The following is a 136,921-nucleotide window of genomic DNA, read 5'->3' on the forward strand; positions in this document are numbered from 1 at the left end:
ATGACCCCAAGACAGCTCAGTCTTCTCAGAAGGTGAAGCCGCTGTGAACATTTCTTAAAAACAAAGTCTGTGTTTTCTGAGAAGTTTATCTGGCAGTCCAGAACTGTGCCAATGTATTTAAAAGTTTCCATAGTTTCAACAAGTTGACCGTCAAGTAAAACCGTCACTACTGTCAGATCTCGTTTTGTGCAGATAACCAACTCCTTTGTTTTTGAAACATTGATTTCCAGCTGGTCTTTTAATGCTTCAAAAGCCTTAATGTGAGCAAGATAGGAGGTCTCACCAGAAGAATCCGTTTTCAGTAACAAGGCAACTAAGGCCATGTCATCTGCATATTTAATCATCTTGGAGTTATAATCATCAAGTCATCAATTGCAAATAAGGAAAAAGGCAAAGGTGAAAGAATTCTACCTTGTCGGCATGACAGGCCTGTGCTTATGACAGCCTCTCCTGAAAGATTATCATTAACACTCACCCTTTGAGAGAAGCAGGAGAGAAAGTCTCATTTAGATCGACCAGCCTTTTCAGAAGGATATGCACCTTCATAGAATTTAAAGCTGCACTGAAATCTACGAACAAAACCCTTGCATATCCTTTAGTGTAAGCTGTAAGTCAGGAAAGCATCATCCGTACCTCTATTGCCTTTGTAAGTTAACTGGAGTGGATCTAAAACTCCAGCCACCATGGAGGTCAGGAGGCCCAGCAGAACTTTCTCCATAGTTGCCTGCTTGTACCTGGCTTTTTTGGTATAGGCCTTATTACGGAGACTTTTCAGGATTTGGGCACCCCAGAGACTAGGAGGGAATTGAACAGCCGCTACCTGCATTTTTATTGTATTAGACTCACGGAGCTACCCAGTGGCGGTTCTACATTGAATTACGCCCCGGGCGAGACCCCCTCTGAGCACCCGCGCGAAAAGAACATCCATGAATTGCAAATTTAAATAAACATGCCCTTACACGCTAAGTGTCTGTCAGTAGACGCTATACTAATCTATCTTTCAGGGAGGTACAATTAGCTCCTTGGTTACTGCCTCGAATTGGCTCACTTTTATTTATGACTGAATCAACAGATTTCCATCCCCCAGCGCTGTCACTCACGACCAGAAGTCAAGACTAAATCAATTCACCTTGGTGACCACATAATCGTTTTGTATAACCTATTTTTATTTGGCCATTTCACACAATTCATAAAAACAAAAATGTGCAGGAATTATAGGCCTGTATTTATAATATTATAAATGAAATGTGCGTTATATGGAAGAAAGTCAAGGTGTGACTGACTTTAGCCCTTTTATACAGTGGATTACCCCCCCCGGTCCGTTCAATTTGGGAGAGACCCAGAGGTGAACTGTCTCCCCCTGCCCCCCTCCCCTTTCCCTTTCTCACAGGCAGCTTCTGTGCACGGCACCTTCTCAGCAAGCAGGGGCGCCTGCAGCTGCAGGGGGCGCCAATTTGCCAATTCCCCACACAGATATGACAGATAATAGAAAACCATGTTTATTTTTGCTCGTGCTGCCCCCCTTGTGTCATGAAAAAATGCCGCCCCGGGCGGCTGCCCGGTTCGCCTGTGCCTAAAACCACTACTGGAGCTACCTGTTGGAGCTTGGCCACCTTCAGCCAGAGCGAGCACACATATCCCTCCATACCAACAACATACCTCGTGAGTTACTTCGGGAACACAAGCAAAGTGGATATGAAGGAAAAGAGGATCCAGAGGCGGGATACCAAACAGACTGAGGAGGAGAGGCAGCTGGCTACCGCTACCTACAATGACGCTGTCAAATGTGCGATCGCTCCTGAATAAGGAGGAGCTTTAGGATGACCACTGTCAACCCAGTGATGCACCAGGGCCTGATTTTAATAAACTTGATTTAAGCTGCTGAGCACGTAGCAGAGCTGTCAATCAGACCAGAGAGCAGCCAGTATTCTCACTGTGGGATTTTAACAGGTATGACATCACCACACACCTACTAAATTTAGAGCAATATGTCACAACTCCCGCCAGAATGCAGAATACACTGGACTTATGCTATGGTAATATGCATACATCTCAAAACCATACCCACCTCTTGGCCACTCAGACCATAATGTCACCAGTGAAACCAGTGAACCCATTACAAAATCCATCAGAGTAATAAAGTAGCAACTGAAACACAACAGGGTTGCTTTGAACTTACGGACTTCGACTTGTTTTATAATACCTGTGGTGGTGACCACCACACGCTGACAGATGTTCTTTCATTCATTCATTAATCTTCTGTAACCACTTGTTTCTGTTAAGGATCGCGGGGGGACAACCATTCACACTCACATTCACACCTATGGCCAATTTAGAATCACCAATGAACCTAATGACAGATGTGATAAACTCATATATTTTATTTTGTGAGGACACTGTCGCTCCCACCAAACAGATAACTATTCACCCAAACAATAAGATAACATCTGGAAATGCGAGTTAGGCACTCACTATTGATAAAGAGCCAGTGACTTCCATCCGAGGCAGAATCAATCCACACAAGGCCCCTGGCCTTGACACGTTTAGAAGTAGGGTGCTAAAGGACTGCTCCACTCAGTTAAGTGGAATTCTCACCAGGCTGTTCCAGGATCTTCTGGATTCTGGCTGTGTCCTCAACCAGTGGAAGGAGTCCACAATAATTCCTATCCCCAAAAAGGCGCATGCACAGGCCCTGATTTAAAAGGGGCGTGGATAGGGAGGGTTGAGTACAACATGTGCGCTCAATTCCACGGAGACTGAGATTTACAAAGGAAATGTGCTTCTTGATCTGAGCATGCGCTACGTTTTAGAAGGAAATCCACGGAAGTCGTACATGAGGCCCCTGGACTATACACACCCACACACTAGGATATTATTCATGGACTTCTCTTCTGCTTTTAACACTGTAAACACAAACACCCTGCTGCACTGTCTTTTAGACCCTCAGGTCCATCCAACACTGCTTTTTTGGATAAAGAGCTTTTTACAGGACAGAACACAACAGGTGCTTTTAAACGGTTTTAAATCTAGCAAATTGGTTGTAAACACAGGGCTCCCTCAAGGCTGTGTTGTTGGTGTACGCAGAGAACAGGATGGGGGATAAACCCCATCCTCTTCTCTGCATACACCAACAGCACCTCCTGCAGCAGTGAAAGAATGGCACTCTTTAAGTATGCAGATGACATGTCCCTGGTGGCCCACATGACTGGCACTGATGCTCTGTCCCAATACCAGTAGACCAGTAGCTGAACATCACTAAGACCAAAGAGTTGTGCTGTGGGGGCAGAAACAAAGCAGCAACAACACCATCTCTTTTCAAGCCACTCAACATCCAGGGACAGCTGGTAGAGCAGGTCCAGTCTTTTAAATGTCTGGGAACTGAGATTGACACTTGTCTATCATTCACGCAGCACAATGACACTATTTATCAGGAAGCACAACGACGCCTCCACCTGTTGAGGAAACTTAGAACTTTCAACATCAGCAAGGACATTTTAACCCTGGTTTACCGGTCACTCATTGAATAAATTCTCACATGTATCTTACCAATGTCAGTCCGGAAAAATCTTGACACAGTTAATGTTGCTGATCCGTTCTGTCTCGAAAAGCTGTGTTCTCTATCTTCAAATATGAGATTACCATTACGTGTCCACTCAGCACTCCAGTCTGTACCAAAATTGAGCCCCTCTGGTGGAGGGCCACACGTTACATTCACACTATGTTCAAAGAATACTTCTTTTGGATCAAACTTCAAGAATCCTGTACCTGGATGGACAAAGAAAGTCAGACAATTACTGTAAAACCATCCAACACAAAGATTATACACATGAAAATAATCAAAAAACATATAAAATTGGCTTACTGTCAAATATCACAGAGTACTTTCCACTCAGCTCTGTAAATAACCCATATTTAAGTGCTGTAATTTCTGTATCTTGAAAATATGTAGCACTGACAGTAAAGGTAGCAATGGTGCTTCCGCTCCTGTAATACAGAATTAAATACCAATAAAAATGCGGGTACAATGTAAGTAATATAGGACCACATTACATCTGATCTGGAACCATGGTGTCATCCCCAAATCATTACTTACAGAAAGCGTTTAGACCAGGTTTTAGTTAGCACTAACTTTAAAATATCTTACTGAAGCGTCAAGACTTCCACCCTGCCACATTTCTATTTAACATTAAACTTAAAGGTGCAGTGTGTAGGTTGCAACCAAAAGAATGCCCCTCAATCACATCTTCCTTTCCAAGTGTGTAGAAGAGACTGAGGTGATTAAAGCTTCAACAGATGATTACACACCAATGAAAACATGTAATAAATTAACACTACATTACCTCAGTCTTACGTACTGCTATTATGGTTGAAAAGAATCCAAAATTCCAAAGTCCAAAACTTACGTAATAGGGAGTGTAAACTTAAACAACTCAAAATGTACTTACTTAAATGAGATTAACTTTGCTGAATGTAAAGTTGCGATGTGCTTCTTACATTGGTTTTGAATCTGTTAGATAAATTGACAGACGAATCAAACCAGAATGAATAAATACCACATTAACTGGATTAACATTGTGATATCACTGAATGACAAACATAGAAAAAAAGCCTTAACACTTACTGATTCATTAATGTCTTGGAAAACTTTACTGCTTGGGTCATTGTATGACGAGTTGAAATCCATGTTCAGGGTAAGGGTAAAGGTCTTTGCTGTGTTTGTGGTCGTCATCAATGCAAATAAATCAGACACCATTAGCATCAGTCAAAGCTCTTCTTGACTGATAAATATTTTAGTTCAGTGATAACAGAATGTGTGGAATTGAGAACAACGTTAAATGTTGTCCATACCAGTTGGAGTTGGGGTTGCAAATGTTATGATATCTGTGGAGACTAAATTATTTCCCTTTCTGCCCAGAAAAACTCCATGTCTTAATTTAAAACCCACATCAGATGATTTAATCGTAACTTTGCCCATATATTTGCCCTTTTATATTGTATAGGCCCTGAAAGTATTGTATAAAGTATTATTGTTATTAAACATGCTGCATATAGTATATTTCCAAATTATAGAAGACACAAGATGGTGTTTTTTCCATCCAGTGTTTCCCAAGTAAAATCTTTAGAATAAATGTTACTCATTTGCAGTGTTGTGGGTAACGCGTTGCAAAGTAACGCGTTAGAGTACTCTAATTACTTTTTTCGTGTAACTTGTAACGTAATGCGTTAGTTTCGTGCGTTAAGTAATCAGTAACTTTGTTATTTTTTTAAAAAAGTAATCCGTTACTTTAAGAATTTCTCCGGATAAGGAAAGAAAAATTCCGTCTGCAGCCTGCTTTTTGTCAGACAGTACTGTGCCACCTGCGGATGTGTCAGCGGAGCCGCAGCGCTGTGATGATGCGTCTGTGCCCTGCTGACCACCGTTACCTGTATGTGTGTGTGTGTGAGTGTTTTCGAACCATCAGCAAGATGGCTGAGAGGACAGCCTTTGAATCGTGGAAGTACGAACATTATTTTCAACAACATAACGTAAAATGCACACTCTGCGTTGGTGAAAAGCTTCTGTCGAAATTCCACTTCCAATTTAAAAAAATCCAAGCACCACTCTATCACCCTGGTATTGTTATCCTGCAGAGTTAATTTGGTTGGTTGAATGACGTTATTCATTGTCAGGAATTATCGGTGCATTTAACGCATGAGTACTCTAACGCGTTACTTTTATTCACAGGTAACGCTGTAACGTAACGGATTACTTTTAATTGATGGTAACGTTGTAACCTAACTAACTACTTTCCAAAGTAACTATACTCAACACTGCTCATTTGTTAAAAATAATAACTGGAAACAAGTGGGGTCAAATGTAATCTCTCTCTGCATGTGACAGATTCCTCTCTTCAGGCATGTTCAGAGGTCAACTACCTGACTGCCATTAAAAAAGCAAAAATACATTTATCTTCCTGTCTGTCTATGATTCAGCCAAGACATGGTTGCATTGTACCATGATGAAATGATGTATTGTGTGACAGCCATCAGTTGTACCTGTTTGACTGATGCTGGGCTGGCAGTACTGGTTGTCATTTGGGATGCCATTAATACATCCACATGTTTCACCAGCGATGGCTTCACAGGCTCCATATTTAATGCAGCTGTCATACGACCAAGCAAAGCTCTCCTCACATGTGCAGCGGTATCCAGTCAGAGATGATGAGCACACTGAGAGAAGAAACAGCAGCACAAACCTCAACATTTGCTGTTAGAGCGAAGACACATCAACTTTTAGAAAACAACTGAGTTAAAAAAAACTAAATAAAAGGATGTTTTACCTGTTGTGATGTCAATGCTGGTGATTTCACTTGTGCTGTTGATTGCTAACGGAAAGCTGAGATCGTTCAAAATCATTTGGAGATCCTCCAGGTTAGAGATGCTTATAACAGTTTGGAGCTCATAATCAATGGAATTAGTGAGAACTAGAGTAGAACCAGACAAGATCAGATACTGTGTCACTGTTGAGATGATACATCAGTAACAAGGACAGAACAGATTCAGTGATCAGTATGTATTGTTCTAATAATCATTGATATTTTAGTTCAGTGATTACAGAATGTGTGGAATTGAGAACAACATTAAATGTTGTCCGTATCAGTTAAAATTGGGGTTGCAAATGTTATGATACCTGTAGAAGATTAGAGATTAAATTATTTCCCTTTCTGCCCAGAGAAACTCCATGTCTTCATTTAAAACCCACATCAGATGATTTAATTGTAACTCTGCCCATATATTTGCCCTTTTATATTGTATAGGCCCTGAACGTATTGTATAAATAATTAGCGTTATTAATTATCTGGCAACACTGGAACCAAACATGCTGCATATAGTATATTTCCAAATTATAGAAGACACAAGATGGTGTTTTTTCCATCCAGTGTTTCCCAAGTAAAATCTTTAGAATAAATGTTACTCATTTGTTAGAAATAATAATTGGAAACAAGTGGGGTCAAATGTAATCTCCCTCTGCATGTGACAGATTCCTCTCTTCAGGCATGAAGAGAAGTCAACTACCTGACTGCCATTAAAAAAGCAAAAATACATTTATCTTCCTGTCTATCTGTGATTCAGCCAAGACACGATTGCATTGTACCATGATGAAATGATGTATTGTGTGACAGCCATCAGTTGTACCTGTTTGACTGATGTTGGGCTGGCAGTACTGGTCGTCATTTGGGATGCCATTAATACATCCACATGTTTCACCAGCGATGGCATCACAGGCTCCATATTTAATGCAGCTGTCATACGACCAAGCAAAGTTCTCCTCACATATGCAGCGGTATCCACTCAGAGATGATGAGCACACTGAGAGAAGAAACAGTAGCACACACCTCAATGTTTGCTGTTAGAGTGAAGACACATCAACCTTTGGAAAACAACCGAGTTAAAAAATAAATAAATAAAAGGATGTTTTACCTGTTGTGATGTCAATGCTGGTGATTTCACTTGTGCTGTTGATTGTTAACGGAAAGCTGAGATTGTTCAAAATCATTCGGAGATCCTCCTGGTTAGAGCCGCTTATAACAGCTTGGAACTCATAATCAATGGAATTAGGGAGAGCTAGAGTAGAACCAGACAAGATCAGATACTGTGTCACTGTTGAGATGATACATCAGTAACAAGGACAGAACAGATTCAGTGATCAGTACTTATTGCTCTAATAATCATTGATATTTTAGTTCAGTGATTACAGAATGTGTGGAATTGAGAACAACATTAAATGTTGTCCGTATCAGTTAAAATTGGGGTTGCAAATGTTATGATACCTGTAGAAGATTAGAGATTAAATTATTTCCCTTTCTGCCCAGAGAAACTCCATGTCTTCATTTAAAACCCACATCAGATGATTTAATTGTAACTATGCCCATATATTTGCCCTTTTATATTGTATAGGGCAGGCCCTGAACGTATCGTATAAATAATTATCGTTATTAATTATCTGGCAACACTGGAACCAAACATGATGCATATAGTATATTTCCAAATTATAGAAGACACAAGATGGTGTTTTTTCCATCCAGTGTTTCCCAAGTAAAATCTTTAGAATAAATGTTACTCATTTGTTAGAAATAATAATTGGAAACAAGTGGGGTCAAATGTAATCTCTTTCTGCATGTGACAGATTCCTCTCTTCAGGCATGAAGAGAAGTCAACTACCTGACTGCCATTAAAAAAGCAAAAATACATTTATCTTCCTGTCTGTCTGTGATTCAGCCAAGACACGGTTGCATTGTACCATGATGAAATGATGTATTGTGTGACAGCCATCAGTTGTACCTGTTTGACTGATGTTGGGCTGGCAGTACTGGTCATCATTTGGGATGCCATTAATACATCCACATGTTTCACCAGCGATGGCATCACAGGCTCCATATTTAATGCAGCTGTCATACGACCAAGCAAAGTTCTCCTCACATATGCAGCGGTATCCACTCAGAGATGATGAGCACACTGAGAGAAGAAACAGTAGCACTCACCTCAATGTTTGCTGTTAGAGTGAAGACACATCAACCTTTGGAAAACAACCGAGTTAAAAAATAAATAAATAAAAGGATGTTTTACCTGTTGTGATGTCAATGCTGGTGATTTCACTTGTGCTGTTGATTGTTAACGGAAAGCTGAGATTGTTCAAAATCATTCGGAGATCCTCCTGGTTAGAGCCGCTTATAACAGCTTGGAGCTCATAATCAGTGGAATTAGGGAGAGCTAGAGTAGAACCAGACATGATCAGATACTGTGGCACTGTTGAACTGATACATCAGTAACAAGGACAGAACAGATTCAGTGATCAGTATGTATTGCTCTAATAATCAGCACAGAGATGTGCAATAATCAGTTAATAATGGTTGCTGAACTAAAATGTGACTCACTTGCTCTTTTTTCTCTGACATGTATGGGGGATCCTTTTGTATCACTTAATTCCTGGAAAAATCATCAGATGAGTTCAACTGTGCAGATCAGTCTACATAGATCAATAACTGTAACTAAGTACTAATGATCAACTAAAAAGTTAAGAGTATTTTTAGTGATCAAATCCCACCAGTTTCAGTATTTTATGGTATAAAACTCCAGTATTAGTACTTATTGATTATTTTTCTCACCTCATTGAAGACATTCAGAGACTGTCCATTTCCTTGATTCTCCTGCATGCAGCATATAGTCAGAAGAATAACCACGTATCCTACAGCCTTTGGTAAAGCCATCCTGACTAGAGAGTACATATAGAAAACACAATCACTTTTCATTATTATATTGTAGGGAAAACCAGTGGAGATGCTCAAAATTACAAGCTGTACCTGTTAAGACTGTGCAGATTCCTTGTCTGAAATGCTACCAGGAAGTCAACAAATAAAAATTGTGCCACCTTCCTGCAATGTGAAAACTTGTGGTTCTTGTGGCATGTGACCATTGCATTCACATTATGTGTTCATGTTTACTGTTCAGCACGACAAGAGACAGCCGAGGCCAGTTTTTTTTTTTTTTTATTATTCCAAGGATCTCTTATCCAGTTGGATAAGAGATCCTTGGAATAATAAAATACTGTTAGTCCCCTTCTTCAGCAGTAGGCCAGAAAGAGTTCTGGATGGTAGCTCACACCCATCACATTTAGCAGAGCTTGAGAGGGTCTGTGACAAAAGACGGAGTAAAATAACAAAGGACATTTAGACAAATGGAGACCAGCAGCAGTAGTGGAGGATGCAACATCAGCTCTCAGACATGCTGACATCGTAGGGCATGTTCAGCAAGGAAGAGCAGGCCTAGGGCTAACAAGTTGCAGCCCATCTTGGAGCAAGGCCACTGCACCAGGATGGAGGAAGATGGTGATGGAGGAAGTACGCCATCAGGTGGAGGCTGCAAGGTAGGCCAAGGTGGTCTCCCTTGGCAAGCAGGGACAGTGGACACGGTGGGACAGTGTCGAGAGGAGGAAATTCAGCTGGAAGGATGTGTGGGCCAAGGAAGCGAGGAGCCTGACATTTGCCATCAGAACTACTTACGATGTCCTTCCAACACCAACCAAACACCACCAGTGGTTCGGTGAAGATCCACGGTGCGCCCTTTGCTCCAGGCCAGCCTCCCTCCGGCACATACTCTCAGGCTGTAAAACAAGTCTCACCCAAGGGCGGTACACTTGCCGTCACAACCAAGTTCTAAAGAGCCTTGTGTCCACCCTGGAGGACAAGCGAGCTGCCATCAACTCCCTACCATCGCCAGTACCTAACCCTCCCTGGACAACTGCCTTTGTCCATGAAGGGGCTAAAGCAGCCAGAAGCATCTCTACACCATCAGAGAAAGGCCAGCTGTGCTCAGCACGTGACTAGAAACTGCTGGTGGATATTGGCTGACAGCTTGTCTTCCTTCCAGAGATCCACACTACCACCTTAAGACCTGATATGGTGCTTCGGTCTCCTTCCCTAAAGAAGGTTTATATCATTGAGCTGACTGTACCCTGTGAGGATTGCATGGAGGAGGCATACGAGCAAAAACAAAGCATCGAGGCTGGAACAAGGAAGTCCGCCCAGTGGAGGTTGGGTGCACAGGGTTTGTAGCAACATATACCACCAAACTGCTGAGAGAACTGGGTTTCAGGGGCCAGAGCCAGAGAGAGAGTCAGAGTCAGAGTCAGTGCCATCATAAATGCATCAGAAGCAGCCAGTGGCTCTGGATGAAGCAGAAGGACCCCTGCTGGGCCCCCAAGTAGCAGACCAAAGGTATGTGGTGAGGCTTGACTCAGGGAACAGGATGCCCATGCCACGCATAGTCCCATAAAATGTCCTCAACATTACAATAAGGTGACTCTAGTGAACAATTGGACATGAGATGCAGGCTCAGGACTGATCACCCTATAGCCGGCCGCCTCTGATGAGGGTGTATAGTGTGAAAGGCCAAAACCCCCCCGTGAGCACTATTACTGATGCATCCCAAAATTCTGCCAAACTCCCAGGCTTCTTCAACCAATTCACCAAGAACTCTTGTACGTGTTTGCACAAAGAACATCTAATACTGTGTTTTGGAATCTTTGTCTTTATGTATGATAATCATCATGATCAATTAGTTTGCAGTGATTTTATGCAAATTTCAAATTTTTCTCAAATTTCTGAGAATAGATCTCTGAAACAAATAATAAATAAGTCAGCTTCTTTCGCAAATGACCATGGAACGCCACATGATGGTGCTGCAGGAGCATTTTTTTCAAGTAAATATTTTCCACACTATGAGTATGTTACTGAAGTTTGAGTGTTAATATATTTCTAAGTACACAGCACTTGGCTCTGTTCCAATAGCTTGTAGTTTTGTTGGTTTCTAAACTGTGCAGATTAAATAAACTGAACACCTAACTACGCATTAGAATAGGAGAGAATTTTCAGAACATGTGTCTAGTTGTTAAAAGAAGTTGATACTGAATTACATTTCCTTCTGTTTAAATAAATTCTGGTGATAATCTTGTGCAAATATATAGACTTCTGATCCACAAGATAGGTACCAAGGAAATATAAAAATAGTATTGGAAATGAATCAGAATCAGACTTTATTGGCCAAGCATGTTTACACATACAAGGAATTTGCTTTGGTCCAAAAGAATAGACCGCGGCTCCCCTCCGCGGAGCCATCTTGGAAAATTGGGGGCAGGAAAGGGGAGAAAAACAAGGGGAGAGAAGAGAAAAAAGCAGCTCCCAGACTACACTCCTCTGGGGGGAGTACAGTGTGGGACCAGGAAAAAACCTCAGCAACATAAGCACATATGAGCACACTTCACAACATCGAAGTCAGAAGTCAAAACAACTTGCACCGGGGGAGGGGAAAGGAGGGTGGAGGTGTTCCAGCGTAGACAGGCATCCCCCGGCCACAGCCAACTACGGCGCGGCCTTCGGACCCCGCCTTTTGCACTGGATGGGTAAAAGCTGCGAAGCCGTGGGATTGGGGGTAGGGAGGTGAATTGCATATGTGCATGTGTGTGAGTGTCCTTGTGCGCATGTGTGTACATAAGCCTGGCGAGTCGCTTCGACTAGCCTCCCGGTCAGTGCCTCAGTTTGCAGGATGTCATCGCGATAACACAGCAGGTTGCCATGGAGACGTCCCTGATTGGACAATCCATGCTTTTAATGAGTTCAGTTGTTTTTTTCCCTATTCCTTTTTCTCCCTGCCTACATTTAAATGAAGTTAAGTAACTGAGGTTCAGGAATAGGACCACGCCTCAAACACCCAATAACCCGCACCTAACCTCTCCTCGCCCGTTTGACTCAGTTCTCAAATGAGCATTCGAGAGCACAGCCCCAAAGCAGCCCCCAGTCCTTTTCAGAAGCCCTCTGCTGGATCCTCATTAACCACGAGCTCCCTTTCGTGGTACATCTGTTGGATGACTTACCATCACAACCTCATTCTCACCCCCATCCCTCGGTCTCACCACACTCACTTTAGGGGTGTGCCATCTAAGGCACCTCACGATTTTATTTGATTACGACTCATGGTGCTACGATTCGATTATTCAACGGTCATTGTGATTATCACGATTATCGAGATTTTCAATGCATCTTTTTCCCCATTCAGGATTTCTATAGAGTTCTTTGGTATCACTCTGAACTCTGTTTCATTCCAGCATCTTTTGCCACCAGAAAAACTTCTGTATTTCTTTGCTAGCTCCCAGCTGTTCTAATCGGCAGCTTCTCTCCCTTCTCAGCCATCTCAACCACGCCATCCGCATCGTTCCCCAATCGTTCGACCTTTCTTTTCGCACCTCTCGTCACTGGCCTCTGCTGCTCCTTCTGTCCTCGATTCCTTCACCCTCGACACAACCTGCAAAATCGTACTTAAAATGTGGCATCATTTCCTGTTTTCCAGAGCAGTATTTTTTTCTTTTATGACGATTTCATCTCCCAGCCCGATGACATCCAGCTTTGCACAGATGCAGTGCCCTCTGTCAGATTCAGAGGATACTACAGGAGACTATGGTTCACTTCTCAGTGGCCACCAGAAATGTCCTCACTGTCCCATTCCTTTGCCCTGTATGAGTTATACCCCATCGTCATCGCATCCTTTCTTTGGGGGCATGAGTGGTTAAAGGTTATTCCCATCCACTCCGACAACATAGCCACCACCAACATCATAAATAAAGGCCATTCCAAATCCCATCTTAAACAACCTTTCACCCACCACGCTTTCTTCATACTACACCGGTTAGAACTGCTTTAAGGCTTTCCATGCATCCCTTCATCTGCCTTTCCCTTCATTAGATGTTGCCTCATTTACTAGCTTTATAATGTACACCCATTCTATTCAAAAAATCAAAACATCTGACATCCAAGTCTACATCAGCGACATCAGTTTCTTCATTATACTGATCACCGGAGTTCCTTGCCCTTCCATTTCCCATTCTCATGTCAGCATGTTAATCAAAGGCTTATACACAAGGCAGAACCCCAGACAGCTCCAAAATGGCTAGCTCTCACAGTTGATCTCCTGACTCGTTGTATCCAAATCCTCCTAGCAGGTTACTTGTCCCCTCCTATCGATTCTACTCTTGAAGCCTTGTTTCTCCTAGCTTTTCAGGTTTCTGAGATGTTCTGCGATTTACAGCTTCCTCATCCTCATACAATCCATCCTGCCACGCCAGTCTTTAAGACATTTCCTTCTACCCTCCTGACACTATAGTGCTCAACCTCAAAAGAAGCTCTCACGTCCTATCTACTTACTTTTTAACTACTTCCAAAGCCCGTCCGAACCCATGCAAAAATATGTGAATGCCCGGCTAGCCCTCCATGTATCCCCTCTTGATCCATTATTCACCGTCGAATTAGGTGGAGTAGCTACACGATTCTGGTTTCACCATCATTTTCGCCAGGTTTTGGCCAGATCAGGGATTCCACATGATCGCTACTCCGGCCACTCATTCCGCATCGGAGCTGCATCCACCGCTTCTTGTCAATGTATATCCGACTACCTCATCAAAATACTAGGAAGATGGACATCACAAGCCTACCACAGCTACATCTGTAACCACCCCAGTGACATCAGAAAATCTCCGACTCGCCTCAGCAAACTCTTTTGGGGGTCAAGGAGCCGACGCCTCCAGAGATATGCCCCCACCCTGAATCTCTCTCCTAGTCTTCCAAGAATCACCATCAGTCACTACTCAATTCTCTTTCCCTTTCCCTCAACCCCTCTCATCCCGTCCCCTCGACCCTTCCATTCGATCTCCTATCTTTCCCTCCTCTTTAACCTGGTCAGATAAACTTCTTTGAATATCAAGAGGCGTGGTCTTGATAGTGAACAAGCAACTGTTGTTTTTCAAGCCCTGAAGTTCCTGCTTATGTTTCCATGCAATGCTGCACGCACTGTGTGTACAGTAGTAAATGTAAATGTAAATGTACTTTATTAATGTAGAACCTTACAACGACCCACTGGTGAACCAAAGTGCTTTACAAAAGATTAAACAATAATTAAAACAACACACTGGAAAACAAGTACATTAGTAAAAGAAAGCTAAAAAACTAAAAACAATAAATGAGAGGATAAAAAGTAAAATAAAATAGAATAAAAATAAATAAAATAAGTATAAAACTGTCACCACACTACTGGGTACTAAAAGCCATTTTAAACAGATATGTTTTAAGTCTTGATTTGAAAAGGGCCAGGTCAGTAATGAGATGCATGCCACTGGGGAGCTTATTCCAGAGCCTAGGTGCAGCAATTGAAAAGGCTCGGTCACCCCAGTGTTTAAGTTTTGAGTGCCCAGTGCCACTGGAAAAACAGCACAAGGTGTTGACCTGGCCTCCAAATTCACTAGATCCCAAACTGATCAAGTATCTTTGAGATGATCCACAGAGAATCAAATCAAATAATAATAATCTAATTTTTCAATAAAATTGTTCTTCAGCTTGCAGAAAAAGAAATAAAGCCTTGCTAAAGCCTTACACGAGATGTAAGGATGTAATTTACTGACTCTGGACTATGACAACGTTAACGTTAATTGGATGCAGTTACACAACAAGTAAACTCAGTTCACCTTTTGGAAAGAAAGCAGTTAACAGTTGCTTCCCCTCATTCTGCCCTATTTCTTTTTCTTTCCACTCTTTCCTTTTCTGGTACCCCGATTTGTGTTTTCTGGGTGACATGATGACCTCCAGGTCATTCAATCTGTGCTCACTGACGTACTCGTAGCTGGCCGCTGTTCATGGGCGGACTAAATCATTTTGCGTCTCCAAGAGGGGGCCCCCAGAATAATATGTTGGGAGGGCTGTGACACAAAGTCCATTCTCTCAGTTGATGTTATCAATATATTTGAAATACATTATGACACCAATAAAATGGAGGGCCCAATTCATTAAAAAAAAATAAAATAAAAATAAAAATAAAAAAATCAGGATTTTCACGGGCCCTCTCCCTACTCGGGCCCTGGGTAGTCAGGTCCCCCTTTCCCCCCACTACCACCCCCATGGCTGGCCCATTCCTTCCTCAGTACAGAACCACTTCAGTTATGAGATGCTGGTGGTTTTCCTCACATGAACTGTTTCCTTCAGGTCCTTCCACAAGATTTCTATTAGATTAGGGTTCACCGCATGGATAGATGTCGTGACATTTTCTTTTAGAATATACTGGTATAATTTTGAATTCATTCATTTGTCCATTAATGAGCAGTCCTGGCCCAGATGTTCAAGAACATTGACACTGGCCAATGTGAGAGAGGGCTTAAATCAAACAAATCAGAATTATCAGACCATTACTAACATTCTAAACATCCTTTCAGTTTCTTATGTAACTTATGTGCTTTCCCTGGGGGTTTCAGGTTTTGTAAAGCGTCTTCAGACATTTTGTATTGTTATTGACGCTATATAAATAAATAAATTTAATTAAATAGTGGTTCACAATAGCCTAGGATTTTTATCTGATTAATTACATTAATTTTGCATGTAGCTTTTGAAGTGATCTTTGTTGATCTATTACCCCTATAGAGGGTAACAGTCGTCTTAAATATCCTCCATTTGTTGTCTGTGAAGGTTCTCAGTCATCCAAGTCATCGTATATCCAAAAAGTATTTGAAAAGAAAAAAGGCAACTGGACTTGTATAAACTTTTACAAGTACTTTTTTTTAAACGCTTTTTGGATCCTCCATTTGTTCACTATCTGTCTGACTGTGTATTTGTGAATTCTAATCTCTTTATAGATGGTTTTGCGACCTTTTCCGGCCAGATAAGCAACAACAACTCTTTTTCTGAGCTCCACAGAAAGCTCCTTTGTCCATGCCATCATGCACTTCCACAAAAATATTTCACTGAACAACACTTTAGTCTCGTTACACTGATTGTAAACACTTCTGAACAGATAGACTCCAATTCTGAATTTCAATTTTTTCAGACTAAACAAAAACAAAAGCATATAATAATAATAATAATAATAATAATAATAATAATAATAATATAATTTAATTAATTGAGTTTTCTTTGACTACTTTCTGGACTGGATGTGTTCTCAGAGAGCATATGCCTCTCTACAATTGAAGAGTATTAGTAGTAATAGTAAAATAAATAATAATAACCATTTATATAATGTATGAGTGAAATGTTAGTAAGATTTTTACCTGTCATTATCTTCTTGCCTCTGAAAAGGTTCTTGTCAGAAGGATGCAACCATTTTACTGCACTTCTTCAGATACACAGACAAATATTCACACATAGAGAGACTATCTGTAAACTTCCTGGAACATTTTGTCCGACCCCCACACCTATTTACTAGGTTAAACAAGTCACACACTGTTACCTCTGCAAAGTTTGTATACCCACATGCAAATTCTACATGTAAATTACTACTGTATGCCAATTTGTCATTTAAATGAATGTTGCAACAACACTGGACTTTAGATCCACACAATATCTTTTCCTTTTTGTGTTTTAAATAAATGATTCCCGATGGTCATTATTGTTAATCCTCAAAAGTGAAGTGAACTGAAAAAGCAAAAGTAGTCCACATTCCAATGGCAAACTATGGGAAACTGGGTTGTGTCCCATGGCAACAGTGGACTTTTCAACTATGTTCTCGAAGGGAGAATATTTGCATAGTAAATGACAAGAGATGTGAACACTGCTATAAGAGTAGCCCAGTAAGCGGGATTATTAAACAAATAATGTGGGACCTATTGAAACTTCAAAATCCATCTAGATAAACATCAAAAGAACTGGTAGCTCAGTGTTCCAACATCCGCAAACAGCAACTGGTATCATAACTGGGATGACACGTTGGGGGGAGATATCATCATCCCTGACATCCAAGATTGAGTACCAAGTCCCAATAGCAAACCCTTCCAAGCTCAACATAACGGCGACTGACCTAAGATTTAAGATCTTAAGTAAGATAGAAACCTGGAACCTCGGGAACCAAGACAAAGTGAAGGGCATTCTGAAAATCTACTGGACTCTTCCAGTATTACAAACAATGTTTGCTATGACCGTCACTGAGACCAAAAAGCAAGAATATGCCACAGCAACACTGACCGTTAACAACAGTGATCCCTACGAGATGAACATCTGCAATGGGTTGGATGGGGAAAGAAGTTGAAGGGCAAGATCAAGGCAACACAGAGGAGTTAGCTGTGGAGTATATCAAGGAGATGATGGAGAGTAAAAGCGAACTCTATTAAAATGCCTTACTAGAGGGTTGAATTGTAACTACGAAAAAGGCTTTCATTCATCAACACCCAATGCTGAAGAAGAAAACTTAAGCATACAACATACATTGTATTTGAAGGGAGACTGGCCACATCTGGGGCAATTCCAGCCCTACTGTATGTTGATCTCTCCTGTCTCTACTCCCCTGCCGATCAGAGTTTCCTGATCATACTCCTTTGTCTACCCTCTCCATCTCCTCTCCCCTGCTGATCAGAGCCTTGATCATACTACCTGAGTGTCCTTTGTCCTTTTGTTCTGACCATGTCTGAGAGCCATTGCCCCCTACTGAGTTCACCATCCTGTGTAAAGTTGCCCTTGACTGAACAATATACATCCACTATGCGATCTATTCAGGAACTGTCTGCAACCACACCTCGGGACAAGGTATATCTGTTCTCTGGCCCTGCATTCTGGGTCAGTCTCCGGCCTTGGACCCACTCTGTATCGGTAGGCTCACCATGACCTGGAACTCCAATAAACTTGCACCATTTCAGCAAACTTGGAACTAGACTTGGATTGTTTTGTTTTTTTTCTTTAACAATGCAAAGCAATTATACATTTGCATTTTACAAATTAAAGGCATAAAGATAGAAAACATATTTTAGTCACAACATGTATACTGTAATGGAAAATCAAATGCAAAACAAATGAAAAATTAGGATATATCACATGTATCATGTGCAGAAAATATATAAATACAAAATATACATTTAATGTGTCCTTATGTGCCTTGGAATATGGGTATACGAGTACCTAAGTCTTTGTGCAAGTCTAGTCTTAGAATATATAAAAAACCTGAGCTGTTTTTTTTTTTTATCAGTCCAACATTAAAAAAAAAATAAAATAAAAAGATATTAAACCTTTGATGGGTTATTGCTATATTCAGTACTGTTTTTACTTTTACATACCGTTGAGCAGCAAGACATAGAGTAGAAGGCGTCCTTCTTCCTTCTTCTTTCTGCTAAGTCAAAATGGCAGCATATGCTCCTAATTAAAACAAAAGCCCAATTCCAGAACCTATCTGTACCTGTTGGTATTATATTTGACCATCCAGGACCATTTATAATCCTGACTTTGATCAGGCATAGATCACTGATCTATGTCTAAGACATCCTTGTCTTGTGTCACTGATATGACTAACAAACTAATATGAAAGAAGTGGCAGCTTGTACTGACTTTGTGGAAGTTTAGTTAATTGAAATTATCTTATGAATAATGGACTCTTCCAGTAGTGGAGAGTGGACTATTAAGGTATATTAATCACAGCTCTGGCCACTCATTCCGCATCGGAGCTGCATCCACCGCTTCTTGTCAATGTATATCCGACTACCTCATCAAAATACTAGGAAGATGGACATCACAAGCCTACCACAGCTACATCTGTAACCACCCCAGTGACATCAGAAAATCTCCGACTCGCCTCAGCAAACTTGATCAAGGAGCCGACGCCTCCAGTGATATGCCCCCACCCTGAATCTCTCTCCTACGTCCAGTCTTCCAAGAATCACCATCAGTCACTACTCAATTCTCTTTCCCTTTCCCTCAACCCCTCTCATCCCGTCCCCTCGACCCTTCCATTCGATCTCCTATCTTTCCCTCCTCTTTAACCTGGTCAGATAAACTTCTTTGAATATCAAGAGGCGTGGTCTTGATAGTGAACAAGCAACTGTTGTTTTTCAAGCCCTGAAGTTCCTGCTTATGTTTCCATGCAATGCTGCACACACTGTGTGTACAGTAGTAAATGTAAATGTACTTTATTAATGTAGAACCTTACAACGACCCACTGGTGAACCAAAGTGCTTTACAAAAGATTAAACAATAATTAAAACAACACACTGGAAAACAAGTACATTAGTAAAAGAAAGCTAAAAAACTAAAAACAATAAATGAGAGGATAAAAAGTAAAATAAAATAGAATAAAAATAAATAAAATAAGTATAAAACTGTCACCACACTACTGGGTACTAAAAGCCATTTTAAACAGATATGTTTTAAGTCTTGATTTGAAAAGGGCCAGGTCAGTAATGAGATGCATGCCACTGGGGAGCTTATTCCAGAGCCTAGGTGCAGCAATTGAAAAGGCTCGGTCACCCCAGTGTTTAAGTTTTGAGTGCCCAGTGCCACTGGAAAAACAGCACAAGGTGTTGACCTGACCTCCAAATTCACTAGATCCCAAACTGATCAAGTATCTTTGAGATGATCCACAGAGAATCAAATCAAATAAACTATCTAATTTTTCAATAAAATTGTTCTTCAGCTTGCAGAAAAAGAAATAAAGCCTTGCTAAAGCCTTACACGAGATGTAAGGATGTAATTTACTGACTCTGGACTATGACAACGTTAACGTTAATTGGATGCAGTTACACAACAAGTAAACTCAGTTCACCTTTTGGAAAGAAAGCAGTTAACAGTTGCTTCCCCTCATTCTGCCCTATTTCTTTTTCTTTCCACTCTTTCCTTTTCTGGTACCCCGATTTGTGTTTTCTGGGTGACATGATGACCTCCAGGTCATTCAATCTGTGCTCACTGACGTACTTGTAGCTGGCCGCTGTTCATGGGCGGACTAAATCATTTTGCGTCTCCAAGAGGGGGCCCCCAGAATAATATGTTGGGAGGGCTGTGACACAAAGTCCATTCTCTCAGTTGATGTTATCAATATATTTGAAATACATTATGACACCAATAAAATGGAGGGCCCAATTCATTAAAAAAAAATAAAATAAAAATAAAAATAAAAAAATCAGGATTTTCACGGGCCCTCTCCCTACTCGGGCCCTGGGTAGTCAGGTCCCCCTTTCCCCCCACTACCACCCCCATGGCTGGCCCATTCCTTCCTCAGTACAGAACCACTTCAGTTATGAGATGCTGGTGGTTTTCCTCACATGAACTGTTTCCTTCAGGTCCTTCCACAAGATTTCTATTAGATTAGGGTTCACCGCATGGATAGATGTCGTGACATTTTCTTTTAGAATATACTGGTATAATTTTGAATTCATTCATTTGTCCATTAATGAGCAGTCCTGGCCCAGATGTTCAAGAACATTGACACTGGCCAATGTGAGAGAGGGCTTAAATCAAACAAATCAGAACTATCAGACCATTACTAACATTCTAAACATCCTTTCAGTTTCTTATGTAACTTATGTGCTTTCCCTGGGGGTTTCAGGTTTTGTAAAGCGTCTTCAGACATTTTGTATTGTTATTGACGCTATTTAAATAAATAAATTTAATTAAATGGTGGTTCACAATAGCCTAGGATTTTTATCTGATTAATTACATTAATTTTGCATGTAGCTTTTGAAGTGATCTTTGTTGGTCTATTACCCCTATAGAGGGTAACAGTCGTCTTAAATATCCGCCATTTGTTGTCTGTGAAGGTTCTCAGTCATCCAAGTCATCGTATATCCAAAAAGTATTTGAAAAGAAAAAAGGCAACTGGACTTGTATAAACTTTTACAAGTACTTTTTTTTAAACGCTTTTTGGATCCTCCATTTGTTCACTATCTGTCTGACTGTGTATTTGTGAATTCTAATCTCTTTATAGATGGTTTTGCGACCTTTTCCGGCCAGATAAGCAACAACAACTCTTTTTCTGAGCTCCACAGAAAGCTCCTTTGTCCATGCCATCATGCACTTCCACAAAAATATTTCACTGAACAACACTTTAGTCTCGTTACACTGATTGTAAACACTTCTGAACAGATAGACTCCAATTCTGAATTTCAATTTTTTCAGACTAAACAAAAACAAAAGCATATAATAATAATAATAATAATAATAATAATATAATTTAGTTAATTGAGTTTTCTTTGACTACTTTCTGGACTGGATGTGTTCTCAGAGAGCATATGCCTCTCTACAATTGAAGAGTATTAGTAGTAATAGTAAAATAAATAATAATAACCACTTATATAATGTATGAGTGAAATGTTAGTAAGATTTTTACCTGTCATTATCTTCTTGCCTCTGAAAAGGTTCTTGTCAGAAGGATGCAACCATTTTACTGCACTTCTTCAGATACACAGACAAATATTCACACATAGAGATACTATCTGTGAACTTCCTGGAACATTTTGTCCGACCCCCACACCTATTTACTAGGTTAAACAAGTCACACACTGTTACCTCTGCAAAGTTTGTATACCCACATGCAAATTCTACATGTAAATTACTACTGTATGCCAATTTGTCATTTAAATGAATGTTGCAACAACACTGGACTTTAGATCCACACAATATCTTTTCCTTTTTGTGTTTTAAATAAATGATTCCCGATGGTCATTATTGTTAATCCTCAAAAGTGAACTGAAAAAGCAAAAGTAGTCCACATTCCAATGGCAAACTATGGGAAACTGGGTTGTGTCCCATGGCAACAGTGGACTTTTCAACTATGTTCTCGAAGGGAGAATATTTGCATAGTAAATGACAAGAGATGTGAACACTGTTATAAAAGTAGCCCAGTAAGCGGGATTATTAAACAAATAATGTGGGACCTATTGAAACTTCAAAACCCATCTAGATAAACATCAAAAGAACTGGTAGCTCAGTGTTCCAACATCCGCAAACAGCAACTGGTATCATAACTAGGATGACACACTGGGGGTAGATATCATCATCCCTGACATCCAAGATTGAGTACCAAGTCCCAATAGCAAACCCTTCCAAGCTCAACATAACGGTGACTGACCTAAGATTTAAGATCTTAAGTAAGATAGAAACCTGGAACCTCGGGAACCAAGACAAAGTGAAGGGCATTCTGAAAATCTACTGGACTCTTCCAGTATTACAAACAATTTTTGCTATGACCGTCACTGAGACCAAAAAGCAAGAATATGCCACAGCAACACTGACCGTTAACAACAGTGATCCCTACGAGATGAACATCTGCAATGGGTTGGATGGGGAAAGAAGTTGAAGGGCAAGATCAAGGCAACACAGAGGAGTTAGCTGTGGAGTATATCAAGGAGATGATGGAGAGTAAAAGCGAACTCTATTAAAATGCCTTACTAGAGGGTTGAATTGTAACTACGAAAAAGGCTTTCATTCATCAACACCCAATGCTGAAGAAGAAAACTTAAGCATACAACATACATTGTATTTGAAGGGAGACTGGCCACATCTGGGGCAATTCCAGCCATACTGTATGTTGATCTCTCCTGTCTCTACTCCCCTGCCGATCAGAGTTTCCTGATCATACTCCTTTGTCTACCCTCTCCATCTCCTCTCCCCTGCTGATCAGAGCCTTGATCATACTACCTGAGTGTCCTTTGTCCTTTTGTTCTGACCATGTCTGAGAGCCATTGCCCCCTACTGAGTTCACCATCCTGTGTAAAGTTGCCCTTGACTGAACAATATACATCCACTATGCGATCTATTCAGGAACTGTCTGCAACCACACCTGGGGACAAGGTATATCTGTTCTCTGGCCCTGCATTCTGGGTCAGTCTCCGGCCTCGGACCCACTCTGTATCGGTAGGCTCACCATGACCTGGAACTCCAATAAACTTGCACCATTTCAGCAAACTTGGAACTAGACTTGGATTGTTTTGTTTTTTTTTCTTCAACAATGCAAAGCAATTATACATTTGCATTTTACAAATTAAAGGCATAAAGATAGAAAACATATTTTAGTCACAACGTGTATACTGTAATGGAAAATCAAATGCAAAACAAATGAAAAATTAGGATATATCACATGTATCATGTGCAGAAAATATATAAATACAAAATATACATTTAATGTGTCCTTATGTGCCTTGGAATATGGGTATACGAGTACCTAAGTCTTTGTGCAAGTCTAGTCTTAGAATATATAAAAAACCTGAGCTGTTTTTTTTTTATCAGTCCAACATTAAAAAAAATAAAATAAAAAGATATTAAACCTTTGATGGGTTATTGCTATATTCAGTACTGTTTTTACTTTTACATACCGTTGAGCAGCAAGACATAGAGTAGAAGGCGTCCTTCTTCCTTCTTCTTTCTGCTAAGTCAAAATAGCAGCATATGCTCCTTATTAAAACAAAAGCCCAATTCCAGAACCTATCTGTACCTGTTGGTATTATATTTGACCATCCAGGACCATTTATAATCCTGACTTTGATCAGGCATAGATCACTGATCTGTGTCTAAGACATCCTTGTCTTGTGTCACTGATATGACTAACAAACTAATCTGAAAGAAGTGGCAGCTTGTACTGACTTTGTGGAAGTTTAGTTAATTGAAATTATCTTATGAATAATGGACTCTTCCAGTAGTGGAGAGTGGACTATTAAGGTATATTAATCACAGCCAGCGTGTGAATATATGCACACACATATTTTAGTGAGCAGACTGACCACATATTATCATGTATTGGTGAAAGAGACAGAGTCACTGGATGTTGGACCAGATGAAATGTTGTAGCCATCTGAAAACCAGCAAGAAAAAAACATGACTCAGTCTGTGGCAAAACAATAAGACAGCAGAAACAGTACTAAAACAAGAGACAATAGGCAGTGTTTCCAATACAGGAGTGGATTTCAGTCTGGACCCGACTGTTGGATGGCCTGACCAACTGATTTCTAAGCACCTAATACAAACCTTATCTTAGCATTTTGAAATTCAGTCTTAGTTCTTTCTTAAAATAGCAGCTGCAAATATAATCACAGGTGTAGGGGGCTCTGTTGTCCTATCAATCTCTCCCCCCTCTCTGTATATATATATGTGTATATATAAATATATATATATATATATAGAGAGAGAGAGAGAGACAGCTGGATAGTCAAGCGGTTAGTGACGTGGACTACCACACGGGAGGTTCGAATCCCGGTTGGGGCAAATGCCAGTAAGGGGAAAAATACAACTGCATCCAGTGAGTAGCACAGATACCACCCCAAGAGGAGGGTGAGAGGGACGTTTTTTGTATATATTTTTAAAAACAACGTCCCTCTCACCCTCCTCTTGGGGCAGGGCCGGTTTTTGTTATGGGAAATGTGGGCGACCTATGTGAGGGCAGTCATCTACGTGACTCACGTAACTCCGGTTGATTGACGGGTGAATGGACGGTGTTGGCAAAAGGTAATGGAAAAGTTAATGATGTCGAGTCTTCATCTTCATCATGGATCAAAGTAAAAAAACAAAGAAGCCATCAGGTGCCCAGTTCAGAAAAAGAAGAAAAGAAGAAGAGGAGAAACGGCCAAAAGATAAACGTATGCAGATTTCTATGAGTGATGTGAGTGAAAGTAGGCTATAGGCTATTTATTAGCCTCTTGCTAATATGTTGCTATTAGCCACAGAAGACGACTGTATTTGGTTTTTAGTTTTGCTGAACTAGCAACTATTAGAATTGAGGCATCATGTCATGCAACTAATTTCACCCATAGGCAACATAGTCTAGTTTGTGTTTGCAACACAAGTGCAAATTCACACAGACATCCTGACTGTGGAATTTTGTATTGCTATACGCTATATGCTAACTTAAATAACTTCTAATATACATTGACATGGCATGTGATATAGCTTTTTAAATAATTGCTTAGTTTATAGGATGTTAGCAAATGTTAATAAAACGTGTATTATAGTCATATTAATTGGGTAACTGATGCATGTGTGATGTAAGTGGGATCTAATTTACATATTGTATCTTAATTGTAATTTCAGGGGCACTTCTGAAATATTTTGGAGCTAGAGCACCCACTGGCCAAAAATGAAGAGTCAGATACTTCCACAGCAGCCACAGACATGGTCGTGGAGTCTGATGAGGAGCCATCTACCTCCGCAGCCACACAGGCCTTTTCAGGGATGGTCCTGGAGCCTGTTCTTGTTACCTTTTTGTATTTGGGTACTTCTATTCCATACTGGGTACAAATGTTCCTGTACACTATTCCAGCCACTTGGTTGTGTCTCTCCATGTACTTTGACCCGACTAGCATCTTACACCCTGCTACTGTGTGTTGGACTGTCTCAGGGGCATCTTTGCATAGTCTGCACCTTGGGTCTGATCTACTCTTGTAGATCTTGGCCTCTATTGCGCTTGTACCTAGGGCCTGTTCTTGTGCTGCCATGATCAGTGCCTCTGTGCTGTCCCTGAGTCCAGCCTTTTCTAGCCATTGGTAGGTCTTCTCGATATCAGCCACTTCTTCAATTTGGCGGTGGTACATGCCATGTAGGGGCTTGTCCCTCCAGGTTGTCTGCTCCTCTTCCTCTGCACTCTTATCGGGTTTCTGTTGCCTGAGACATTCACTTAGCAGTTCATCCTCTGCGGCCATTTTTCTGATGTACTCTTGGATTTTTGATGTTTCATCCTGGACAGTGGCCTTGATGCTCCAGCTATTTGCTCCAGTGTTGGAAGTATGGATTTGTACTGCTCATTCTGTCAGAACCACCAGTCTATGGCTACAGACAGGTAGTGTTACAGCAGTATTACTGCTTGTCACTAGCTAAACTAGTGTTCACAGCTCATGCTCAACACACCATTAATAAAAGCTGGAAATGTGACTTGAGTAGGACTGTTGTAGCAGTGACTACATTTACATGCAATATTATGTTTTTTTTTCCTTTTTTTTCTTTTTTCTCTAATTCTAAAGAAAGACCCGTAAAAAAACCCATAATTTTTACAACATTTTCCCACTGATGGAGAACTTAGGCCACTTTCATTCCTTCACCATCACTGTAGTAGTGTATGTATCCATAACACTTCTGATATATTAAATGATTATACTGTTCCAAAGAATTATGCTAAAAACTGAATGATAGTGGAATTTGAGTGTGTATATAAAAGTACAGAGTATTATTACAGTTGGTACTGCTTCGTGCTTTGTGTTCAATAAACACAATACAGTATACACACAGGCATTAATGACTGTTAAATTTGAACCTGCAGTGAGTTGAACAATACGCATGGAATATAGATCCCTCTGTTGTCTTGGCTGGCCAATGTTCCGACTCCCGGACCCCAAGTTAACCCATACTCCTGGAAATGACCACAAGTATGTGCCTCTCAGCTGTCTGCACAGCTGTACATTTGGGAAGATGTTTTTATTCTGAAACCTCAGCATTTCAAAAGTAAAAAACAACAAAACAAAACAAAAAACAACAAAAACACGAATAAAACAGAAGTATATGATATTTACAGTGGTTCAAAACAAACCAGTCTTGTAACCATTGACTTTTATCTTCTTAGTACTGTCTTGTGATATGCTCTTATTGAGATCTATTGTCCTGTCCTATGTCTTAGCATGTTTTTTTGTTACCTGCCTAGGGACTGCGGAATGCAAATTAGCATTGTTGCTATAATCCGGCATATTTACATCTATTACTCTCTGAATAGATGTTCTTTAAATTGCACTGTCCCTATCAAATAAATAAATAAAAATAAAAATTACTTGAACTTATAGTCACGCACTGTGAGCACTTGATAGGCCCATGCATAGTTTTTGCACTGTAAGCAATCTTCTAAAACACAAAGACACCAAAAATAAGGGCCATGTTCCCAGCTTTGCCCAGATCACCACATCAGAAACAGCTGGAGAACTAGATCTTCTCAGACTGGCTGAGCAGATGCAGCTGTCTTGAAGACCTTCAAATTTACCATTTGCCGTACAAACTGCTGTCTTTACGCCCACACCATTTGGTTTGCAGGATACTTCATCTTTGCAACCTCTAGTTCCTTCCCCAAATTCTTCAATGTAGCACATAAACCCTAGAGAGAAAGGCAGGTTTTGTAATCACAGGAACATGTGTGGAATGGAATTGTACTAAATGCTTTCTCAAGTTTGGATGGCCTGTGGGAAAACATCGTTTGTTTGCTTTGTGTTTTATTTAAAAAAACTGGATGGGTTCAGTAAACTTCCTTTCCTGGTTTGTACAATCACCTGAGGGTTATTGCACAAAACTAGAATAAAGAAATCCAGGATAATTGAGCAAGCGCGGCTTGACCTAGTCTGCTCGGCGCATCCTGGCTTAATTGGTTGCACGTTTGCCGAGCCAGGATGAAAAGGCGCGGCTATGTTAAGCCAGAGGGGTATTGCACAAAACCAAGATAAGGGATTAAGCCGGGATATGTTGGTTATCCCGGCTTAATTTAGCCTCAAGTCGGTTGCATGAAAGCAGCTCAAACTTAACCCGGCCAAGTTACTATGGTGATATATTCTCTGCAGCTAGCCTGTTCCAGACCAGGCTAACAGCTAGGCTAAGATTAATCCTGGTGATCCACCTGTATCTCCACCGTCAATCCTGTGAGGAATTAATGTGTTTTACAGCATGTCCATGGTCTTTCTAAGTATGTTGCATCATTTTAATTATCCTGTATTAAAATATTACATATATATATATAGTCATTTCTCTTTTCATTTAAATCTGTTGGCTGTTTGTAATTTCAATAGTCTTTTTATATTGATTTAAGTGGTAGTATTATTACTCAGGCCAAGTGTTATATTGCTATGCTAATGAAGACTGCTTGTCAAATTGCTGTCAGAGGTTTCATAAATATGTGTTTTATTGCAGTAATTGAGATTACAAAACACAACTGATGAAGTTGCAAAGGTGTTTTCAATGAAATCTGTGGCAATATAGTGTATATATAGGTCCAACTCCCATTCACCTGTTCCCTCTTCATAATGGCTTGCCCTTTTTTGGATGATGTGCTGGATGAGGAAGCCCTAATCCTCAGATGAGCATTTAGGCGTGAAAGAGTCTTCCGGGACAGGTCAGACCCGTTGGCCTTTGGAGATGGCTATCTCATTGAAAGATATAGATTCTCAGGTGATGGACTAAGATATTTATGTAGGCAGCACCAGAAGGCATGAAGCCATGCTCTCACTGTACCACAGATGGTCTGTGTTACATTGAGATGGTTTGCAAGTAGGAGCTTCCTTTATTCTGTTGGGGATGCAGAAGAACCTCAATTAAGGAACCATTTGCCGCACAATAAGACGTGTTTGTCTGGTGCTGAAATCATTTAGCAACATATTCATCACCTTCCCTGGCCACAGAAGACCCCTCTACATCAAGGAGGAGTTTTACAAGATTGCAGGTAACCTCAATTTCAATGTACAACCATTAGTTTCTAATTTGATCAGTCACAGTTGGATACTTACTATTCTTTGTTACAGCTTTCCCTGACGTCGTTGGTGCAGTGGATTGCACACATGTAAGGATCAAACACCCCTCAGGAGAATATGAGGGAGATTACATTAACAGGAAATCCTTCCACAGCATCAATGTTCAGGTAAGAGTGATTTGCGGTTATGGCCTACAGAAATTAATTCTGTGCATTTAATGACCTTAATACGTTACAACTTAACATTTCAGATGATCTGTGATGCTGACTGCCTTGTGAGCAATTTAGAGGCAAAGTGGCCTGGCTCAGTGCACGACTCCAGAGTCTTTCGGGCTAGTCCAATTTACGAGTGGCTTTCACAAGGTAAGCCACACATTTATTTTTATTTGTACTGTAAGCACCTTGGACATTGTGTGTGTAACTCTGCTGTGTTTTCTAAATGATATCTTGTATTGTCAGGCGAATTCTCTGGTGTGCTGCTGGCAGACAAAGGATATGCCTGCGAGTCATTCCTCTTGACTCCCCTTGCAGACCCCCAAACCCCACCACAGCAGGCCTACAACCATGCACACAATAAAACAAGGGCTCGAATCGAGATGACATTCGGCCTTCTGAAACCTCGGTTTCAGTGCCTGCACTACCTGAGGGTTCCCCCGGACACGGCCTGTGACGTTATGGCTGCATGTGTAGTACTGCGTAACATTGCAGGCCCCCCGAGTGGCTGTTGATGTTGACTGGGAAAATGCTCCCATCTTCCCAGACAACACTAATGGCAGACTCGTGAGGGAGCAATATATTGCAAGTTTTTTCACTTAATTTTTGGATTTAGCCTCTCTTTAGTTAATAAAAGATCTTAAATGTCACTTTTTGTTGTGTGCATTTTGCTTAGCATTGGTGGCTCTTTTAAATTCTACTTTACATTCATGAAAGAGGGAGGACACCACAATGTTTTCTAGTTTAAAAAAAAATAAATAAAAATTATTGATTGATTTATTGATTTGATTGTGTTCCATGTGCAGTAGTGCTACAATATGTACCTTGTATGAAGCGGACTTCTGGGACAGAGTCGGTTACTGTCCCTCCCTGATCCCTTCCATCACTGGCCTCCCTTTATTTAAAGTCACTTACCAGCCTGCAAAATGTTCTTATACTTAATTTTAACTTGCTGCCAGGCCCTTTTATGGCCAGACAAGTTTGTTCTTTATTAAAGATAGAGAGATAAAATAGATAAATGAGAAAACACATGAGAAAAATAGATTAAACACACACATTGTGGATACTTGTTTGCACTTAATCATACTCTACATTTCCTGAGTAACTTGAAAAGTAACTCCTTTAGTCCTTTTTAATTGTAGCCTAATTATGACGGTTCCAATGGAGCACTGTTTATTAATTGTACAGTTTTGGACTACTTACGCATTAAGCCGGTCCGCTATTGTCTGCCAGGCTTTCTCGCGTTCTTTAATTATGGCCTTTAATAGTATTGCCTTTTTTCATATTGAATCTTTCACCTCTTCGTAAAACTGCATCAGGAGCTGTTGTTCCGCGGCTGTGAAATATGACGCGCGACTTTTATCCACGTTCTCATCAGTGATTCTGTGAGCGATCGCGAGGTCTGTTTAAGTATCCCGTGAATGCGCACTTATCCCAGCTATCTTCATCTGGTTTAACATAGCCGCGCCTTTTAATCCTGGCTCGGCAAACGTGCAACCAATTAAGCCAGGATGCGCCGAGCAGGCTAAGTCAAGCCGCGCTTGCTCAATTATCCTGGATTTCTTTATTCTAGTTTTGTGCAATACCCCTCAGGTGAAGATAGTTGGGATAAGTGTGTGTTCACGGCATAGTTAAATAGACCTCGCGATCGCTCACAGAATCACTGATGAGAACATGGATAAAAGTTGCGCGTCATATTTCACGGCCGCGGAACAACAGCTCCTGATGCAGTTTTACGAAGAGGTGAAAGATTCAATAAGAAAAAAAGGCAATACTATTGCCATAATTAAAGAACGCGAGAAAGCCTGGCAGACAATAGCGGATCGGCTTAATGTGTAAATAGTCCAAAACTGTACAATTAATAAACAGTGCTCCATTGGAACTGTCATAATTAGGCTACAATTAAAAAGCACTAAAGGAGTTACTTTTCAAGTTACTCAGGAAATGTAGAGTATGATTAAGTGCAAACAATTATCCACAATGTGTGTGTTTAATCTATTTTTCTCATGTTACATTTTTATCTATTTTATCTTTCTATCCTTCATAAAGAACAAACTTGTCTGGCCATAAAAAGTTAAAATTAAATATAAGAACATTTTGCAGGCTGGTAAGTGACTTTAAAGTAGATAACAGTGAACAAATGAGGTGAATAGATTAGGTGTCTGCTGACATGTTGAATGTCTGTATGATTGTAGCAGTCAAAAAAAAAAAAGCCCATGGAACTGGCACAGGGGGCGGCCCACCCAGCCAGGATATGACCCCAGCAGAGGAGCTGGCACTCCATTTAAATAAAGGGAGGCCAGGGATGGAGGGGATCCAGGGAGGGACAGTAACCGACTCTGTCCCAGCCACAGAAGCTGTCCTCTTCATACAAGGTACATATTGTAGTACTACTGCACATGGAACACAAATAAATATATTATATTGTCTGTCTTTGGATTTCCTTACAGTGTCTGGGAACACAATTACACTTTTGGAGCCACCAGAAGATGATCCAGTTAGTACATTGTATTGAAATCACAGGCTTGGTATGTCCTGTGAAATCTTAATTCAAGTTCTCTCAATACATATGGCAGGGGGAAGGCACATCTGCAGCTGCAGAATGCACTTCGGCAGATGAGGAGACTGTGTCACTGGACTCCAGAAGGCTTGAGGTATGTCAATTTTATGGAAATATCCTGCTTATTTAGTCCGTAAAGGATATGAAGTCAGTGATGTGGTGCTAATAGAAACTAGACAATTCCCCTGCGGGAAATCGCGAGAGTGATGCAGTGGCCGCAGCAGTCTGCGATACCATGCTATATTGCTGCGACAGTACGATGCTACGATGCTATGATGATGCTACTATGCCGAGATGCTACTACAATGCTATGATGCTAAGATACTAAGATGCTATGATACTAAGATGCTACAAAGCTAAGATACTATGTTGCTACGATGCTAAGATGCTACAATGCAATTATACTAAGATGCTATGATGCTTTAATGATCACCTGTTCATATAGTCATAATATAATCCTGGTGAAAATATTTGCGACTAACGTTGCAAATAATTTCATGTTTGACTACAAAAAGTAATGGTCAGGTCAAGACAGGTATGAAAGTATTCGCGACTTACGTCGCGAATGTCTTTACTAAGTAGCATGTCTTTACTACCATGAGCAGCAGCTATAACAAAAAGCACAACTCAAATAGTCATTTAAGGCCTGGTTCCTTCTGACTGGATGGGTGTGAGTTTGATGTCATGCAGGGTACAACAAACCAAACAGGATGAGGAGGATGCAGTAGGCCTGGCTGAGAGAGAGAGACACTGAGAAGGGTCGTCCTTTATGCTTCGCCTTCTACAAACTGAAGGGCAGGTACAGGCAGCAGAGCCCTCCCAGCTCCACCTGAAAGCCAGCATCAAATAAGGAAGAGAGTGGGAGGGATCTCACTAGGATCCCCAGACAAAGAACGAGCAAATCGTAACAATTGATCGTTAATCATAATAATTTTAACAATAAAACTCATTACTCCTACCTGAGCAATAGTTTAACAGTTTACGGCACAGTCTTACAGTTAGATAAACAATAATATTAAACTTAACACATCCAGGCTGTAACAAGGAATCAGCGATGAAGTGAAGACCTTCAAATTGTCCTGCGAGTCCAGCTCTTTGTCTCATGTTGGACGTCACTGCAGTCTGTCTGGATCAGCTGGAGGAAAACTATAGGCAGACAAATAGACATGTCAAATAATGTTATGTAACATACTTAATATAACTCTTATGAGTGTTCAACAGCTCATTATTTATTTAATTAAAAACATCATATTATATTAAATTACTCCAATTATATATATATACTGTCATTAATGTTGTTGCAAGCCATAAATGTTTCCTACTTTATGTGGTGGAATAATATATTTTTCAGTTTGACACAGTTTAATTTAAAAATATCTTCCCTTTAAATTGTAAAACTTCAACATTATTACTGTGATAAGCACCCGCTAGCAAGGCGGCGAATTAGCCGGCGGCTAACCCCACTAGCCTCCGCGTTAGCTCACGGCGAACTGCCGCGGCTAATTCGTGTTTAACTCCCGCGGGTCCGCGGTTAAATCCCGGTTAGCTAGCGGTTAGTTAGCGGTTAGCTCGAGGCTAACTCCGCGGTTGAGTCCGCGGCGTTAAGCTAGCGGCTAGCTAGCTCCGTTAGCTCCGCTAGCTTGCTAACATACATGAGCTATGCTGGAAGGCTAGTCGTCGGCTAAATCACTGGGCGGCTAGTCGTTAGCGTCTGTTACCAGTTTAGCTATTCACTGACCTAATAAGATGAAGGAAACGGGTCAGGGATGTTGTGTCAGGAGTTTCAGCAAAGCAGCCAGATATAATTTGTGTTTAAAATAAAGGAAAAGGTCATAATGTCAGGTTCTGGCCCCCTACAGTACTGCAGTAATGGTTTGGGGGGTTTTAATGTTTTGGCAGATCATGTTTTCCACTGAGAGCTCTTTTCCCGCCTCTCGTCCCCAGCAGCTGCGTGTGTGAACGTGTGTAAGCTGGTTGGGGTCTGGTTGTCATGGCTACCAGGGTCAACTGCTCCTGTTAGAATGTCAGTTGGAAGACGGGGAAAGAGAGAGAAAATGCTGAAAAATCGCCTCGAACAGGAAGGACTTGTGGCCAAACCGTATTTCCAATCATTGAACCGACTTAACTTTGGGCATCTTGAGGCTTTCCTGAACGTCTAGATGTGTAATTTGTAGGTAAAATGAAGAAATGTGACCTATTCAAAGCGATTCAAAGAAAGGTTACGTCTGCTTTCCTCCAGAAATTTCCCTGCCTTTTTAACATGGCAGTCTATGGAGCTGTGGGTGGGTGTTGCTGGCGCATCTTTGTGTCTGACGCCAAAACTATAAGACTTACAACTTTAGCAGACGAATTTGAGTGAGAAGACACATTTTCCTACGTTTCTATGTATAAATTATGTCTGTCGTGTGAAATTTGTGGCCACGGGAGCAGTTTCTGTGCAGTTTTTTGACTAACTTTCTTCTCCCCTCCTCACTCTAGCTGATGATGTCATCCACTCTAGCACAAACATTCCGCGCAATACACACCCATTATAAACCCTGAAATTTGAGTAAAAACCTACACAACTCTGAGGCTTCATAGTTTAAAAACGGTAAAAGTTGTCGCTACGTGAAGTGAATCTCTGAAGAGAAGGCAAGAGTACCTACGTTTTAAAGTTTAAATGAAGTCTCTCGGTTAAAGTATGCCAGAGCAGTTCATTGTTGAAAATGTCTGTTGAATTTTTTTTTTTTTCGGGCTTCTCCATTCATTTCAATAGGGAAATTTGTCGCAGTTTTTTCGCGACTACGTCGCGAAAAAATCTTGTTTGAAAGAACTGTATAGAAGCACACCGAGTCCGATCGAGACGCACGTTTTGATGTATTTTGTGTCTGTGTGCGACGAACGGTATTTGAGTTGAAAGGTTTCGAAAATGCGTAGGAAAAAGTTTAATAATAACTAGACAATTCCCCTGCGGGAAATCGCGAGAGTGATGCAGTGGCCGCAGCAGTCTGCGATACCATGCTATATTGCTGTGATAGTACGATGCTACGATGCTACGATGATGCTACTATGCCAAGATGCTACTACAATGCTATGATGCTAAGATACTAAGATGCTATGATACTAAGATGCTACAAAGCTAAGATACTATGTTGCTACGATGCTAAGATGTTACAATGCAATTATACTAAGATGCTATGATGCTTTAATGATCACCTGTTCATATAGTCATAATATAATCCTGGTGAAAATATTTGCGACTTACGTTGCAAATAATTTCATGTTTGACTACAAAAAGTAATGGTCACATCAAGACAGGTATGAAAGTATTCGCGACTTACGTCGCGAATGTCTTTACTAAGTAGCATGTCTTTACTACCATGAGCAGCAGCTATAACAAAAAGCACAACTCAAATAGTCATTTAAGGCCTGGTTCCTTCTGACTGGATGGGTGTGAGTTTGATGTCATGCAGGGTACAACAAACCAAACAGGATGAGGAGGATGCAGTAGGCCTGGCTGAGAGAGAGAGACACTGAGAAGGGTCGTCCTTTACGCCCTTCTACAAACTGAAGGGCAGGTACAGGCAGCAGACCCCTCCCAGCTCCACCTGAAAGCCAGCATCAAATAAGGAAGAGAGTGGGAGGGATCTCACTAGGATCCCCAGACAAAGAACGAGCAAATCGTAACAATTGATCGTTAATCATAATAATTTTAACAATAAAACTCATCACTCCTACCTGAGCAATAGTTTAACAGTTTACGGCACAGTCTTACAGTTAGAAAAACAATAATATTAAACTTAACACATCCAGGCTGTAACAAGGAATCAGCGATGAAGTGAAGACCTTCAAATTGTCCTGCGAGTCCAGCTCTTTGTCTCATGTTGGACGTCACTGCAGTCTGTCTGGATCAGCTGGAGGAAAACTATAGGCAGACAAACAGACATGTCAAATAATGTTATGTAACATACTTAATATAACTCTTATGAGTGTTCAACAGCTCATTATTTATTTAATTAAAAACATCATATTATATTAAATTACTCCAATTATATATATATACTGTCATTAATGTTGTTGCAAGCCATAAATGTTTCCTACTTTATGTGGTGGAATAATATATTTTTCAGTTTGACACAGTTTAATTTAAAAATATCTTCCCTTTAAATTGTAAAACTTCAACATTATTACTGTGATAAGCACCCGCTAGCAAGGCGGCGAATTAGCCGGCGGCTAACCCCACTAGCCTCCGCGTTAGCTCACGGCGAACTGCCGCGGCTAATTCGTGTTTAACTCCCGCGGGTCCGCGGTTAAATCCCGGTTAGCTAGCGGTTAGCTAGCGGTTAGCTCGAGGCTAACTCCGCGGTTGAGTCCGCGGCGTTAAGGTAGCGGCTAGCTAGCTCCGTTAGCTCCGCTAGCTTGCTAACATACATGAGCTATGCTGGAAGGCTAGTCGTCGGCTAAATCACTGGGCGGCTAGTCGTTAGCGTCTGTTAGCAGTTAAGCTATTCACTGACCTAATAAGATGAAGGAAACGGGTCCTGGATGTTGTGTCAGGAGTTTCAGCAAAGCAGCCAGATATAATTTGTGTTTAAAATAAAGGAAAAGGTCAAACATGACTGAGAAATTGTCAGTCAGTCAATGAGAAGAGCTATAGCTAAGAGGCCCAGCAGCTGTGTGAAAGCACCAAGGGAGACAGCGATGGTTTGGGGGGTTTTAATGTTTTGGCAGATCATGTTTTCCACTGAGAGCTCTTTTCCCGCCTCTCGTCCCCAGCAGCTGCGTGTGTAAGCTGGTTGGGGTCTGGTTGTCATGGCTACCAGGGTCAACTGACGCTGAAGTCTCCTTCTCTCTCTCACCTCTGCCTGAGTCAGAGGGAAAGTGCAAACTAGGATTTGCCCTCCGAACAAATGCTCATAAATCAAAAACTACAAGTCCTATCGGGAAAACGAACACATCGTGAGCGTCAGCCGAGGGTTTTCTACAATTAAGTGTTGTTCCCACGCGCCTACTGCGAAAATTGTGGCCGTAGTCGTTTTAGAAAAAAAGTATGCGACGTGAAAAATCGTCGAAAAATCGCTCTCGCTTTCCACATACACACACATGGGGAAAAAATTCGAAAACTGGTCGGCGCACTCCTCGCTCGGAGGAGCCTGCAGCCCAAACCGTACGTCCCACACAAATAAAACCCACACCATCTGAAAGCCAACAAAAATCCCTACGTTTTTACGTATTTTTTATCTCTGTACCTCAAAATCTGTGGCCACCACGTGAGATTGAACCTTTTTTTTTCAGAATATCACCGAAACTCTGAAGTTAGAGTGTCGGTCAGAGTGGGCCCATAGAGCCCCATTATAAACGCTGATTTTTAATTTTTTTCCCCAAATTTCACCAAAACGTAAACTGCGACCCTGACCAAACCGTAAAAGGCATCGAAACGCCGTTTTCAGGAAGAGAAAGCTACACTTCCCGTGCCTCGTACAAACTTCCAAGCAAGTTTCTACTACAAAGCATGGCCGAGTAATCACTCGACAAAGCCAAGCTGTAAATTTTGGAATGTTGCCGCTTTTTTCGGGCTTCTCTATTCATTTCAATGGGAAATTTATCGCATTTTTTTCGCGACTACGTCGCGAAAAAATCTTGTTTGAAAGAACTGTATAGAAGCACACCGAGTCCGATCGAGACGCACGTTTTGATGTATTTTGTGTCTGTGTGCGACGAACGGTATTTGAGTTGAAAAGTTTCGAAAATCCGTAGGAAAAAGTTTAATAATAACTAGACAATTCCCCTGCGGGAAATCGCGAGAGTGATGCAGTGGCCGCAGCAGTCTGCGATACCATGCTATATTGCTGTGATAGTACGATGCTACGATGATGCTACTATGCCAAGATGCTACTACAATGCTATGATGCTAAGATACTAAGATGCTATGATACTAAGATGCTACAAAGCTAAGATACTATGTTGCTACGATGCTAAGATGTTACAATGCAATTATACTAAGATGCTATGATGCTTTAATGATCACCTATTCATATAGTCATAATATAATCCTGGTGAAAATATTTGCGACTTACGTTGCAAATAATTTCATGTTTGACTACAAAAAGTAATGGTCAGGTCAAGACAGGTATGAAAGTATTCGTATACTTACGTCGCGAATGTCTTTACTAAGTAGCATGTCTTTACTACCATGAGCAGCAGCTATAACAAAAAGCACAACTCAAATAGTCATTTAAGGCCTGGTTCCTTCTGACTGGATGGGTGTGAGTTTGATGTCATGCAGGGTACAACAAACCAAACAGGATGAGGAGGATGCAGTAGGCCTGGCTGAGAGAGAGAGACACTGAGAAATGGTCGTCCTTTACGCCCTTCTACAAACTGAAGGGCAGGTACAGGCAGCAGAGCCCTCCCAGCTCCACCTGAAAGCCAGCATCAAATAAGGAAGAGAGTGGGAGGGATCTCACTAGGATCCCCAGACAAAGAACGAGCAAATCGTAACAATTGATCGTTAATCATAATAATTTTAACAATAAAACTCATTACTCCTACCTGAGCAATAGTTTAACAGTTTACGGCACAGTCTTACAGTTAGATAAACAATAATATTAAACTTAACACATCCAGGCTGTAACAAGGAATCAGCGATGAAGTGAAGACCTTCAAATTGTCCTGCGAGTCCAGCTCTTTGTCTCATGTTGGACGTCACTGCAGTCTGTCTGGATCAGCTGGAGGAAAACTATAGGCAGACAAATAGACATGTCAAATAATGTTATGTAACATACTTAATATAACTCTTATGAGTGTTCAACAGCTCATTATTTAATTAAAAACATCATATTATATTAAATTACTCCAATTATATATATATACTGTCATTAATGTTGTTGCAAGCCATAAATGTTTCCTACTTTATGTGGTGGAATAATATATTTTTCAGTTTGACACAGTTTAATTTAAAAATATCTTCCCTTTAAATTGTAAAACTTCAACATTATTACTGTGATAAGCACCCGCTAGCAAGGCGGCGAATTAGCCGGCGGCTAACCCCACTAGCCTCCGCGTTAGCTCACGGCGAACTGCCGCGGCTAATTCGTGTTTAACTCCCGCGGGTCCGCGGTTAAATCCCGGTTAGCTAGCGGTTAGTTAGCGGTTAGCTCGAGGCTAACTCCGCGGTTGAGTCCGCGGCGTTAAGGTAGCGGCTAGCTAGCTCCGTTAGCTCCGCTAGCTTGCTAACATACATGAGCTATGCTGGAAGGCTAGTCGTCGGCTAAATCACTGGGCGGCTAGTCGTTAGCGTCTGTTAGCAGTTTAGCTATTCACTGACCTAATAAGATGAAGGAAACGGGTCAGGGATGTTGTGTCAGGAGTTTCAGCAAAGCAGCCAGATATAATTTGTGTTTAAAATAAAGGAAAAGGTCATAATGTCAGGTTCTGGCCCCCTACAGTACTGCAGTAATGGTTTGGGGGGTTTTAATGTTTTGGCAGATCATGTTTTCCACTGAGAGCTCTTTTCCCGCCTCTCGTCCCCAGCAGCTGCGTGTGTGAACGTGTGTAAGCTGGTTGGGGTCTGGTTGTCATGGCTACCAGGGTCAACTGCTCCTGTTAGAATGTCAGTTGGAAGACGGGGAAAGAGAGAGAAAATGCTGAAAAATCGCCTCGAACAGGAAGGACTTGTGGCCAAACCGTATTTCCAATCATTGAACCGACTTAACTTTGGGCATCTTGAGGCTTTCCTGAACGTCTAGATGTGTAATTTGTAGGTAAAATGAAGAAATGTGACCTATTCAAAGCGATTCAAAGAAAGGTTACGTCTGCTTTCCTCCAGAAATTTCCCTGCCTTTTTAACATGGCAGTCTATGGAGCTGTGGGTGGGTGTTGCTGGCGCATCTTTGTGTCTGACGCCAAAACTATAAGACTTACAGCTTTAGCAGACGAATTTGAGTGAGAAGACACATTTTCCTACGTTTCTATGTATAAATTATGTCTGTCGTGTGAAATTTGTGGCCACGGGAGCAGTTTCTGTGCAGTTTTTTGACTAACTTTCTTCTCCCCTCCTCACTCTAGCTGATGATGTCATCCACTCTAGCACAAACATTCCGCGCAATACACACCCATTATAAACCCTGAAATTTGAGTAAAAACCTACACAACTCTGAGGCTTCATAGATTAAAAACGGTAAAAGTTGTCGCTAAGTGAAGTGAATCTCTGAAGAGAAGGCAAGAGTACCTACGTTTTAAAGTTTAAATGAAGTCTCTCGGTTAAAGTATGCCAGAGCAGTTCATTGTTGAAAATGTCTGTTGAATTTTTTTTTTTTTCGGGCTTCTCCATTCATTTCAATTGGGAAATTTGTCGCAGTTTTTTCGCGACTACGTCGCGAAAAAATCTTGTTTGAAAGAACTGTATAGAAGCACACCGAGTCCGATCCAGACGCACGTTTTGATGTATTTTGTGTCTGTGTGCGACGAACGGTATTTGAGTTGAAAGGTTTCGAAAATGCGTAGGAAAAAGTTTAATAATAATAATAAGAAGAAAAAACGTAGTGAAGAACAATAGTTTGCAGTGCTTCGCACTGCAAACTATTGACTCCCATAGCTTTGCTATGAGGGTCAATAGTTTGCATTGCGTAGCACTGCATCACTAACTAGACAATTCCCCTGCGGGAAATCGCGAGAGTGATGCAGTGGCCGCAGCAGTCTGCGATACCATGCTATATTGCTGTGATAGTACGATGCTATGATGATGCTACTATGCCAAGATACTAAGATGCTATGATACTAAGATGCTACAAAGCTAAGATACTATGTTGCTACGATGCTAAGATGCTACAATGCAATTATACTAAGATGCTATGATGCTTTAATGATCACCTGTTCATATAGTCATAATATAATCCTGGTGAAAATATTTGCGACTTACGTCGCAAATAATTTCATGTTTGACTACAAAAAGTAATGGTCAGGTCAAGACAGGTATGAAAGTATTCGCGACTTACGTCGCGAATGTCTTTACTAAGTAGCATGTCTTTACTACCATGAGCAGCAGCTATAACAAAAAGCACAACTCAAATAGTCATTTAAGGCCTGGTTCCTTCTGACTGGATGGGTGTGAGTTTGATGTCATGCAGGGTACAACAAACCAAACAGGATGAGGAGGATGCAGTAGGCCTGGCTGAGAGAGAGAGACACTGAGAAGGGTCGTCCTTTACGCCCTTCTACAAACTGAAGGGCAGGTACAGGCAGCAGAGCCCTCCCAGCTCCACCTGAAAGCCAGCATCACATAAGGAAGAGAGTGGGAGGGATCTCACTAGGATCCCCAGACAAAGAACGAGCAAATCGTAACAATTGATCGTTAATCATAATAATTTTAACAATAAAACTCATTACTCCTACCTGAGCAATAGTTTAACAGTTTACGGCACAGTCTTACAGTTAGATAAACAATAATATTAAACTTAACACATCCAGGCTGTAACAAGGAATCAGCGATGAAGTGAAGACCTTCAAATTGTCCTGCGAGTCCAGCTCTTTGTCTCATGTTGGACGTCACTGCAGTCTGTCTGGATCAGCTGGAGGAAAACTATAGGCAGAAAAATAGACATGTCAAATAATGTTATGTAACATACTTAATATAACTCTTATGAGTGTTCAACAGCTCATTATTTATTTAATTAAAAACATCATATTATATTAAATTACTCCAATTATATATATATACTGTCATTAATGTTGTTGCAAGCCATAAATGTTTCCTACTTTATGTGGTGGAATAATATATTTTTCAGTTTGACACAGTTTAATTTAAAAATATCTTCCCTTTAAATTGTAAAACTTCAACATTATTACTGTGATAAGCACCCGCTAGCAAGGCGGCGAATTAGCCGGCGGCTAACCCCACTAGCCTCCGCGTTAGCTCACGGCGAACTGCCGCGGCTAATTCGTGTTTAACTCCCGCGGGTCCGCGGTTAAATCCCGGTTAGCTAGCGGTTAGTTAGCGGTTAGCTCGAGGCTAACTCCGCGGTTGAGTCCGCGGCGTTAAGCTAGCGGCTAGCTAGCTCCGTTAGCTCCGCTAGCTTGCTAACATACATGAGCTATGCTGGAAGGCCAGTCGTCGGCTAAATCACTGGGCGGCTAGTCGTTAGCGTCTGTTAGCAGTTTAGCTATTCACTGACCTAATAAGATGAAGGAAACGGGTCAGGGATGTTGTGTCAGGAGTTTCAGCAAAGCAGCCAGATATAATTTGTGTTTAAAATAAAGAAAAAGGTCATAATGTCAGGTTCTGGCCCCCTACAGTACTGCAGTAATGGTTTGGGGGGTTTTAATGTTTTGGCAGATCATGTTTTCCACTGAGAGCTCTTTTCCCGCCTCTCGTCCCCAGCAGCTGCGTGTGTGAACGTGTGTAAGCTGGTGGGGGTCTGGTTGTCATGGCTACCAGGGTCAACTGCTCCTGTTAGAATGTCAGTTGGAAGACGGGGAGAGAGAGAGAAAATGCTGAAAAATCGCCTCGAACAGGAAGGACTTGTGGCCAAACCGTATTTCCAATCATTGAACCGACTTAACTTTGGGCATCTTGAGGCTTTCCTGAACGTCTAGATGTGTAATTTGTAGGTAAAATGAAGAAATGTGACCTATTCAAAGCGATTCAAAGAAAGGTTACGTCTGCTTTCCTCCAGAAATTTCCCTGCCTTTTTAACATGGCAGTCTATGGAGCTGTGGGTGGGTGTTGCTGGCGCATCTTTGTGTCTGACGCCAAAACTATAAGACTTACAGCTTTAGCAGACGAATTTGAGTGAGAAGACACATTTTCCTACGTTTCTATGTATAAATTATGTCTGTCGTGTGAAATTTGTGGCCACGGGAGCAGTTTCTGTGCAGTTTTTTGACTAACTTTCTTCTCCCCTCCTCACTCTAGCTGATGATGTCATCCACTCTAGCACAAACATTCCGCGCAATACACACCCATTATAAACCCTGAAATTTGAGTAAAAACCTACACAACTCTGAGGCTTCATAGTTTAAAAACGGTAAAAGTTGTCGCTAAGTGAAGTGAATCTCTGAAGAGAAGGCAAGAGTACCTACGTTTTAAAGTTTAAATGAAGTCTCTCGGTTAAAGTATGCCAGAGCAGTTCATTGTTGAAAATGTCTGTTGAATTTTTTTTTTTTTCGGGCTTCTCCATTCATTTCAATAGGGAAATTTGTCGCAGTTTTTTCGCGACTACGTCGCGAAAAAATCTTGTTTGAAAGAACTGTATAGAAGCACACCGAGTCCGATCGAGACGCACGTTTTGATGTATTTTGTGTCTGTGTGCGGCGAACGGTATTTGAGTTGAAAGGTTTCGAAAATGCGTAGGAAAAAGTTTAATAATAATAATAATAATAATAATAATAAGAAGAAAAACGTAGTGAAGAACAATAGTTTGCAGTGCTTCGCACTGCAAACTATTGACCCCCATAGCTTTGCTATGAGGGGGGTCAATAGTTTGCATTGCGTAGCACTGCATCACTAATAATAATAATAATAATAAGAAGAAAAACGTAGTGAAGAACAATAGTTTGCAGTGCTTCGCACTGCAAACTATTGACCCCCATAGCTTTGCTATGAGGGGGGTCAATAGTTTGCATTGCGTAGCACTGCATCACTAAATATGTGCAACAGGACCCAGATGCTGCACAGTCTCCTAAGCAGGCTAGTAACATTGTGAGTATTGGCCAAAGTAAATCTACATTATGCACAAATCCTGCTGTGCTAATTGACATTTCTTTTACAGACGTCACAAACTGTCTGTCAGAACACTATATAGCAAGCACTTGGAGAGACAGAGCTGGCAGACATTAAAATTAGACTCAAGAAGAGAAAGCTCCAAGAAATGGAGCTGGATCTTGAGATTAAACGTCGGACACACAGGAAACTGGACCTGGAAATCCAGAAACTAGAAAGAGAAGTGAGTATTTCGGTGTACACAGTAACCATAACTGCAATACAGTGTTTTAATCTTTGTTGCTTTTGCTCTTTCTATTCCAGGATCCAAAAAACATTGTGGTGTCCGTAGAATTGAAAAGAGAACCACCAATACTAAACAAAATTCACACACCAAAAAGTGACATTTAAGGTCTTTTATTAACTAAAGAGAGGCTAAATCCAAAAATTAAGTGAAAAAACTTGCAATATATTGCTCCCTCACGAGTCTGCCATTAATGTTGTCTGGGAAGATGGGAGCACTTTCCCAGTCAACATCAACAGCCACTGGGGGGGGGGGGGGGGGGGGGGGGGTGCAGTAGTAGTGCAGCAATAACATCACAGGCCCTGTCCGGAGAAACCCTCAGGTAGTGCAGGCATTGATACCAAGATTTCAGAAGGCCGAAGGTCATCTCGATTCGAGCCCTTGTTTTATTGTGTGCATGGTTGTAGGCCTGCTGTGGTGGGGTTTGGGGGTCTGCAAGGGGAGTCAAGAGGAATGACTCGCAGGCATATCCTTTGTCTGCCAGCAGCACACCAGAGAATTCGCCTGACAATACAAGATATCATTTAGAAAACACGGCAGAGTTACACACACAAGATGTCCAAGGTGCTTACAGTAGTACAGTAGTAGTGTGTGGCTTACCTTGTGAAAGCCACTCATAAACTGGACTAGCCCGAAAGACTCTGGAGTCGTGCACTGAGACAGGCCACTTTGCCTCTAAATTGCTCACAAGGCAGTCAGCATCACAGATCATCTGAAATGTTAAGTTGTAACGTATTAAGGTCATTAAATGAACAGAATTAATTTCTGTAGGCCATAACCACAAATCACTCTTACCTGAACATTGATGCTGTGGACATCGCACCCGACTTTGAACGAGGAAGACCTACACAATCTATGATCAAATGTTCAAATGGATGTGCAACAGCCGGAATAGGACACAGCGGAGCCACCTTCATGGTTTGATTTGGTTTACCTGTTAACTGACATGTGTGGCAGGTTTTAATGTATTCAGCGACACTTTTCTTAAGCCGAGGCCAAAAGAAATGTCTTAGCCTGCGCCCCATACTGCTTGTTCCGCAACTTAGCCTACGAGCAGCGCAGTCTTTTTCCCAATGACCTTTTTTGTTACAGAAATGACAGATATCATCCGACTCACGGACACTACGATTTATTTGTGTTCCATGTTCACTTTCTGTTCACTGATGTACATTGCAATACGCTCTGGGACTGAATTTTTGAATTGTTCAAGCACCATCAAATCACACAAATTGTCAAAATTTTTCACATCCGATGCTGAACACCAACGATTAAAATGAATTACCAAGTCACGGGCAAACTCCAAATATGACTTGTCCCCCTTTTTCCAGCTCCTAAATCGCTGACGATAGGCCTCGGGGACGAGCTCATGATTTCAGTACCGCTGCTTTAACCTTCGCATACTCACCACTATCCTTTGTGGACAGTGAAGAAAAAGCCTCCTGCGCACGTCCCATTAATACGCACTGCAGCAAGACCGTGTGGTCTTCATCATCCCAGCCCCTCGCGTTTGCAACACGTTCAAACATGTGAAAAAAGTGTCAACATATTTTTCATTAAACTTCTGCACCAACCGTAAACTATTTAGAATGTCCCGTGAGTGATCACTAGTCCGAGCTGACTCAATCATTGAAGTCTCTGACTTCTTTGAATAAATTCAGTTTTACAGTTTCCAATTCAAGTTTAGCCTTTTCCGTTTGCTGCCGTATTTGTTCTATTGCTACTGCTTTGTTAAACTCCGCTTGCTGTCGCAATTTTTCCAATTCGAGTTCCCTCTCTTTCTCCAATTGCATCCACAACGTCAACAATTGTTTCTGTTGCTCAAAATTCAAAGTTAACTCAGGGCCCGGCTCCAAGTGCGAGTCCTGAGAGGAAACAGCCCCAGCCAGATCAGAAGTAGTAGGTGACTCCTGCAGAGGTGCCAAAACATTTAATTCATACAAATTTCATACAATAGCCCTAACATTTTCTTTTAATCTTTTGTCACCTACAGATATTTTATAATGTTCGGCTATCTTTAACAGTTGGTCTCTGTTACATTGATCTAATAACGTCTCCGACGGAGTGTTAAAGAAATCTTCTGATGCCATGCTTTAATCACACCAGATCACAGTCTTTTGCTAACAAACGAACTGTAATGTGCTGACCCCTCTAGTGCGCAACCGAGGGCTACCAACCTCGTAAAGTTGAGTGTCCCCTCTAATGCCTGGATTATGCTTCCGCGTAGTGATCATGCAATGGTCACGCAATGGCCACGCAGTTGCTTGGATGCAGTCGTGAGACCGTGATGGTTCTGCGTGGGGTTTACGTGTCGAAATGCAATTCAATGCCACACCGGTAGAGGGCGCTATGATTTTTTGTGACTGACCGACCGAGACTCTTGTGACGTATCTCGCCTCATATAGTTATTTACCTTCCGGCTTTTGTCGTAGTCACAGTGAACGATGGACACCGAGACAGAGAGACTGTTGTCCATTCTCAAAGACCAACCAAACTGAAGACTTTTTAAAAATGGCGGTGTTTATGAGTGGAAACCGGAAAAGCGGTCTCCAGCGGATGTAGTTAGCGGACCAATCACAGCCAATGCCGCTGCGTTGCTGTTGCGTCGCCTCGACGCGCGTCGAGGATTTTTGGGAGGTGCACGTCTGGCCCTTGTGTAGGACGTATGGGGGTCCGCAAGGACGTAATAGGTCCGTACGCCCCCTCGCGCTGTGTCAACGCGGAAGCATAACTTGGGCTTAACTGCCTATCCCGATCTACGTAACTCAACCCTAGTCTTCAGGGGCTACTGACGCACTGAAAACCAGTAATGCGGTCAAGGCGACCAGACAGCTGGCAACCCCGCCAACACTACGGATGTGCTCCCGAGACAATCGCTTTGACCACGTTCACCCCACACTACAATTACAGCCCACGAATCCCAAAGGGGAATGCGCTAAACCTACAGGGGAATCACCGCAACAAGTTTATTTGCGCATCAAAAAAAAGGGTCAACACTTACCTTCACTTGTCCTGCGACTGTTACAAAAAGACACAATTTGCAGAAACATTTACTTAATTCCCAGCACCACTTACACATGGAAAATCTAATGAAAATGTCTGCAATCCCTGCGTGAATTTCCCAAACTGAATCCCAGAATGACGTCACCTCCTGGGGAACCCACTATAAGATAAGATAAGATAAGACATGTTTATTGATCCCATGTATGGGAAATTAACTTGTCACAGTAGCACAGAATTTGTCATAAATATATACAAAACAGTGACGAATAAAAAACACAAGTACTGATTGGAAAAATATATACAAAAAAATAACAACAAATATAAAGACATTCTGAATATACATTGTGGTGGTGGAATAATAAATTTACAAATAAATAGATTGCTAAAACATTAGGAAAAACTATAAGTTGGTGAGGTAGTGGTTTGTGCAAAAAGGCAGTGCAAAAAGGCAGATTTATTTGTGCAAAATGACAGTTCTTATTGACTTATTGGCTGGTGTTGTACAGCCTGATGGCAGTTGGAATGAATGACCTGCGGTAGCGTTCTTTCTTGCAGCGTGGATGCAGCTGTCTGCTGCTGAAGGAGCTGCTGAGGTCTGAAACACCATGTCACTTTCCTTGCCGGCACATAGGAAAGGCGCTAACCTTAACAAAGAACTCCACAACATGTCATATTGACACGCCAACCAAACATATCATTTAATACTTACAAAGTATTTCTCACTTTAGACGAGCCCCCAATTTGTTATGGCCCGGCTCTGAGACCATAGCAAATAAGGGAAACACACGGGGAGTTACATCAAAAGAACATATTTATTTTAACTAAGATAAATTCCCAAAAAGGAAACATTAACCATGTCATTCAACAAAATGAAACTACCAACCTAGATGAACCTAGGAAAAATGCAAACTAAACCATACAAGAAATTAGAAGAACTCAAATCAACATAGCATGGTGCCCGGGACAGAGCGAGAGAGAGAATGAGTTCGCAGGAGGGTGGGGTTTTATGGGTCTGGAGACAGTGGCCAACTGCCTCCAATCCCATAATGGCCAACCAGCTACCAGCACCCTGAAAGACAAAAGAGAGACACAAACACCAACACCAAACCAGCAAAGGCCCTGGGGCCGTCACAAGACATTTACTGATAAATCTTGCTGAATGAAAATCAGGATCATCACTGACAAATATATCTTCACATTTTATTTCCCTTCGCTAACTAAACTATGAAGAAAAATAATTTAGTTTGGCCTCATTGCAGCAAAGTGACGAACAATGAATGAATACTGGTGTTGGACAAATACAAAATACTACACTGTAAAATTGCTCACTTAAGGTAAGGTTGGAACAAGTAACATTTTTCATGAATATAACTAACTGAAGTGAGTAATAATAACGTGCTAAAATGCACCGTGACAAATACTTTATTAGGATTAATAAAGTATTCAGATTCTGATTCTGACTCGAAGCCGTACTTGATCGTCACATCATCAACAACAACAAACCTGCTTGCCAACTGATGACGCACAAATGTACCTAGTACTCCCATCGATCCTATAGAACCATTATGCAAAACCATCAACCAAATAGATCTGGATGACAAAACAAGGGGGAAAAAATGGTTTCTTTTGTTTAAATGACCTGGTTAAGAGGACTGGTGTTTTATTTGACTCCCAAGTTATATTATTGATGTGCAAAAGCAGTATACTGTAACTCTGAATGACCTCTCAGATTACTGGTAGTGTCCACGGCTTCCCCGTTTTACCCAAAGCAAAACAAGGAAGTGATGGTTTTAGGAATTCCCCAGCGACTTAAAATTTGTGACATGTTATACTCTTTGACAAACTGATCTAGGTGAGCAATCACCTGCTTCACTATTTACCCCGCAGCTGCCTTGAAACTTCTGCCTGCTTGGGTTCAAAGTAAAACCTAAATCTTGAAAATCTGCCATCAGGCCTCTATCCAACCTTGACAGACAGAAATATTTTTAACCTTGTGCCAGATTAGCAAGATATGTGAAGGAAGAAACCCACAAAGTCCAATGGCTTCTCAAAGGGTTTAATTATAACCAACATACAAAGAAAGAAATGATACATGTCTGCTTTACAAATTCAAAACATAATGAGGAATAGACATAGTACATATTATATATAAATATATTGTAACTGGCAACATGCAATTGACCAAATAAACAGCAGAACAAATGACCACATGCTCGTAAAAGAACGCATAAAGATATTGTCAGGAACAAACATACTAAGTTAAAGTAGCAACAGAGGCTCCTTGATAAAATTAATTAATTAATTAATTAATAAAAATAGAAGTAATTGCTTGCACCTTTACCTGACTGAAATATGACTGAAAGGGACAATCATCCAGGATAATTTATCATTCTGATGCCACACTGTGAGTAAACAATATCACTGAGCTGTGTAAGACAGCCTTGCCTAACTGATTTGAGTTGCAAAGTAAACCATGAGAAGAGCCAGTATGCATTGTGTACTTTATCTTGTATTTACTTCCTCAATGTATTTTATCACAGCCTGTGCACGAGTATACACACACAAATGTTGTAAAGGGAAAATACAGTATTATACATCCAATATAATGTAGCGAGCAGAGGCGTCTGCCCTACCCCCAAACAACTAAGAAACTGTTTATGCCATTTTGGTTTGGGAGTCAGCTCTTCCAGGGAGCTGAGCCAAAGGAGCCGAATCACTAGTTGATTGCAGTGAGAAAAAATAAATTGTATTAAGCTGGTTTGCTTAGTTAGTTGTTATTCTGACTGACGAGAAGAGAGAGAGTCACTGGATGATGGACCAGATGACACGTTGTTGCCATCAGAAAACTGACAAGAAAACAACATGGCTCAGTCTGTGGCAAAACAATGAAACAGCAGATCTGTACTAAAACAATAGAAGAATAAAAAATGTGTTAGCATTTTCAAATTAAGTCCTAATTCTTTCTCTTAAAATGATAACCGCAAATATCTCCATATTATCAACAATCACAGGCGTGTTTTTGAACCTCATTTCCCAGAGAGCCAAACAGTGTCATGTGTGACACTGTCATTCAGACTCTGTCGAGCCATGTTCTCGTACAAACCCAGTCTACTTGGAGGGATTCCAGCGCTGATACTCTACAACAAAATTAAAAGGTAAACGCATGATCCATCACAATATTTGACTGAGCTGGAAAAAATATTATTCAGAAAAGTGTTATTACCTTCGTCCCACTGTTGTGTCGTTGTTGCTAATTCTGACCACACCTGTAAAGTTACATTTCAGAAATGAGCACGCTGCTATACAACAAGCATCAAGCATTTATTTTAGAGGAAACTGTGAAGTTCAAAGTTGAGAATCGTTGGTAATGTTTTGGGTTTCTAACTGTCAAGCTCATCACTTCAATCAGATCAAGCTATGAGAATGTTGCTATTATACTTTCTTGAACGTGTAGAGGAATGTGAAAACCTGCCACTTTGGATCATTAACAGTCGTAGACAAACCATGAAGTAGCCTTTAAAGGTGGACATTTATCCCAAGTTATCTGTTTAAATCTACTTATTAAATCACACGTTAATCAGCTATACAAGATGTGGATTCTACATCAGAGTTGGCTTTTAATTATGCTGATTAAATGTATATTGAGACAGACATACCCTTTTGTCCAACAGTGTTCCAAACACCAATATGAAGAAACCCTTTATAAAGAAACACAGAGTATATAAGGGAGCTATAAGAGATTCAGTGATAGCAGACAAGCCAATAAATAATGTAGGTAGTACAATAAAATGTACAGATCAGCTTTATTAAATACTGAATTAGTACCTGCAGGTGAATTGAACAATGCAAATGCAATATGAAATCCTTCGTTGTCTGGGTCGGCAATGGTTCCAACTCCCAGGCCCCAAGTTAATCCAAAACCTGGTGTGAGCACAACCAAACTCCTGGCAATAACCATAAGCATGTGCCTCTCAGTTGCTTGGGCAGCACTCCGTCCTGCCTTTGTCCTCAACATTTTGTATATCACCACAAGAAGGATTATGAGGTTTATCAGCACTATTGACAGCACAGGTGTCACAAATGCCAGTAGAGCCTTGGACTCGTACCAGTTGAGCCAGCAGGTCCCAGTTCTTTGGACGTATTCATTTCTGGGTGCAGTTACAGCTATAGTGAGGGTTGCAATGATGATGGGTGCCCCATAGCCTAGAGAGAATCCAATAGCCAACATAGATGTTTTAGACAAACCCCCTTCAAAGACAGCGACTGTACGGTAGAGCAACAGCAGACCTGATGCTAACATCCAGAAGAAGAGGGCTAAGTAGAAGAAATGGATAAAAAATGCAGCTGCAGTGCATGCTGGGCTGTTTGTCCCCTTTGTGTCTGAAATGAATGCTGCAATAATAAACCAAACGTCTGCAATCAGAAGAGACACTGCAATGTTAACAATGGAAACATGACGCAAGTAAGACGTGTTGTTCTTTCTTATTTTTCTCCATACGACAGCTTCAGTGATGAGACATATGACCAAGGAACCTATGGATATACCAACTCCAAAGTAGGTCATATAGTCCAAGACACGGTCATTGACACCGTTGGGTGACATAAGGATAGAGAAGGAGGTCAGATGGTTGCAGTGGCATGTGAATCTTCTGTTGACACTGAATACCAATTCACAGCCCTGGTCATCCCATCCTCCAAGACCATCAAAGAAGCTGAAGTTCCAGAAAACACATTGAGGATTGTCCAGAGTGTCGTCGTGAGTGACATTAAATGTGAGTGAGATATTATTGACAATGCCACTGGATTGAACTAGTATAACCCTGCCATTGATAATAGTGAGTGAGAAATTGTCTTTATCTCTTGCAGAAAGTACTTTATCCATTGAGGAGAATGTTATAACAGTGATTGACTTATTTCCTCCATCAGACTCTGGTATGTCTATCTCAACTGAAGAATTGAAGTCAGCACTGAAAGTGTCTGTGAATGTAGTTTTGTTCAAGAGAATAAAAGGAGTATCAATGTCAAAAGTGTCATTGGTAAGGCCCCTTGTTATAGTCTCAAGAGACTGCAACAATAATGAGCTGACACTTTCAGCTGTGGGGATGTTACTTCTTGTTGATGACATGTTTCTGGTATCATTGGTGTTCATTCTTTCCCATGACTTTCTGGCCTCGTCTGTGGTGAGAACACCTACAGTTAACAGCACATCCTAAATTGAAAGAAAAGAAGGTATTAAATCTTAAAACATTACTATTTACAACATGTAAACCCCAGCAGACTAAGTCACTTACCTCCATTGAAGGTCTGCTTATTGAGATATTTAATGATGATGACACGTTGGCTACATTTCTGAGTATTTCAACAATGGACCTGATGGTCGCAGGAGATTCAGTCACATTTGGAGTGGAAGTGACAGTGATATTGCTGAGCTCGTCCAAGAATTCTGGCAGTGAATTATTATTTAAGGACTGTGAAAGTATAAAATTAAGATTTATGGGTTATCTCAAGGATCCAATTTAAGTTGGAAAACCAAGACCTTCAATCAAAATGTAGGCAATGTCATGTTTAGCTAGACATTTTGAATCAAGACCTCCATTATTGGGTTAAATAATTATATAAACATGTAATCAACTTATATTCTGCATATTTTGTCTTGTAATTTACCCATTTATTGAACACTGCAAACCAATATTTTTAATAATACAAAGGGAAAAGCTATGGCTGAAGGAAGGCAGCTGCTAATGCCATCATCTGGTGATAGAAACAGTTAGACAACTAGATCACCTCAGACTGCACAAAGAGCTCCTGAACAAGTTGAAGGACGCAGTTGTCTTGGGGATCTTCAAATTGACCATTTTCCTTACAAACTGCTGTCTTTTCTCCCACCTTGTCTGGTTCGCATGGTGCAACAGCCTTGTAACCTACAGTTGCATTTCCAAATTCATCATCAAAACACAAGAACTCTAGAGGGAAAGAAGGAGGTTTTCATGTCAGTGCTTGAAGTTACAGGAAAACATGTCTGGATCTGAATTATATTTGGACTGGAACATTTGGATCAGCACTCACTTTCGTTTGAAAATGTCAGTATTATTTCTGTTTTAAATGATGGATAATCGGTTGATTGACAAGTGACCTTCTTTTCCTGGTTTGTTTTACATGCAGGGACTGTAAATCGATGGGCGATGGTAGTTCCTGTGAACAAAAAAAGAATATTTCAATACAGACACTGGCAGAGTATAAACACTGACAACCTACAAATAATGCATATTATAAAAAGTTGACATGAGAGATACTTTAATAGGTACCTGATTTTAGCTGATGGCTGATTCGCCTTTTGTTAGTGTCAGATTTACCTGCATCTGACGAATTCAGAAACTGAACCTTGTAGGGACTGTTGACAGAGCACTCCACTAACACAGTTCCACCCCCACACTTCACATTTGCGCTGCGTGGTTTCACTTGGATTACGGGTGTCAATCTGAAAGTGAAGGATCCATTGGACTTCTCTCGGAACACTGCACCAGCTTTCCGTATCAGCTTACATTCATAAAGTCCTGAAATCAATGATCATCATCGTCATATGAAGTCAGTGTTACTGAAACAACAGCATGGCCATTTTTTTCCACTAGGTTGTTGGAATACCGTTGGTTGTTCTTTTACATTTCAATTCAATTCAATTTACACACATGAAGAGTTATACTTTTAACACTACTGCCATAAATCAGTAATGTCCACTAAAAGATTTATTCTAGACAGCCAATCAGCGTTTTAATCCACACATAAATGTACCTGTAAATGACACTTTGCTCTCTTTAGAAGTTGGTGTCATCCTTAGACTTTAATATCACAGATAACAGAGATGGAAATTATTTACCTTATCCAGCAATTAATTATTTGGAAAAAGGTATTACATTATTATTGTTGCTATGGCTTTTAATCGGATTTTTATTGAGAGAATTAGTCATTGTCGGCTTGTTAAAGATACATGTCTCATGAGACAATTGTATTTCTAGTATTTCCCTGACAGTAATAAAAATGATTTCTGCTGACATTTCTTTTAACATAACACTGACATTAGCTTTTACTGCAAAAGCACTGACTGGAGTATTTTTGGCTTTTGATTTGTCTGGTCTACCTGTTTCATTGGTGTTATCCGTGTCGTTCTAAAACAAATACCAAGCTTATTTATTAGTTGTTGTTCAAATGCCACAGAATGCAACAAAATAATTTCTCTGCCGATGTACTGCAACCTGTAGATTTTTTTTACAATTCACGTTTCATTGTGCGAGACTGGTGCAAAAAGTAATGGCTACCACAAGCTATATATAAAAAATATCTCAGTATTATAATTTACTAAGTCGAATAGAGTTAAATTTTGTCTAGGTCTAAGGCAAACATTGTAATCACATTCAATCTGTATCTTACCAATGTCAGTCCGGAAAAATCTTGATACAGTTAATGTTGCTGATCCGTTCTGTCTCGAAAAGCTGTGTTCTTTATCTTCAAGTATGAGACTGCCATTACGTGACCACTCAGCAGTCCAGTCTGTACCAAAATTGAGCCCCGCTGGTGGAGGGCCACATGTTACAGTCACACTATGTTCAAAGAATACTTCTTTTGGATCAAACTTCAAGAATGCTGTACCTGAACGGACAAAGAAAGTCAGTTACCGTAAAACCATCCAACACAAGGATTATATACATGAAAATAAACCAAAAACAACTGGCTTACTGTCAAATATCACAGAGTAATTTCCAGTCAGCTCAGTAAATAATCCAGATTTAAGTGCTGTAATTTCTGTGTCTTGAAAAGATGTAGCATTGACAGCAAAGGTAGCAATGGTGCTTCCGCTCCTGTAATACAGAATTGAATACCAATAAAAATCCAAAAAGCAGGTATAATGTCAATGATTTAGGGCCACATTACATCTGATCTGGAACCATAGTGTCGTCCTCCAGTCACTGCCTACAGAAAGCATTTAGACCAGGTTTTAGTTAGTACTAACTTTAAAACATCTTACTGAGGCGTCAAGACTGCTGCCCTGTCACATTTCTATTTAACATTAAACTTAAAGGTGCAGTGTGTAGCTTGCAACCAATAGAATGCCCCTCAATTGCATCTTCCTTTCCATGTGTGTAGAAGCTACTAAGGCAGTTGCTGCTTCAGCATAAAAAAAGTTAAAGGCCAACTTTGTAATTACCGATGATTACACACCAATGAAAACATAAATGTAATAAAATAACACTAAATTTCCTCAATCCTATGTACATTGCAATTATGGTTGAAAAGAATCCACATTTTGTGTCCAAAACTTATGTAAATGGGTGTAAACTCAAACAACTAAAAATGTACTTACTTTAATGAGATTAACGTCACTGAATGTAAAGTTGAGATGTGCTTCTTACATTGGTTTTGAATCTGTTTGAGAGACATATCAAACCAGAATTAATAAATATCACATTCATTAGATTAACATTGTGATGTCACTGAATGACAAAGACAGGGAAAAAAAGCCTAAATACTTACTGATTTCTGAATGTCTTGGAAGACTTTACTGCTTGGGTCATTGTATGAGGGGTTGAAATCCATGTTCAGGGTAAGGTTGAAGGTCCTCTGTTCAGAGATATTTGTCTGTGTCGTTTGTGCTGTCGTATTTGTTACCAATGTTTTTGCTGTTGTCAAGAGTGTTGTTGTGCTTGGCATTGTTGTACTTGGAGTTGTTGTGTTTGGTATTGGTGTCATTTGTGTTGTTGTGTTTGGCATTGTTGTCGTCATTTGTGTGTTTGCGGTAGTCATCAATGGTGTTGTTGCGTTGGGCGTTGTTGTCATTGGGGTCGTTATGTTTGACACTATCACCATTTGTGTTGTTGTATTTGTAGAAGACGTAATTTGTGTTGCTGTGTTTGTGGTGGTCGTCACTGGTATTGTTGTGTTTGGTAATGTTGTTGTTATTGGTGTTGTTATGTTTGACATCGTAGCCATATTTACTATTGTTGTGTTTGCAGTGCTCATCATTAGTGTTGTTGTGTTTAAGGTAGATGTCTTGGGTGTTGTTGTAATTGTGTTTTTTATTGTTGTGTTTGAGGTTGTCATGATTGGCGTTATTGTTTCAAGCATTTCTGCTGACACTGAGGTTGTTGTGTTTGACATTGTTGCTGTCACTTGTATTGTTGTGTTTGCAGTGCTCGTCACCGGTGTTATTGTGTTTAGTGTTGTTGTGTTTAAGCTCGACATCATGGGTGTTGTTGTATTTGCTATTGTTGTAGTTGTGTTTTGCTTTTTAGTGTTTGGGCTGGTCATCATTGGTGTTACTGGGTTTAGCAATGCTGTTGCCTCTGCAATCGTTGTGTTTGACATTGTTGCCATAATTTCAGTTGTTGTGTTTGCAGTGCTCATGATTGGTGTTGTGCTCAAGGTAGACGTCATGGGTGTTGTTGTGTTTGCCTCTGTTGCTGTTGTGTTTGCAATTGTTGTGGTCATTTGTTCTGTTGCGTTTATGGCAGACAGCATTGGTGCTGTTGTGTTTGCCATTGTTGTTGTCATTTGTGTAATGTTTGAGGTGGATGTCTTTTGAGATGTCGTGTTGTACATTGTTGGCATCGTAAGTGTGGTGAGTGTGTCTGTGATACCCATCAATGGTGTTGTTGCATTTAGCGTTGTTGTCGTCATTGGGGTTGTTGTGTTTGACAATGTCATCATTTGTGTTGTATTGGAAGAAGACGTCATTTGTGTTGTTGTGTTTAGCATTGTGGTCAATATTTGTATTGTTGTGTTTGCAGAGGTCCCCACTGATGTTGCTGTGTTTGGCATTGTAGTGTTTGGGTTCTTCATCGTTGTAGTTATTATGTATAGCATTGCATCTGGGGTTGCTGTGTTTGTTGCCGTCATCTCCATTGTTGTGTTTGTGGTGGTCGTCACTGGTATTGTTCTGTTTGGTAATGTTTTTGTTATTGGTGTTGTTATGTTTGATATTGTTGTCATCATTTCTATTGTTGTTGCTGTGTTTAAGGTAGATGTCTTGGGTGTTGTTGTAGTTGTGTTTTGCATTGTTGTGTTTGAGGTTGTCATGATTGGTGTTATTGTTTTAATTATTTCTGCTGACACTGAGGTTGTTGTGTTTGACATTGTTGCTGTCACTTGTATTGTTGTGTTTGCAGTGCTCGTCACTGGTGTTATTGTGTTCAGTGTTGCTGCGTTTAAGCTAGACATCATGGGTGTTGTTGTATTTGCTATTGTTGTAGTTGTGTTTTGCTTTTTAGTGTTTGGGCTGGTCATCATTGGTATTACTGGGTTTAGCAATGCTGTTGCCTCTGAGATCACTGTGTTTGACACTGTTGTCATAATTTCTGTTGATGTGTTTGCAGTGATCATGATTGGTGTTGTTGTGTTTAAGGTAGATGTCTTTGGTGTTGTTGTAGTTGTGTTTTGCATTGTTGTGTTTGAAGTTGTCATGATTGGTGTTATTGTGTTTAGCATTTTTGCTGACACTGAGGTTGTTGTGTTTGACATTGTTCCTGTCACTTGTATTGTTGTATTTGCAGTGCTCATCACTGGTGTTATTGTGTTTAGTGTTAAGTTTAAGCTAGACATCATGGGTGTTGTTGTATTTGCTATTGTTGTAGTTGTGTTTTGCTTTTTAGTGTTTGGGCTCATCATCATTGGTGGTATTGGGCTTAGCAATGCTGTTGCCTCTGTAATCGTTGTGTTTGACATTGTTGCCATAATTTCAGTTGTGTTTGCAGTGCTCATGATTGGTGTTGTGCTCAAGGTAGATGTCATGGGTGTTGTTGTGTTTGCCTCTGTTGCTGTTGTGTTTGCCATTGTTGTGGTCATTTGTTCTGTTGCGTTTATGGCAGACAGCATTGGTGCTGTTGTATTTGTCGTTGTTGTTGTCATTTGTGTAATGTTTGAGGTGGATGTCTTTTGAGATGTCGTGTTGCACATTGTTGGCATCGTAAGTGTGGTGAGTGTGTCTGCGATGCCCATCAATGGTGTTGTTGCATTTAGCGTTGTTGTCATCATTGGGGTTGTTGTGTTTGACATTGTCATCATTTGTGTTGTATTGGAAGAAGATGTCATTTGTGTTGTTGTGTTTAGCATTGTGGGCAATATTTGTATTGTTGTGTTTGCCATTGTAGTGTTTGGGTTCTTCATCATTGTAGTTATTGTGTATAGCATTGCATCTGGGGTTGCTGTGTTTGTTGTCGTCATCTCCATTGTTGTGTTTGTGGTGGTCGTCACTGGTATTGTTGTGTTTGGTAATGTTGTTGTTATTGGTGTTGTTATGTTTGACATCGTAGCCATATTTACTATTGTTGTGTTTGCAGTGCTCATCATTAGTGTTGTTGTGTTTAAGGTAGATGTCTTGGGTGTTGTAATTGTGTTTTTTATTGTTGTGTTTGAGGTTGTCATGATTGACGTTATTGTTTCAAGCATTTCTGCTGACACTGAGGTTGTTGTGTTTGACATTGTTGCTGTCACTTGTATTGTTGTGTTTGCAGTGCTCGTCACCGGTGTTATTGTGTTTAGTGTTGTTGTGTTTAAGCTAGACATCATGGGTGTTGTTGTATTTGCTATTGTTGTAGTTGTGTTTTGCTTTTTAGTGTTTGGGCTGGTCATCATTGGTGTTACTGGGTTTAGCAATGCTGTTGCCTCTGCAATCGTTGTGTTTGACATTGTTGCCATAATTTCAGTTGTTGTGTTTGCAGTGCTCATGATTGGTGTTGTGCTCAAAGTAAGCGTCATGGGTGTTGTTGTGTTTGCCTCTGTTGCTGTTGTGTTTGCGATTGTTGTGGTCATTTGTTCTGTTGCGTTTATGGCAGACAGCATTGGTGCTGTTGTGTTTGCCATTGTTGTTGTCATTTGTGTAATGTTTGAGGTGGATGTCTTTTGAGATGTCGTGTTGTACATTGTTGGCATCGTAAGTGTGGTGAGTGTGTCTGTGATACTCATCAATGGTGTTGTTGCATTTAGCGTTGTCGTCATTGGGGTTGTTGTGTTTGACATTGTCATCATTTGTGTTGTATTGGAAGAAGATGTCATTTGTGTTGTTGTGTTTAGCATTGTGGGCAATATTTGTATTGTTGTGTTTGCAGAGGTCCCCATTGACGTTGCTGTGTTTGGCATTGTAGTGTTTGGGTTCTTCATCATTGTAGTTATTGTGTATAGCATTGCATCTGGGGTTGCTGTGTGTGTTGCCATCATCTCCATTGTTGTGTTTGTGGTGGTCGTCACTGGTATTGTTGTGTTTGGTAATGTTGTTGTTATTGGTGTTGTTATGTTTGATATTGTTGCCATAATTTCTATTGTTGCGTTTACAGTGCTCATCATTGGTGTTGTTGTGTTTAAGGCAGATGTCGTGGGTGTTGCTGTAGTTGTGTTTTGCATTGTTGTGTTTAAGGTTGCCATGATTGGCGTTATTGTTTTAAGCATTTCTGCTGACACTGACATTGTTGCTGTCACTTGTATTGTTGTGTTTGCAGTGCTCATCACCGGTGTTATTGTGTTAAGTGTTGTGTTTAAGCTAGACATCATGGGTGGTGTTGTATTTGCTATTGTTGTAGTTGTGTTTTGTATTGTTGTGTTTGAGGTTGTCATGATTGGGGTTATTGTTTTTAGCATTTCTGCTGACACTGAGGTTGTTGTGTTTGACATTGTTGCTGTCACGTGTATTGTTGTGTTTGCAGCGCTCGTCACCGATGTAATTGTATTTGGCGTCTTGGGTGTTGTTGTAGTTGTGTTTTGCATTGTTGCGTTTGTGGTGGTTGTCACTGCAAATAAATCAGAAACCATTGGCATCAATAGAAGCTCTTCTTGACTGAAAAATCTTTCAGTTCAATGATTACAGAATGTTTGGAATTGAGAAAAAAGTAAAATGTTGTCCATACCAGTTGGAGTTAGTTGACCAAAAACATGAGGCTCCACTGTGGTGGAACTTGTAACAGTTTGGACGTTATATTCAGTGGAATTAGTGAGAGCTAGAGTAGAAACAGACATGATCAGATACTGTGTCACTGTTGAACTGATTAAAAAAAAAAAAAAAAGATGTTTTACCTGTTGTAATGGCAGTGTTGGTGATTTCACTTGTGCTGCTAATCGGAAAGCTGAGATTGTTCAAAATCATTCGGAAACCCTCCAGGTTAGAGATTTTTATAACTCGGCGATTGTTCAAAATCATTTGGAGATCCTCCAGGTTAGAGATTCTTATAACAGCTTGGAGCTCATAATGAGTGGGATTAGTGAAAGCTAGAGTAGAAACAGACATGATCAGATACTGTATCACTGTTAAACTGATAAAAATAAAAAATAAAATAAAAAGATTGGTGATTTCACTTGTGCTGTTGATTGGAAAGCTGGGATTGTTCAAAATCATTCGGAGATCCTCCTGGTTGGAGATGCTTATAACTCTGAGAATGTTCAAAATCATTAGGAGATTCTCCAGGTTCGAGATGTTTATAACTCTGGTATTGTTCAAAATCATTCGGAGATCCTCCAGGTTAGAGATGCTTATAACAGTTTGGAGCTCATAAGCGATGGAATTAGTGAGAGCTAGAGTAGAAACAGACATGATCAGATACTGTGTCACTGTTGAACTGATACATCAGTAACAAGGGCAGAACAGATTCAGTGATCAGTATGTATTGCTCTAATAATCAGCACAGAGATGTGCAATAATCAATCAGTTAATATAGTTGATGAACTAAAATGTGACTCACTTGCTCTTTTTTCTCTGGCATGAATGGGGGATCCTTTTGTATCATTTAATTCCTGGAAAAATCATCAGACTACAGATCAATAACTGTAAATAAGATAAAAGATAGGAGTATATACTTATTAATTCTTCCTCTCACCTCAAAGAAGACATTCAAAGAGTCTCTGTTTCCTTGAGTCGCCTGAATGCAGCATATAGTCAGAAGAATAACCACGTATCCTACAGCCTTTGGTAAAGCCATCCTGACTAGAGAGTAAATACAGTTAACACAATCACTTTTCATTATTAGATCAAGCAGAAGACATGTGCATTTATATACTGTACGGGTAACCTGTGAACATTTTTAAAGACAACACAGATGCTCAAAACTACAAGCTGTTATGTGAGACTTGAGACTTGCAGATTTACTGTTTGAAATGCTACCAGGAAGTCAACAAAGAAAAAATATGCCACCTCCCTGATGAGCAATGTGAAAACTTGTGGTTGTTGTGGCATGTGACCATTGCATTCACATAATGTGTTCATGTTTATTGTTCAGCACGGCAAGAGACAGCCAAGGCCAGTTTTAGGAATTATAGACTTTAAAAACAACACGTAAGGACAAACTTGAACAAACTGCAGTTGCATCAAATTCAAGACACAACAATGTTACATCATAGTAACGTCAGATATGTCTTTTTCTCAGAGAAATTCTCAAAATGTTGTTGACGTATAATGGATATGGCCAAGGACTGACATCGGAATGGCTCGGTAAAAGTCAAATTGACATTTTTTTGGAACATTACAATACCAAAGCAGCAAAAAAAAAAAATAATAATAAAATAAAATATTCTTGTACAGTGGTTCAGACAAACAATGTATCAATGAATTAATTGGGAATCTGTAGAAAGTCTATATTATACATACAGGGTGTTCCACCTCCTTTTCTTTCCAACTAATGATGAACCCTCGTGACTTGAATCTTGAATGTGTTTTTCACTTGGGTGTTGTGAAGGCTTTGTGAAATCACAGTGTGCTTGCACTGAGAGCTTCCAAATGCCACACTTGACATCAACTTTACCTTAATTGTTAAATATGTAATGAAAGAATTTCCACACCTGTCCATGAAACAGTTTTTGAGTGTGTCCAGTTATTACCCTCGTCCTCTTGAAAAAGAAAGAGCTACTGTACATACTGAGGAGCTGTAATTCCTACACTTCTCAATAGTTTATATTGATTGTATGACTAACTTAAAAAACATTGTCTTAAAACTCAGAGAAACTAGTGTTCAAGAATGTCTGGAATATGGAAAAAGGTGCGATTCATCTCCTGTAATCCAGTCCCTACAGTGATGCATGGTGTCTTAGTATCATGCTCAGGAGGAATTTATCAACAGCAGGGACAGACAGATTAATATAAATTCAGCCAAATACGTCCTCACAGTGGAGGAACGTCCTGGGGCTGGAGCAACGGTTCCCCTTTGAGCGCAGCAATGAGCCAAAGTATATAGCTGCAACAACACTGGCTTGAGCACAACAGCCTGGCTGTCTTTGTACGGCCATTACCATGTAGAACTTCTATGCAGAAGTCTCCAGATGGTAGCTCACAGATCCTACAGTACCCATCACATTTAGCAGAGTTTGAGAGGGTCTGTGACGAAGGGTGGACTAAAATAACCGAGGAGATTTGCAGAATACCTGTTCTCCAGCAAGTATCCTATCAGCATTGAACTAAGGGTATGAATAATGTTGCAATCACATATTTCAATTTTGGATTTTAATTCATTTTAAAGAATCAAGAATCAAGAATCCTTTATTGTCATTATGTGAGAACATAACAAAATTTTGTGCGGTAGCTCCTGGCTTAAATAGTGCAATACAAAAGACTTGGAATAGGCAAAATGTTTAACTATAAGAATAAAATAAGATAAAAAAGTAAAAATACAGCTGTGCAAATATATACATAGGAATGAATAATTAGCAGCAAACCTTGTAAACATACAGTGCAAACATTGCAATGATTGCAAAGTGTCCATGGCGGGGGGCGGGGTCAGGGGGGAGGGTTGAGTGTGTGATTGACTTCACAGCTATGGGGAAGAAGCTGTCTCTCAGTCTGTTGGTTGTGATTTTGATGTTTCTGTACCTTTTCCGTGAAGGAAGAGGTACAAACAGTCCATGGCCCGGGTGGATCCGTCTGGCCCTCTTCTGGACTTGGGCAGCATACACATAGTCCAGATCTGGTAGACGACAGTCTACCCGAGCTCAGTCCTTCCTGTTCTGTGCTGTGCAGCCGCCGTACCACACTGTCACACTGAACTTGATGCTCTCCACAAGCTCCACTGCCTCCCCATGTAAGCAGAGAGGAGCGTGTTCAGTCTTTCTGGTCCTCCTGTAGTCCACTATGACCTCCTTGGTCTTGCTGATGTTCAGGATGAGATTATTTCTGGAGCACCACTGAGTCAAATTCTGGACCTCTCCTCTGTAGTGGGTCTCATCGTTGTTGGATATGAGACCCACCACGGTGGTATTGTCCGCAAATACAGTAAAAATATAAAGAAGAGAATGGACAGTAGTTTGTCTTTATGTATTATCATCATCATTATCAATTAGTCAGCTCACATTTACAGTGATTTTATGCAAATTTCAAAAATGTTATATTGGAGCTGAGAATAGATCGCTGAAACAAATAATAAATAAGTCAGCTTCTTTCGCAAATGACCATGGAACGCCACGCGATGATACTGCAGGAGCATTTTTTCAAGTAAATTTTTGCCACACTGAGTATGTTACTGAAGTCTGGGCGTTAATAGATTTCAAAGTACACAACACTTGGCTTGTAATTTGTGTTGGATTCTAGACTGTGCAAATTTAATAAACTAAACACCTAACTCGATGATCACAAGCAATCATAAAGGGATCCATGCCGTGGCGAAGTCGTCCCCGAGCGGGAAGCAGAGGCATGAGTCACCAGTAGCGCCCCCTATAGACCGCATTGCATGAAACCTAATGGGCTTGTAAGGAGTCAGCCACAGATTATAATTGTCAAATTTCAAGCAGTTTACTGTGGTGGTTTGTGAGATATAAACATGTAGTCGCTGTAGCGTCCCCTACAGCCCGAATTTCACGAAACTTGGCATGATTGTACGCAAGCATATTATAATAACGGTTGCTAAGTTTCATTAGGATTGAAAGTTATAGTTATAGGCCTTAAAGTCATATTAAATGTTTCTGTGTCACCTGTAGCGTCCCCTGTAGATGTTATGTCATGTAATTTGATGGACATCTACACAATATTTTACAGATTGTGTATACCAAATTTCATTAAGTTAGCAATTGCAGTTTTTGAGATACTGAAATGTAGCTTGTGTACCAAGGGTCACAAAAGTTGGGGTGCTTGTACAGAATCATATTATTATCTTCAGTGATGTGAAGTTTGATTACGTTTGGGTACATACTTCACAAAATATTAGCTTTGGAGTTACACTGTGCCACGCCGTAAAAATTAATTAGCCATTAACTTTGTAATCAATAATCCTGGTAAAGTTCTTTTGAGAACTTTTTATTATCTTTGTCCCTAAATGATACATGCCAAGTTTGGTGAAAATTGGATGAATGGGCTAGGAGTTGATTTTGCTTTGAGGTGCAATTTTTTCAAAATGGTGGAAAAAAATGGCAGGCGGAAATGGGTGTGGCCTAGTCCATTAGAACCAGGGCTATGTAATGAATCAGAGGGAAAAAGAATTTTGTTTCTGGGGCACACGGGCTTATTATAGCACCACCTAGCTGTAGGCATGTGTATTGACACATTAGAAAATTGAAATGCTCGGACTTCTACCAAGTTACCAGGTTTGATGCCTTTTGCCCTTGCAGTTTGTCCTGGGCAGACACTTTTAGCTAAGCAGTGTTGGGAGTAACACGTTACAAAAGTAATGTAATTACTGTAATGTATTGCTTTTTGCTGTAACTCGGTAAAAAAAAAATTGGGTAATATTTTACTCGGTACAAAGGTCAGTAACACGCGTTACAATGCATTTTAACCCGAAATTAAGTGGTGTTTTGTTTTTATTGCCAATAACACCGCGAGATCAGCAGAGGAGAAAAATTCAGCGCAAATTTGTAAATTGTTTCTTCCAGGCTCGACGTCGGACAGTAGCCCGTTTTTAGGGGTGCTTGTTTTATTTTAAAAGGGTTTGTCTATGATAAGATGACAAAAAATAGCTCAATCGAAGATAATATGTGGTTTAAAAATAACATTTTAACGTGGAAATGCCGTAACCCCCCGAGTGGTATGATCCACCTGTCTCGTTTACCCCTCCCTCCCCCAAGCACGCAGCGCGCACACACCTTAGGTTTGGCTGACCATCTGAGGCGTGTGGCTCCTATAAGTTACCAAAAGATCTATTTACTTTATCATTCAGCACCAACACATCACAGTCATTAGCAACAGCCCTAAATTTTACTGTTGTTGTTATTGTTCAGTGGGAGTTTACTAGCTGACGTTTTTGTTCTATCTAGCCTTGTGGGAGAGCTGAGCCTTAACTTCTCTGGTAAACTAATAGTGCAGGTTGTCAGTCAACCACTGTCCACAGGTTATATTAAGCTTTTGGTTTGTGCATATGTGTTGATGTTAAAGCCAAGGTTTAAACTAATACTGCCTATCTACAGTGGACATTTACAGCTTTTGCAATGATGGGTGGGGCTTTGTTACCTTTCTCTTTCTTGTTAAGGAAAATGGCTTATATGAAAACTTAAAAATAAAAACGTATTTAATATTTTTTTCAGCATTCTAATTACCTTACAAAGATTGGGGAATTAAAATTAAAATGGATAATATTTTTTTTCCTGGTAGTCAGGAGGTTAGCTTGCTAGGGGTTGCTTTTTTGACGTTTATTGACCTTAAGTTAGTTTTGCACTTATTGTTCCTACCTCATCTTCTCATTTAAATGCAATTTATTTTCTTTATTTTTTAAACTGCGCCTATTACATTCTTCTGTTGTTAGCCTTAAGCCTAGGAGCATAATAAGATACATTTAGAATAAGTATATATATTTCCAGTTATTTTGGTGAAAGTAACTTAAAAGTAATGCAGTAGTAGTGTAATGCCTTACAATTCAGAGACAGTAATATTATAATGTAATGAATTACTTTGAAATGGCAGTAACAAGTAATACATAATGTATTACGTTTTTGAAGTAACTCGCCCAACACTGTAGCTAAGCATAACATTAAGATGAAGGTGAAGAATAAAAATCGGAAGAAAAACAATAGAGAACCTGCAACGTTGTTGCATGGACCCCTAACTAAACATTAGAATAGGAGAGAATTTTCAGAATATGTGTCCATAGTTGTTAAAAGAAGTTGATACTGAATTACATTTCCTTCTGTTTAAATAAATTCTGGAGATAATCTTGGGTGCAAATATATAGACCTCTGATCCACAAGATAGGTACCCAGGAAATATAAAAAAAGTACTGGAAATGTATGAGCCGTGCTTTTAATAAGTTCAGTGGGGTTTTCCCTTTTCCCTTTTTTCCCTGCCTACATTTAACAAGAAACTATTGTTTTTCAAGCCGTGAAGTTCCTGCTTATGTTTCCATAAAATGCTGCATGCACTGTGTGTACAGTACATGACAGTAAGTAGTATGTAATACAATGCAACTAGTCATCCACCCTCGCAGCAGCACTCCAAAGCCGTAGTATGTAATATAATGCGACTAGTTATCCACCCTCGCAGCAGCACTCCAAAGCCGTCTATAGACACTTAATGGCATGACTGATTTGAGTTTTATCTCAGATCTCTCTCATTAACTCTATGGCAGAAGTTCTTACAAAAAAACACAAATTACCGAATAAAGGACTAAAAATCGCACATGTAAACATAAATAGCATTAGGAACAAAGTACATGAAGTAAATGAAATTCTCTATAATGATAATATACAAATACTTGCAATATCGGAAGCACATTTAGACTCCACATTTGAAGACAATGCTTTAAACATCAAGGGATACAACATATACAGAAGAGACAGAAATGCATTTGGTGGTGGGGTCGCACTTTATGTTCAAGAAAGCATACCTACTAAAATCAGAGAAGACCTGATGAACTTTGAAATCGAAGTACTTTGGCTGCAAATACATCTGCCTCACCTGAAACCGATTTTGGTGGGCTGCTGTTACAGACCGCCAAGTGCCAACAGTAGGTACTTAGATAAAATATGCCAGATGGTAGATTGCATTAGTGTTATGGGTCAAGAAATATATCTAACAGGTGACTTTAATATAGACTGGCTCTCGCATAACTGTTCACAAAAAAACAAACTGTTAACTACTACTTCTGCCTGTGGTCTTCAACAGCTTATAAATATACCTACTAGAACATGTCTGAGAGGGCGGGGTATTAAGAGCTCAACATGTATTGACCATATATTCACAAATGCTCCGAAACAATGTCTCACAACTTTTTCATTGCCTATCGGTTGTAGTGATCATAACATGGTGGCAGTGGTAAGGAAGGCAAAAATTCCAAAAACGGGACCCAAAATAATTCTTAAAAGATCATACAAATGGTTTAAAACTGAGGATTATTGATATAAAAAATTATAACAAAAAAGTATGGAAAACACTGAATGAATTAATGGGCAAAAACCCTCAAACACATCATTCTTAGAGGTGGACGGCAACTTCCTCTCTAGACCATCTGACATTGCTAACTATCTTAATGAATATTTCATAAATAAAATTGATCAATTAAATAATAATATGCCGCCTATTGATATAAATAACATATCCAATCTATTAATAAAAGATAACATTATGAAGGATAAACAATGTTCATTTAAGTTTGATAAAGTAGGTATTAAGACAGTAGAAGATATGTTACGAACTTGTAAAAATAAACCACCAGGCATTGATAATCTTGATAGTAAGCTACTAAAGCTGGTCGCAGAGGAAATTGCACCTCCTATCTGTCACATTATAAATATGAGTTTTGCCAACTGTCAGTGTCCACTACAATGGAAGCGTGCCAAGATAATTCCATTACCAAAAAATAAGAAACTGCAATTTTCAGGAGCCAACAGTCGTCCAATTAGCCTTTTACCTGTATTAAGTAAAATTATGGAAAGTGTAATGTTTGAACAAATGACGAACTACTTATCTTTGAATAATTTACTTACAGATTTTCAACACGCATATCGTAAGGGTCACTCCACAACATCAGCTCTAACTCAAATGACAGATGACTGGCTTAGGGAAATAGATAAAAAGAAACTAGTTGGTGTGGTTACGCTTGATTTCTCAGCTGCATTCGACCTAATTGACCACAATTTACTGTTGAAAAAACTTGAATGTTATGGGTTTGAGGTGTCCTCTTTGTCCTTCCTAAGGAGTTATCTAACTGACAGAACACAGACAGTTTTCTTTAATGGGTGTTTTTCTGAAGAGAATGTTGCGTCATGCGGAGTACCACAGGGGAGTTGTTTGGGACCGTTATTGTACATTATTTACACCAATGACCTACCACTTGTTCTGAGAAATGCAAACATAGGAATGTATGCTGATGACTCAACCATATATGCCTCTGCACTATCCAACGGGGAGCTAAATGCAGTTTTGAAAGAAGAGTTAAAAGCAGTTGTGGAGTGGGTTAACTGCAACAAACTTGCTTTGAATATATCCAAAACCAACTGTATGATAATGGGCTCGCACCACAACATTAGTAAAAATCCTCAGTTAGATCTGATAGCATCTCTGTTATAAGAAAATGCAAAGCATATTTATCACCAAAATCAACTAAACTAATAATACAAGCTCTAATTCTGTCAAATCTTGACTACTGCTCAGTGGTCTGGTCAAACGCCACGGCAGACACAATTAATAAACTTCAAAAAGTGCAAAACAGAGCAATTCGCATTGTCCTGGGTTGTGATCTTAGAACTAATGTATTTAAAATGTATTTTTTTTTCTTTTAAATTTTTGTCTTGTATTGTATTATATGTCGGACCCCAGGAAGAATAGCTGACACACACGCAAAAACGGTTTAGGAACAACTCAAAAAACATGAAGAACAGCACAAGGTGTTGACCTGGCCTCCAAATTCACAAGATCCCAAACTGATCAAGTATCTGTGGGATGATCCACAGAGGCCCCTCCCCTCAACCCATAGGACCCAAAGGCCCCCACTAACAACATTCTGTTGCCAGACACCACAGGACACCCTCAGACTCTTCATCGTTCTCATCCATTTGAATTCAGACTAACTATCAGTACTATCAGACCATCACTAACATTCTGAACAACCTTTTTATGTAATTAAATGCTGGTTTACAAGCGCCTTAGATTCTGATATAATTACATCACATTTCTTTGTCAGGATACTGACTATAATTCTATACTGTCTCTTTTAGAAGTCTTAGAATGTCCAAATAATTATTATTATATTAAGCAACAGGATTTATAGGATATATAATGATGACAGTAATAAAACACTTTATTATCCTACATTGTATCCTACACAAGCTGTACACAAATCATGTAGATTTCATGTCATGTAAAACCAACAAACATTAAAGCTTTCATTAATACGTATATAACCCTGAGGGAGTTTTCACACAAGTCCTTGAAGCAGACAAAGAACCCAATCAAACAAAAGAAAGAGAAATATTGTACATTCATTCATTCAGTCAAATGAATCATTTGTACACAGTGTATCTGTCAGTATCAAAAGTATGTGAATTCTTGTTTTCAGAACCTGGTATAATGCAGCTAAACATTTCCTGTAACTGCTGATATGTCGTCTACAACAGCTGGGAGGAATTTTTGCCCATTCCTTCCTCAGTACAGAACCACTTCAGTTATGAGATGCTGGTGGTTTTCCTCACATGAACTGTTTCCTTCAGGTCCTTCCACAAGATTTCTATTGGATTAGGGTTCACCGCATGGATAGATGTCATGAGATTTTCTTTTAGAATATGCTGGTATAATTTAGAATGAATTCATTTGTCATTTAATGAGCAGTCCTGGCCCGGATGTTTAAAAACATTAACATTAGCCAATGTGAGAGAGGGCTTTTAAATCAAACAAGTATAAACTATCAGACCATTACTAACATTCTGAACATCCCTCGAGTTTCTTATGTAACTTATGTGCTTTCCCTAGGGGTTTCAGGCCAGGTTTTGTAATGCGTCTTCAGACAATTTGTATTGTTATTGATGCTATATAAATAAATGAATTGAATAAAATGATGGTTTACAATAGCCTAGGATTTTTATTTGATTAATTACATTAATTTTGCATGTAGCTTGGCAGTGAGTTGGAGACGTTTGTCTCAGTGAGGGACAGGAGGACAATGGACAAACTGCTCTCCATCATGGACAATCCGTCACATCCACTACACCAGACTATAGAGGGGCAGCGGAGCTCATTCTCCAACGGACTGATTCAGCTCCGCTCCCACACTGAACGCTACAGGATGTCATTCATACCATTCTCTGTCCAGCTGTACAACAGCTCACCTTTCTGTGATAACAGATAACTCCGTGTTATTCATGTTAATGGACACTACTGCACCCTGTATATATAATTTATATCCTTCCTTCTCTATTTCTTGTACATTTGTCCATATGCTAATATGCTTATTTGTACATTTTTGCTTATACTATTTTTATTTTATTTTACTAGATTTTATTTTACTTATTTTTATTTCTATTTTATTTAATCTTTTTTTTTTTTATCTGAGATTCTTAAGAGTGTTTTTTATGTACAACTAAGCTACTGTGACCAAGCAATTTCCCTTGTGGATGAATAAAGTTTATCTAAGTCTAAGTCTAAGCTTTTGAAGTGATCTTTGTTGGTCTACTACCCCTGTAGAGGGTAACAGTTGTCTTAAATCTCCTCCATTTGTTGTCTGTGAAGGTTCTCAGTCATCCAGGTCATGGTTTATCCAAAAAGCGTTTTAAAAAAACTATCTGTCTAACTGTGGATTTGTGGATTCCAATCTCTTTATAAATGGTTTTGTGACCTTTTCCGGCCTGATGTGCAACAGCAATTCTTTTTTCTGAGGTTCACAGAAAGCTCCTTTGTCCGTGCCACCATACACTTCCACAAAAATAATTCACTGATCAACACCTTAGTCTCATTACACTGATTGTAAACACTTCTGAACAGATGGACTCTAATTCTGCCTTGGTATCCTAGAAGTGAACTTTGGACTTCACAGAAATGTAATATTTGCAATTTTTTCAGATTAAACAAATAAACAAGTATATATATTTTTTTGTTTAATTTCGTTAATTGAGTAAAATAAATAATAATAACCACTTATATAATGTATGAGTGAAATGTTAGTAAGATTTTTACCTGTCGTTGTCTTCTTGCCTCTGAAAAGGTTCTTGTCAGGAGGATGCAACCTTTTTACTGCACTTCTCCAGATACACAGACAAATATTCACAGAAAGAGAGACTATCTGTAAACTTCCTGGAACATTTTGTCTGACTCCCACACCTGTTTACTAGGTCAAACAAGTCACACACTGTTATGACACCTGTCTAAAGCCTCTGCATATTTTGCATACCCACATGCAAATTCTACATGTAAATTACTACTGTATGGCAATTTGTCATTTAAATAAATGTATTTTACAAATTCTTCAACCTATTCCAGGTAGATTCTCAATTGTTTAATATTGCAACAACACTAGACTATAGATCCACACAATATCTTTTCCTTTTTGTGTTTTAGATAAATGATTCCCTATGTTCATTGTTGTTAATCATCAAAAGTGAATTGAAAAAGCAAAAGTAGTCCACATTCCAATGGCAAACTATGGGAAACTGGATTGTGTCCCATGGCAACAGTGGACAACTATGACCTCGAAGGGAGTATATTTGCATAGTAAATGACAAGAGATGTGAACACTGCTATAAAAGTGACCCCAGTAAGCAGGATTATTAAACAGATAACGTTGGACCTACTGAAACTTCAAAACCCATCTAGATTAACATCAAAAGAACTGGTAGCTCAGTGTTCCAACATCCACAAACAGCAACTGGTATCATAACTAGGATGACACGTTGGGGGAAGATATCATCATCCCTGACATCCAAGATTGAGTACCAAGTCCCAATAGCACCTAACTACGAAAAAGGTTTTCATTCATCAACACACAATGCACATGTATAATGGAAAATCAAATATAATTTAATGTATACGGAATACGGGTGTACCTTGGAATGTGGGTATACGAGTACCTACGTCTTTGTGCAAGTCTGGTCTTAAAGTACAGAAAAAAACCTGTGCTGCTTTTTTATCAGTCCAACATTAAATAAATGAATAAATAAATAAATCTGCTCTCACACATTAATAAAAACATATTAAACCTTTGTGATCCACTTGGGACCACATTGCTATATTCAGTATCGTTTTTACTTTTACATACTGCTGAGCAACAAGACATAGAGTAGAAGGTGTCCTTCTTCTTGCGGCTAAGTCATAATTGCAGCAGATACCCCTTTTCTCCGGGCACTCCAGTTTCCTCCCATCATCATAACATGCTAGGTGCTAGGTGGTAGGCAACGGGTCAGGTTGGCCCACAGTGCGTGTGGTCGCAGCGGCTCAGGACTAACCCTCCATCCGACCATGTAATTTCGTTGTATAATGACAAATAAAGCACTTTACCTTTACTTATTATTAAATACTTACTTATTAAAACAAAAGGCCAATTCCATACCCTATCTTTACCTGTTGGTATTATGTTTGAGCATCCAGGACCATTTATCATCATGACCTTGAGGAAATAAGTTCACTGATCTATGTCTATGTCTCACTGATATGACTAACAAACTAATCTGAAAGAAGTGGCAGTTTGTACTGACTTTGTGGAAGTTTAGTTAATTGAAATTATCTTATGAATAATGGACTCTCCCAGTAGTGGAGAGTGGACTATTACGGTATAGTTAATCCCAGCCAGCGTGTGAATACATGCATTGCACACACATATTGTAGTGAGCAGACTGACCAGAGCTGTCTCCAGATATTATCATGTATTGGTGAAAGAGACAGAGTCACTGGATGTTGGACCAGATGAAATGTTGTAGCCATCTGAAAACCAGCATGAAAACAACATGACTCAGTCTGTGGCAAAACAACAAGACAGCAGAAACAGTACTAAAACAAGAGACAGTAGGCAGTGTTTCCAATGCAGGAGTGGATTTCAGTCTGGACCTGACTGTTGGATGGCCTGACCAACTGATTTATAAGCCTCTTGGACACCTAATACAAACTTTATTTTAGCATTTTGAAATTCAGTCTTAGTTCTTTCTTAAAATGGCAGCTACAAATATCTCCATAGTGTTCTGTTTGGTGGAATCTATGACAATAATCACAGGTGTGTTTTTGCACCTCATTTCCCAGAGATACAAACGGTGTCATGTGTGAAACATAACAGTAGTTTAATAATATAATAGTACTTTTTCTTTTCTTGGTTTCTTGAGTCATAGTAATATTTACTTGCTAGTATATGTAAAGAGGTTCAAAATGCCAATTTGACCAACCAGTTATAGATGGGCAAGACACAACCAGACCAGATCATAAAAATATATCTTTATTTGCAGTTCTAAAAATATAATTAAAAGTCATGGAGCGACATCTGGGGCTGACTAATTAAAAGAGGGCTACAAGTTTTCTGGCTCGGTGTCCCGGGTGTGGGTTCTGGTGTGAGGCAAAACCGTACAATCACCAGGGCTGGTACTTTGTATCCGGCGGGGTTGGCTGCTGTACCAGGTGGCTCCGTCGGCACTACTCCTTGGCTACTGCTGCTGCTCTACGCTGCGCTGTGCTGTTGCCGGCACTTTCTTGCTCCGACCCACCGTTCTCAGGAGAAGACTCCGTTACCACGTCACACACACCCCACTGACACCAGCAGACAAAGAGAGAGACTCATTAAGAAACATCACCAAACTACTAATAGGGAGCTTAAACACACAATACCAGGCACCAGCAGACAAAGAGAGAGACTGAATGGTGAATGCACTAGTGGTAGTTAAGCTGGCTGTGACAAGGTCACACCCAGCACACCTGTATCAGATCAGCCCATCACCTAGGATCACTGCACACACCCACATGTGGAAGCCACACCCACTCTTACACACCCCAACACACACACACATGCACCATGTGCTCACAAAATGCCTGATACAGATCTACCCTGTTACATATACTTCACACAGCGCTATTTTATTGACTTAGCTCTGCATAGCCTCTCTGGCATTACAATTGTGTTAGCCCATTCAGTGAAAGATAGTGACTGACTTTAAGGAAATTTATTGAAATTAAATTGTAGAGACCGTTACTGCTATACCTCTTTCTCGTCTTCAGTTATGGAAAAGTCCAAGTCCATTTGAAGAGTTTGCAGCGCTAGTGCTCTAAAACACAGGTAGCAGTAAATACAGGAGCCACCACAACACTTGAAAAGTGAAAAAATAAAAAAATACCTTACCCTCGTCCCACTTCTGAATGTTTGTGTCATAGCTGCTGATTCTGACCGCACCTGTAAAGTTACATCTCAGAAATGAGTACACTGCTATACAACAAGCATCAAGCATGTATGTTTAAACTGTAAAGTTCAAAGTTGGGCATTGTTTGCATTGCTCTGGGTTCCTCTGGAGGGTCCTCCTCACTTCTGCTGGGGTCACACTGAGGGGCTCTTCTCCTGGTAGAGGTGTGAGTCTGATGCTGGGGGAGGTGTCGGGGTCGTCAAAGCGATGTGATGCACTTTATGCCCCTCCACATACTCTGTGGATCGTTGGATGCAAAGTGTCCCTGGATCCTCTGGGCGTATGCGGCCTTGGCCCTCTTCACTCCTGCAGCCAGCTGTCTTCTAGTCGCCCCGAGTGCCAGTCTGTCACCAGACCTGAACACAGCATCCCTGCCTTTCAGCAGAGACCAGACCTCTGCATTCAGCCAGGGTTTCTGGTTCGGGTAGCATGTTACCATCCTGGTGATGGTGACATCCTCTGCACACTTGATGTAGCCGAGCCGCCACAATACAATATACAGACAGGCATTAATGACTGCTAAATTGGAACCTGCAGCAAGCTGAACAATACGGAAGGAATATAGATTCCTCTGTTGTCTTGGCTGGCCAATGTTCCAACTTAAGTTAACCCAAACTCCTGGCAATGACCACAAGTATGTGCCTCTCAGCTGTCTGCAGCTGCACCTTTGGGAAGATGTTTTTATTCTGAAACTTCAGCATTTCAAAAGTAACAAAAAAAAAAAAAAAGAATAAAACGGAAGTATATGATATTTACTTGAATGAACAGTCATGTACTGTGAGCACTAGATAGGCCAGTGCATAGTTTTTGCACTGTAAGCAATCTTCTAAAAGAGACCAAAAATAAGGGCCATGTTCCCAGCTTTGCCCAGATCACCACATCAGAAACAGCTGGAGAACTAGATCTTCTCAGACTGGCTGAGCAGATGCAGCTGTCTTGACGACCTTCAAATTTACCATTTGCAGTACAAACTGCTGTCTTTACGCCCACACCATTTGGTTTGCAGGATACTTCAACCTTTAGTTCCTTCCCCAAATTTTTCAATGTAGCATATAAACCCTAGAGAGAAATAGGCAGGTTTTGTAATCACAGGAACATGTGTGGAATGGAATTGTACTAAATGCTTTCTTGAGTTTGGACAGCCTGTGGGAAAACGTTGTTTTTTAAAAAACGGATGGATGGATTCGTGATTGACAGGTAAACTTCCTTTCCTGGTTTGTACAATCACCAGGGATCGGAAACTGGCAGGTGACCACTTTCCTTGTGCATAAACAACAACAAAGCACAAAACTCAACCTAGACAGCAGTACGGTGCACACAGCCACATACTGTATCACCAGTAGTTTGCACAAGAACTGCTTTAATAGGGAAATGATGTACTACTGATTTGCCTATGTGTCTGGTGGGGATGTTGGAGGCCCAGTGTTGTAGGGTCCTGATAACTTCTACATCCTTCTACATATATTACATTTTGATTCAGCTCATTTGTTCTGCCCAGGCTGCCACCTGGTGAAACTGGTGAAAGACAGACAGTCAGTTAGCAGCCCGGACAGAGCAAATGAGTTCACAGCCCTCAAGTGTGCCTCCCTCCCCCACACACTCTGGCCTCCAAACCCCCAGCAATCCTGCTCCTCTCCGATTCTCCCCCTCCCCCATTTTATGTCAAGGTGTTTTGTCTTTGGGATGAACCAGTTTCTGTCTCAAGGTGTTGCCAGGTTAGAAGTGAACAGCCACCCTCTCCCCCATAAACTCTCTGGGCCCACTCCCCCTCCCCTCCCCACAAGTTTCCTTGAAGTGGCTCAGCATGTCCCCTCCTGTGGTGCCCCAGTGATTGCCTGGTTTACATAGCAAAAGGAGGGTTCACAGGTGATTAGGATATTAGCTAAAAGCCTTCCAGCCGATCGGCTGCCCTCTGGGTTTTATAGGTAGAGCAAAAAATGCTGGGACTTCTAGTGTTAATAGTTAAATGATGTCCTAATGATTTGCCTTTTGTTTGTTTCAGATTTACCTGCAACAGGGAAGTCCAGAAACTTCACCTTGTAAGGACTGTTGACAGAGCAGTCCAGTCATACATTTTGATCATCACATTTCACTTTCTCTGAAAGTGAAGGGTCCATTGGATTTCTCTCGCTCCTGAGGAATTTTGTACCGGCCCTTCCAGTGTAGTGTAGTTATTACATATGGATAGTCTGATACATCGCATGACTATGGCTAATTGTACATTCTCTTGTGCAGTAGGACGTTGTATGCACACGTCTCAGTCGGACCTATATTTTGAGGGACCGCACATGACCAATCAAAGTCGCCGTTCGCGCTCTAGTGCAACGCTCTGACCGCTCTGACTTCTTTCTTTCAAGCACGAAGATTGGCTAACAAGATAAAACGTCTCTCTACTTTCAAAAAAGAAAAGTTGCTTAACAATAAATGGACAGAGAAATACGCGTTTATTGATATTTATGCAAATCCTGTGTCCTTAATCTGCAAAGAGTGCCTTGACATGTGTAAAGTATATAATTTGAGAAGGCATTTCAACACAACTCATGCTAACTTTTACTCAACTTTCCCACCGGACTCTGCCGCTCGGAGGCAGAAGATATTACCATCACATCATCTACAACAACAGACCTGCTTGCCATAGTTAAACTGATGATGCACAAATTTACCTAGTACTCTCATCGATCCTATAGAACCATTATGCAAAGCCACCAAACAAATAGATCTGGATGATGAATCTTGCAACAAGGGGAAAAAAAAGCTTTCTTTTGTTTAGATGACCAGGATAAGATGACTTGTGTTTTATTTGACTTCCAAGTTTTAACTGCAAATTGTATTATTGATGTGCAAGAGAATCAGAATCAGAATCAGAATCAGCTTTAATGGCCAAGTATGTACACATACAAGGAATTTGACTCCGGCAAAAGAGCAATATACTGTAACCCTGAATGACCTCTCAGATTACTGGTGTCCACTGCTTCCTCATTTTACCCAAATTAAAACAAGGAAGTGATGGTTTTAGGAATTCCCCAACGACTTTAAATCTGTGACATGTTATATTCTTTGACAAACTGATCCAGGTGTGCAATCACCTGCCTCACTATTTACCCCGCATTTACCTAGAAACCTCTCCCTGCTTGGGTTCAAAGTAGAGCCCGACCGATAAAGGATTTTGAAGGCCGATACCGATACAAATATTTGTTGGTTTTAAAAACCGATATTCCGATATATCGGCCGATATTTTTTTTTTTCAGAAACGCGCAACAAAACATTAACAGATTTCCCTAACATTAGCTATTTGTAGTTATTTATGAGTTTTAACTAAAATAATATGATAATGCATCCCTTTACCTGCACTTTTTAAATTCTTTCCATCAAGCTACATCAAACCTTTTTCAATCATCAGTTGCTGCCTGCCTTCTAAAACCTACTATTTAGCGATCTAAATCCATTATGTGACTCGTTAATGCTGCGGCTGAACGACAGTCTGCAACGCACACTTGGTGTCACTGGATTTCACACACGTGTAAAAGAAAAGCTAACTTTTATGCACAAGCTACGTTTGATACTTTTTCTCTATGTCTAAATGTTCACTCCTCGCAAGTCTAACTTACATTTTACACTGCAGGGACTGTAACTAGAGATATGCTAGTTATAAATACAGTAATCATTACAGTACTTTATTTAGGCAGAATAAGTTCGTTGTGGTTTCCAAGCTCATTAATGTTAACGGTCTTCCACTGATAGTGGCATTAGCTAGCTTTGTGGTTAGCTAGTCTATGATGAGCCGTAATTTAGCAATGGATAACGTCATACTGCAAATTGTAAAACATACATTTTCAATATAACAGGCCAAGGAGAGATGATACGTCTCATTGCTATAACTGTCACGCTATTAAAGAAATACTTCAGTCACATTGTCAAAAGTTAAAAGGACAGTCAGTCAACTACACTGTAACAACGTAACGTAATTAGCTAATTCCGCTTCGCTCTCGGCTTATTTAACAGCAGCAAAACTGGACATGATAGTCACGAATTTTGTCATGCTTATTTGAGTTAAGAGAACTGATGGGGATGTTCTTTTAATTGTTATTCAAGCAATGTATGTCTCCTGACCAACTCACTATGAACACACTTCACCGATGATCTTACTCGCGGATAACTGGTTCTCTCTGCCCGACTCTGGCTGGATCAGCACGAGTTATACACGAGTGTTGCCAACAGGGACGGTGTAGAGTGCCCTCTGGTGGACAAACTAAACTATACAACGCCAACACTCATGTGCTGTTTCGTTTTTATTTTATTTTTGAAATATTCATTTATCGGCCATTATAAATGCCGATACCGATAGTTTTAAAAATGCCTAATATCGGCCGATAATATCGGCCGGCCGATATATCGGTCGGGCTCTAGTTCAAAGTAAAACCAAAATCTTGAAAATCTGCCATCAGGTCTCTGTCCAACCTTGACAGACAGAAATATTTTTAACGTTGTGCTAAATTAGCAAGTTATGTGAAGGAGGAATCCCACCAAGTCCAATGGCTTCTCAAAGGGTTTAATTATAACCAACATACAAAGAAAGAAATGATACATGTCTGCTTTACAAATTCAAAACATAATGAGGAATAGACATAGTACATATTATATATAAACATATTGTAACTGGCAACATGCAATAGACCAAATAAACAGCAGAACAAATAAAGACATGCTAATAAAAGAACATACACACATATTCAATTCAATTCAATTCAATTTTATTTATATAGCGTCAATAACAATACAAATCGTCTCAAGACGCTTTACAAAAACCCGGCCTGAAACCCCCAGAGCAAGCCTGAAGGCAACGGTGGCAAGGAAAAACTCCCTTTTAACAGGAAGAAACCTTGAGCAGAACCCAGCTCATATTGAGGGACCCATCTGCCTAAGGCCAGCCGGGTACAGACAGAAGAAAGAGAGAAGAGAACAGCAAAGAGAGAAGAGAACAGCAACATATATCAACACATATCCTTGATATATATTTCCTTGATATATATGTGTGTATACACACATATATATGTATACACACACATATGTGTATGTGTATATATATGTATACACACACACACACACACACACACACACATATATAAGTAATTGCTTGCACCTATACCTGCTGGAATTAAATCTGGTTGAAAGGATCATCCAGGACAATTTATCATTCTGATGCCACACTGTGAGTAAACAAGATCACTCAGCTGTGTCAGACAGCCGTGCCTTGCCTAACTGATTTGAGTTGCTAAGTAAACCAAAAGAAGAGCCAGTATGCGTTGTAAAGTTTTTCTTGTATTTACTCCCTCAATGTATTTTATCACAGACTGGGCACAAGTACACACACACAAATGTTGTAAAGGACAAATATAATATTATACATCCAATATAATGTAGCAAGTGGAGGAGTCTGCCCCACCTTCAAACAACTAAGAGACTGTTTATGTTCAGGAACATTTATGAAATGTTCCGCAACAGTTACTAAGTGATAGTTTATACGTTTGGAGCTGTCAGGTTAATAGTGGTGACAGATTCACAGCCTGAGTCTGATGGTTGTAGCGTTCATTGGTATCCAGGCCATGCTGAGTTTGTAGTTTTGAGGAAAATAAAACTTTGAATAAAACTGCCTTCTTGGGGTCATGTGGTGTATGGGGCATGACAAGTGCAAATGGATCTCTGTCTAAAGTGATGTTTATTTACGGGGTCCTCGCAATGTATAATATCCTAATACTTGCTGGTGTGTATTTCATACTGTTGTCGTGAGCAGTTTTTGGACAATATAGAAATTTTAAAGTTTAGTAAGTTTTGTAAAGTTTACTTTAGTGTCTTTGGGGTGTAATATAATAATTTCAGATCATTATTTAACTATTATACATGTAACGTGTCATAGAGGCTAGTGATGTGTCGTTAAGGAACGAGCCGTCTCTAAGAGCTGATTCTTTGTAGTGAACGAGAAAAGCCAAACCCAAAGCTTCGGCAGCTCCTACGAATCTAGAAACTAGACAACACAGTCTCACACCTTGTCGTCACATGCTGCCGTTTGGTCATTTAGCCCTGACATCCTAAGCCGAGTTTTTTAAGTTTTATTGTTGATTCGCCTTCTAGTATACTATCTAGAATTACTACGGGGGATAATTAACGTTATAAGAGCTAACGTTAAATTAAAACAACTAGCCAAAAGTTATTTTTTTGAAAAGTAAGCTAGCATGATAACAGTTATGTAAATATGACTTTTAGAAGACGTCAGGAGGACATGCACAGGTGAATATCATGTTTGTAACCATGTTGCTGAAGCTAAATAAAGTTGTTTAAAAAGTGAAAACCTGGAATGGAAAAGGACGGACAGATAAGACAGGTGTCCATTGCGTCTGTAAGCAGATTTTCAAATGCTATTATCATACTTTACATATTTAATTTACCAATCACAGTATCTATTGTTCTGAAGAGAAAGCGTTTGTTGAAGTAGTTAAGTAATATATTAATTTATAACTGCCCTACTGTCTGAAATCAGACATGGTCCCTGAGAACTTGAGGCCCTCTTGACAGGTCAGAGTGATCATGGGATTTAAAAGTGTGAAGTAGTACACAATGTACATACTAGATTGTGTACCACATGCATACTGTGTTACATAATGCACCTTTTTATCTAACTTGGCTACACTAATTTATCACGTCATCTTCAGATATAGGCTGTTGCATACATATACAGAATGTGGATCATTAAGCCAGGTATTCTGATTACAAAATGTCTGCATACCTGAGGAACGTGTCGTTGGAAATTGTACATTTTCCAATAATTTTAAAGCAATTTAACAGTAATACTTAATGCTGTCTATCTATCTGTCTTGCAGAGGGACAAAGTGGAAAAACTCCTGGGAGCCAAAAGACAACATTCAAAGGTAACATCCTGAAATAGACTGTTACTGTGTCATAGTGATTTTGTTATTGTTGCTGTGTTGTATGCCAGTTATGGAGACTGACAGTTATTATATATTCTTTGATATATTTGCTTTATGATCTGTTTTGCTTGATCTTTGAGGAGACAGGCTACATGAATTAATTAATTAATTCATCTTCTATACCCGCTTATTCCTGTTAAGGGTCGCGGGGTCTGCTGGAGCCTATCCCAGCTGTCATCGGGCGAGAGGCGGGGTACACCCTGGACAGGTCACCAGTCTATCGCAGGGCTAACACTGAGAGATAGACAACCATTCACACTCACGTGCACACCTATGGCCAATTAGAATCACCAATGAACCTAACCAGGATGTCTCTGGACGGCGGGAAGAAGCGGGAGTACCCGGAGAGAACCCACGCAGACACAGGGAGAACATGCAAACTCCACACAGAAAGGCCCAGTCGGCCCATGGATTCGAACCGGTGACCTTCTCGCTGTGAGGCATCAGTGCTAACCACCCTGGCTACGTGAATGATAAATGTTAATGTCTGGTAATGTTTAAAAATAAAATACCTGCCACCTGTCTCTGTCTGTGTTCATTTCCATTCAATTCAGTTTCATGATTGTTTACAGTTTATAAATTAGCAGCCTGAATAGGTTTGTTTTCACTAAAAAAGGGTGAGGGGTTAACAGACAACTTCATCCAATCACACCCATTACAGTAGCTTAGCCAGCATAAAAGACAAGCCCATGTCATCGAGAAGTACATTCTTACCCATCAGCTGAATTTTTTTTTTTTAACACTTTATTTATGGAATTTTTCAGATTAATATTACAGCAAATAAGAAACAAGAAGACAAAGACCAATACATAAACTAAGAGAATAAAAATAAAAGGCCAACAATAACACAGACATGTAAAATAAAATTAAAAAAATAAAAAAATAAAAAAGTAGTAAGGGGGCGAAAGTCACAGCAGTACTAACAGCTCCACTGTACAACTGTTCATCTTACCAGAGAGGTGCGTAAGTAAGATAAAAGGGTTAAGAGAGCATCATTGGTCAGTCATATGATCTAGTACTGGGTTCCATATCCTGGAGAATTTCAAGGGATTACCAGAAAGTTCATATCTCAGTCTCTCCACATGTAAAATGCTCATGAGTTCCTTCTGCCAAGTCTCAAACTTGGGGGCTAAATCGGACTTCCACATTTTCAGTATGTATCTCTTAGCAATCATCATGCCAAAAGTAAAAGCAGTACGCATGCTATAATCCATCTTTTTTAAAGTATTAGAGTGTCCTAACAGAGCAGTTTCAGGGTCAGGTGTTACTATTAAGTTAAAGGCAGAGGAAAACCATTGGAAAATGAGAGACCAAAAGTTGTGTAGTTTTGGGCAGGACCAGAAAAGGTGTGCAAGAGAGCCTTCGGCTGCATTGCATCTATTACACAGTGGAGACAGATTAGGGAAAATTTTATGTAATCTAGTTTTAGAATAATGTAATCTGTGAACTATCTTGTACTGGATCAGCTGAAGCCTAGCATTAATCGAGCAAGATTTAATGTTTGTTAATACCTCCTCCCAAGATTCATTGTCAATTTCAATACCAAGATCATCTTCCCAGGTTTGTTTAATCTTAATAGTAGATGAATCCAGGGTACTTGAGAAGTAACTAACCAGCCCTGAGATCAGGTGTTTTGCTTCAGGGGGGCCCAGGAGGGCTTCGAGCAATGCATCTTTGTTAGGTGGTAAACCGAGTGACTTAGTAGCCTGTCTAGCATAATGTCTCAGTTGTAGGTATCTGAAAAAGTCGACTTTTGAAAGAGAAAATTTGGACTGCAGTTGTTCGAAAGAGCCAAAGTTTCCATCAATATAAAGGTCTTTTAGACTAACAATACCTTACAGCTCCACTCTCTGAAGGCTCTGTCCGTAAGAGATGGTAAAAAGTCATGGTTTTGCCAGATTGGAGCGTTTACAGAGGTGTCTGGAAGCGCACAACATTTTCTGATTTGATTCCAGATCCTCTGAGCATTTAACAGAACAAAGTGATCTTTCCTGTAGGCTGCAGAAGACCTTGGGGAGGAGAAAAGGAGAGCAGGGAGAGAAGTATTTCTCGTTAGGCTTTTTTCAATGGTTAACCAAGGAGGTGGGATGAACCTGTCCCCTCTCTCAAAGCCATACTGCCAGTACACCATAACTCTAACATTGGCCGCCCAGTAGTAATGCAAAAAACACGGTAAACCCAGGCCCCCACATTCCCTTGGTTTTTGAAGGTGGCTTTTAGAGATCCTATGAGATTTATACCCCCAAACAAACGGTATGATGATGGAGTCAAGAAGCTTAAAGAAAGATTTGGGAATAAAGATAGGGACGTTCTGAAATAAATACAAAAATCTCGGTAGCCAAACCATCTTAATGGCATTAACTCGTCCAATCAAGGATAGAGGCAGAGTTCTCCATTTTTCTATATTCTCCTTGAGTTTGTTCAATTTTTCTGTGAAATTCAGTTTAAAAAGGGCGCTTGGCTTTTTGGATATTTTAATGCCCAGATATTTCACATAGTCAGGGACTATTATAAAATGAGTGGACGACAAGAATAGTTGGTCCAGGTCATTAGCTAATGATATGAGCTCGCTCTTCTGCCAGTTAATAGTATAACCGGAGACCTCTCCGAAGGAGTCGATAAGTTGGAGTAAATGTGGTATTGATTGTTCCGGGTTGGATACAAAAAGGACCACGTCATCCGCATAAAGAGAAATCTTATGATCAACTCCACCTAGCGTTATAGGTTTGATGAGGACATGTTCCCTCACTCTAATTGCCAGGGGTTCAATGGCCAATGCAAAGAGGAGTGGCGAGAGGGGGCACCCCTGCCGTGTCCCTCTCTGCAAAGGGAAGGAGGGTGACCGGTCCAGATTAGTGAGAACAGATGCCGTTGGTTGGAAGTATATCATGCGTACCCAGGATATAAAGGATGGACCAAGACCGAACTTTTCCAGAACCCCCGTAAGGCACGGCCATTCCACCTGGTCGAAAGCCTTCTCTGCGTCTAGACACAGGATGGTTTGCTTAGAAGATTTGTCCAAAGAATAATACATAATGTCCATAACGCGTCTAACATTGAAGAAGGAGTATCGATTTTGGGATGAAACCCGTCTGATCAGTGTGAATGATGGATTCTATACACTTATTTAACCTATTTGCAAGTATTTTAGTGAATATCTTAAAATCTAGGTTGAGCATGGAAACTGGACGATATGATGAAGGCTCAGTTTCATCCCTGTCCTGTTTCAACAACAGCGAAATGTTAGCATCATACAAAGTTGGAGGGAGTCTTTCAGATTCCATTGAGTGGGAAAACATTCAATGTAAAATTGGAGTTATCTGATTTGCAAATTTCTTATAAAATTCAATGCCAAAACCATCCGGTCCCGGGCTTTTCCCGTTTTGCATCGATCTAATAGAATCTAATATTTCTTCTGGGGATATTTCTGCATTTAGGGCTTCACGTGAGGTGTCGTCTAGTTTTGGTGTGTTTAGGTCTTTTAACCAATTATCCACATCACCTGTAGCTTTAGATCTATAAAGCTCCTCATAATATTCTTTGAATTTTTGTGCTTATATTGCTTGTTAATTACTCAGAATTGATTTAGTTTTGATTAACATTTATTGTTAAAGGCATAAGCCGTGAATCTGTAGTTACACTATAGGTGAGGATAGAAGTTACAATATTCTGAAATCAAGGAATGCCCCCTGTCACATATCCTCATTAGTGTTTTGTTGAGATGCTGTTTTTTCATTGAAACACACAGATGTCAGAAATGACCTACTGGACATCATAACAACGGTATGTGTAACTGATTTACTCAAAGTCCCTTGACAAATAGCTGTTGTGATGTTAGTTTACACACAGGTTCAAGATGTCTGGTGGAATTAATTGGCAAAAACAAATGAACAGATACAATATAAATTACTAATTCAGTTGTAAATCTGTCAGATATGATTACCTTACATGATTTTTTCTCATTGTTTAAAAAAAATACTTATTTCATGGGCTAAGTCCTCAAAAGGCTCTCTGAATCTAAGCCTGAGCACAGCTGTGTTCATGAAATGTGAAAATCCATATTTTGTTGTAGGACTATAATAAAGATATTGTTGGAAAGGTCTCAATGTGGGGAATAACATATCTTAGTTTAGGGGTTGTAACTGACTCCTTCTTTGAACTATTGACCTTTGAACCCTGACTTCTGAGATGTTTTGAAGGCTTGTAATTCTGCATCAAAAGGGGCTATAGACATGGGACAAAGTGCTGTAGAAAGCTTATGAACTCTGCCTTTTGTGCCTGTGTGACTATACCTGGTGGATATAGACAGAAAGTGGGAGCGCTGTCCAAAATGGTATCTTTTCACCCACTTGACAATTATATGCTTAAATTCTGGTCACAGAAATGTGTTTCCCACACCCTTAAACCCCCGGCTATGTATTCATTTTATTATTTATATCCTCCTATTCGAGGAAATCACTAATCGTGGTAGAAACTACAAATCCCTTGAGCTGCGACATGTAGCTTGATACCAAGTCACGTGATATTTGAAGTTTTTTCATTTTCAAACATATATGTTAAAATAGGGTTGTAAAAAAGATATATATACTGATTACACTAGCGATGACATTGCTTTAAGTCGATATATGTTAAGAAAAAGTAAAGAGAGTTTATTTAGGATGTGTTTAGAACCGCGCAATATAGATTTACGCCAAACAGCAATGCAGTTTGGTTCTCCCGCTTCAGTAGGCAGGGTTTGGATTGGTTTATCTGCTGAACAAATGAAATATTTACTACAGCCGAACTTGTAATGGCAGTGATTATAGTTGCTTTAAGTTAAGAAATGACATACAACACTGCATTTTAGTCGTTTATTTGAAAATATTATGAAGCTTTGCTGTAGCTTGGTTGAGCGGCAGAAACCGAACGCAGCCAATCCACGGCGGACAGCTATAGACAGGAATCGAATGAGTCCATCTACGTCACTACGCTTTCTGCCTAACTTCCAACCAGGCGTTATATGGATAAACTGATCACATATTGGGGATCTACACCGTTACTTTCTAGCATGAAAAAATATTAAAACTTAATAAAGTGACGTATTAACAGCTATAGAGCGGGAATTAAAACAGCTTTTAGCCTGCTTATTACAGATGCCGCTAGAGGGCACCAGCGCGGCTAGTCACCCCCAAACGTAACACTGGGTCGTAATTTGGGTGCATGAAAAACGACAACTGTGGTCGTTCTGTAGAGGAGGACAGTCTGGATAGATTTGAATGCAAATCCCTCATCTTTGTATTTTGACGGAAAGGGGGTTAGCCATCCAGCGGTTTGCCTGCGCTGGAAATATGTTTTTTGGCGATTGATTTTGTGTTACAAATGTGTATTTTGCAGTACCGTGCGGCGCATATGCTGAATACAGAATTCTAGGGCAGAGTCTGCTGGTTTTGTTTACCCATAGCAACGGTTGCTATGCGTCGCAGGTTGAAAATGAGATCGTAGAGACAAGTAAAAAAAAAAAAAAAGGTAAAGAAAAAGTAGGCACACTAACTATAGCCATTGTAAATTGAAATACATACCTGCCAACTTTTCAAAAAACCTTGGAGTGAGATTTTGTTGTGGGTGACCAAAATTATGCTGTGCACGCAGTCACACAAATTGGTGGCTCAGATATAAGATAATTGGAATTAATTTGATGTTGTACCCATGTTGTACCCTGCATTCTGGTGGTTTGTGGGGAGGTCCAAAGCTGTTGATAGGGGCAGCCCACTGAAGATGGACAATATTGGTTACATTAGGCGTGTTCGACTTCATGCAGATCTGTGCAGATCTGACTTGACGTGATGCATGCTGGGTTGGTCATGCTCATAGACCTCGAATATGATTGGTTAAAATGAACTTGTTCAACCCAGCATGCCTCACGTCAAGTCAGATCTGCACAGATCTGCATGAAGTCGAACACGCCTATTCTGTGAAGCAGACATAGCTGAAGGTCCACCCCCAGGAGATTTTGGATTAAGTAGATGTGGTTTCCAGCATTCTAGTGGATTTTTGGGCAGTCTGCTAAAGATGTGCAATACCTGAACTTATTCTGATTCATGTTCGGCATCATGACTTGTAGGTCTTAGTCTGTAGACTTGAGCTGAACATTCAACCAGAAAACTATCGGTGTGCTGGCTGTTCTGTCAGTGTGTTTCTCTGCCTTTTGTCACTTGGATGGTTCTTAAAAAAAAAATAAAAGGTTTCGCTTTTGTCCTGGCAAAGGTCTTTTATGGGACATCTTTGAAACCTTAAAGAATTCAAATGGTCATATGGTTTAATATCTCTACTCTCAGTTACAAAAACATGCCCATCTCTATTGCACAAATTTCCTGTATTTATGTTAAATTCTTTGGAATACATCTTACCTGTTTTCCTGGTCCAACAGAAAAAGTCTTCATCCACAGTGAGCCCTTTTCTTTGGCCTGTTAATAAAAAGATAAATGCCATGTGAGTAAATAAACAATGCTATGAGCTGATGTTTTGAGAATGCAGTAGCCTAATACCACGTTAACAAGGTGCTCTTCAGCTGCTTACGACAGCTGAGTTTACATTCACCACACTAAATCATGTTAACACGGACAAACACAAAAAAATTATTTCTTTCAACATTTAAAGTTTAAGAGAATGAGTAGGTTACTCAATTGGACGACATTTCATTGTTACATACCTAGTCTCAGCTCAGATTCTCTTCTTTATCAGACTTCTCAAAGTAGTTTCTGGTTTCTCCTGCTGTCTTGGCGGTCTCTCTTCTTCTGTGTACTTCGGGGTGCAGGCATAGATAGTAAAGGGGTGCACTGTAGGTGTAGCGCAGCGCAAAGGTTCAGGGGCGCTCATCAGCGCCATCTACCGTCGTGGAGTATGAAAAGGAACAGAAGAGTCTCGGACCAAGATCGGATTTTTTTTTTGCGTGAGAAATTGGATGTGTGCCGTGAGTGCGTGTGAAAACAGGCAAAACCGTGTGTCACACAGCGAAAGCGTGAGAGTTGGCAGCTCTAGAAATACTATCGACAAAATATCCCACCTAAATTAAGGTATGTGTTAAGCCTACAGCAAATATGCAGTCCTGTAACTCCAGTAATTATGTCATTTTAATGTATACTTCATGTAAAGTCATGGTAGCGAAGACAAGGGTTTCTTTTTTTTCTTTTTTTTTTTTTTTTTTTAATTTGTATTTTATTAGTGTTCAGAATCTCACATACATCTATTCCAGATTTCCATATTCTATGACAAACAATAAACTTATTCTCTTACTTTTTCAGGTATATAAAAAAAACAATTTAAACATACAATTGAAAAAACACAACAATAACAAAATTACAAATGAAACAGGGATATGTCATCTTCAGTAAAGTAAAGAAATACAGTCAGGCCATTTATTTGTGACATAATTGCACCACTTTTGCCAGTGCTCAAGGAATATTTCCATTCTTTGGTTAACATGAGCTGTTATCTGCTCCATTCTGTAGATTTCTGTTACAATGTCTCTCCATGAAGTAATTGTTGGACACTCTGGTAATAGCCATTTTCTAGTTATAGTCTTTTTACTGGCCACCAGCATTGCATTCATCAAGTGTTTATCCCCTTTCAGCCAACCGTGAGGTATATTTCCAAGATATAGAGTCTTAAAGTCCAAAGGAATGTCCTCACAAAATATGTCCTGTAAGGCATTGTGCATCTCCTTCCAAAAGTTTTTAATGCTGGGACAGTCCCAGAAGATATGGAAATGGTTTGCACCTTGGTGTCCACACTTTCTCCAGCAAATAGGGATGTTATCACTATAATGACCTGTCAAGGGCTTCTGCCCCACGAAAATGTATGTTCACCGCACCAATGATTGTTCAGCATATGCGCCGCACGGTACTGCAAAATACACATTTGTGACACAAAATCAGTCGCCAAAAAACATATTTCCAGCGCAGGCAAACCGCTGGATGGCTAACCCCCTTTCCGTCAAAATACAAAGATGAGGGATTTGCATTCAAATCTATCGGATGACCCTCTACGACGTCAAGCGACGAAGAGGGGGCCCCCTAGACGTCGGCTTAGGACATCAGGGCTAAATGACCAAACGGCAGCATGTGACGACAAGGTGTGAGACTGTGTTGAACTAGACATCCAAGCTGAGGCATCTGGTATGTCAGAATGCCAACCTGCTCTAAAGACATTTATTTAAAGTGTCCTAATGTTTAGACTTTGGCCTGTATTTAATTGATTTGTTTGCTGTGCTTCAGTTGTTCATTTAAACCTTTGATTAAAATAATAGTAACTGTATTTTTGTATGACAAAAATGCATTAAAATAAGGCTTCTATGAAAACAGTGAATGAGACATTGCTTACCAACACGTAAAACTATTCATAATAGGTAAATTACGATAAAACAGAAGGCTCCGAGTGAAACAAAACAAAGAGCCATTTTGGAGCCGTTTGGGAGCCATATGAGTCGGCTCTTCTTGGGAGCTGAGCCAAAGCTGGTTTGCATAGCTAGTTGTTATTCTGACTGACTAGATGAGAGAGAGTCACTGGATGATGGACCAGGTGACACGTTGTTGCCATCAGAAAACTGACAAGAAAACAACATGACTCAGTCTGTGGCAAAACAATAAAACAGCAGATCTGTACTAAAACAAGAGAAGAATAAAAACTTTGTAAGCATTTTCACCGCAAATATCTCCATATTATCAACAATCACAGGTGTGTTTTTGAACCTCATTTCCCAGAGATCCAAACAGTGTCGTGTGTGACATTGTCATTCAGACTCTGTCTAGCCACTTTCTTGTCCAAACCCAGTCTACTTGTAGGGATTCCAGCGCTGGTACTCTACAACAAAATTAAGAGTAAACGCATGATCCATCACAATATTTGAAAACAACCAATTAGCTGGAAAAAAATATATATTATTCAGAAAATTGTTATTACCTTCGTCCCACTGTTGTGTTGTTGTTGCGAATTGTGACCACACCTGTAAAGTTTCATCTCAGAAATAAGCACACTGCTATACAACAAGCATCAAGCATTTATTTTTAGAGGAAACTGTGAAGTTCAAAGTTGGGAATCGTTGGCAATGTTTTGGGTTTCTAATTTTCAAGCTCATCATTTCAATCAAATCAAGCTATATTTGTTCAAGTTGCTCAGCCAAACACCACAGGAAGCTTGTTTTCCTTGCATGAGGATGTTGCTATTATACTTTCTTGAACGTGTAGAGGAATGTGAAAATCTGCCACTTTGGGATCATAAACGGACGTAGACAAACCATGAAGTAGCCCTTAAAGGTGGACATTTATCCCAAGTTATCCGTTTAAATCTACATCACACATTAATCAGCTACACAAGATGTGGATTCTACATCAGAGTTGGCTTTTAATTATGCTGATTAAAATGTATATTGAGACAGACATACCTTTTTGTCCAACAGTGTTCCAAACACCAATATGAAGAAACCCTTTAAAGAAACAAAGAGTCAGCTATAAGGGATTCAGTGATAGCAGACAATCCAATAAATAATGTAGGTAGTACAATATAATATACAGATCAGCTTTATTAAATACTGAATTAGTACCTGCAGTGAATTGAACAATGCAAATGCAAAATGAAATCCTTTGTTGTCTGGGTCGGCAATGGTTCCAACTCCCAGGCCCCAAGTTAATCCGAAACCTGGCGTGAGCACAACCAAACTCCTGGCAATAACCATAATCATGTGCCTCTCAGTTGCTTGGGCAGCACTCCGTCCTACCTTTCTCCTCAACATTTTGTATATCACCACAAGAAGGATTATGAGGTTTATCAGCACTATTGACAGCACAGGTGTCACAAATGCCAGTAGAGCCTTGGACTCGTGCCAGCTGAGCCAGCAGGACCCAGTCCTTTGGACGTATTCATTCCTGGGTGCAGTTACAGCTATGGTGAGGGTTACAATGATGATGGGTGCCCCATAGCCTAGAGAGAATCCAATGGCCAACATAGATGTTTTAGACAACCCCCCTTCAAAGACAGCAACCGTACGGTAGAGCAACAGCAGACCAGATGCTAACATCCAGAAGAAGAGGGCTAAGTAGAAAAAATGGATGAAAAATGTAACTGCAGTGCATGCTGGGCTGTTTGTCTCCTTTGTGTCTGAAATGAATGCTCCAATAATAAACCAAACGTCTGCAATCAGAAGAGACACTGCAATGTTAACAATGGAAACATGACGCAAATAAGACGTGTTGTTCTTTCTTATTTTTCTCCATACGACAGATTCAATGATGAGACATATGAACAAGGAACCTATGGATATACCAATTCCAATGTAGGTTATATAGTCCAAGACAGGGTCATTGAAACTGTTGGGTGACATAAGGATAGAGAAGGAGGTCAGATGGTTGCAGTGACATGTGACACTTCTGTTGACACTGAATACCAATTCACAGCCCTGGTCATCCCATCCTCCAAGACCATCAAAGAAGTTGAAGTTCCAGAAAACACATTGAGGATTGTCCAGAGTGTTGTTTATGACATCAAATGTGAGTGAGATGTTATTGACAGTACCACTGGATTGAACTAGTACAATCCTGCCATTGATGACATTGAGGGATGAATTGTCTTCGTCTCTTGCGGGAAGTACTTTATCCATTGAGGAGAATGTTATAACAGTGATTGACTTATTTCCTCCATCAGACTCTGGTATGTCTATCTCAACTGAAGAATTGAAATGAGCACTGAAAGTGTCTGTGAATGTAGTTTTGTTCAAGAGAATAAAAGGAGTATCAATGTCAAAAGTGTCATTGGTAAGGCCTCTTGTTATAGTCTCAAGAGACTGCAACAATAATGAGCTGACACTTTCAGCTGTGGGGATGTTACTTCTTGTTAATGACATGTTTCTGGTATCATTGGTGTTCAGAAAGTTCCATGACTCTCTGGCCTCGTCTGTGGTGAGAACACCTGCAGTTAACAGCACATCCTAAATTGAAAGAAAAGAAGGTATTAAATCTAAAAACATTACAATTTACAACATTTAAACCTTGGCAGACTAAGTCACTTACCTCCATTGAAGTTCTGCTTATTGAGATATTTAATGATGATGACGTGTTGGCTACATTTCTGAGTATTTCAACAATGGACCTGATGGTCGCAGGAGATTCAGTCACTTTCTGAGTGGAAGTGCCAGTGATGTTGCTGAGCTCATCCAAGAATTCCGGCAGTGAATTGTTATTTAAGGACTGTGAAAATGAGAAAATTAAGATATATGGGTTATCTCAAGGATCCAATTTAAGTTGGAAAACCAAGACCTTCAATCAAAATGTCTAGCTAGGCAATGTCATGTTTACCTAGACAGTCTGAATCATTTACGCATTTATTGTACACTGAGCATTTTGTTTTATTGTTACCAAAGCAAACCAACATTTTTAATAATACAAAGGGAAAAACTATGGCTGAAGGAAGGCAGCCACTAATGCCATCATTTGTTGATGGAAACAGTTGGAGAACTAGATCACCTCAGACTGCACAAAGAGCTCCTGAACAAGTTGAAGGATGCAGTTGTCTTGGCGATCTTCAAATTGACCATTTTCCTTACAAACTGCTGTCTTTTCTCCCACCTTGTCTGGTTCGCATGGTGCAACAGCCTTGTAACCTTCAGTTGCATTTCCAAATTCATCATCAAAACACAAGAACTCTAGAGGGAAAGTAGGAGGTTTTCATGTCAGTGCTTGTAGTTACAGTCAAAAATATCTGGACCTGAATTCAATTAAATGTGCTTTAACATTTGGATCAGCACTCACCATTTTTTGAAAATGTCAGTCTCATTTCTGTTTTAAATGATGGATAATTGGTTAATTGACAAGTGACCTTCGTTTCCTGGTTTGTTTTACAGTCAACAGGGACTGGAAATGTATGGGTGATGGAAGTTCCTGTGCTGATTTGCCCTTTGTTTGTGTCAGATTTACCTGCATCTGACAAGTTCAGAAACTCAACCTTGTAGGGACTGTTGACAGAGCACTCCACTGATACAGTTCCACCCCCACACTTCACATTTACACTGCGTGGTTTCACTTGGATTACGGGTGTCTCTCTGAAGGTGAAGGATCCATTGGATTTCTCTCGGAACACTGAACCATCTTTCCGTATCAGCTTACATTCATAAAGTCCTGAAATCAATGATCATCATCGTCATATGAAGTCAGTGTTACTGAAACAACAGCATGGCCATTTTTTTCCCACTAGGTTGTTGGAATACCGTTGGTTGTTCTTTTACAATTCAATTCAGTTCAGTTCAATTCAATTTACGCACATGGAGAGTTATACTTTTAACACTACTGCCATAAATCAGTAATGTCCACTAAAAGCCACTTTTAGTCTAGATAGCCAATCAGCATTTTAATCCACACATAAATGTACCTGTAAATGACACTTTGCTCTCTTTAGAAGTTGGTGTCATCCTTAGACTTTAATATCACAGATAAAAGAGATGGAAATTATTTACCTTATCCAGCAATAACTTATTTGGAAAAAGGTATTACATTATTATAGTTGCTATGGCTTTTAATAGGATTTTTATTGAGAGAATCAGTTATTGTTGGCTTGTCAAAGGTACATGTCTCCTGAGACAAAAGTGTATTTCTAGTATTTCCCTGATGGTAATAAAAATCATATTTGTTGACATTTCTTTTAACATAACACTGACATTAGCTTTTACTGCAAAAACACTGACTGGAGTATTTCTTTCTTTTGATTTGTCTGGTCTACCTGTTTCAGTGGTCTCATCCGTGTTGTTCTAAAACAAAGCTTATTCATCACTTGTTGTTTAAATGCCACAGAATGCAATGTCTGAAAGTCCTACTGGAGTCTACTGATGCTTTTGCAGGGACAAAAACAATTGCTATGCTGACGTACTGCAACATGTAGATATTTTTTTTACAATTCATGTTTCATTGTGCGAGACTGGTGCAAAAAGTAATGGTTACCACAAGCTATATATAAAAAAAAATATCTCAGTATTATAATTTACTAAGTCGAATAGAGTTAAATTTTGTCTAGGGCTAAGGCAAACATTGTAATCACATTAAAACTGTATCTTACCAATGTCAGTCCGGAAAAATCTTGACACAGTTAATGTTGCTGATCCGTTCTGTCTCGAAAAGCTGTGTTCTCTATCTTCAAGTATGAGGCTGCCATTACTTGACCACTCAGCAGTCCAGTCTGTACCAAAATTGAGCCCCGCTGGTGGAGGGCCACACGTTACAGTCACACTATGTTCAAAGAATACTTCTTTTGGATCAAACTTCAAGAATGCTGTACCTGGATGGACAAAAAAAGTCAGATGGTTACCGTAAAACCATCCAACAAAAAGATTATATACATGAAAATAAAGAAACATCATACAAAAGTGTCTTACTGTCAAATATCACAGAGTAATTTCCACTCAGCTCTGTAAATAATCCATATTTAAGTGCTGTAATTTCTGTGTCTTGAAAAGATGTAGCGCTGACAGTAAAGGTAGCAATGGTGCTTCCGCTCCTGTAATACAGAATTGAATACCAATAAAAATCCAAAAAGCAGATATAATGTCAATAATCTAGGGCCACATTACATCTGATCTAGAGCCATGTTGTTGTCCTCCAGTCACTGCCTAGAGAATGCGTTTAGACCAGGTTTTCAGATAGTACTAACTTTAAAATGTCTTACTGAGGCATCAAGACTTGTCACATTTCTATTTAACATTAAACTTAAAGGTGCAGTGTGTAGGTTGCAACCAACAGAATGCCCCTCAATCACATCTTCTTTTCCATGTGTGTAGAAGAAACATAGGTGGTTAACGCTTCAACATAAAAAAAGTTAAAGGCGTACGTACATTGCAATTATGGTTGAAAAGAATGCAAAATTCGAGTCCAAAATGTAACAGGGAGTGTAAACTTAAACAACTAAAAATGTCCTTACTTAAATGAGATTAACTTCACTGAATGTAAAGTTGAGATGTGCTTCTTACATTGGTTTTGAATCTGTTTGAGAGACATATCAAACCAGAATTAATAAAGATCACATTCATTGGATTAACATTGTGATATCACTGAATGACAAAGACAAAAAAAAAAAAAAGCCTTAACACTTACTGATTTCTGAATGTCTTGGAAAACTTTACTGCTTGGGTCATTGTATGACGAGTTGAAATCCACGTTCAGGGTAAGGGTAAAGGTCCTCTGTTCAGAAATGTTTGTCTGTGTCGTTTGTGGTGTCGTTTTTGTTACCAATGGTTTTGCTGTTGTCAAGAGTGTTGTTGTGCTTGGCATTGTTGTACTTGGAGTTGTTGTGTTTGGTATTGGTGTTGTCATTTGTGTGTTTTCGGTAGTCATGAATTGTGTTGTTGCGTTGGGTGTTGTTGTCATTGGGGTCGTTATGTTTGACACTGTCACCATTTGTTTTGTTGTATTTGTGGAAGACATCATTTGTGTTGTTGTGTTTGTGGTGGTTGTCACTGGTATTGTTGTGTCTGGTAATGTTGTGGTTATTGTTGTTGTTATGTTTGATATTGTTGTCATAATTTGTGTTGTTGTGTTTGCAGTGCTCATCATTGGTGTTATTGTGTTTAAGGTAGATGTCTTGGGTGTTGTTGTAGTTGTGTTTTGCATTGTTGTGTTTGAGGTTGTCATGATTGGCGTTATTGTGTTTAGCATTTCTGCTGACACTGAGGTTGTTGTGTTTGACATTGTTGCTGTCACTTGTATTGTTGTGTCTGCAGTGCTCATAATTGGTGTTATCGTGTTTGGTGTTGTTGTTGTTATTGGTGTTGTTGTGTTTAAGCTGGACGCCATGGGACTTGTATTTTCTATTGTTGTAGTTGTGGTTTGCATTTTTGTGTTTGTGGTATTCATCATTGGTGGTACTGGGCTCAGCGATGCTGTTGTTTCTGAGATCTCTGTGTGTGACATTGTTGCCATAATTTCTGTTGCTGTGTTTGAGGTTGTCATCATTTGTGTTGGGTTTGTGGTGATTGTCTCTGCATATAAATCAGAAACCATTGGCATCAATAGAAGCTCTTCTTGACTGATAAATATTTCAGTTCAATGATTACAGAATGTGTGGAATTGAGAACAAAGTAAAATGTTGTCCATACCAGTTGAAGTTGGCTGACTAAAAACAAGAGGCTCCAATGTGGTGGAATTTGTAACAGTTTGGACGGTATATTCAGTGGAATTAGTGGGAGCTAGAGTAGAAACAGACATGATCAGATACTGTGTCACTGTTGAAGTGATACATCAGTAACAAGGACAGAACAGATTCAGTGATCAGTATGTATTGCTCTAATAATCAGCACAGAGATGTGCAATAATCAGTCAGTTAATAATAGTTGATGAAGTAAAATGTGACTCACTTGCTCTTTTTTCTCTGGTATGAATAGAGGATCCGTTTGTATCATTTGATTCCTGGAAAAATCATCAGACTGTACAGATCAATAACTGTAAATAAATACTAATCATCAAATAAAAAGACAGAAGAATGTTTAGTGATCAACCCATCAGTTTCAGTATCTCATGGTATAAAACTGCGACCTCTGGTTTTAGTACTTATTAATTCTTCCTCTCACCTCAAAGAAGACATTCAGAGAGTCTCCATTTCCTTGAGTTGCCTGAATGCAGCATATAGTCAGAAGAATAACCACGTATCCTACAGCCTTTGGTAAAGCCATCCTGACTAGAGAGTAAATACAGTAAACACAATCACTTTTCATTATTAGATCAAGCAGAAGACATGTGCATTTATATACTGTAGGGGTAACCTGTGAACATTTTTAAAGACAACACAGATGCTCAAAACTACAAGCTGTTATGTGATACTTACTGACTTACCAAACTTACTGTTTGAAATGCTACCAGGAAGTCAACAAAGAAAAAATGTGTCACCTCCCTGATAAGCAATTTGAAAACTTGTGGTTGTTGTGGCATGTGACCATTGCATTCACATAATGTGTTCATGTTTATTATTCAGCACGGCAAGAGACAGCTGAGGCCAGTTTTAGGAATTATAGACTTTAAAAACATATAGCAGTGACAGCTACACACATGGAAGGACAAACTTGAACAAACTGCAGCTGTATCAAATTTAAGACACAACAATGTTACATCATAGTAACATCAGATATGTCTTTTTCTCAGATGAATTCTCAAAATGGTGTTGACGTATAACGGATATGACCCAGGACTGACATCGGAATGCTCGGTACAAGTCAAATTGACATTCTTTTTGGAACATTACAATGCCAAAGTAGCAAAAAAAAAAAAATTTAAAAAAAAAATAAATAAATAAGTAAATTAAAAAAAATAGTATATTCTTGTACAGTGGTTCAGACAAACAATGTATCAATGAATTAATTGGGGATCTGTTGAAAGTCTATATTACATATAGACTGTAATATTTTGTCGTCTTTGGACAGGGGTGGGATTCTCTCAAAAAGTGGTACGGCATTACACAGATAAGACAGGGTTCTACCTCCTTTTCTTTCTGATTAATGATGAACCCTCGTGACTTGAATAACAATATGCCTACCTCCAGTAGTGTGTTCTTCACTTGGGTGTTGTGAAGGTTTTGTGAAATCACAGTGCGCTTGTACTGAGAACTTCCAAATGCCACACTTGACATCAACTTTACCTTGATTGTTAAATATGTAATGAAGAATTTTCCACACCTGTCCATGAAACAGTTTTTGAGTGTGTCCAGTTATTACTATTGTCCCCTTGAAAAATTAAGAGCTACTGTACATACTGAGGAGCTGCAATATGTACTTCCTACAATTCTCAATAGTCCATCTTCATTGTATGACTGTAACTTAAAAACAATTGTCTGGAATATGGAAATACAAGGCACAATTCATCTCCTGTAATCCAGTCCCTACAGTGATGCATGGTGTCTTAGTATCACGCTAAGGAGGAATTTATCAACAGCAGGGACAGATATAAATACTAATATAAGACTAATATAAATTCAGCCAAATATGTCCCCACAGTGGAGGAACGTCCTGGGGCTGGAGCAACTGTTCCCCTTTGAGCGCAACAATACTGGCTTGAGCGCAACAGCCTGGCTGTCTTTGTACGGCCATTAACCATGTAGAGCTTCTATGCAGAAGTCTCCGGATGGTAGCTCACAGATCCTACAGTACCCATCACATTTAGTAGAGCTTGAGAGGGTCTGTGACGAAGGGTGGACTAAAATAACCAAGGACCTGTTTTCCAGCAAGTATTCTATCAACATTGAACTAAGGGTATGAATACTGTTGCAATCACATATTTCACTTTTGGATTTTAATTTATTTTAAATACAGTATATTCAAAAGAGAACCGACAGTGGTTTGTCTTTATATATGATCATCATCATTTCCAAAATGTTATATTGGAGCTTAGAATAGATCTCTGAAACAAATAATAATTAAGTCAGCTTCTTTCGCAAATGACCATGGAATGCCACATGATGGTGCTGCAGGAGCATTTTTTCAAGTAAATCTTTGCCACACTAGGAGTTCTGTTCTCTTCCAGGATCTTGTAGTTTGTGTTGGATTCTAGACTGTGCAGATTAAATAAACACCTAACTATCCATTAGAATAGGAGAGAATTTTCAGAACATGTGTCCATAGTTGTTAAAAGAAGTTGATACTGAATTACATTTCCTCATGTTTAAATAAATTCTAGAGCTAATCTTATGTGCAAATATATAGACCTCTGATCTACAAGATAGGTACTAAGGAAAATAGTATTGGAAATGTATGAGCCATGTTTTAATGAGTTCAGTGGGGTTTTCCCTTTTACCTTTTCTCCCTACCTACATTTAACAGCCATGAAGTTCTTGCTTATGTGTCCATGCAATGCTGGACACAGTGTGTGTACAGTACATCACAATAAGTAGTATGCAAAATGTGATCGACTGTGTCAGTCCAAATAGTACACTAGAACATCCCTTGAGTTTCTTATGTAACTTATGTGCTTGCTCTGGGGGTTTTAGGCCGGGTTTTGTAAAGCATCTTCAGACAATTTGTATTATTATTGATGCTATTTAAATAAATTAATTGAATTAAATGGTAGTTTACGAGAGCCTAGGATTTTTATTTGATTAATTACGTTAATTTTGCATGTAGCTTTTGAAGTGATCTTTGTTGGTCTACTACTCCTGTAGAGGGTAACAGTCGTCTTAAATCTCCTCCATTTGTTGTCTGTGAAGGTTCCAGTCATCCAGGTCATGTTATATCCAAAAAGCGTTTAAAAAAAGGCAACTGGACTTGTAGAAGTTTATACAAGTCCAGTTGCCTTTTTTGGAACGCCTTTTGGATCTTCTTTTTTCGCACTATCTGTCTGACTGTGTATTTGTGGATTCCAATCTTGTTATAAATGGTTTTGCGACCTTTTCCGGCTGGATGAGCAACAGCAACTCTTTTTCTGAGCTCCACATCAAGCTCCTTTGTCCGTGCCATCATACACTTCCACAAAAATAATTCACTGAACAACACCGTAGTCTCATTACATTGACTGAAAACACTTCTGTATTAGTATTATTAGTAATAGTAAAATAAATAATAATAACCACTTATATAATGTATGAGTGAAATGTTAGTAAGATTTTTACCTGTCATTGTCTTCTTGCCTCTGAAAAGGTTCTTGTCAGGAGGATGCAACCACTTTACTGTACTTCTTCAGATACACAGAAAAATATTCACACAAAGAGAGACTATCTGTAAACTTCCTGGAATATTCTGTCTGACTCCCACACCCGTTTATTACTAAGTTACACAAGTCACACCCTGTTATACCCGTATAATGCCTCTGTTACATATTTTGTATACTGACATGCAAATTCTACATGTAAATTACTACAGTATGCCAATTTGCCATTTAAATGGATTTTGCAAATTCTTCTACCTGGAATAGGAAAGACGTTGAAGGGCAAGATCAAGGCAACACCGAGAAAGTAGCTGTGGAGTATATCAAGGAGATGATGGAGGGTAAGTAAATGCAAACTCTATTAAAATGCCTTTTTAGAGAGTTTACAGTTTTTGCCCGTTGCTTGAACACGTTTTGCAAAACTTGGCTCATTGTGTCAAAACTCTTCACACAAGCGAATAAGACACAACACTGGGAAATAAACCATTCACATCAATGTCGCATTGAAACTCCATCAAAACCTAACAATCCTTTGTCAAAATCTCACTCTGATGACAAAATGATACCCACTTACATCATATGAATACACTGTCAGATCAGCAGCAACACACTAGTCTGCCTTATATAAAACACTGCAGTCTTTTGTTTTCACTGTTTTTATTCAGTTCCACAGACGGAAAGTTTTCACAACAACCAAAACGTGAAATACTCAATTCAAAATCATTACATTACAGTAGTGTATTTTACAGTACAGTGAATTCAGTTAAAGCAAAAATAAAGCAAAAATAAAACAAACAATACACTAGTGTAAACACAGAAAAACACATTTCTGCACAAGTGGGCTTATGGATCCTGCCATCTGTTTGCGTCCACCCCCGGTCTTCTAGCCATTCTGTAGAAAAATGCAACCACAAATTGTTATTGTTTGCTTCTTTTTTACAGTACTGAATATACTGTACTTTACTGTATTTACCATACACAGTACTGAAACATCTCAACACATTATCACGGTATGTTTCACAAAACTACCACTTTTGTTCGAAAAGGAACATTAGCCACCCTGCAGTACAGTACATGTGATACAGTAACATGATATGGTACAGTAATGTAAATACTCTAGATACAGTCTGAGTAGGGTAGAGAGTTGAAGACATACTCAAAGCAGCTCTCCTTTTCTCTAAACTGTGAACACAAAACCTCAGACTCCTCTTGCAAAACCAAACTTTCACCTCAAAACAGTTTAATCTGTGCTCAAAACTGAACTGTGTTGTCAAATTGTGCCCCGAGTCAATCAAAATTAAAAACACAGAGCAGTCACTAAACACTACATAGAAAAATAGAAAACACAATGCTCAGGACATGAAGCTGTAGAAATAACTGTTTATTGTTCACTGTAGGCTAAATGCATGTTGCAAAACAAAAAACCTGTGCATTAGCACTTGTACATATTAAAAAGAAAAAAAAAAAGAGTACAATAAACAGAAATCTTGTGCATTTACACGTAGCACTTACACGTACAGTACCCTTTGTCCAGCCTCCCTCATGCTCATACCATGGACAAGAACATGGTCAATCAAAGTAGCTCTGATTTCATCAAATATTACTGTTCTTTGTCTTTGCTGACCACCTCTCACACCTCTCACATGAACTCCTCTCAGATTTCTATCCATTGTAGTGCCTCACAATCCAGTGCTCTCTGAACTGGCTTATATATGTTCCCTCACATCATTAGCCACAGGTGTGATCAGTTTTGAGTTGTTGTGTTCAACCGGTGACACCAGTGTTTTAACTGTGTTTGACTTTTGCCACCTGTGCTCACCATTATGCAACACAGGTGCATCACAATGAAAATGTGTTGGCAAGTTGTGTCTAAACAGGTGAAAAGTGCTTATGGTTTTGATAAAGGAGTGACTGATTCAATCAGTGGGTTCAGGCAACTGAGCATTTGGTTCAGACAATAGGGTTTAGTGTTTTAGCAATTGAAAAAAACTGTAACTGAGGTCTTTTTGTAGCTGGCTGATTGGTGTTCAGTTTTCTAAGTAAGCATTTTCAGGTGTGTGTCTAAGTGCTTTCAATTAACCAATGTGTGTTGCATTTTGAATAGATGTGTTTTCCCAGTGGTACCCTGAGATCTCATTTTTGAAATAAGTGTCTTATGTATGAAATAGTGTGTAGTGTGCAGGAGCAAGTGTGTTGCAGAACGGGGCAAGTGTGTTGCATGCATCTAATTCAATTCAGGTTCAAGTCAAACAGTTAAAAAATAATTTCAAACACAGAAAAAATGGCTAAAAAAAATTCACCAAGCTGGGAAGTGTGAGTGCAATCGGGTTGGCTGGCCCTGCCAGTGAGGTGTCCCTTTATTTTTTAGGGAGCTGGCAACCCTATGTGCATATGTTGTTCTGAATTTACAAACTAGAATACGTTGACTCCTTCAGTATGTTGTTGTAATTTCTTTATTTGTTACCGTGATTACTTTTATTCTCTGGCCCCTTAGTTTGTTTCAGATTCATGAGCCGGCCCCAATTAACTGAATAGCCCTGTACTAAAGTTTCAGTTTTTTGTCTTTTTTTTAATTTATTTATTTATTTATTTTTATCAAATCCAAACATTAATCTGTAACAGTATGTCTACATGTTGCCTACAAACCTCAAAGTTACTGCACATAGTTCCAAACCATCAGATACTGCGATACAATGCTTTTAGAATGTGAGGAACAAGCCATCATCCATTGATCTTTCTGTGACACTATTTTTCTTCAGGCTCTGATTAGAAGAACAAGAACATGCCTTTTTTTACACTCCAGACATCGATGCTCTTTTGTTCTATGAGTCATATTCGCATAACATGTAGGCTGTGGATGCATACATATCATCATCTACTTGCCAGAACAGGCAACTGCCCCAGAAACAAAATTACTCTAATAAATGACTTCAAACATTTACTGATAAATCTTCCTGAATGAAAATCAGGATCATCACTGACAAATATATCTGCACATTTTATTTCCCTTTGCTAACTAACTAAACTATGAAGAAAAATAATTACATAGTTTGGCCTCATTGCAGCAAAGTGACAAACAATGAATAAATACTGGTTTTGGACAAATACAAAATGCTACACTGTAAAATTGCTCACTTAAATTAAGCTTGGAACAAGTAACATTGTTTTATCAATGTAACGAACTGAAGTGAGTAAAAATAACGTCACGGTGCATTTTAGCACTACGCTGTTATCAGCTGTGTCAGAGGATGCATTAAGGAAAAGCTTCCTGCATTTATTAAATTATTTATTTACTATCTATCATTGTGTGTGAGGGGAAGAGGATGTAATCTGATGTTAGAATTATCCCCATACACACAGAAAGGATTAATAAAGTACTCCGATTCTGATTCTGACTCTAAGCTGTACTTGATCGCCACATCATCTACAACAACAAACCTGCTTGCCATAAGTAAACTGATGACGCACAAATTTACCTAGTACTCTCATAGATCCTATAGAACCATTATGCAAAGCCACCAACCGAATAGATCTGGATGACGAATCTTGCAACTGAAACAAGGGGGGAAAAAAATGTTGTTTTGTTTTGTTTAGATGAATCTAAACAAAGATGGTTAAGAGGATTGGTGTTTTATTTGACTCCCAAGTTTTAATGTTGCAAATTATATTGTTGATGTGCAAGAGTAATATACTGTAACCCAATATACTGTCCACTTCTTCCTCATTACACCCAGATTAAAACAAGGAAGTGACGGTTTCAGGAATTCCCAAACTACTTTAAATCTGTGACGTGTTATATTCTTTGACAAACTGATCCAAGTGAGCAATCACCTTCTTCACTATTTACCCTGCAGCTGCCTTGAAACCTCTGCCTGCTTGGGTTCAAAGTAAAACCAAAAGCTTGAAAATCTGCCATCAGGCCTCTATCCAACCTTGACGGACAGAAATATTTTTAACGTTGTGCCAGATTAGCAAGTCATGTGAAGGAGGAATCACAAAAAGTCCAATGGCTTCTCAAAGGGTTTAATTATAACCAACATACAAAGAAAGAAATGATACATGTCTGCTTTACAAATTCAAAACATAATGAGGAATGGACATAGTACATATTATATATAAACATATTGTAACGGGCAACATGCAATAGACCAAATAAACAGCAGAACAAATGAAGACATGCTAATAAAAGAATTCATAAAGATATGTCAGGATATGCCTCTACCTGCTGGAATTAAATCTGACTGAAAGGATCATCCAGGACAATTTATCATTCTGATGCCACACTTTGAGTAAACAAGATCACTCAGCTGTGTAAGACAGCCGTGCCTTGCCTAACTGATTTGAGTTGCTTAGTAAACCAAAAGAAGAGTCAGTATGCATTGTGCAGTTTTTCTTGTATTTACTCCCTCAATGTATTTTATCACAGACTGTGCACAAGTACACACACACAAATGTTGTAAAGGGCAAATACAATATTATACATCCAATATAATGTAGCAAGTGGAGGAGTCTCCCCCACCTTCAAACAACTAAGAGACTGCTTATGTTCAGGAACATTTATGAAATGTTCTGCAACAGTTACTAAGTGATAGTTTATATGTTTGGAGCTGTCAGGTTAATAGTGGTGACAGATTCACAGCCTGGGTCTGATGGTTGTAGTGTTCATTGGTATCCAGGCCATGTTTGTAGTTTTGAGGAAAAGAGAAAGAGAACTCTTTGAATAAAACTGCCTTCTTGGGGTCACGTGGTGTAAGGGGCATGACAAGTGCAAATGGATCACTGTCTCCAGTGATGTTTATTTACAGGGTCCTTGCAATATATTATGTCCAACATCTTGCTGGTGTGTATTACATGTTGTCGTGAGTGGTTTTTGGACAATATAGAAATTTTGAAGTTTAGTAAGTTTTGTAAAGGTTACTTTAGTGTCTTTGGGGTGTAATATAATAATATCAGATCATAATTTAACTGTTATACATGTAACTTGTCATAGAGGCTAGTGATGTGTTGTTAAGGAACAAACTGGCTCTAAGAGCTGATTCTTCGCAGTGAACGAGAAGAGCCGAGTGCCGTCTGGGAGAGCCAAAGTTTCAGCAGCTCCTGCAAATCTAGAAACTAAACTAAACATCCAAGCTGAGGCATCTGGCATGTCAGAATGCCAACCTGCTCTAAAGGCATTTATCTAAAGTGACCTACTGTTAAGACTTTGGCATGTATTTAATTGATTTGTTTGCTGTGCTTCAGTGAGCTTTATGAGTCGGGTTTTCTAGGGATCACTAATTGAGGCAGTGAAAAAAATATTGTATTAAGCAGGTTTGCTTAGTTAGTTGTTATTCTGACTGACTAGAAGAGAGAGAGTGACTGGATGATGGACCAGATGACACGCTGTTGCCATCACAAAACTGACAAGAAAACAAAAATAACTCAGTCTGTGGCAAAAAAATAAAACAGCAGATACTGTACTAAATCAAGAGAAGAATAAAAACTTAGCATTAGCATTTTCACCGCAAATATCTCCATATTCTCAACAGTCACAGGCATGTTTTTGAACCTCATTTCCCAGAGATCCAAACAGTGACATTGTCATTCAGACTCTGTCTAGCCACTTTCGCATCCAAACCCAGTCCACTTGTAGGGATTCCAGCGCTGGTGCTCTACAACAAAATTAAGTGTAAACACATGATTCACATGCTTTCAATATTTCAAAGCAACCAATTAGCTGGAAAAAAATATTATTCAGGAGACTGTTATTACCTTCGTCCCACTGTTGCGTCGTTGTTGCTAATTCTCATCAGACCTGTAAAGTTACATCTCAGAAATGAGAACACTGCTATACAACAAGCATCAAGCATTTATTTTTAGAGGAAACTGTGAAGTTCAAAGTTGGGAATCGCTTTTAATTATGCTGATTAAATGTATATTGAGACAGACATAGCTTTTTGTCCAGCAGTGTTCCAAACACCAATATGAAGAAACCCTTTATAAAGAAACACAGAGTAACGTCACCTAAAAGGGATTCAGTGATAGCAGACAAGCCAACAAATAATGTAGGTAGTACAACATAATATGCAGATCAACTTTATTAAATACTGAATTAGTACCTGCAGCGAATTGAACAATGCAAATGCAATTTGAAATCCTATGTTGTTCGGGCTGGCCATGGTTCCAACTCCCAGGCCCCAAGTTAATCCAAAACCTGGTGTGAGTACAACCAAACTCCTGGCAATAACCATAATTATGTGCCTCTCAGTTGCTTGGGCAGCACTTCCTCCTACCTTTCTCCTCAACATTTTGTATATCACCACAAGCATGATTATGAGGTTTATCAGCACTATTGACAGCACAGGTGTCAGAAATGCCAGTAGAGCCTTGGACTCGTACCAGCTGAGCCAGCAGGACCCGGTTCTTTGGTATTCATTTCTGGATGCAGTTACAGCTATAGTGAGAGTTGCAATGATGATGGGTGCCCCATAGCCTAGAGAGAATCCAATGGCCAACATAGATGTTTGAGACAACCCCCCTTCAAAGACAGCAACCGTACGGTAGAGCAACAGCAGACCTGATGCTAACATCCAGAAGAAGAGGGCTAAGTAGAAGAAATGGATAAAAAATGTAGCTGCAGTGCATGCTGGGCTGTTTGCCTCCTTTGTGTCTGAAATGAATGCTGCAATAATAAACCAAACATGTGCAATCAGAAGAGACACTGCAATGTTAACAATGGAAACATGACGCAAATAAGACGTGTTGTTCTTCCTTATTTTTCTCCATACGACAGCTTCAGTGATGAGACATATGACCAAGGAACCTATGGATATGCCAACTCCAATGTAGGTTATATAGTCCAAGGCAATGTTGTTGGAACTGCTGGGTGACATATGGATAGAGAAGGAGGTCAGATGATTGCAGTTGCAGGTGACTCTTCTGTTGACACTGATTACCAATTCACAGCCCTGGTCATCCCATCCTCCAAGACCATCAAAGAAGCTGAAATTCCAGAAAACACACTGAGGATTGTCCAGAGTGTCCTTTATGACATCAAATGTGAGTGAGATGTTATTGACGGTGCCACTGGATTGAACTAGTACAACCCTGGTATTGATAACATTGAGGGATGAATTGTCTTCATCTCTTGCAGGAAGTGCATTATCCATCCAGAGGAGAATGTTATAACAGTGACTGACTTATTTCCTCCGTTAGACTCTGGTATGTCTATCGCAACTGAAGAATTGAAGTCAGCACTGAAAGTGTCTGTGAATGTAGTTTTGTTCAAGAGAATAAAAGGAGTATCAATGTCAAAAGTGTCATTGGTAAGGCCCCTTGTTATAGTCTCAAGAGACTGCAACAATAATGAGCTGACACTTTCAGCTGTGAGGATGTTACTTCTTGTTAATGACATGTTTCTGGTATCATTGGTGTTCAGAAAGTTCCATAAATCTCTGGCCTCGTCTGTGGTGAGAACACCTACAGTTAACAGCACATCCTAAATTGAAAGAAAAGAACGTATTAAGTCTTAAAACATTAGTACTTACAACATGTAAACCTTGGCAGACTAAGTCATTTACCTCCATTGAAGTTCTGCTTATTGAGATATTTAATGATGATGACGTGTTGGCTACATTTCTGAGTATATCAACAATGGACCTGATGGTCGCAGGAGATTCAGTCACTTTCTGACTGAAAGTGAGAGTGATGCTGCTGAGCTCATCCAAGAATTCTGGCAGTGAATTGTTATTTAAGGACTGTGAAAGGACAGAATTAAGATTTATGAAAGTTGGAAAACCAAGACCTTCACTCAAAATGTCTAGCTAGTCAATATCATGTCTAGCTAGAAATTTTGAACCAAGACCTCCATTACAAAAGGAAAAATTAAGGATGAAGGAAGGCAGCTACTAATGCCATCAATTGTTGATAAAACAGTTGGAGAACTAGATCACCTCAGACTGCACAAAGAGCTCCTGAACAAGTTGAAGGATGCAGTTGTCTTGGCGATCTTCAAATTTACCATTTTCCTTACAAAATTTTTAAGACGTCTTTTCGTCTTTTCTCCAACCTTGTCTGGTTCACATGGGGCAACAGCCTTGAAACCTTTAGTTGCATTTCCAAATTCGTCATCAAACAAACACAAATTCTAGAGGGAAAAAGGAGGTTTTCATGTCGGTGCTTGTAGTTACAGGAAAACATATCTTGATCTGAATTATATTCGGATTGGAACATTTGGATCAGCACTCACCGTCGTTTGAAAATGTCAGTGTTATTTCTGTTTTAAATGATGGGTAATCCGTTGATTGACAAATGAGCTTCCTTTCCTGGTTTGTTGTACAATTGTCAGGGACTGGAAATTGATGGGTGATGTTAATTCCTGTGAACAAAAAAATAAAAAATTCAATATAGACACTGGTAGAGTGTATGATATTATCATAAAAAGTTGACATGAGAGATACTTTAATAGGTACCTGATTTTAACTGATAGCTGATTTGCCTTTTGTTTGTGTCAGATTTACCTGCACCTGACATGTTCAGAAACTCAACCTCGTAGGGATTGTTGACAGAGCACTCCACTGATACATTTCCACCCCCACACTTCACATTTGCACTGAGTGGTTTCACTTGGATTACGGGTGTCTCTCTGAAGGTGAAGGATCCATTGGACTTCTCTCGGAACACTGCACCATCTTTCCGTATCAGCTTACATTCATAAAGTCCTGAAATCAATGATCATCATCGTCATATGGAATCAGTGTTACTGAAACAACAGCATGGCCATTTTTTTCCACTAGGTTGTTGGAATACCGTTGGTTGTTCTTTTACAATTCAATTCAATTCAATTACATGGAGAGTTATACTTTTAACACTACTGCCTTATCAGTAATATCCACTAAAAGCCTGTTTTAGTCTGGACAGCCAGTCTGCTACTGCAGCATTTTAATCCACACTTTGCTCTGTTTAGAAGTTTGTGTCGTCTTTAGACTTTAATATCACAGATAACAGAGATGGAAATTATTTACCTTATCCAGCAATAACTTATTTGGAAAAAGGTATTACATTTTTATTGTTGCTGTGGTTTTCCATCGTCTTTTAATAGGACTTATATTGAGAAAATTAGTCGACTTGTTAAAGTAACGTGTACCCTGAGACAAACAAGTGTATATATAGTATTTCCCTGACAGTAATAAAAATAATTTCTGTGGTCATTTCTTTTAACATAACACTGACATTAGCTTTTACTGCAAAAACACTGGCTGGAGTACTGTTTTCTTTTGATTTGTCTGGTCTACCTGTGTCAGTGGTGTTATCTGTGTCATTCTAAAAAAAAAAAGAATGCAATGTCTGTAAGTCCTACTAAAGTCTAGTGAAGGTTTTTCAGGGAACAAAATAATTTCTCTGCTGATGTACTGCAACATGTAGATTGTTTTTACAATTCACGTTTCATTGTGTGAGACTGGTGCAAAACGTAATGGTTACCACAAGCTATATATAAAAAAGTGTCTCAGTATTATAATTTACTTAGTCGAATAGAATTAAATTTTGTCTAGGTGTAAGGCAAACATTGTAATCACATTCAATCTGTTTCTTACCAATGTCAGTTCTGAAAAATCTTGAGACAGTTAATGTTGCTGATCCATTTTGTCTCGAAAAGCTGTGTTCTCTATCTTCAAGTACGAGACTGCCATCACGTGTCCACTCAGCAGTCCAGTTTATACCAAACTTGAGGCCCTCTGGTGGAGGGCCACACGTTACAGTCACACTATGTTCAAAGAATACATCTTTTGGATCAAACTTCAAGAATGCTGTACCTGGATGGACAAAGAAAGTCAGACAGTTACTGCTAAACCATCCAACACAAAGATTATATACATGAAAATAAAGAAACAACATACAAAAGTGTCTTACTGTCAAATATCACAGAGTAATTTCCACTCAGCTCTGTAAATAATCCAAATTTAAGTGCTGTAATTTCTGTGTCTTGAAAAGATGTAGCGCTGACAGTAAAGGTAGCAATGGTGCTTCCGCTCCTGTAATACAGAATTGAATACCAATAAAAATCCATAAAGCAGGTATAATGTCAATATTTTGGGCCACATTACATCTGATCTGGAACTATAATGTCGTCTAGTCACTGCCTACAGAATGCGTTTAGACTAGGTTTTTGGATAGCACTCACTTTAAAATATCTTACTGAGGTGTCAAGACTTGTCACATTTCCATTTAACATTAAACTTAAAGGTGCAGTGTGTAGGTTGCAACCAACAGAATGTCCCTCAATCACATCTTCCTTTCCATGTGTGTTGAAGAAACTAAGGTGGTTAACGCTTCAACATAAAAAAGTTGGAGGCCAACTCTATAATTACAGATGATTACACACCAATGAAAATATAAATGTAATAAAATAACACTATATTTCCTCAATCCTACGTACATTGCAATTATGGTTGAAAAGAATCCAAAATTCGATTCCAAAACTCAAACAACTAAAAATGTACTTTCGTAAATGAGATCACTGAATGTAAAGTTAAGTTGTGCTTCTTACATTGGTTTTGAATCTGTTTGAGAGACATATCAAACCAGAACTAATAAATACTACATTCATTAGATCAACATTGTGATATCACTGAATGACACAGACAGAAAAAAAAGCCGTAACACTTACTGATTTATCAATGTCTTGGAAAACTTTACTGCCTGTGTCATTGTACGACAGGTTGAAATCCATGTTCAGGGTAAGGTCGAAGGTCCTCAGTTCAGAAATTTTTGTCTGTGTCGTTTCTGTTACAAATAATTTTGCTGTGTGTTTTGCTGTTGTCAAGAGTGTTGTTGTGCTTGGCATTGTTGTACTTGGAGTTGTTGTGTTTGGTATTGGTGTCATTTGTGTTGTTGTGTTTGGCATTGTTGTCGTCATTTGTCTGTTTGCGATACTCATGAATGGTCTTGTGTTGGGCGTTATTGTCATCGGGGTCGTTATGGGTCCGTGTACGACCAAGGTACCAAGGTACGTTTTAACCGTTTGATATTTTGGTATAAATAACACATTCAAAAACCAGAAACAGGTCGTTTTTTCGTTTTTCTAATTTTGGGCAAAAAACGGAAATCGACAATTCGGCTTGATTTTTCGTTTTTTTGTTTGTACTGACAAAACAAATTTACCACTCAATATTTCGTTTCCATTGGTGGGTGGGCCTTCGGCACCCCATTGCCTGTGATTGGCTAGTGTGTTCCATCAATTATATTTGTGCTGTGCTCTTCAAAATAAAGGTCCTCGCGTACGTCTTGGTCTTTAGACAGTGAAATGTTAACACAAATATATTGCGACAGACAGACGAGACTACGTTATGATCACAGACCATACTTATACTGGCGGCTATGACGGCCTTTAGCTTCATTATGCTCTCACTCCAGCGTGTTGAATCAAGAGAAAAAGCTAGGCTAAATAAATAAAAACAATAAAGTAATGCAACAGCGTATTGTATTGACTGTTAATGTGCAGTTGATTGACTAAAACGCACCATGTCTTTTTTGAAAATGAAAGTACCATAGTATGTTTTCTGAGGATGTACTGTGAACAGTGATGTCTGCTCTCAATAATTAGAAATATCACTGGCATAATTATGACATATGCCAAGGGGAAGCACGCCAAAGGTTAGTTGCAAAAAAATGACCAGCAGGTGTCGCACTATGTGAACCTTTTCATCAATAGATTTGTTCTCTCAAAAAATATAAAGAGAAATATAGACATGTTGACAGCCACAACAAACAGAGACAGTGGGAATCATATGGAGCAACTGTTGTGCTGTAAAACTTTCCTTGACATCTCATCCAGATACTTTCAGTTAGAATCAAGCTCCCACTGGACTGTAGCCCCCACAGCTGTGATCACATGGACCCACTTGATAACAGGCAAAACACACTCACTGTAATTCTGCACACTGGTTAGAGATTCATCCTACCAGATATGGTCGAGTAAAAAGAACCTCCTAGTTTTCAGGTCTACTCAAGCAGGGTGACTATATATGTACTTAACCAAATCCCTGAGTAAGAAAAAAAAAATGATTTTGCACAATTATGCCTGTAGCTGCTATCCATGATGCTACCTGAAGTGATTATGAAATTCAGAGAGGAAATAAAATTGGTATGTGTAATAGGTATGTGTATCAAATAAAATATTAAATCAAATTTATTTGAGTCCATCTGTATGTTTGCCTGAGTTAAAACATATTTAAATATACAACTGACAAATATTCAAACAGTATTTTTTTATTAATTCAAAAGAGAATATCAGCGTAGAACACTGAATTAAGTGGCCCCACATGGAGCCTGACAAAACATATAAAAAAAACCACACAATATAAGAGAATAACGATATGTTCAGGCACTTGTCAGGCACAATTAGGACAGAACATGTCCACGGATCTTCAGGTGCAAAGAGGCATCACCCGAGCTCTAGGTCAACACAGTGAACAAATATACAAAACTGAACATGTCCTCTTTATGGAAGAGATCTTAAAAAGGTCAGTGCTGTTGAGAGTCCAGCCACCTCTGTGTAGACTGGCCGCTCATGCCTGCACTTGAGGCACTGGGAGGATGTGTTCCTCCACTCCTCGACACACAACTGACATCCCACCAGGCTCCAGCAGCAGGAGGAAAACATGGGCTGAGTCATTGTATCTTTAAAAAAAAAAAAAGACATGTAAATGGGAAATGTGCTGAAAATTACTGATTGATATTATGTACTGTATTTCTGAAACACTCAAAACTAAGATAAACACTGAGTCCACACCAGAAATAATTTAGAGAGGATTATGTTGTTATGTAAAATCAGGTACTGAGATCATAACTAAAGGTGGACAAAATTATATTTTGTAATTTGATATAATTGATAGTTAAATGTAAAACACATTTGAAGGTTAAAAAGTTAGAAAGTAAACTATTCTACAGCTAGTCTGTTCTACCAGACTCTGTAATAACACAGTACTGTTATTACAGAGTCTGGTAGAACAGGACTATCGACCATCGAATAGTCCTTTAACCCTTGTGTACTGTTAGAAAACACTACCCTTTCATACCGTCAGTGGCTGAAAACAGCCACTAACTTTTAACTGCTGTAAAAATATATCAGGTAAATATTTTTTTCAACTTTTTTTTGCATACATCTGTTAATCAACCTCAGTCCTCATCAAAACTACAAATTTAAAAAAAAAAACCATCAGGATTTTAACCCTTTCAATGCCAATTTAAAAAATAAAGTCACTGATTTTGGGTGGGGAAAAACACAAAATTACATATTTTCAATATACAAAATTATCGGAGACAGGATATTTTTTACCTGTTATGACAGCCTTGGATATGTGAAAGGTTAGTAACATCATTGACTTTGAAGCATATTTAATTTTTGTGCAGCATCAGATTTTCAATAAATCAGATGCTGCACAAAAATTAAATATTGTAGTTGTGTTTTGCATTGTTGTGTTTGCGGTTGTCATCATTTGTGTTGGGTTTGTGGTGGTTGTCACTGCAAATAAATCAGAGATCATTACCATCAATAGAAGCTCTTCTTGACTGATAAATATTTCAGTTCAATGATTACAGAATGTGTGGAACTGAGAACAAAGTAAAATGTTGTCCATAACAGTTGAAGTTGGTTGACCAAAAACATGAGGCTCCACTGTGGTGGAACTTGTAACAGTTTGGACGGTATATTCAGTGGAATTAGTGGGAGCTAGAGTAGAAACAGACATGATCAGATACTGTGTCACTGTTGAAGTGATACATCAGTAACAAGGACAGAACAGATTCAGTGATCAGTATGTATTGCTCTAATAATCAGCACAGAGATGTGCAATAATCAGTCAGTTAATAATAGTTGATGAACTAAAATGTGACTCACTTGCTCTTTTTTCTCTGGTATGAATAGAGGATCCTTTTGTATCATTTGATTCCTGGAAAAATCATCAGACTGTACAGATCAATAACTGTAAATAAATACTAATCATCAAATAAAAAGACAGAAGAATGTTTAGTGATCAACCCATCAGTTTCAGTATCTCATGGTATAAAACTGCGACCTCTGGTTTTAGTACTTATTAATTCTTCCTCTCACCTCAAAGAAGACATTCAGAGAGTCTCCATTTCCTTGAGTTGCCTGAATGCAGCATATAGTCAGAAGAATAACCACGTATCCTACAGCCTTTGGTAAAGCCATCCTGACTAGAGAGTAAATACAGTAAACACAATCACTTTTCATAGTTAGATCAAGTAGAAGACGTGCATTTATACACTGTACGGGTAACCTGTGAACATTTTTAAAGACAGATGCTCAAAACTACAAGCTGTTATGTGAGACTTTGCAGATTTACTGTTTGAAATGCTACCAGGAAGTCAACAAAGAAAAAATGTGCCACCTTCCTGATAAGCAATGTGAAAACCTGTGTTTGTTGTGGCATGTGACCATTGCATTCACATAATGTGTTCATGTTTATTATTCAGCACGGCAAGAGACAGCCAAGGCCAGTTTTAGGAATTATAGACTTTAAAAACATATAGCAGTGACAGCTACACACATGGAAGGACAAACTTGAACAAACTGCAGCTGCATCAAATTCAAGAGACAACAATGTTACATCATAGTAACATCAGATATGTCTTTTTCTCAGAGGAATTCTCAAAATGGTGTTGACTTACAACAGATATGGCCTAGGACTGAAATTGGAATGCTCGGTACAAGTCAAATTGACATTCTTTTTGGAACACTACAATACCGAAGCAGCAAAAAAATAAGTAAATAAATAATAGTATATTCTTGTACAGTGGTTCAGACAAACAATGTATCAATGAATCAATTGGGGATCTGTAGAAAGTCTATATTATATATAGACTGTAATATTTTGTCGTCTTTGGACAGAGGTAGGATTCTCTCAAAAAGTATAAGAGTTGTTGGTAAGTGGTACGGCATTACACAGATAAGACAGGGGGTTGTAACTCCTTTTCTTTCTGACTAATGATGAACCCTTGTGGCTTGAATAGCAACATGCCTACCTCCAGTAGTGTGTTCTTCACTTGGGTGTTGTGAAGGTTTTGTGAAATCACAGTGCGCTTGTACTGAGAGCTTCCAAATGCCACACTTGACATCAACTTTACCTTGATTGTTAAATACGTAATGAAAGAATTTTCCACACCTGTCCATGAAACAGTTTTTGAGTGTGTCAAGTTATTACCCTTGTCCCCTTGAAAAAGAAAGAGCTACTGTACATACTGAGGAGCTGTAATTCCTATAATTCTCAATCGTCCATCTTCATTGTATGACTGTAACTTAAAAACAATTGTCTTAAACTCAGAGAAACTAGTGTTCAAAAATGTCAGGAATATGGAAATACAAGGCACAATTCATCTCCTGTAATCCAGTCCCTACAGTGATGCATGGTGTCTTAGTATCATGCTAAGGAGGAATTTATCAACAGCAGGGACAGATATAAATACTAATATAAGACTAATATAAATTCAGCCAAATACGTCCCCACAGTGGAGGAAAGTCCTGGGGCTGGGGCAACGGTTCCCCTTTGAGCGGAACAATGAGCCAAAGTATATAGCCGCAACAATACTGGCTTGAGCGCAACAGCCTGGCTGTCTTTGTACGGCCATTAACCATGTAGAACTTTTATGCAGAAGTCTCCGGACGGTAGCTCACAGATCCTACAGTACCCATCACATTTAGCAGAGCTTGAGAGGGTCTGTGACGAAGGGTGGACTAAAATAACCAAGGAGATTTGCACAATACCTGTTCACCAGCAAGTATCCTATCAGCATTGAACTAAGGGTATGAATACTGTTGCAATCACATATTTCACTTTTGGATTTTGATTAATTTTAAATACAGTATATTCAAAAACATAAAGAAGAGAATGGACAGTGGTTTGTCTTTATGTATGTTTCAAAAATGTTATATTGGAGCTGAGAATAGATCTCAGCCCTGGCAGTGTACCAGCATACTGAAATGGAGCGCACCTCAGTCCCCCAGACATGAAAACCCATTGGTTAAGTTATTGACAGCCATCCAGCCAATCACAGCCATTTGACCAAACCCACTAGTCCCGGCCTCCTGGGAAAGTTAACAGTTACATGCTAACACGAAGCTGCCTGCTGTCACTCGCTGCTGCAGACAGCGAACAGAGCAGAGGTATGAAACGGTTATTTAACTAGTTAATAACGTAGAATTTTCTCTGTAATGAACTAAACTATGTCTTGCTTTGTGGCATGTCAGCTAATATTAAGTAAGCCAGGTGGCAAACAAAGTTAATGCAAGCCCAGTAAAGTTAATGGTAACTGACAGTTTTCTAGAGCCATCCACTGATATTCAACATTATCATTATTCTTTTTGTTGGGAATGCCAAAAAGGAAGAGGCAGCAGAAGATTGACTTCTTTTTCAAGTCAAGTTGTCATGTAAGTGGTTATGTGACAGGAGGGAAACAGAAAGCTAGCTGTCAGTCCATAAATGCACTAATTCAATTTTATAGTGTACATATTCTTGCATTAATGCCATGTAGGTGTTCATTTATGTAACTTAAAGCTGTTTGTTGGAGCTTAAAATCTTCTTTTCAATGAAGAAAATCCCCTACATCAACTCATCCATTTTGCTCTCAGAAAATAGAAAAGAACAGAAATGAAGACAATGAAATGCAATAAAACTATTAAAATCTTAAATGATAAGAGGAATAAAATAATATAGAGTACGATAAAGGCTAGGATGAAAGATTAGTTAAAACAGATTAGAACAACAAAATATATGTGAAAAAAAATAATAAAAAGCAGATAAAAGAACAACAAAAGAAAGGAATGTTTCCTCATCAAAATCAAGGCTGTAGAGGTTTGTTCTAAGTTTACATAAAATATTTCAACACTTCCATGTTCAGGAATATTAACATTGAGTTCTTTATGTAGGATGAGGATGGGAAGTCCGGGAGTCAGGACAAAGGAGAGCATGGAGAAGATGAGGGAGAGAACAGGAGAGAAGAGAGAGAGAACATAAGAGAAGAAGGGGAGAACGTGAGAGGAGAGGGAGGGAACACAGTGTTCTTGTCACTCACACTTGTTCTTTAATAAAACATAAATTAATGGTATGTGATTGCTTGTGAATATATATCTTGGGTTAAAGAGCGTTGTGCTATAATGTATTTTGAATGCAATATTATTTGCATATCCTCATGAAGAAAGTCCAGAAATGCATTGCATTAGTTTTGGAGACTGAAACAGGGGCCAAAGGTGGTTGAGGTGCTCATGTGCTACCCCTAGAACCCCCCACTTTTGAAATTGCTGCTTCACCCCTGGATCTCTGAAACAAATAATAAGTCAGCTTCTTTCGCCACATGATGGTGCTGCGGGAGCATTTTTTCAAGTAAATCTTTGCCACACTATGAATTCTGTTCTGTTCCAGTAGCTTGTAGTTTGTGTTGGATTCTAGACTGTGCAGATTAAATAAACACCTAACTATCCATTAGAATAGGAGAGAATTTTCAGAACATGTGATCATAGTTGTTAAAGAAGTTGATACTGAATTACATTTCCTCATGTTTAAATAAATTCTGGAGCTAATCTTATGTACAAATATTCAGACGTCTGATCTACAAGATAGGTACTAAGGAAATATAAAAATAGTATTGGAAATGTATGATCCATGCTTTTAATGAGTTCATTGGGGTTTTATACCTTTTACCATGCAATGCTGGACACACTGTGTGTACAGTACATCACAGTAGGTAGTATGCAAAATGTGATCGACTCTGTCCGTCCAAATAGTACACTAGAACATCCCTTGAGTTTCTTATGTAACTTATGTGCTTTCTCTGGGGGTTTTAGGCCGGGTTTTGTAAAGCATCTTCAGACAATTTGTATTATTATTAGGGCTGGGACTTTAACGCGTTAAATAAGATTAATTAATTACACAAAAATAACGCGTTAAACATTTTTTACGCATTTTAATCACACTTATTTTTGCACCGCGGAACGTTTCTCACTGGATGAGTTTCGGCGGACCGATTATACTGGAGCACCAACTAGCGTTCATTACTTCAGACAACAACAAACCACAGTGAACATGAACGAAGAAGCTGATGAGACCACTTTGGTTGGCCCCGTGGATGGGAAATATCCATATCCATTAATTTTTTTAATCGAGTCCCGGCCCTAATTATTATTGATGCTATTTAAATAAATTAATTGAATTAAATGATGGTTTACAAGAGCCTAGGATTTTTATTTGATTAATTACATTAATTTTGCATGTAGCTTTTGAAGTGATCTTTGTTGGCCTACTACTCCTGTAGAGGGTAACAGTCATCTTAAATCTCCTCCATTTGTTGTCTGTTAAGGTTCTCAGTCATCCAGGTCATGGTATCCAAAAAGTGTTTAAAAAAAGGCAACTGGACTTGTATAAACTTCTACTAGTCCAGTTGCCTGTTTTTAAACGCCTTTTGGATCCTCCATGTTCACTATCTGTCTGACCTTGGATTCCAATCTCTTTATACATGGTTTTGCGGCCGGATGAGCAACAGCAACTCTTTTTCTGAGCTCCACATCAAGCTCCTTTGTCCGTGCCACAACAAAAATAATTCACCGAACAATGCCTCATTACATTGATTGTAAACACTTCTGTATTAGTATTATTAGTAATAGTAAAATAAATAATAATAACCACTTATATAATGTATGAGTGAAATGTTAGTAAGAGTTTTACCTGTCATTGTCTTCTTGCCTCTGAAAAGGTTCTTGTCAGGAGGATGCAACAATTTTACTCCACTTCTCCAGATACTGGACACAAAGAGAGACTATCTGATAACTTCCTGGAATATTTTGTCTGACTCCCACACCCGTTTATTACTAAGTTAAACAAGTCACACACTGTTATACCCGTCTAAAGCCTCTGCATATTTTGTATACCGACATGCAAATTCTTCTCCCGTAACCGCTTATTCCTGTTAAGGGTCGCAGGGTTAACAGTCTGCTGGAGCCTATCCCAGCTGTCATCGGGCGAGAGGCAGGGTCCACCCTGGACAGGTTTCCAGTCTATTGCAGGGCTAACACAGAGAGACAGACAACCATTCACACTCACACCTACGGCCAATTTAGAATCACTAATTAACCTAATTCTTTGGACGGTGGGAGGAAGCCGGAGCACCTGGAGAGAACCCACACAGACACAGGGAGAACATGCAAACTCCACACAGAAAGACCCAGTCAGCCCATGGATTTGAACCCGGGACCTTCTCGCTGTGAGGCATCAGTGCTAACCACTTCGCCACTGTGTCGCCCCGACTTGCAAATTCTACATGTAAATTACTACTGCATGCCAATTTGTCATTCAAATAAATGTATTTTACAAATTCTTCTACCTATTCCCAGTAAATTCTCAATTGTTTTATGTTGCAACAACACTGGACTATAGATCCACACAATATCTTTTCCTTTTGTGTTTTAGATAAATGATTCCCTATGGTCATTATTGTTAATCATCAAAAGTGAATTGAAAAAGCAAAAGTAGTCCACATTCCAATGGCAAACTATGGGAAACTGGATTGTGTCCCATGGCAACAGTGGACTTCTCAACTATGATCTCGAAGGGAGAATATTTGCATAGTAAATGACAAGAGATGTGAACACTGCTATAAAAGTGACCCCAGTAAGCGGGATTATTAAACGGATAACGTTGGACCTACTGAAACTTCAAAACCCATCTAGATTAACATCAAAAGAACTGGGAGTTCAGTGTTCCAACAACCGCAAACAGAAACTGGTATCATAACTAGGACGACACGTTCGGGAGAGATACCATCATCCCTGACATCCGATATTGAGTACCAAGTCCCAATAGCAAACCCTTCCAAGGTCAACACAAGGGTGACTGACCTAAGATTTAAAGGAACAGTATGTAAGAAATGTATTTCAATTAATCATAAAATGGCCCTGATATGTCACTAGACATGAAGAAATCATGTTCATTTCAAATACTTATATCACTGACAACAGTGGTCCGGCCAGGATATTGTCATTTAAAAGTGAAAGTTGCAGCCCTCAACTGATGTTGATGTTGTCATGTTGTGTTTTGGCCTGAGGCGCCACCCTCAAGCTATCTACTAATCACGAAGTCAGTAGAGTTCTGTCTTCCGGGTTGCCAGCTCTGCTCTAGTTACCACAGCTGCAGCTACGAACGTGTCGGATAAAACATGTATAACGTTACTAAACCTAAAAGACGTCGTTATGAATCCGAAATACGTCGTGACAAAGTCCGGAATGGCATGGAATTGACCCTCGACTTTTGGATGCTATATTCTACCATGTTTGTTGGTATAGGCTAAAAGCCCCGTGCTTCCGTACATATAGACAGTGGATTTTCCATGGTCGCCCGTGCTAAATGCGTTCATAAAAAGCGCTATCGCACCACTAGCAGGGTATGAAAACAATCTATGTTCCGACTGAAATGTGGTATTACAGTACATCTTTACGAAATATTTGGCTAATCGCCATTAGTAAATTTTTGCGATACATAATTACTTCGCAAAACATCTCTCATGAAGCATAAACTTTATTAACAGAAAAAAAAACTTACTGTGTAGGACTCGTCACTTGCCATTGGAAGCTCCTTGTAGCAGCCTACGTTCCTGCTGGATCCTGCAGCTTAGCTGGCAACCTCGAGTCAGGGGGGAGGCTGAGGGGATACACCGTTCTACAGTATTTTGAAAGTGATTGCAGTACCAGTTTTGGCCACAATCCTACATACTGTTCCTTTAAGATCATAAGTAGGAAATGAACAGCTGCAATGGGTTGGATGGGGAAAGAAGTTGAAAGGCAAGATCAAGGCAAGACAGAGAAGTTAGCTGTGGAGTATATCAAGGAGATGATGGAGAGTAAGTAAATGGAAACTATTAAAATTACTTTTTAGAGAGTTTAATTGCAACTACAATAAAGGTTTTCATTCATCAACACACAATGCAAAGCAATTATACATTTCCGTTTTACAAATTAAAGGCATAGTTAGAGATAGAAAACACATTTTAGTCACATGTACATGTATGTAAACAAATGAAAAATGAAGATACATCACATATACCATGTGTAGAAAAAATATACATATAAAATATACATTTAAAGTGTCCTTATGTACCTTGGAATATGGGTATACGAGTACCTACGTCTTTGTGCAAGTCTGGTCTTAGAGTACAGAAAAAAACCTGTGCTGCTTTTTTATCAGTCCAACATTAAAAAAAATAAATCTGCTCTCACACATAAATAAAAACATATTAAACCTTTGATGGGGTCCACTTGGGACCTCATTGCTATATTCAGTATTGTTTTTACTTTTACATACTGCTGAGCAACAAGACATAGAGTAGAAGGCGTCCTTCTTGCTGCCAAGTCAAAATAGCAGCAGATGCTCCTTATTAAAACAAAAGGCCAATTCCAGACCCTATCTTTACCTGCTGGTATTATATTTAACCATCCAGGACCATTTATCATCATGACCTTGAAGAAATAAGTTCACTGATCTATGTCTAAGACATCCTCGTTTTGTCTCACTGATATGACTAGCAAACTAATCTGAAAGAAGTGGCAGTTTGTAGCCTACTGACTTTGTGGAAGTTTATTCATTCATTCATTCATTCATCTTCTGTACCCGCTTAATCCTGTTAAGGGTCACAGGGGTCTGCTGGAGCCTATGCCAGCTGTCACTGGTCGAGAGGTGGGATACACCCTAGACAGGTCGCCAGTCTATCGCAGGGCTAACACAGAGAGGCCGACAACCATTCACACTCAAACACACACCTACGGCGAATTTAGAATCACCAATTAACCTAATGAGCGTGTCTTTGGACGGTGGGAGGAAGCCGGAGTACCCGGAGAGAACCCGCCCAGAGAACATGCAAACTCCACACAGAAAGGCCTAGTCGGCCCATGGATTCAAACCCGGGACCTTCTCACTGTGAGGCATCAGTGCTCACCACCTCTCTCCTGTGCCGCCCCTGTTGAAGTTTAGTGAATTGAAATTATCTTATGAATAATGGACTCACCCAGTAATGGAGAGTGGACTCTTAAGGTATAGTTAATCACAGCCAGCGTGTGAATACATGCACACACATGTTTTAGTGGGCAGACTGACCAGAGCTGTCTCCAGATATTATCATGTATTGGTGAAAGAGACAGAGTCACTGGATGTTGGATGAGATGAAATGTTGTTGCCATCTGAAAACCAGGAAGAAAAAAACATGACTCAGTCTGTGGCAAAACAATAAGACAGCAGAAACAGTACTAAAACAAGAGACAGTCGGCAGTGTTTCCAATACAGGAGTGGATTTCAGTCTGGACCCGACTGTTGGATGGCCTGACCAACTGATTTATAAGCCTCTTGGACACCTAATACAAACTTTATTTTAGCGTTTTGAAATTCAGCCTTAGTTCTTTCTTAAAATGGCAGCTACAAATGTCTCCATAGTGTTTTGTTTGTTGGAATATATGACAATAATCACAGGTGTGTTTTTGCACCTCATTTCCCAGGGATACAAACAGTGTCATGTGTGAAACATAACAGTAGTATAATAGCACTTTGTCTTTTCTTGGTTTCTTGGGTCATAGTAATGTTTACTTGCTAGTATACTTCACACAGAGCTTGTTGTAAAGAGAGATGCAGGACCACAAACACATCACGCTGGCCAGGAGGTGTGCAGAAAAACAGGATGACTTTTATTCTCCATATTTCAAACAAAGGCAGTCGTTTAACAAAGACAAATGGGGTGCTGCTCTTCCCATAGCATACAAAAAAAACTAACCCAACTAAAAACCATTCTCAGCCTATATATACTCTGATAGGTCTTCTCTCCAGTTCAAATCAGCCTATCAGAGTAGATCTGTGAAGGGAGGACGGACATGATTAACAATAAAACCATAACTTCCTTGACTTGTTTGTCCCAACAAATACATATTAAACTCTGCAATATAAACAAAAAAAATACAGTACATTCAGCTCTAATCAACGAAAGGTACAATATGAACAATTTGACTTAATTAATTGAAAAATTTCCACCCATTTTATCTTCCAATCAAAACGATACCCGCCTCCTTTTACTTTCCATAAAAGGGTAGCTATAGAGGCGTGCTTCCTCTTTATGCCCATGCCCAGAAGCACAAAGGACTGGAACCAGGTGACAAACCACGTTGTCTGTCTTGCTAACTATTCTTTATTTCAGTTATTTTAAGAAAACATTTAACTAAGATGTCCATGCTCTATCCGTATCATCCAACATAGCAAATCAGATAAATTAAAATTATAAACGGTAAACAGTGAGGGAGTTGGCACTTCCTCACAGAGCTATTTTATTGACTCAACTCTGCATAGCCTCTCTGGCTTACAATTGTGTTATCCCATTAAGTGAAAGATAGTGACTGACTTTAAGGAAATTTATTGAAATGAAATTGTAGAGACTGTTACTGCTATACCTCTTTCTCGTCTCCAGTTCTGGAGAAGTCCAAGTTCACTTGAAGAGTTTGCAGCACTTGTGCTCTAAAACACAGGAAGCAGTAAATACAGGAGACACCACAACACTTGAAAAGTGACTACTGAGATATGATATATAAATACAAAATAATAATAATAATAATAAAAAAAAAAAAAAAACTTACTTTCATCCCACTTCTGAATGTTTGTGTCATAGCTGCTAATTCTGACCACACCTGTAAAGTTACATCTCAGAAATTAGTACACTGCTATACAACAAGCATCAAGCATGTATGTTTAAACTGTAAAGTTCAAAGTTGGGCATTGTTTGCATTGCTCTGGGTTCCTCTGGAGGATCCTCCTCACTTCTGCTGGGGTCACACTGAGGGGCTCTTCTCCTGGTAGAGGGGTGAGTCTGATGCTGGGGGAGGTGTCTGGGTCCTCAAAGCAATATGATGCACTTTATGCCCCTCCACATCCTCTGTGGATTGTTGACACACCATCAATAAAAGCTGAAAAATGTGACTTCATATTCATTTTTTTTTTCTTTAATTCCAAAAAAAAGACAACCCACAATTTTTACAAAATGTTCCCACTGATGGACCATGACCATCATTGTAGTAGTGTATGTATCCCAAATGATTATACTGTCACAAGGAATTTAGTGTGTATATAAAAGTACAGAGTATTATTGCAGTTGGTACTGCTTTGTTCTCTTTGTTCAATATACACAATACAATATAGAGACAGGCATTAATGACTGCTAAATTGGAACCTGCAGTAAGTCTAACAACGGATGGAATATAGATTCCTCTGTTGTCTTGGCTGGCCAATGTTCTTACTCCTGGACCTCAAGTTAATCCAAACTTCTGGCAATGACCACAAGTATGTGCCTCTCAGCTGTCTGCACAGATGCACTTTTGGGAAGATGTTTTTATTCTGAAGCTTCAGCATTTTAAAAGTTAAAAAAAAACAACAACAAAAAAACAACAATAACAACAAAACAAAAACAAATAAAACGGATGTATACGATATTTACTTGAATGAATAGTCATGCACTGTGAGCACTACATAGGCCAGTGCATAGTTTTTTGTCCAGATCACCACATCAGAAACAGCTGGAGAACTAGATCTTCTCAGACTGGCTGAGCAGATGCAGCTGTCTTGAAAACCTTCAAATTTACCGTTTGCCGTACAAATTGCTGTCTTTACGCCCACACCATTTGGTTTGCAGGATACTTCAACCTTTAGTTCCTTCCCCAAATTCTTCAATGTAGCACATAAACCCTAGAGAGAAATAGGCAGGTTTTGTAATCACAGGAACATGTGTGGAATGGAATTGTACTAAATGCTTTCTTGAGTTATGGGAAAACGTTGTTTTATTAAAAACTGGATGGGTTTGTGATTGACAGGTAAATTTCCTTTCCTGGTTTGTACAATCACCAGGGATCGGAAACTGGCAGGTGACCAATTTCCTTGTGCATAAACAACACAAAGCACAAAACTCAACCTAGACAGTACGGTGCATACAGCCACATACTGTATCACCAATAGTTTTCACAACAACTGCTTTAACATTCAGTAATACACAGGATAAGATGTTATAATCCCTTGTGCCAAAATCCCAGGCAAAACACATTTAGACGCCCTGTTCAGCTAAGAGACCCTACCAAACCTATGGTCATATAAAATGAAAATTAACCTATAATCTACATAAACTAAGTAAAAGCTGCTGGCTTGTAAGCCCATTGAGCAGCATAGTTCAGACATTGTAAAACATAAACTAACTAAACGCTGCTGGCTTGTATGGCCCGCTCAGCAGCTAACCATAGCTACCACATAACATGAAGACAACAGCAGTATGCTGTATTAAAAGGGAAATGATGCCCTAATAGCTGATTTGCCTTTTGTTTGTTTCAGATTTATCTGCAACAGGGAAGTCCAGAAACGTCACCTTGTAAGGACTGTTGACAGAGCAGTCCAGTGATAGAATTCTATCATCACATTTCACTTTCTCTGAAAGTGAAGGGTCCATTGGATTTCTCTCACTCCATACGTATTCACTGATCAGGCGTAACATTAAAACCACTGAAAAGAGAAGTAAATAACATTGACCATCTTGTGACAATACAATGTTCTGCTGGGAAGCTTTTGGACCTGGCATTCATGTGGATGTTACTACCACACCAGACCAGGAGCTCCCACCTCCATCCAAGTTGTTACAGCTACTAAAGCCGGACTATTGAATTAGCGGCCCAGGCCGTTCCGCCCCTGAGGAATTTTGTACCGGCCCTTCCAGTGTAGTGTAGTTATCCCCTGACAGCGGGAATCCCGCTCGCCTCATTGGTCGAGGTACTGTTGTTCGCGAAGAAGATACCGGAAGACAACAAAGCAACAACTTTTCCTCACACAGTTTCTGTTTACACGTTTTTTCATTGCACTATTGCAAGAATAATGCTCTGCTTTCTATTGTTTCATATTAATGTACACGGTTTTAAATTAAGCAGGACAGGTTTCTATTAATTTTGTATTAAAAATAAATTGTTGAATTATAATTTGTTTTGCACGTGTTCATATCACTCAAAAATGTGCATCTAATTCAATTCAGGTTCAAGTCAAACAGTTAAAAAATAATTTCACACACAGAAAAAAGGGCTAAACAAAATTCACCAAGCCGGGAAGGGTGAGCGCAATCGGGTTGGCTGGCCCTGCCAGTGAGGTGTCCCTTTATTTTTTAGGGAGTTGGCAACCCTATGTGCATATGTTGTTCTGCATTTACAAACTAGAATACGTTGACTCCTTCAGTATGTTGTTGTAATTTCTTTATTTGTTACCGTGATTACTTTCATTCTCTGGCCCCTGAGTTTGTTTCAGATTCATGAGCCGGACCCAATTAACTGAACAGCCCTGTACTAAAGTTTCATTTTTTTGTCTTTTTTTTTTTAAATTATTTTTGTGGTCATCTCTGTATTAATATGATCTATGAAAGCTGGCTGAGATTTGTTTTTGTTTGTGCCAATCTGTCGTACCTTGTGGTGGTTGAGTTGGCACTGGTGTGCTTCCTGTGAAAGTGAATACATTTAAATCAGTTGCACTTTTAATTTTCTAAGACATCATAAGACCTATTTAAGATGAATCTCAAGAAGCAAATAATGTTTCCCTACTGCAGCTAAAGACTGTGTTGTATTTTATCCATGCAAATCCAAACATTAGTAATTTGTAACAGTATGTCTACATGTTGTCAACAAACCTCAGAGTTACTGCACATACTTCCAAACCATCAGATGATGCTATACAATGTATTTAGAATGTGAGGAACAAGCCATCATCCATTGATCTTTCTGTGACACTATTTTTCTTCAGGCTCTGATTAGAAGAACAAGAACATGCCTTTTTTTACACTCCAGACATCGATGCTCTTTTGTTCTATGAGTCATATTCGCATAACATGTAGGCTGTGGATGCATACATATCATCATCTACTGGCCAGAACAGGCAGTTGCCCCAGAAACAAAATTACTCTAATAAATGACTTCAAACATTTACTGATAAATCTTCCTGAATGAAAATCAGGATCATCACTGACAAATATATCTGCACATTTTATTTCCCTTTGCTAACTAACTAAACTATGAAGAAAAATAATTAGGTAGTTTGGCCTCATTGCAGCAAAGTGACAAACAATGAATAAATACTGGTGTTGGACAAATACAAAATGCTACACTGTAAAATTGCTCACTTAGGTTAAGCTTGAAACAAGTAACATTGTTTTATGAATGTAACCAACTGTGGTGAGTAATAATAACGTCACACGGTGCATTTTAGCACTACGCTGTTATCAGCTGTGTCAGAGGAAGCATTAAGGAAAAGCTTCCTGCATTTATTAAATTATTTATTATTTATCATTGTGTGTGAGGGTAAGAGGATGTGATCTGATGTTAGAATTATCCCCATACACACAGGAAGGATTAATAAAGTATTCAGATTCTGATTCTGACTCTAAGCCGTACTTGATTGCCACATCATCTACAACAAACGTGCTTGCCATAGTTAAACTGATGACGCACAAATTTACCTAGTACTCTCATCGATCCTATAGAACCATTATGCAAAGCCACCAACCAAACAGATCTGGATGACGAATCTTGCAACTGAAACAAGGGAAAAAAAACTTTTTGTTTTGTTAAGATGACCAGGTTAAGAGGATTGGTGTTTTATTTGACTCCCAAGTTTTAATGGTGCGAATTATATTGTTGATGTGCAAGAGCAATATACTGTAACCCTGAATGACCTCTCAGATTACTGGTGGTGTCCACTGCTTCCTCATTTTACCCAAATTAAAACAAGGAAGTGATGGTTTCAGGAATTCCCTAACTACTTTAAATCTGTGACGTGTTATATTCTTTGACAGACTGATCCAAGTGAGCAATCACCTGCTTCACTATTTACCCTGCAGCTGCCTTGAAACCTCTGCCTGCTTGGGTTCAAAGCAAAACCAAAAGCTTGAAAATCTGCCATCAGGCCTCTATCCAACCTTGACAGACAGCATTGTTTATAGGAGGGAGCGGCTGATTGCCCTGTGTGGCGCTGTGGTGTTCCCTCGGGACGGACAGGATCCCCCCCGGAGATGCTTCGTGGGACCCGCCGTGGATGCAGAGCAGGAAAATAACATCGAGAAGAGAAGAGACGCTTCACTTCTCAGCGCTGTTGTCCCCTCCGTTACCATGGGCAACGTGAGATCGCTGCCGTATAAGACGTTCGAACTGGCCACACTCTGCAGGCTCTGTGGTGGCGTCGGCCATCCTGTGTGGAATGGTCTGCTGGAGCAGTGGCATCGCAGAGAGGGAAAGGAAGAAGCTGGATAAGATCATCAGGACGTCCAGCTCTGTCCTGGGCTGCCCCTTGGACTCGGTGGGGGAGGTGGGTGACGGGGGAGTTCTGGCTGAACTGTCCTCCATGCTGGACGATGGGTCCCGCCTCCCTCCATGGTGACCTGACAGGACTGAGGAGCAGCTTCAGTGGCAGACTGCTTCACCCTCGATGTGTGAAGGAAAGATGCAGAGGGTCTTTCCTTCTTGCTGCTGTTAGGCTCCACAACGAGCACTCCTAATATGTGCAATATTATTACACCTTATGGTGTAATAACACCAGTCTGTGCAATATGTCTATTATCTCTTCTATCTCTGACATTTCTGCAATGCTGTTGCAAACTGCAATTTCCCCATTGTGGGACAAATAAAGGTTTTCTTATTATTATTATTATTAGCAAGTTATGTGAAGGAGGAATCCCACAAAGTCCAATGGCTTCTCAAAGGGTTTAATTATAACCAACATACAAAGAAAGAAATGATACATGTCTGCTTTACAAATTCAAAACATAATGAAGAATAGATATACTACACATTATATATATATATACACTCACCGGCCACTTTATTAGGTACACCTTGCTAGTACCGGGTTGGACCCCCTTTTGCCTTCAGAACTGCTTTAATCCTTCGTGGCATAGATTCAACAAGGTACTGGAAACATTCCTCAGAGAGTTTGGTCCATATTGACATGATAGCATCACGCAGTTGCTGCAGATTTGTCGGCTGCACATCCATGATGCGAATCTCCCGTTCCACCACATCCCAAAGGTGCTCTATTGGATTGAGATCTGGTGAGTGTGGAGGCCATTTGAGTACAGTGAACTCATTGTCATGTTCAAGAAACCAGTCTGAGATGATTCGCGCTTTATGACATGGCGCGTTATCCTGCTGGAAGTAGCCATCAGAAGATGGGTACACTGTGGTCATAAAGGGATGGACATGGTCAGCAACAATACTCAGGTAGGCTGTGGCGTTGACACGATGCTCAATTGGTACTAATGGGCCCAAAGTGTGCCAAGAAAATATCCCCCACACCATTACACCACCACCACCAGCCTGAACCGTTGATACAAGGCAGGATGGATCCATGCTTTCATGTTGTTGATGCCAAATTCTGACCCTACCATCCGAATGTCGCAGCAGAAATCGAGACTCATCAGACCAGGCAACGTTTTTCCAACCTTCTATTGTCCAATTTTGGTGAGCCTGTGCGAATTGTAGCCTCAGTTTCCTGTTCTTAGCTGACAGGAGTGGCATCCGGTGTGGTCTTCTGCTGCTGTAGCCCATCCGCCTCAAGGTTCGACGTGTTGTGCGTTCAGAGATGCTCTTCTGCATACCTCGGTTGTAACGAGTGGTTATTTGAGTTACTGTTGCCTTTCTATCAGCTCGAACCAGTCTGGCCATTCTCCTCTGACCTCTGGCATCAACAAGGAATTTGCGCCCACAGAACTGCCGCTCACTGGATATTTTCTCTTTTTCGGACCATTCTCTCTAAACCCTAGAGATGGTTGTGCGTGAAAATCCCAGTAGATCAGCAGTTTCTTAAATACTCAGACCAGCTCGTCTGACACCAACAACCATGCCACGTTCAAAGTCACTTAAATCACCTTTCTTCCCCATTCTGATGCTCGGTTTGAACTGCAGTAGATCATCTTGCCCATGTCTACATGCCTAAATGCATTGAGTTGCTGCCATGTGATTGGCTGATTAGAAATTTAAGTTAACGAGCAGTTGGACAGGTGTACCTAATAAAGTGGCCGGTGAGTGTATATATACACACACACACATATAAATAAACATATTGTAACTGGTAACATGCAATAGACCAAATAAACAGCAGAACAAATGAAGACATGCTAATAAAATAATTCATAAAGATATGTCAGGAACAAACATATTACGTTAAAGTAGCAACAGAGTCTCCTTGATATATATGTGTGTGTGTGCGTGCGTGCGTGCGTGTATGTGTGTGTGTGTATATACATAAAAAAGTAATTGCTCGCACCTATACCTGCTGAATTAAATCTGACTGAAAGAATCATCCAGGAACATTTATCATTCTGATGCCACACTGTGAGTAAACAAGATCACTGAGCTGTGTTAGACAGCCTTGCCTTGCCTAACTGATTTGAGTTGCTAAGTAAACCAAAAGAAGAGCCAGTATGTGTTGTGCAGTTTTTCTTGTATTTACTCCCACAATGTATTTTATCACAGACTGTGCACAAGTACACACACACAAATGTTGTAAAGGGCAACTAGAATATTATACATCTAATATAATGTAGCAAGTGGAGGAGTCTTGTATTGTATTAAGCAGGTTTGCTTAGTTAGTTGTTATTCTGACTGACTAGAAGAGAGAGAGTCACTAGATGATGGACCAGATGACACATTGTTGCCATCAGAAAACTGACAACAACATGACTCAGTCTGTGGCAAAACAGTAAAACAGCAGATACTGTACTAAAACAAGAGAAGAATGAAAACTTTCACCGCAAATATCTCCATATTCTCAACAATCACAGGCGTGTTTTTGAACCTCATTTCCCAGAGATCCAAACAGTGTCATGTGTGACATTGTCATTCAGACTCTGTCTCGCCACTTTCTCATCCAAACCCACTCTACTTGTAGAGATTCCAGCGCTGGTACTCTACAACAAAATGAAGCGTAAACACGATTCAATGCTTTCAATATTTCAAAGCAACCAATTAGCTGGAAAAAAATATTATTCAGAAAACTGTTTTTACCTTCGTCCCACTGTTGTGTAGTTGTTGCTAATTCTGACCACACCTGTAAAGTTACATCTCAGAAATTAGCACACTGCTATACAACAAGCATCAAGCATTTATTTTTAGAAAATTTTAGATTTTAGAAAAAGTTTTTAGAAAACTGTGAAGTTCAAAGTTGGGAATCACTTTTAATTATGCTGATTAAAATGTATATTGAGACAGACATACCTTTTTGTCCAGCAGTGTTCCAAACACCAATATGAAGAAACCCTTTATAAAGAAACAAAGAGTAATGTCAGCTATAAGGGATTCAGTGATAACTGACAAGCCAACAAATAATGTAGGTAGTACAATATAATATGCAGATCAGCTTTATTAAATACTGAATTAGTACCTGCAGCGAATTGAACGTTGCAAATGCAAAATGAAATCCTTTGTTGTCTGGGTTGGCCATGGTTCCAACTCCCAGGCCCCAAGTTAATCCAAAACATGGTGTGAGCACAACCAAACTCCTGGCAATAACCATAATCATGTGCCTCTCAGTTGCTTGGGCAGCACTCCGTCCTACCTTTCTCCTCAACATTTTGTATATCACCACAAGAAGGATTACGAGGTTTATCAACACTATTGACAGCACAGGTGTCACGAATGTCAGTAGAGCCTTGGACTTGTACCAGTTCAGCCAGCAGGACCCGATTCTTTGGTATTCATTTCTGGGTGCAGTTACAGCTATAGTGAGGGTTGCAATGATGATGGGTGCCCCATAGCCTAGAGAGAATCCAATAGCCAACATAGATGTTTGAGACAAACCCCCTTCAAAGACAGCGACCGTACGGTAGAGCAACAGCAGACCTGATGCTAACATCCAGAAGAAGAGGGCTAAGTAGAAGAAATGGATAAAAAATGTAGCTGCAGTGCATGCTGGGCTGTTTGTCTCCTTTGTGTCTGAAATGAATGCTGCAATAATAAACCAAACGTCTGCAATCAGAAGAGACACTGCAATGTTAACAATGGAAACATGACGCAAGTAAGACGTGTTGTTCTTTCTTATTTTTTTCCATACGACAGATTCAATGATGAGACATATGAACAAGGAACCTATGGATATGCCAACTCCAATGTAGGTTATATAGTCCAAGACAGGGTCACTGAAACTGTTGGGTGACATAAGGATAGAGAAGGAGGTCAGATGGTTGCAGTTGCAGGTGACACTTCTGTTGACACTGAATACCAATTCACAGCCCTGGTCATCCCATCCTCCAAGACCATCAAAGAAGCTGAAGTTCCAGAAAACACACTGAGGATTGTCCAGAGTGTCCTTTATGACATCAAATGTGAGTGAGATGTTATTGACGGTGCCACTGGATTGAACTAGTACAACCCTGGTATTGATAATATTGAGGGATGAATTGTCTTCATCTCTTGCAGGAAGTACATTATCCATAGAGGAGAATGTTATAACAGTGATTGACTTATTTCCTCCATCAGACTCTGGTATGTCTATCTCAACTGAAGAATTGAAGTCAGCACTGAAAGTGTCTGTGAATGTAGTTTTGTTCAAGAGAATAAAAGGAGTATCAATGTCAAAAGTGTCATTGGTAAGGCCCCTTGTTACAGTCTCAAGAGACTGCAACAATAATGAGCTGACACTTTCAGCTGTGGGGATGTTACTTCTTGTTAATGACATGTTTCTGGTATCATTGGTGTTCATTAATTTCCATGACTTTCTGGCCTCGTCTGTGGTGAGAACACCTACAGTTAACAGCACATCCTAAATTGAAAGAAAAGAAGGTATTAAATCTTAAAACATTACTATTTACAACATTTAAACCTTGGCAGACTAAGTCACTTACCTCCATTGAAGTTCTGCTTACTAAGATATTTAATGATGATGACGCGTTGGCTACATTTCTGAGTATTTCAACAATGGACCTGATGGTCGCAGGAGATTCAGTCACTTTCTGAGTGGAAGTGACAGTGATGTTGCTGAGCTCGTCCAAGAATTCTAGCAGTGAATTGTTATTTAAGAACTGTGAAAGTAGAAAATTAAGATTTATGGGTTATCTCAAGGATCCAGTTTAAGTTTGAAAACCAAGACCTTCAACCAAAATGTCTAGCTAGGCAATGTCATGTTTACCTAGACATTTTGAATCATTTACCCATTTATTGAACACTGTATTATTAAAAATGTTGCTTTTCTTTGGTAACAATAAAACAAAATGCTCAAAGGGAAAAACTATGGCTGAAGGAAGGCAGCTACTAATGCCATCATTTGTTGATGTAAACAATTGGAGAACTAGATCACCTCAGACTGCTCAAAGAGCTCCTGGACAAGTTGAAGGACGCAGTTGTCTTGGCGATCTTCAAATTTACCATTTTCCTTACAAACTGCTGTCTTTTCTCCCACCTTGTCTGGTTCGCATGGTGCAACAGCCTTGAAACCTTCAGTTGCATTTCCAAATTCATCATCAAACAAACACACAAATTCTAGAGGGAAAAAGGAGGTTTTCATGTCAGTGCTTGTAGTTACAGGAAAACATATCTGGATCTGAATTATATTTGGATTGGAACATTTGGATCAGCACTCACCGTCGTTTGAAAATGTCAGTGTTATTTCTGTTTTAAATGATGGGTAATCCGTTGATTGACAAATGAGCTTCCTTTCCTGGTTTGTTGTACAATTGTCAGGGACTGGAAATTGATGGGTGATGTTAATTCCTGTGAACAAAAAAATAAAAAATTCAATATAGACACTGGTAGAGTGTATGATATTATCATAAAAAGTTGACATGAGAGATACTTTAATAGGTACATGATTTTAACTGATAGCTGATTTGCCTTTTGTTTGTGTCAGATTTACCTGCATCTGACAAGTTCAGAAACTCAACCTCGTAGGGACTGTTGACAGAGCACTCCACTGATACAGTTCCACCCCCACACTTCACATTTGCGCTGAGTGGTTTCACTTGGATTACGGGTGTCTCTCTGAAGGTGAAGGATCCATTGGACTTCTCTCGAAACACTGAACCATCTTTCCGTATCAGCTTACATTCATAAAGTCCTGAAATCAATGATCATCATCGTCATATGACGTCAGTGTTACTGAAACAACAGCATGGCCATTTTTTTTCACTAGGTTGTTGGAATACCGTTGGTCGTTCTTTTACAGTTCAATTAAATTCAATTCGGTTTACACACTTGGAGAGTTATACTTTTAACACTACTGCCATAAATCAGTAATGTCCACTAAAAGCCAGTTTTAGTCTAGATGGCCAGTCTGCTACTACAGCAATTTAATCCATACATAAACGAACCTGTAAATGACACTTTGCTCTGTTTAGAAGTTTGTAAATGCCCTTGCTTTCATATAGCACTTTTCTACCTATTGGCACTCAAAGAGCTTTACAGTCACAGACACATCTACCCATTCGCTCACACAAGCACACACACATTCACACATCAGTGCCACGCACTGGGAGCAAAGTGTCTTGCTCAAGGACACTTCGGCATGTGGCACATTCCGGGGATCGAACCGCTACCTCTCTGGTTCGTGGACAACCTGCTCTACCTACTGAGCCACAGCCGCTGTGCCGTCCTTAGACTTTAATATCACAGATAACAGAGATGGAAATTATTTACCTTATCCAGCAATAACTTATTTGGAAAAAGGTATTGCATTATTATTGTTGCTATGGCTTTCCATTGTCTTTTAATTGGATTTATATTGAGAGAATTAGTCATTGTCGGCTTGTTAAAGGTATGTCTCCTGAGAAAGAAGTGCATTTCTAGTATTTCCCTGACAGTAATAAAAATAATTTCTGTTGACTGTTGATTTTTTTTAACATAACACTGACATTAGCTTTTACTGCAAAAACACTGACTGGAGTACTTTTGTCTTTTGTTTGTCTGGTCTACCTGTTTCAGTGGTGTTATCTGTGTCATTCTAAAAAATAAAAAAATAAAAAATGCCGAACTTATTTATCAGTTGTTGCCACAGAATGCAATGTCTGCAAGTCCTACTGGAGTCTACTGATGCTTTTGCAGGGAAAAAAATAATTTCTCTGCCAATGTACTGCAACCTGTAGATTTTTTTTACTATTTACGTTTCACTGTGCAAGACTGGTGCAAAAAAGTAATGGTTACCACAAGCTATATGTAAAAAATATTTCAGTATTATAATTTACTTAGTCAAATAGACTTAAATTTTGTCTAGGTCTAAGGCAAACATTGTAATCACATTCAATCTGTACCTTACCAATGTCAGTTCTGAAAAATCTTGAGACAGTTAGTGTTGCTGATTCCGTTCTGTCTCGAAAAGCTGTGTTCTCTGTCTTCAAGTATGAGACTGCCATTACGTGTCCACTCAGCAGTCCAGTCTGTACCAAAATTGAGTCCTGCTGGTGGAGGGCCACACGTTACAGTCACACTATGTTCAAAGAATACTTCTTTTGGATCAAACTTCAAGAATGCTGTACCTGGATGGACAAAGAAAGTCAGACAGTTACAGCTAAACCATCCAACACAAAGATTATATACATGAAAATAATCAAAAAACATACAAAACTGTCTTACTGTCAAATATCACAGAGTAATTTCCAGTCAGCTCTGTAAATAATCCAGATTTAAGTGCTGCAATTTCTGTGTCTTGAAAAGATGCAGCACTGACAGTAAAGGTAGCAATGGTGCTTCCGCTCCTGTAATACAGAATTGAATACCAATAACAATCCAAAAAGCAGGTATAATGTCAGTAATTTAGGGCCACATCCAGTGTTGTGGGTAACGCGTTACAAAGTAACGTGTTAGAGTACTCTAATTACTTTTTTCGTGTAACTTGTAACTTAACGCATTAGTTTCGTGCATTAAGTAATCAGTAGCTTCGTTATTTTTTTAAAAAAGTAATCCGTTACTTTAAGAATTTCTCCGGATAAGGAAAGAAAAATTCCGTCTGCAGCCTGCTTTTTGTCAGACAGTACTGTGCCACCTGCAGATGTGTCAGCGGAGGCGCAGTGCTGTGATGATGCGTCTGTGCCCTGCTGACCTACATTACCTGCATGTATGTGTGTGTGTGTGTGTGTGTGTGAGTGTTTTTGAACCGCCAGCAAGATGGCAGAGAGGACAGCTTTTGAATCGTGGAAGTACGCACATTATTTTCAATTCGCTAGCGAAAAGGACAAGAACAGCATAACGGTAAAATGCACACTCTGCGTTGGTGAAAAGCTTCTGTCGACCACAAAAAATTCCACTTCCAATTTAAAAAAAAACGTCTTGTATCCAAGCACCACTCTATCACCCTGGTATTATTATCCTGCAGAGTTAATTTGGTTGGATGAATGACGTTATTCATTGTCAGGACTTCTCGGTGCATTTTAAAGGAGGCTGTGTGTCGCTGAGTTGCAGCATGTGCAAGGCACTGCAAACGGCTTTTAATGTTTGGTAACGCATGAGTACGCTAACGCGTTACTTTTATTCATAGGTAACGCTGTAACGTAACAGATTACTTTTAATTGATGGTAACGTAGTAACCTAACTAACTACTTTCCAAAGTAACTATACCCAACACTGGCCACATCACATCTGATCTGGAACCATAGTGTCGTCCTCTCAGTCACTGCCTAGAGAAAGCGTTTAGACCAGGATTTTGGATAACACTAACTTTAAAATATCTTACTGAGGCCTCAAGACTTGTCACATTTCTATTTAACATTAAACTTAAAGGTGCAGTGTGTAGGTTGCAACCAACAGAGTGCCCCTCAATCACATCTTCCTTTCCGTGTGTAGAAGAAACTAACGCTTTAACATAAAAAAGTTGAAGGCCAACTTTGTAATTACTGATGATAATACACCAATGAAAATATAAATGTAATAAAATAACACTACATTTCCTCAATCCTACGTACATTGCAATTATGGTTGAAAAGAATCCAAAATTCGATTCCAAAACTCAAACAACTAAAAATGTACTTACTTAAATGAGATTAACGTCACTGAATGTAAAGTTGAGATGTGCTTCTTACATTGGTTTTGAATCTGTTTGAGAGACATATCAAACCAGAATTAATAAAGATCACATTCATTAGATTAACATTGTGATATCACTGAATGACACAGACAGAAAAAGAAGCCTTAACACTTACTGCTTTATTAATGTCTCGGAAAACTTTACCGCTTGGGTCATTGTATGACGAGTTGAAATCCATGTTCAGGGTGAAGCTAAAGTTCCTCCTTTCAGAAATATATGCCTGTGTCAATGTTTTTGCTGTGTGTTGTGCTGTTGTCAAGAGTGTTGTTGTGCTTGGCATTGTTGTACGTGGAGTTACTGTGTTTGGTATTGGTGTCATTTGTGTTGTGATTGCGCATTGTTGTCGTCATTTGTGTGTTTGCGGTAGTCATCAGTGGTGTTGTTGTGCTTAAGGAAGACGTCTTGGGTGTTGTTGTAGTTGTGTTTTGCATTGTTGTGTTTGAGTTTGTCATGATTGTCATGATCACTTGTATTGTTGTGTTTGCAG

The 136,921-nt window shown here is 39.5% G+C and overlaps 4 protein-coding genes and 1 pseudogene across 5 annotated transcripts in view; all 5 read right to left on the minus strand.

The window, feature by feature from the left end:
- Positions 1–48,562: 48,562 nt before the first annotated feature.
- LOC311499860 (adhesion G-protein coupled receptor F1-like) lies at positions 48,563–96,396 on the minus strand (the record flags this gene model as incomplete). The annotated part of the gene is made up of 11 exons (XM_084560998.1): positions 48,563–49,631; positions 49,718–49,760; positions 50,151–50,192; positions 90,295–91,674; positions 91,757–91,933; positions 92,210–92,388; positions 92,495–92,860; positions 93,891–94,010; positions 94,958–95,706; positions 96,082–96,095; positions 96,295–96,396. 11 exons carry the CDS (start codon positions 96,394–96,396, stop codon positions 49,603–49,605), a joined length of 3,201 nt encoding a protein of 1,066 aa, XP_084417124.1. The 3' UTR covers positions 48,563–49,602.
- Positions 50,089–74,173, minus strand: LOC311499360 (uncharacterized protein; the record flags this gene model as incomplete). The annotated part of the gene is made up of 13 exons (XM_084560316.1): positions 50,089–51,703; positions 51,786–51,962; positions 52,279–52,457; positions 52,561–52,686; positions 52,800–53,048; positions 53,920–54,138; positions 55,156–55,536; positions 55,939–56,422; positions 57,353–57,858; positions 58,258–58,862; positions 72,981–73,090; positions 73,672–73,727; positions 73,972–74,173. The coding sequence occupies 13 exons, from the start codon at positions 74,171–74,173 to the stop codon at positions 50,225–50,227; spliced, it is 4,773 nt and encodes a 1,590-aa protein (XP_084416442.1). The 3' UTR covers positions 50,089–50,224.
- An 8,566-nt stretch (positions 96,397–104,962) lies between the features above and the next one.
- LOC311499455 (adhesion G-protein coupled receptor F1-like) lies at positions 104,963–106,559 on the minus strand. Its single transcript, XM_084560432.1, has one exon. The coding sequence runs from the start codon at positions 106,498–106,500 to the stop codon at positions 105,367–105,369; it is 1,134 nt and encodes a 377-aa protein (XP_084416558.1). The 5' UTR covers positions 106,501–106,559; the 3' UTR covers positions 104,963–105,366.
- Positions 106,560–111,897: 5,338 nt separating this feature from the next.
- Positions 111,898–132,102, minus strand: LOC311499861 (adhesion G-protein coupled receptor F1-like; the record flags this gene model as incomplete). Its single annotated transcript, XM_084560999.1, has 2 exons — positions 111,898–112,009; positions 130,799–132,102. The coding sequence occupies 2 exons, from the start codon at positions 132,100–132,102 to the stop codon at positions 111,898–111,900; spliced, it is 1,416 nt and encodes a 471-aa protein (XP_084417125.1).
- A 3-nt stretch (positions 132,103–132,105) lies between these two features.
- Positions 132,106–136,921, minus strand: part of LOC311499862 — a 6,676-nt pseudogene continuing 1,860 nt past the window's right edge. Inside the window, exons 5-10 of the transcript XR_014699986.1 lie at positions 134,988–135,154; positions 134,671–134,890; positions 133,276–133,476; positions 133,005–133,133; positions 132,721–132,902; positions 132,106–132,445 (exon numbers count right to left, since the gene is read on the minus strand). The product of XR_014699986.1 is annotated as an uncharacterized misc_RNA (transcript). The remainder of the gene's footprint in view (positions 132,446–132,720; positions 132,903–133,004; positions 133,134–133,275; positions 133,477–134,670; positions 134,891–134,987; positions 135,155–136,921) is intronic.

The sequence above is a fragment of the Chelon labrosus genome, assembly GCF_963514085.1.
Source record: "Chelon labrosus genome assembly, chromosome: 14".
Lineage (NCBI taxonomy): Eukaryota > Metazoa > Chordata > Actinopteri > Mugiliformes > Mugilidae > Chelon > Chelon labrosus.

Coding starts and splice junctions, on each gene's coding strand:
- LOC311499455 (XM_084560432.1), bottom strand. CDS start 106,500: ATGGATAATGCACTTCCTGCAAGAGATGAAGACAATTCATCCCTCAAT.